Genomic DNA, 139,176 nt, shown 5'->3' with positions numbered 1-139,176 from the left:
TCTATTATATGAATCTTGGAAAGCCAATGCTCTCAATTTTGCGCCAAAACTTCCATTAGCTACAAATACTCCGTATCTTTTTTTATTGTCTCTTTCCAAGTCTTCATATACCTCTTTGCCCTAACCCTTCGTCTCATAGTCGCATTTTTTAACCGGAGCATCTGTAAATCTTTGATTCATGTGTCCAAATTACCTTAACCAATTTTCTCTCATCTTATATGTTCTAATATTCTCTTTCCAAATCTTCCTAGGTCTTTCTCTAACCCTTTGGCCCTGAACTCCGGCTATGAAAATTTATCTTATGTGTTTTAATAGTCTTTTTCCAAGTCTTCCTATGTCTTTCTCTAATCCTTTTGCCTCAAATAAAAAAATAAAGAAATTAGGTCAGATAGTCAACAACTGACACATTTTTCTTAACATCGAATCTTTATAATAATAATATATTATTTTTTAAGGAGGTGGGGGATGCAATACGCTTATAATAATAATATTGAACTGGCATATTCTAAAAAAAAATTAAAAAATGGTTACCGATACTAACCGGAAAAGGACTGGAATGAATTAAGTACTAATTAATACAGCTGAAGTTAAGCTAAGCTTACATTATAAATTAATACATCTAAACCTATATCAATCCAATAACTTGTCTTAACGTGTAATTTTGCTCGTCTGATTTATTGGCCCTTGCCTATGTCAGATTAAAAAATAAAAAAAATACAGCAATATCGGGTATCATGAGCAGTGGCGAAGCCATAAATTGTCAAGGGGAGGGGCGAAATTTATAAAGGTAAAAGATTTCATAAAATTTTAGACAATCAAATTCTTTTAGTTAGTAGACAATATCATAATTTATCAAGCCAATCGTATTATACACTACACGTAATTGCCTACAAATCCGTTGACAAACTAAATCCACTAAAATCCATTGCCAAACTGTAGAAATGAAACTACTGGCCCTCTTTTGTAAGTAGCATTTCATTGTACAGTTTTCATTAACTGATCAAATTGTAGAGTAATCTTATATTTATCCACCTCCAAGAATTGACTCAGATAATAACTTCCCTGGACATATGTAACATAAACAAAGGATTTTAATCAATATGACATCCCTAATGTTAAATCCTAATGGCGCACAAGATGAAGCATAGGAGAAGAACCTGCAACAAGGAAGCAACAGATGGATAAAAATCCTAAAACAAAATAGAATGAATGTCACTTGATAATTCAAACTAGAATACCGAATTAGCTCTTTGTTTCAAAAAAAAAAATACCGAATTAGCTCCGATTCCATCCAAACTTACTCAAAACAACAGAATGCCCCATTCAATCTAGAGAGAACAAATTCAACCTGGAAACCACAATTAGCACTAAACCCAGATAAATTCATACAAAACCCATCTCACAGAGATCTCAAATCATCAATTAATTTAAATTATGCAAATGACAATAAATAAGGGATGGCGCATGGTGTTCAAATGGGTGGACGGCGGTGGCGCGGGAGAGACTCTTGCAACCTTTGTTGTTGATTGTCGCCCTCTCCAATGGTAGAACAAAGATTTGGCAGCCTGCAGCTGCAAGTGAATTGTATAATGCCTGAACGCTGTGAAGGCAGAGGTAACGGGGAACTGGTGGTCACCCCTTTAATTATTATTTTTAACAACCAACTAAATGGACGGCGTCGTTTACTTGAGGACTGTTTTAAATTTTTTATTTAATCACTAAAAGAACCGGCGTCGTTTCATTTAGGGATTTTTCAGAAAAGAAGAAAAGTTAGAACACTGCTGCACAGCATCTGCAGAAACCCAGAACACCATACAGCTCCATGAGCAGCCATTACTTCCGGCGGGATCAGAGGGGCGGAACCACCACTTCTGGGTTTGATTTCAGGCGAGTGGAGGGACGGTCGCCCCTCCTTGCCCCTCTGTAGCTTCGCCACTCATGAGATATCCTATTCCATGGGTGGTGAGAGGGTGAGAATTTCACACCGTGTAATTGGCGTGTCAGTTATTAACGTATTGTTCCAACTTGCATGCCTACTCCATCTTAAAACTAAGAACTACTCCCAAATTTGAAGCCCAAAGTCAAATAAAAAACTGATTCCAAATTTTATGCCCAAAGGAAAACAGAGCCCACTAAATCTGTAAAGAAAATGAAATGGGTTAAATGAATCTGATAACTGACCCAAAATTTAAGCCCAAATGCGACCTAACACTCTACTTAAGGCAATTAAATAAGCAAAACCATGCAGACGTTAGTGTAGTCACATTGGCTAGAGTAGATGTATTGTTCATTTACACTTGATTTTAGATCTCACTCCCCATATTTCAAATTAGTTTAAACTATAATATCACTTGTGTACATATATATATGGGTCTTTTTTTTTGGGCTAATTACAATTTAATTTTGTCTTCTTTTTATTGTTGGGTTCATTCTATAATTTTTTTGTCTTTGAATAAACGATATTATCTGCACTAATGGAACGAGGGTGGGTTTAGCTTCACAATGGGGCTAGCAGTAATGTGGTTCAAATTTGCCTTTAAGACCTCTTACTTACAGCTTACAAGTAAAGAAAAATATCATTAAATTGTAGTTCTAAGTGGCAATTTCATTCTATACTGAACATATTTGCTTTGCTCTCAACTCACTTGGCCCAATTCAATATAAGCATGTATTTCCCATCCTCACAAAAACAGAAGAAAAAAATTGTACTCTTTCGTGCTTTCCCTAGCTAAAAATTAGAAGGGCACAAGCTTCGTCTATAGAGCACCTTGTCGATCACCAGGCATATGCATATGTGTGTGATGACAGAACTTGAGCTTCGTCTATAGAGCACCTTGTCGATCACCAGGCATATGCATATGTGTGTGATGACAGAACTTGAGCACCGTAGGAAATCTTCATGCCTTGTCTCACATCATTATGTATATGCCCACCAAGTTATGACCAATGTTAGGGATCAGGATCATCTCTTGAGCAGATGGAGAGGATCCTCCTGACCAGGCCCATTGGGCTTTTCAATTTTTATCCAACAGCTATAATTATTATAACTTTTGGAAAGATTCCATGTTTATAACCGTTAGATAAAAATTGAACAGCCTGATGGGCCTAATCAGAAGGATCCTCTCCATTTACTCAGGAGAGGATCCTGATTCACCTACAAATGGTGGCTACTTTTATAGCTAGGTTAGAATCCATAGTAGGCCATTCGACATGTTGCCATTTTTTTCTTCTGGGGTTGGGGCTAATGACATTATGTTTAATTGATTACACAAGAAAAGATTATCTGATCGGTGGTGTGGATTAGATCTAACGTGACAGAATCTCAAGAATATTGCCAGGACCACCTTTTTTGTTCTTTTGTTGGTCATGTTTAATCAATTTCTTTAATTATACATTAGGCCAGCATAAACTCTATAAAAGATAGCGCAATCTAATTAGTTGGGTAAATATCAGAGAGATCAACTATTTAGATCAAATTTTGTAAACTATATAACGTGGTTTTTTATGATTGGAATATTACTTAAATGTTGTAACGTGCTTATTTCCTATTGAGACACATCACATGATTTACAAATTTGGTTTAAAAAGTTAATCTACCTAACATTACTCTAGTTAAAATCCAGTTATGATCATCGGTTTAGATCCAAGCCTACTCCAAACTTTGACCTTTTTTTCCATGGTCTAAAAAATTAGTTTATTTGTTATTTAGTACTACAGTCTAGTATTGTTCCTCTTCTCTTGTAAGTGAGAGATGTCTTAGGTTCGATTCTCGCCAAAGATGAATTTGAACCACATTATTGCTAGTCATTATAAAGCTAAGTTCATCCCCTCTCCCCCTTTAGTGGAGATAATATTGTTTGTTAAAATGAAAATAATAATCTACTTAATATTCACTCTAATTAAAAATTAAAAATTAAAATCTAGTTGTCATTGGTTTTGGTCCCGTCCTACTCCAAGGCTTGACCTTTTTTCCTTTTTTTTTTTTTTGTGAAGTTAAATCCACATCTTCTTATTTTATTGTAGATAATATTGTTTGTTAAAGAAAAAAATAATAATCTACTTAATATTCACTCTAATTAAAATTCAGTTGTCATTGGTTTAGGTCCAGGACTACTCCAAGGCTTGACCTTTTTTCCCCCAATTTTTTTGCCCATTGTAATAGAAAGATATCATAGCCCCGCCCCCCCCCCCCCCCCACCCCCAAAAAAAAAAAGAGGATTGGGGTTCGGTATCCAAGCATATGGTGTTGCACCTTTTGTTGTTGAGAATAAAATCCCATCGAAGATTCTTTATTTCACAACTATTTTATGAACAATCAAACGGTTTGATTTGGCCGTAGGTTTTCGGAAGCAAGGCTTCGTGGACATTTGTTGTAAGCTACTGGAATCTGAGGCACAGTAGTGGGAATTAACTTCTTCTCAGTCTTTTAATTTGTGGGACTAGTACTGCTGCACTTGGCATAGTTCAGTAGTCAAATCGCAGCTTTCTATTTCTTTTCCCAAAACAAATGATTTCTTCCCCACCAAGCACTAGCAAGTTAGCACTACACGAAGCCAATGAAACAAATATACGACGAAATTTCTCAGTTATATATACCATGCCCAATATATATGTAAACCACTAAGCCCTACATGTATAAAGTATAATCACCGGTGTCCAACTAAAATGTTGTCGCATCAATCTTTGTTACCACTAATTCCTTAATGCATTGCCATGAACTAATTTAAAACAGGGATTTAGAGTCAATCATGCAAGACAAAATTGAGAATGTGACACGATTTTCAGTGATTTTGCATCCAACAGGTACCTAGCTAGCTACGATCAAGGAAGTGGTAGACAGTCCCAAACAATACATCTAATAAACCCAAAATTAGTTCTCGGCTGAGAATGTGAAAATATGTTCCATGTTGAAAATTTGTCAAATCTTGTATGTGTTTATAAAGAGTTTGATAAATTGTGAGTTTATTCTGATATAATAAAGAAAATTGATGTCCTATCATAAAAAATATTGAGAATATAGTAATGTAACTCTTTATAAGCCCTTGTAAAGTTTCGTCATTTTTTCATTTTGGACGTTTTGTTTTTTACTCGCACCAACTATACTTCTAAATATATATTTGGTGCTTTGCAATGGGATTTCAGAATAAAAAGTGTTGATCCACAATTATTTGTTAGTCTCCCTCTTTTTCTTGAGAGCCGATATTGTTTAATGGTCGTTTTCTCCTTGTCTATGAAAGAAAAATAAAGACCATTAAACTTCATGTAGTAAGGAAAATGATGGATCGAAGCAGTGTGAAAGAGTTGAAAATTCACGACAGTTGTTTCTCCTAATTGAAAGCTACAGCTGCAACTTGGCATCGAAACAGGTAACATAACTTGATAAAGACGGCTCTATTGCATGGGTTTTCTTCTCCTCTATGCTTTTAGGTGTGGCCCTGAAAATAGCGGGGTCTACATTTCGAGCATATAAACATGCACAGACGCAAGCGAGCACACTGCAGGCAGATGGCTAAAAGAATAGAATTTTAGATTTAATAGAAGAAATAAATATTGATAGTTAAGCTTGATGAAATATATATTGCTTTGAATTCTTTAGGGCTTTGCATGCAAGTTTTAGGGGTTTTTTTTTTTTTTTAGGTTTCTTTCCTTTCAAAAGTTAGATAGTTGTCATATTGTTGTTTGCCTCCCTTTTAGACCTACTTAGATCTTAAGTTCCAGCTTTCTGTGTGGGTGTGTCACTTGGCACCAGAAACAACAAAAATGAAAAACAGTCGGCATTTCCTGGCTGGGCCAACCTGGCCAATCTATTGGTCTGCAATTTTGTTTGCTAATTGTTTAATTAAGATTTATTACGTCTTAACAGTACTGTGGGGCGGTTTAATTTGTGCCTTCTCCACCCACATGCATAAAACCCACTTTATTAATACATGTTTAGCTAAATCTAATGATGTGTAGTGCTTTCTCTAGTATGAGCTTCTTTCCTGTGGAGGTTATAATCCATTGTTTTGATTAATCATGTTTTATATCATGAACTTGAGAGCATCTCAAATCTCCACGATTCTCTCTCTCCCTCTCTCTCTCTCTCTCTCTCTCTCTCTCTCTCTCTCTCTCTCTCTCTCTCTCTCTCTCTCTAAAGTCATTGTCTTATACACTAAACCATGTGCTGGAGCTCAAGTCCTACATCAATATCATTGTATATTGCTTTAGTTTTACCAACTCAAAGGCAAACTTGGGCGTCAAGAAAATAAGTCCCTTTATCATCTTTAATTAATCACTAGTAATTAGTTTGGTAATACAGTATTTTTTTTTATAAGGACATACAAGGTCCTTTAATTCCCGATTCGGCATTCACCCTCTCAACACGCCCCCTCACTGTGTGTGGCTATTTAACTACTCAAAACGTGAATTAATTATATTTATTCTGATGCTCTAAAGGAAGTTGAGATTAATTTCACCATAAAAAAATTAATAATTAGAAATATCGAAGTATTCATTAGAAGTGTGGCAATTTAACGACTCAACACGTGAATTAATTATCAACTATAATATTCTAAAAGAAGTTGAGATTAATTTCATCAAAAACAAAATAATAATTAACAATATCGAAGTACTCATTAGAACTATAAGAACATACAAGATTGACAAACTTTTACTATAAGTCATTTCTTCACATCATCCCGGGTACAATTAATATCAAAGGAAGCGCAGAGGAAATGGATTCATTGTCGGCACACACAGCTGACAGATCTGCAATTCCATTGGCTAATGTTGGTGTAAGATCCAATTCACGTCCACATGTATATAAAGATCCAAAACTTCCCTCCATGGAAAGAACATATATTATTGTGTCAAAAAGGCCTTTTAACTAGAGTGAAGCTTTAATTTAAGTTTTTTATTTGATTTTTGGTTGGGTAGCATAATAGTTACTTGGTTAATTGGAAAGGTGACATGCAACAAAACATCAACAAGGAAAAGAACTTTGAATACTTTTTTTCTAAAGTGAAAAATTGTGCGTGCATGTTTTTTATTTAGTTTTTTTAACTTTTAACGCTTCTGAAAGGTAGAACGATTCCATTTTAAAATATTTTCTTTTAAATTTTTCTGCTGCTATTAAATCTCTGATCCAACCCGTTTTCACTAAATCAAGGACTTAGCGTATGCTGCGGATACTTAAGAATAGAACCCTTTGACTATTGAGTGTTGCATTCTCGGGATTTTCAACGCACTTTTCGTTGTCATGTGTTGGATTTTTGGAACGTACATATCAGGTTTAATGAATCATAACATCTCACAAAAAAACGTGGATTTCAGAATAATTTGTACAACATAATTGAGAAGACTTATATATCCATACCTCTGCTAACATACATAGTATCAGAGTAATTAGACAATTAAACCAATTACATCTTGCTAACAAACTTTAACAAACTATGTTGATGTAGCAGGTTCATCATTTTGCAACCGTCAATAGCAATATTAGAATTGAAGCTTTAATTATCATAGCTTGTTTTAGTTTTGAGTCAAATTATAGATAAAATCAGTTGGATAATTGCCGTTTGGGGCCAAACAGCTAAGTACGCAAGTCTTTAATAATGTTGTATGGCCAGCAAATATTTTGGAATACTCTATGCTGTCTCAATGAGGACAAGAATCATATCCGTTTGTTAGATATATATATAGGAGTTTGAAACTGAATAATTATATGATAACATTCAAAGAACCTTAGGGTTTTATGAATCAGTGCATTGCAGACAATGAAGAAGCAGTAGCAACGAAGAAGATGAAGAAGCAGTAGCAACGAAGAAGAAGAAGAAGAAGAAGATAAAGACTGAAAATTTCCAATTCTCATTAGCTGTTTAATGAAACAGTGCAATTACTGTATATAGTAGCTACACCTCAATCCTTATCTAATTACCGCTCGTTTATCTTGTATGCAACCTCTAAGTTAATGACATTTGGCAACTTCTGTGATTAGCTTCTGTTATTATTATATGCATCGTTGAAAGTTCTCCACCCACAATCATATGACTAGTTGAATTCTTCTCCATATATGCAAACTGCAAAATCATGAGAGAGAGAGAGAGAGAGAAGGAGACTTTGCAGAAAAGATAATCAAATCTAGAATGAATAAATGATTAAATGAAAAAACACGCCACAATGTTAGAGAAAGCAGGTAAATTCATAAAAAAAATGGAGAAAATGCCAATTAACCTATTGAATTATAAAGAACAACAAAAGAATGTGTGTTGACCTGACCATGACCACCATAACTGCTAATTGTATATATTTTTTTCTCTTAATTTTTGCCAAAACCGTAATTTACAATGAAAGCAGCTTTTCGGGGCGTGGACTGCGGTGTGTGACTAAGTGAATACTTGGGCAAAAAGTAGCGAAAAGCTAAAGTGGCATTGCGTGTAACCCACCAATGGAAATGTTGACAAAAGATTTATGAACCAAAGCATGTGATGCTGAGGTGTAAAAGCCCTCAAGTACCAAGAAAGATAAGATGGATGCTCATAGGAATCTACGCGACTAGTCTCGTAATTTCACATCATCCGTCTTATAATATTTTTTCAATAATGAAGACATATTAATTATACATCAACGCTATAAATAATGGACAATGATTGTCTGCCCTCATTGTTTCCGTGTCCTTTCATACCTTCTTGTTTGTGTGGTCATGGTTAAGCCACGTCAACATTTTATATTACTATTTATTTTTGTCTTATTATTTCTATAAATAAAACAATATAAAATATTGACGTGATTTAACCATGACTATACAAAATAGAAAGACACGGGAACAAAGAGGGCATACAATAAATAATAACATGATAACAACAAAATAGTGATATAATGACGATTGATCATTTTTACAACTAAATAACAAAAATACATTTATTGCAACAAATTGACCTATATATTACATATATGCAGTATATGTATTGGTTTTGCCCTAAAACCTGCGGGGAAAGATGGTCTTATATATCATGATGCCCCAATGGATAAGTTGATGATAAGAGCTCTAACTGCTCACTTGCTCTTTCCACGACGCTTTTTTGGCGATTGTATGTGCAAGCAAAGTAAAAAAGGAGTTTCAACGAAAAGTTATCGATACTATTTATTTTAATGAAAAATTACATTTTTATATTAAAAAGTCAATTATGATACTATTTATTTTACGCTTTATTTTATCTTTATCATTAAAACTCAAAATTTTCAAATCATTTTTATTAATTTTCCTAAGTAAAAATCCTAAAACTTTATCAAAAAGTAAAAACCGTAAAAGCCATCAGTTTCTTTAGTTTTTAGATCACACGATCACGTACCACGGTACTAGTCACTGTCTTTGCCTGCATGCCTGTACATGGGAGAATTTGACGCCACAAAATAATATCACATTTTTAACTGGCTAGCTACAATACACTAGTATACTACATGGATCCCCACTCACCCATCACACAAAAAACAAGAAAATAAAGCAGTGAAGTACACAAGAAGTTTGACAGGAAAAAAAAAAACAGTACACAACAAGAAAAGTAGGACGGGCAGAAATTATAGAAGGCAGATTCTCCGCCCTTTCACTTTCTGTGTCCTCCCATGTCTTCTCATGCTATTCTATTTGTATGGTTACGGTTAAGTCACGTCAACATTTTATATTACTATTCATTTTTGTCTTATTATCTCTATAAAAAAAATATATATACATAAAATGTTGACGTGGCTTAACCACGACCACACAAAAAAAAGGGCACGGGAAATGAGAGGGCAGAGAATCTGCCTCCGAATTTATATAGAGAGTTCAAGATGTTGGAAAAATGTGAGATTAGGGTTTGTTTGGATTTTGGGCCAAGGGTTGGAATTAGGGTTTGTTTTCTTGTCCATTAGGATTATGTTTATTTCACTGTATCTAGGAGTGCTTGTATTCATTTATTATTAATTTATTAGCACGTTAGACACAATGTAGTCCCTTCAAGTTATGTAGTCATTTCGGCAAATTTGTAGTGTTTTCTTCCGTTTAGTTAATTAAGTAATCTATTCGTTTTGTACTCCATTTGTTCGTTGTACTTTGATTTTCAACTCAAGAATGATTGTTTTCTCTTCAAATATTAATGTTAACAATAAACAAAACTAAAACAATTGATTTTAGTTTTCTTGAATCTACGTATGCAAGCTTATATATACGTATATATTCTTGAACATTGTCGATTGTCGTTTTGACATATTTAAATTTAGTCAAATTAACTAGAACAATGCGATGTCCCCTCTACAATCAAATTCTTTCTCTTTAAAGAAATTTAGTATAGAATATTATCGTTTGTCAAAAAAAAAAAATCATCCTCTTTGAGTTTGTGGGCAAAATTTTTGTCCATTATATGGTTTGCATGGAAGTATTGTACAAATCATTGAACCTATTTTAATACTTTTATTTTTGTCATCAAGCTTTTTTCTCCCTCCTTTGCTGTTTTATTGTCACCATGCATAAATTGAGAATTTACTAAATTAAGAAACTGTCAATGGATACCTTAATTATTTATGTAGAGTGTATGAAAATTGATGATTAAGTAAGCATAATATCTCCAAATACTTCAATTTATTGATTTCAGGATTGTAATTAAGCTTGCATTAGGGTTGTAACTTTTTTTTTCTTTTGAAACAATGTGGATATACGAAGTTAACAAAACGTAAAACCTTAGGCCATCTCCAACCGAGGGCTGGCCAGAGGGCTCGTTTGAGCCCTCTGGCCCTCCAAGATTCCCCAAGATATTAATATTTTAATGAACAGTACAGGGCCATATTTGCCTCCGTCTCCAACCGAGGGCCAGAGGGCCAAAGGGCTCGTTTTAGCCCTGTCACAAAAAACCGTCTCCAACCGAGGGCCAAAGGGCCATAGGGCCAAACATAATTTATTATTTAAAAACTACAATTTAATGTTGTATAAATGGCCTAGGAAGTTATACGAAAAAAATAGAATTGAAAAAAAATATGAAACAAATTTTGTGAAATAGAAGTTATAGGAAAAAAAATATGAAAAAAAATTTGATTCATATGAAAAGGAAAAAAAAAGGGAAAAAAAGAAGTTTAAATTCATTAAAAAAAAAAAAAAAAAAGAGAGGCCTAATAATCTAATGGCTACTAGCCGTTACATTAAAAAACATTTCAAACTATTAGTGTCGGTTATAACCGACACTAATAGTAGAACTATTTAAAAAAAAAAAGCTCTTTAATGCTGTCGGTTTTAACCGACAGCAATAGGAAACATTAAAAAAAAAATAGCCAGCCCCGGGGCTGGCTGGCTGGCCGAAAGCAGCCAGCTCTCCAGCCCTCCAGCCCTCCAGCCCTATCCGATCCCGTGGGGCCCTCCCATATTCCAAAGCCCTCTGGCCTAGCCCTCGGTTGGAGACGGTTTTAGGGCTATATTCGGCCCTCTGGCCCTCTGGACCCTTTGGTTGGAGATGGCCTTATTATTGTGGCAGCCGCCCCTTTTTAGTCTTTTAGCACTTTCATGTAGTGGCAGCTTAAATACTACGTATACCGAAACCAAAATATTTCTTCAAAGGAAAGAAGAAACGTGCAAAATACCCTTTTGGGTCATGTTCCTTAAAAGTAGTGACCGAAAGTAAAAAAATTTATTAAAAAAACCGTACGAAAAAGTAATTGAATAAAAAAAACTAAAAATTCGTTTGGAAGTGTATTTAAAATGATTAAAATTAACTTTAACAAAAATATTTTGAGTTTTAAAAGCATTTAAAATGTTTTCCAACAAGTAACGCATAATAGTGGTTCTTGTTGGAAGCACTTTTAAGTGCTTTCTAAAATTCACTTTCATTTTTATTAAGGATTTATTCTATAAAATTTTCACAAGAAGAGCTTTTAGCTATTTAAAAGTACTTAAAAAAAATATAAAGGTACAAGATTATTAATAATATGATTCTTCTGGATTATAATTAATTATATAATTCTTATTCACATTTTATTGGTAGGTAATCTTTGAAACTTTTGGGGCGTGTTTACTAACCCGAAATCGGAATGGAAGTATGGAGTTCGATTCCGATTACGGATCATACCTGTGTTTACTAAAATTATGAGGAATCAACAGTGCGTGGGACCCACACAAAAAGTGGAATTCAATTCCTGAAATGGGAGGAATTGGACTCCCTGCATCGATGTGGTAATTGAATTCCGGGAGGATGAGGGAATTGGGAATCCATTTGCTCTTCCTCTTATGCCCTCCAATCAATCTGCCGTTTAACCCAACAAATTAATCTCACGAGCTTGAAATCTGGTAGGGTGAGGGAATTGGAAATCTGATAGGTTCAGGAGATATGAGGGTCGCATACGAGATCTTGTCCCCGAACACCGGATCGCCGTCATTCAGGAGGCGATGGTCCAGCCGCTTCGATACCGCCAACACGCACGCGTGGACGTAGCTCTGGACGATGACGCCAACATCACGGATGTGCTTCTCGCTCGCCGGCTCATGTTTCTGGATTTTTTCTTCTGCGGGGAGGGAAGATGAATGCGGCTGGGTTTTTTCTTTTGCGGGGAAGGAAGGTGAGTGCAGCTGGGTTCTTTATTTGGTTATACTAATTAAAGTTTAATTATATTACGAATAATTTAAGTAGTAACAAAATAATGCAAAAAACAAATTAGACCATAAATATTTTTTTATGAAAAAGTGTGTTTTAGTAATTATATTAAATTTAGATATTAAAGTAAATACTTAAATTTATTAAAAAAAAAATTAACAAAATCATTTTAGTGTGTCTATGAAATAAAAAAGTAATTTAATTTTTCTTACTATTATATACTATATCAAATTTTATTAAAAAAAGTATATAAAATATTTGATTTGGGACAAGGGCATTTTAGTAATCATACTGGTTTATATTCCGATTCTGCTGAATTAGTAAACAGCTTTATAGAATTCTATTCCGATTCCAGACAGTTTTAGTAAACAATTTCAACAGGAATCTGATTCTGATTCCGCCTCATTTCAATTCCTCCTCAATCCAATTCCTCCTCAATTCAATTCCTCTCAATTTGATTACGGATTAGTAAACGCGTCATTGGGGTCTATCGTTGTACCTAAGTATTTATTAAATTTTATTCAGACAACGTCTGTTACTTTTAGCTCAAATGTTAAAGTATTTAATCCCCCAGACCTAACAAATTAGAATTCATCCTTAATTCTTACCATGTACTCATCCTGATCCTGAATAAATAAATTTCCTCAATCAAGAGCTTATAAATAAATATCATTTTAATCCACAAATAAATACGGTACTGTTTTAACAGTGGTGGAAAGGTATTGAGCCCTTACATGACGGCGTGTGTACAAACTTCGTCGGCAGTTAATCTAACAAATTCTATTGTTTGACAAAAAAAAAACACAAATATCTCCACATTTATCGTGGAAAAATTGTAAACACAAATGGAGAATTACTAAACTGGATACTATATATACAATACAAATAATAATATAGATAATGTATATAGTTGTACTCGATCAAACACATTAACGTCAATGATTTACGAACAGGATGTGCTAATTAAGCACCCAAAATTGAAAAAATAAAAACACCATAAATTACAGGGCGTTATATATTAAAATACATTTACTAGATATCAACAAATATTTCCAAAAAATATTTGGCAGTTGAACTACACAGTCCATTAAATTACTAGATTTGATTGAAAATTGTATTAATAATAGACATTAATGTACAACCAAACATGTAGATTAATGAGAGATTTTTTAGGGTGATGGAACACCGTTTAGTATATCAAATTTAATAAAAATAATGAGATTGTTTGAAAACTTAAAAAAAACTACAATCAATTGTATTTTGACATTTGATATATCGTACAGTTTTTCCAACACAGACTAAAACACTAAGAACTTGAGCCCACACCAATGTAGGTACAGTTGTATGTGCCCAAGAAAACAATTGAGCATGTACCAAAAATAAGAAAATGCTATAACATAGTTCTGTATTTTTTTTTAGGGAGCCAGAAAAAAGAAATTAAAAATGATAAGGTTGTTGAACCCAACCAAATTACAACTCAGCTACACAGTTGCAACCTGCAAATTGCGAGTCCCATGCTAGCTGACACAACTTAAAATATCCCTTAATTTTTTTTCCTGCCTAAATATAGTGGTAAGCATATGGATGCAGCATTATTATTATTATCTCAACCACGAGACATTTTTCGGTGTATGCAAAATCAAGTTCTAAAGACGCTAGGCGTTAATTTGCTTTTTTAATTTTAATTAAATTTATTATATAATATATAAATAAATATTTACTTATATTTAAAATATTATATAATTATATTGGATATATAAAATGTAAAATAAAATTACATATAAATTATAAAGTATCTGAACATATTATATAATTATTTGTTCATCGACTTCTTTCAATTATTTAAAAAATAAAATACAAAATAGAAATTATCTATTTATGTCTTGTTTTGAATAAAAATATATATAGAAAAAAAAAAGGTAAAAATGATGAAGCTTTCATAACACCCAAATTACTTCTTTTCCAATAAGATTTCAAAAAGTAAAAAAAAAAATAATAATAATCACAAAAAAAACCCACGTAATGGGGTAAGAGAGTGGGTTAAACTTCATAATATGCTAGTAATAATGTGATTCAAATTCGTCTTTGGCGAAGATCAAACTTAAAACTTCTTAATTACAAGTAAAAAATAATAACACTAAACCGTAATACTAATTAGTATTTTGATTTTTTTTTAGACGCACGTGATTCATTCTTTGAATAATAAAATGAAATATAAACGAACAAATTGTCAGAGGCGTAGGTATATGGCAAGAGGTTAGTTACTAGGAACTAGGAAGAGAAAGCAAAATTGAAAAGTAAAAGAAAAGAAAAGAGGGGAAGCCGCCAGAATTGGAGGAGACCGGTTAGTCAAAAAACAGCTAGTAGTACCAGAGGTGAAAAAAGAATCCAACTATAATTCCATCGTTTTCACGTGGTTTTTCTTTCCTTGGAGGAGCTTTTAACGTCCATTTGTAACAAGCATGCTATAAATAACTGCAGGGCTCCAACAGCATAAGCAATCCACAGCACAAACGTTGTATTCGGACGTGTGTTGTGTAAACGCATACATACGCACCCCAAAAAACACACGACAAATCTCTCTTTCTCTCTCTCTCCAAGTTTCCTTGATTGTCCAAAAAGAAATCCCACCAACCCATCTTCCTGGTTTTCCCAAAGTTGATGAATCTCTGCCCCGTTCGTTGAATCTCAATCTCCTTAGCTCTGTATCTAGCTGGAAAGTCTGGTGAAAAGGCCCCGCCTTCGATCTCTGCCGTGAAGGAGGTGGCTTTTGTTCAAACGGGTTGGTGGAAGGGATGGAACAGAAGCACATTCTGCTGTCTGCTCTGAGTGTTGGGGTTGGGGTTGGGGTGGGGCTGGGATTGAGTTCCGGGCAGGCTGTGAGCAAATGGGTAAACGGCAATTGCTCGGCGGATGAGGTGACGGCGGAGCAGATTGAGCAGGAGTTGATGAGGCAGGTGGTAGATGGCAGAGACAGCAAAGTTACATTTGAGGAGTTTCCTTATTATCTAAGGTAATTTTGGAGATTTTCTAACTCAATTACCACAATTTTTACATCAATCTTTTGAGCATGTTCGCATGGAAGATGGTTGTGTTTCATATCTAATTTTCCAGGTTGTATGTAATTAAAGTTCAGTATTTTGCCTAATTGTGAATAATACAATCCATAAATGCTGGGTTTTTCTGCACAAGTTTTCGTTTTTCTTCTTTCTGGGTAAATTTTGTTTGACTAATTAAGTTTGATTATATCTGCTTTTAATATAATGGCTATGTAATTTTTCTGGGTTTTTTATTTAATTATATTTTTGGTGATGAGTTTATTCAGACATGGATATTGTACTTCTGCAAAATTGCCTTTGAATCCAACCTTTGCTTGCTTGTGTGGATGTTGAGTCTTCTCGATTCGATTTTTTTAACTGTTTTTTTTTTTTTGGATCAACCCATTAAGTTTTGTCCTTTAAGTTATCAGAAACATAATTTTAAGATGGAATCATGATGTGGATGTGCCTTTAAACGAAAGTGATGTAATTCTGATTTCCAATACTTGCATGAACTTGTTTCTTTCTTGCATCATATCTAACAATTTCTGTTTCGATGATGGCAATGACAGAGAGAGAACTCGGATGTTGTTAACAAGTGCTGCATATGTTCATCTGAAGCACTCCGACTTATCCAAGCACACCCGGAATCTTTCACCTGCAAGTAGAGCTATTTTGCTCTCAGGACCTGCAGGTAGGCTACTTAGAAACGTTATCCGATTTTGGGATTTTCCACTTAAATACTCGTACCTTAACCTTTTCCATAAGCTAATCTAATTGCATCTCTTGTTTCCCAAAGAACTTTATCATCAAATGCTCGCCAAGGCTTTAGCACATTACTTTCAGTCGAAGTTGCTGCTGTTGGATATAACTGATTTTTCGATCAAGGTAAATATTTGTAATACAGCAGTACTATATCAGTCTTTCTTTACATGTTTACATGAATTAGATTTGGCTCGTAATACAGTAGTACTAATAACTGTCAATTTTACATGTTTGCAGATACAGAGTAAATACGGCTGTGCCAAAAGAGAATCAGTAAGCGTTCTCTGCTTCTTACTGAGAAACTAATCATGTTTTTTCTTTTCCGGAGTCTTAGCGTAAATCTTAAGTTTAGCAAGTGATGAAACCGGGATCCATATGTTGTTTAAACTCAATGTTATGCATTTCTGCAGTTCCTGTATCTTTGTCGAAGTATTGAAATTTTATTGAAAGGAAAAGTTCGAATTTGCTCGATTGGATTTTTTTTTATTTCTTTTGCCTGATTCATTGCATTCTTTTTGTAGCATCATAAGAGGTCCATCTCAGAGGTTACGCTGGAGCAAATGTCCAATTTGCTCGGTTCCTTCTCAATGCTCCCTTCACGGGGGGACACTAAAGGTACGAAGGAAATATAGCTATATTTTTTCGTTAAAGCTCCTCTGATCAAGTCCTATCTCTTGCTCATGTCCTCAGTTCAGTGACTGTTGGTAATGTCCACACTCCACACTTCACTGCTATTATAACTAATTGTTTTCTAACAGGTGCGTTATTTCGGCAAAGCAGTTCTTCTGATCTCAAATCAAGGTATGGTATTGGGTGATTGATTCTTGAATCAAGTTTCCTGATGTTTATGAAAAGTGTCGTTTCTAAAACACCATTATCTCACACCCGCAGGGGAACAGAAGGGCCAACTGGAACGCTTCAAAGAAATGCCTCTTCTGCATCTGATATGAGTAGCATGAGTTCCAAATCTGCTTCGCCAAGTTCAGGTTTGTTCATACAGTAAAATACCGGCTGTTTGAGAACCTAACTTTATGCTGTAGCTATGTGTGGAATTGCTTATCATTCTGTAACAATCTTTCTTTTTTTTTTTCAGCTCCTATCAAGCGCGTGAGCAACTGGTGTTTCGATGAGAAACTTTTTCTGCAGTCACTGTACAAGGTAATGTCTTTTCTTTTGGTTAGATACAAGGTAAGATTGCTTGAAAATGTTAGCATAGTACTAATAGGCATGAATCTTATTTCTCGTACAGGTCTTATCTTCGATATCAGAAACTGGTTCCATCATTTTATACCTCAGGGACGTCGAGAAGCTTTTTCTCCAATCACGGCGGATATACAATTTGTTCAACAAAATGTTGAAGAGACTTTCAGGGTCAGTGTTGATACTTGGTTCCCGAATGGTAGACGCTGAAGATGATTGCAAAGAAGTCGACGAGAAGCTTGCTGTTTTGTTCCCCTACAATATTGAGATCAGACCCCCAGAAGACGAGACTCATCTTGTCAGCTGGAAGTCTCAACTGGAAGAAGACATGAAGATGATCCAATTTCAAGATAACAAAAATCACATAGCCGAGGTGCTTGCGGCGAATGATCTTGAATGTGACGATCTTGGTTCAATCTGCCATGCAGACACAATGGTACTCAGCAACTACATAGAAGAGATTGTGATTTCGGCGCTATCTTATCATTTGATGCAAAACAAGGATCCAGAATATCGAAATGGAAAGCTTGTTATATCGTCAAGGAGGTAGATTCAAAATTTTCTGTATGCTTGATTTCTCAGTTTCATAATTTCTATGGTTATATTTCACTGCAAAACCGACCTTTTTATGATTTTATCCATCTAATTACGATTCTCAATCTGGAACAGTTTGTCCCATGGATTGAGTATATTCCAGGAGGGAAAATCTTCTCTGAAACTGGAGACCAATGCCGATTCCAATAAGGTTTTTCTTCTACTTTCACTTTTAACCTCTTGATGTTTTACATTTCGAGTAGCGGATTAAATGGAACTGCTATTAAATTCTGATGGCTTAATGGTTTCTTTTCTCTTAAATTTTAGAAAACCGAAGGGGAAGAGGCTGTTGGTGCAAAGACTGAATCGAAGTCTGAAACTGCAGCACCGGAAAACAAAGGTGAAGCAGAGAAATCTGGTCCTGCGGTGAAGAAGGACAGTGAGAATCCACCTCCGCCAAAAGTAGTAAGTTCAAGTCCTTCAGTACTATCAACAAAATCCAGATGGTTTACCGTGTCTGTTTTGTTCAGAGAAGGGCGTCTTTGTTGTCTTATAAAAATTCATGGTGTTTCTGCAGGAAGTGGCACCTGACAATGAATTTGAGAAGCGCATAAGGCCGGAGGTTATCCCTGCAAATGAGATTGGAGTCACATTTGCAGATATTGGTGCATTGGATGATATCAAAGAATCACTTCAGGAATTGGTCATGCTCCCGCTTCGAAGACCAGACCTTTTCAAAGGTGGGCTTCTGAAGCCTTGCAGAGGCATATTGCTTTTCGGTCCTCCTGGCACTGGAAAAACAATGCTGGCAAAGGCCATAGCAAGTGAAGCAGGAGCAAGTTTCATCAACGTGTCGATGTCCACGATCACCTCAAAATGGTTTGGAGAAGATGAGAAGAACGTTCGAGCTCTGTTCACACTTGCAGCAAAGGTCTCCCCAACTATCATCTTCGTGGATGAGGTTGACAGCATGCTTGGGCAGCGAACCAGAGTTGGGGAGCATGAGGCCATGAGGAAGATTAAGAACGAGTTCATGACACACTGGGATGGACTTTTGACAAAGACAGGGGAGAGGATTCTTGTTCTTGCCGCAACCAACAGGCCATTTGACCTTGATGAAGCAATCATCAGGCGATTTGAGCGGAGGTATAGGTCCGCATTGTGTTACATTCATATTTTTCTTCATTCTTTTTCACTGTCTGCTAACTCGAAATCTTTTTCTGTGTTGAACAGAGTCATGGTTGGCCTTCCCTCAGTCGAGAACAGGGAAATGATCTTGAGAACTCTTCTTTCGAAAGAAAAGGTCGAAAATCTGGACTTTAAGGAGCTTGCAACCATAACAGAAGGATACAGTGGAAGTGATCTTAAGGTTAGTTTTCAAGTTGACAATATTAACAACCAACCTTAAATTGTGACTAGTACAACGAACTCACGAAACTAAATCCTGGAAAACAGAACTTGTGCGTGACAGCAGCCTATCGACCGGTTAGGGAGCTTTTAAAACAGGAGAGACAAAAGGATATGGTAATTCACTACATTTACACTCCTCCTCTTCATCGGCATATTCTATTTTCTTTCCGATTTTGGTTTAAGAAATGCTTAACGATTTTGATAAAACTTGGAACTACAGGAAAAGAAGAAGAAAGATGCAGAAGAAAAGAGCACTGAAGAAGCTTCAGAACCAAAAGAAGAAGAGAAAGAGGAGGGCGTAATTACCCTGAGGGCTTTAAACATGGAAGATATGAGGCAGGCAAAGAATCAGGTAACAAACTTCACCTTCTTTTCGCATTTTATCCCCCAAAAACTCTCGATTTTTGTTCGAATTGCGTTTATGTTTATGCATGTGTATGGTGTAATGTAGGTTGCTGCAAGTTTCGCATCAGAAGGATCGGTAATGAGCGAGCTGAAACAGTGGAACGAACTGTATGGCGAGGGTGGCTCGAGGAAGAAGCAACAACTGACTTATTTCATGTAAACTACTAATACATACGGGGAAGCCGGCAACTTAGGCACTGGTCATCAGCTTCATTCTTTGAGGAAGAATGTGAAGGGATTGAGGAAGATGGAAACTCCACATGAAAAGCAACAATGTTCGATGGCTCGCGACAGCGTGACGGTCAACTCGAAGCAGCTCTAGCTTCGACGCTCAGGCGAGGAAGAAACCTTACAACGCAAGGAATGTATATATCGGTGTACAAAATGTAAGCGTAGCCACAGTTATTTGGGATTTTTTTAGTCCATGTTCTGTGAAAAATGTGTGGAATTTGGAGATGCTTGTGGGATTTCAGATTGGTGAGAGGAAACTTGGGGCTGAATTTAAAGAGCATTTGTGAACATTGTTCTTAAGTTGTGTAATTATTTGATAGTGCAATGCTCTTTATACATGTATATTACTAGATTTTGCTTTATTTTTTCTTAATATATTATTATATGAAAGAAATTATTATTTTAGAAAATTCAAGACGAAAAGATGATTTATTCAACATTAAAGCCAATTAATTCCACCAAAGTTTGATACAAACTAGTGTTGTATCGGGTCGGTTTACAACCTTAATACAAGTACTACTAAACTAAAAGCTAGTTAATAAGCACTTTAAACTACTTAAATTAACGGTACTATCATTCTCCATCAATTACTGAAAATGTTAACGATTAACACAAGTAAATTGTCACAGTGACGTCTCTTCACTTTAGCGGTGAGTCTTGCTCACAATTCTCATAAATATATATATATATATATATATATATATATATATATATATGTTAATTTCTCTTCACTGGGCCACCTAGTTTTTAGATTTCAACCCTTCAATTCAATTCCTATTTAGATTACGTGGAGATCATGTTTTGAAATGAATTAGTCAAACATAAAAATAAATTTAATAATTTGGACGATTACTTGTTCCACAAGAATTGCTATGCAATTTGAACCTACACGCAACATTGCCCAGGTGCTAATAAGAAAATTAGACTTAAAACTTTCATATACTATTAATAGCGAAGGACAGTAAACTGTGCGAAAAACAGTAAGCTGTAACCAGTACTAAACCACAACGCAGAAAGACAGTAATCTAACGGAATTAAACGATTTCGACTAAAAACAGTGACTAAAATGTGAACCCTAGTAAACGCTTAACATCGTAACGGCGTGTCTAATCCTTCTTCTTCTCCTTCACTGGACCCCTGGGGATTTTACTCAAAACCTTGGCATCAAACACCGCATACTGCTTCTTTATTTCGATCCACGCCTTCTCGCCAAAGGCATCAATCTGGTCATCGTATTTCTCATAAATCACCGGCAGAGTGTGCAGCAACACAAAAACTGGCATTCAACGTTCGAGACAAAGTCAATAATAGAAATGAAAGCTTCCCGAATCTGAATTCTGAGAGGCACGAAACAAAATTGAAACTGAAACGAAACCATCCTTACTTATGTAGAACAGGGTCAGAAAGTTGAACCATTTCCCAACCACCGACAAAATCCACAAGACGGCTATAACCTGATATCAGAAGAGCAACAACTAGTGACTAAATAATCCAATAACAGCCTAAACATACAGCATAACTATGAACGAAAGATCAACTTACTCCAAGGAATGTCTTCAAATCTCTTCCAGATGCAATATCCCGCAAAACGTAAAATCCTTTGTTGATTTCAATTCTCAGAGCAGAGGCAAGTTCAAGGACAGTCTTCTCAGGAATTTGAACTTTTGGGATTTGTGGTGGCGACCTGATTAAAGAATGCAGTCAAGTCAAGACCATAAGATACTGCTTCAAGGATCAAATATGCGAAAAACAAACAGCTAGAACACCCAACGCCTTACTTGTTGATAAAGGTGGATGCATAGGACCACAGGAAAAAGACCGCCAGAGAAAGTATCAATAAATGGCACACCAGAGTGATTAAGTGGTATTCGAGCAACTCAAAGAAAACCCATAAAACAGTGGCACTGCCGAGGACACTTGCAGATATTTTCTTGTTCCTCCATAGGAGAACATCAGCAGCTGCAATGAAAGACCGACATTAGATCGCAATTGATGGCATTTTCTTTCCAAGTTTCTTCTTTCAAACGTAGTTCATTAACGCACAAACGGAAAACTGTTATGGAAAATCTTTCTTTTCTAGGCCATATTATTACAAACAAATCACCATTTTCCGAATTCAAACTGATCATGTCCGTATTGCTACGTATCCGAAACCAGGACAAAATAAGGAAATACGATCAATGTAGGTTTATTGCATCAACTGGCAATCTATACAGTATACACAAATCAGAAAGCACATAAACAACAAATTATTATAACTATTCAAATCAACAAATTAAAAAATGCCAAACAATTCTTCCCCAAATTCATAACTTTCAAGATTAATCACAGCCATTAGGAATATCTAATCACTAATACTAAACAAAAGTTCTATAATTTCAAGAAAAATATCGAATTAATAAACTGAGATTAGCTCGCTCAAACGAAGATTCTTGTTATTTCAAGAAAAATTTCACTTTCGATGCAATTCAGGTGAACAGAATAATTAATATTCAATCAGATCAAGGTAATCAACTTTCAGAATTTCAGTTTCTTCATAATTTCCCACATTTTCCGATCAGCCAAACAAAAAACACCAAATCCATGCAAAATATTTATGCTAGTGATGTATAAACGGATTAAGAGAGGGAAAAAAATATAGTACGTTTGCCGCCGCCCAAGACCTTGTGAACAGGCTTTTCTCTCCCGAAGAGCCTGAAAATCTTGGATTTGACGGAATCGTGCGCCGACGGCTTGTCATCAACCTTGGTTTTGACGGCGGCAGCGCGCTTGGACTTCTTGTCGTCGTCGGAGTCCGACGAAGATGAGGAGTGGTGGCTGTGGATCTTGTCCATCAGCGATGCGGCTGTTGGTTCTGGCTCCGCCATGGATTCTCAGATCGATGAGAGAGAGAGAGAGAGAGAGAGAGAGAGAGAGAAATGGTCCAAATGGAGGTGGTAAATTTTTCAAGGCGTTGATATCAGAGAGAGTGTCATGCGTGTTTCGTAAATTTAATTATTTTTAGAGCGAGAAGTTAGGGAGGTGCAATCTGGGCCGTTGAAAGATGGTGAAGAAACCAAGGAAAGCACTACGGGGCGGGAAAATCTCGCATCCCGGAGCTTGTGGTGTTTCTGTGATCGCATCGTGAGCGCGACCTATCCCCTTATTTAATTACCCACCAATTTTAATTAATTAATTAATTAATTGTTTTCTATTTGTGTTTCCTTTTTCCAACAATTTAAGTGCAATCAAATTCTAATTTAGATTGCAAACGTCATGTCATAATTGAGGAATTTGTTGGACCGTAGCAATTTGGTGCATGCTCTTTTTCAAAGTATTACTATTTTTTATGCATAACAAATTTAAATTTTTTAACAGGCGATAACGTTGGTAATTTTTTTCTTCTTTCTTAAAAAAAAAATCAATTGGTGCCGAAGTTCACCATTCTAGAAGATAGGAAGACTCATAAAGGCATTTCAGTCTCTGCTGGTCACTATCGCGCGATTTATCAAGGGATATAGAATTTGTCCCAACCACTGGACCACTCCATGATAGTTAACATTAGTGGGTTAAATTGTTAGTTGTTAGAGAAGGGGATCAGTGGAGATCAAACTCACAACATGATGAATTGATATGATTATTTTCCATCACTACAGTAAAGCGCAATCTGCTATACATAACGAATTAAAACAATAAAAAAAGGGACAATGACAAGGAAAATGCCACCAATAAAAGAATATTAAATAAAGGGGTGTGACTTTAAAGTTATGTATCATTCAATACTACAAGTGTTTTAGCTCTTAGATTTAATTTACACAAATATTTAAATCCTCTAATTTCAATCTCACTCATTCGTTTCTGTATCATTCAATGTTACAGAAGAAGTTTTCTAAATGGAGGAAAGATGTCGAAATACACTAGCATATATGAACTAGAGTAATTAGAGTAAGTAGACTAGTTTTGAGACGGTTGTGTGATCGTCTTCTTACATATAAGTTGGATCTTTCTCTTCATAATTAGAGTAATTCAAAATATCGTATAATTAGAGTAATTCAAAATATCGTATATGTGTTTGTTGTACTAATAGAACACCTATCATGAAGAATTGGCATGCAATTGGAGTATTAGAGTTTTAAGTTTCCATAGCAAGTGCAGCAAGAAATACAACTTAGGCATTTCCTGTCGTTTCACCCTTCTAAAAATCTTACCGAATACAAATTAGATGGAAAGACATATAGATATAAACTACATAAAGGTTTAGAAAATATGCAGATGGATGCTACAGTTTTGAAGTAAATCAAGATTCAAAGTTGAGAGATACCCACCGATTTGGAGTTGGCAAAGCAACGATCAAGATGCCGGAGACGTTTTTTCATGTTAACGTTGTCAGGTTTCCGCCGTGGGACATGCTTCAACATTGCGGTGGCGGGTTAGCTTTAAATTGAAATCCACTGCCGTCGGAAGGGCTTCTTGCTTCCGAAAGAGAGATGTTTTGGAAGAAGAGTTGCCAATCATTTGAATTATTTGGTACAATGATTCTGGGAGAAATGAAGAATATGCCAAGAGGCTATAGTTGTCGATAGAATAACAGAACCTCACAGAAGAATATGCTTTCTCTCTTTCTTCTCCCAATTGATTTAGGGCTCGTTTATAACTGTTTTTAAAATGGCTGAAAACGATTTTTATGAAGAATAAAATGTTGAAACCAATCTTTAAGGGGTGTATTCAATTGGGATTTTGAGAGATTTTAATTCTTTTAATGAATCTGGGGGTATTCAATCAGGATTTTAAGTAATTTTCTAAAATTCAAGGTGTATTCAATTAGAATTTTAAGATAGTTTATTAAAATCCTTAGAAATCCGGGTGTATTCAATTAGGATTTTAAAGAAGTTTATAACATTCCAGGTGTATTCAATTAGAAGTTGATTTTAAAGAATTTCAGAAAGTTGTGGAATTAGAGTGAATTAGAGAGATTTCGTAGTGTATTTTAAGCATCAACAAATCTCACATCTCCCCATGTGATTTCAAGAGAATTGAATCAAAATTTTATATGAAATTTCTACAAATCAATTAAACTCTATAAAAATCTATAAATTTATAAATTCATTAAAGTCTTTCAAATTTTCAATTGAATACAGCCTCCTTAGTACAAATGTAAAAGAATCCTTGAAGTTCTTCTGATAAGAAACACATATATATATGCATTTTGAGTGTTTTTGAAACTCAAAAACACACTACTAGCTAGATAGTCCACTTTGTTTATTTGCATTGTATGAAACTCGGACTCAGTGTATTGAGAGGACGGAACGGCTTTAACTACCATAGCAATTCATCAGTTTTGATAAACAACAATTGTTGATAACAAAAACACTCCATATTTCATTTCATTTGGGTCAAAATTGATGAGAAATTGAAAACGATGAAGTAGGTCTCATTAACCCAAGCCCACTCTACAGCATTGACGATAGTTATCTGGGCTGCAGACCCAAAGTAGGTAGCCTTCGTAGCCCATTTAACAAAATTAAAAGTCCAATAGAAGCTGTTGGCTGCATGGTTTGGGTCAACTTTGGGTTCCAATCAACTGGTTTAAAATTTCTTCCATATGTTAGATATATCCGTGACATATCAAAAAAATCAGACAAAGATGTGGAAATGGATGGTGGAATGGGTCAACTTTGTGACCTTTATTGTTTCTTTAGAGACCAACGATTGCATGTATTTATATTCAAAGTTATGTAATACATGAAAATTAACCCATATAATTCTATTTGGTATCAGAGCAGACTGCCATATTTTTAGCAAACTTCCATCATTTCCATCAAAGACAATGATATCAATATAACCTCCGACATTTCCACAAATTTATATATGAATATTTTCACTGATACCAATATTTTATACGCTAACATAAGATTTAGGGTTTGAACTCCTAAACATGAAGAGTTAACATCAGCCGGATTAGGATTAGACACCAATTAAACATGAAGACCCCACCAATAACTAAATTTCTTTGAGGCATAATTTGACTAGCCAACCACATATGAGATTCTTTAGCAGACAAATATGAAAGAACTCTCACTCACTCAAAAACACAACACCCAAAACTCACATTAAGGATTTTTCGTAGTTTGTTCCACATGAGATGACAACAAGATAAAAATTTAACATCTTATCATGGGTGGGGTTCACCCATTTATTTTAGAACGGAGTTTGGCTGCTAAAAAATCAGCAGCAGCTTCGGCTGCTTACGAATAACGGATGGACAAGTGTCCAAGTAATTGATTTTTTAATCACAACTTGAACACATGCCTACCCTTGATTTGTTAGCAGTAGGAGCTGCTGCTAATTTTTTCAGGAGCCAAGCTTTCTCCTTTATTTTATTTTATTTTATTCTGAGAAACACCTACTTTTCTTTTGAACAAAAAGGAAACACCAACCAAACTAAAGATGTGTTCTATCAAAAGATCATTTGACACTTAACTTTACTCATCACAATTTTTCTAGTAGTCCGAATCGCTGAATGGTCTGAAAAATATACGATGAAGACGGATTTCAAAAGTTTGAACAACAAATATTGTTAAAAAAGTGGGATGGAATGTAGAATAATCACTAGGTGCAAAACCTTGCAATTATTAAAGAAAAAATTCAACCATCAACCGGCATCTAATGTGGTATGTAAAATATAGTCTAAAAAATGGTCTCTCTACTCACACATACTATAATTAATATCCATCTGATGTGTTTTTTTTTTTTTAACTCGAAGTGCATTGCCAAAGAAAACGCCAAAGGTTGCAAAAAAAGTCCATACAAAAGACAAACCTAGGAGAAAAAACCGACTATTCCTACAAAGAAAAAAAGTGCAAGGGGGATACTAGGAGATAGACGCTGCAACGTTGGCTAAGGCGTCTCCTCACAAACACCATAAAAAAACCTTGAGGGTGTGTACAAGCGAAGATGTAGGTCTATTCACACAAATATAAACGCTCATCTCCCCCTTGCTACGCGACTAGTATATTTTTTTCAAATCTGATAAATTACATGTCATGTAAATGACAAAAATATTGTGAATATATCATGATTAGTAAAAGTATAGACTACACAGACATATTTGCATTTAGTCGTTGGCTTCCATATTTACCTTTAAAGAAAGAGCTGAAACTTCAGAGGGAGACTGGTGTGGGTGGAAGCAGTTTTAGGACCAAAGGATGCATAAGTTTGGTTCGTGCCTTTGTGAAAGGCTGTGGCAGAGAATTTGGCAGTCGGAGCATCTGATTCTAACGTGTCCCAATCCTCTTACTATGAGAATTTCTTTTCTTCACATGGTTGGAAAGAATGTATAAAACAAAGTCATTTTTTGAAACCTAATGCTACAACTTTGTACACTTCAAGAAAATATCTTATGCACTAGTTACTTCAATATGACTTTCACATATGAGAGAAACGTGCCTAGATTAGAGTTGTTATTGTATCGGTTTTTTAAGTCAATCACATAGATTGCATGCATTTTATCTCTTTCACGTGACAATGTTTGATTAATTCAAAATACGATCAAGATAGCATTTTTGCTGAAAAAGTGATATTCACACATTATTTTTTACTTCTCCCACACATTTGTTAATTTTTAGTTATTGATCTTCTTCAATTTATTAGATCGGACGGCCAAAAATTGAGAACAGTGTATGAGAAATAAAGTGTCCATAGCACTATCCTTTTGCTGAAAGGAATTTAGAAGATCACCTTGCATACCTTAATGAGTTTTTATATTCAAAGAAAGCATATTATAGAGCTACTTCTCAATGACGAAGAAACATAACTGAACCGGAAAAATCAGTATCGGTGTGTCGGTATCTCAAATCAATCACACCCCACATGCTTTAATGAATTTGAAGTTCAATACCTCACATACCCTGAAGATTTTGGTAAAACATTTAGTGAAAGAGGAAAATAAGTCAGGACCTTACTCCGTAGTATTCTGCAGCATGCAGCTCCCATTGATTCAAAAGGATGGCCGAGAGTCCAACACCACACAAAACCAATTTTACAAGTCAAAGCTTTAGTCTTTAAGCAGAAGAGGCGTGCCCCATCTGCATCCCAAGGCCTTTGCCTTGCAAAGAACCCCAATTCTCTGACTTCTCTCTCTGCAAAAGCAAAGTTAAAGCCATTGGAGACTTTTCTTTTTGGCCTTTTCTCTTTCATTTTTCTTTCTCTTTTTTCTCTTTTCTCTTGTTCTTTTTGGAAATCTCGTCACCATCCTCCATGCCAAAAATCCAATGCCGAAGAAGGAATTCATATCTTTTTCAGATCTCGCAGTCCAAAAGTTGATAGACTAAAAGATTTATACCGTTCAAGAGAGGAAGAGGAAGAAAAATTTAGACTCTTAATTTATGAGAGGTAGACCAGTAAAATAGGCTAATGATTGTTGTAAAATTTAAAAAGAGTAATTCGGATTTCTCAATCTGTCTTTCACGATCCATCGACTTCATACCGCCAAATATGGAGAGGATATCGGTTCTAGAAGTTGGACTTGTTAGATTGGGAACTACATCATGTACTCAATTCACCATCACGCTCTTCTCCAATAAAGTTCCAAAAAGATCATTTAACCAAGCTCGTTTCACTTTACCTTTGTTTTTTTCCACAAGAAAAACATATCATTTGACCATGTCTATTTATAACTTTCTCACACTTTTGAGTTAGTTTTTCTTCTTTTCTTTTGGTCAAGTTTATCTTCATGAAATAAAATTAAAAACAAATTCAAGGGCTTTATTTACATTGTAAAGGACTTATAACTTAGTTGTTTTATGACGTTAACTTTTCACTATTTTTTGTTCAGTTTTCTCATTAAGTTGATGAACTTTGTTCTTTTTATACAAGCGATGCTCTACTAGAAACTAATATGAGTTACAAGGGTATAAAAACTTGTGTTTGATTTTTCCTTTTAAGTTGACTAGCTATTATCCACAAGTTTGTTTTGTCTCTTAAGTTGACTAGCTATTATTCATTATGACAAGAAGATATTAAGATACATTCGTTATAGTCAATATAATTACGCTTACGCAAATGATGGACTATAGTTCTTCGAAACAAAACAACTAAAAAGAAAAGGGGGAATATTGAATTTTTGGCTTGGGGGAAAGAATAGAGGGATTCGTAATCCTCTTTATGTGAAACAAAGTTTAACAAACAATAAAATCAACGAGTTCTGCAAATCAAAGTTCAAAGTCAAGACTCGTGAGACGACGAGCGCAAGGGACGGGGGCCGGGGGACAGCCATTGAACCTGCATTGTTTCATAAAACAGTGTATGAATTTGTATATACATGTATAACCTTCGTTGTCAAATATTTTTATATGACTGAAAACGATTTTAAAGAAAATATTTTATATTCCAAAAATAGTTGAAATGTCTGAAAGAAACATTTCTTATGTGTTTTTTACCAAAAACAACTTAAATATTTTTTCATAATTAAATTACATTTTTACTTAAAATTTGTTTTAAAAACTTTCAATTATTTAGAAGCAATTCCCAAACAAAAACAAAAGCAATCTCTCTCTCTCTCTCTCTCTCTCTCTCTAAAAAGCAAAAGAAAAGCTTGTTTTCCCTCTCCCTCTCTCTCTCTCTCCCCACTCTGTTTTCGATGCTGCGGACATAACGCCATAAAACGAAGTGAAATTTTGGATAAATCTCCTGTTTATTTCATTCATTTCCTCACGTTACCCCCTCCTCTCACTCCTTCCTCGTATAAAACCCCTCAAAACCCTGCCGTTTCTTTAACCCCTGCCTCCCTTCCCTCTCCTCCAAAGCCATGGAAACTCTGTACTTCCTCAAGTTCTGGAAACCCAATGCCTCCACCGGCACACCTCCAAATCCTTCCGTTGCAAAAGACAACGAGGTCGAAGAGGAAGAGGAAGATTCTTTCTTCGACTTGGAATTAAGTTTCGACATCATCCAAAGTTCACAAGAAAACAACATCCTCGACTCCAAACCAAAACCAAACACCTCGGACAAAACAGCCGGCGGCAAACAAACCCTTTCTCTGTCCGCTTCCGATCCCATTTCCAAAAGAAAAATCCTCCCTATTGAGCCAGTTTCCAGGCCTCCTCAGTCCCCCATCGCTCTCCTTAAATCAGCCCCAAAGTTCGGAGCTTTAAAGTTCAAAAATCCCAGACAGAAAACAGAGAAAAAAACAGGGGAAAAAGCTGAGTGCGAGGTTTCGATGGAGTCCCAGAAGCAGAAAATCAAAGGAGTAATTGCGAAACAGCTCGCCGGAGAAGAAGCTCAAAACCCACCTAGGCTCACCCGAGAAAACAGCTCCAGGAGAAACGGAATCGGATTGCAGAATCTGAAGCCGGAAGACTCGAAAACAGAGAGATTTTCTAAGGATGTTCTGCAGAAGTACCTTAATCTAATCAAACCTCTGTACTCCAAGGTTTCCAGGAGGTCTACTGAGAAGGTGAAGCCTGCCGGAGACTCACCGACGGCTTCTCCGGCGATGCCGATATTCTCTGTGTGTTCGCCTAAGAAGGACAAGCAGGGGAACTTTCCGGCGGGATTTAGAGTTGTCTGTAAGAACTTGGGGAAGAGCAAGTCTGCCACGGTGATGGCGGCGCCGCCAGTGCAACGGAGGGACGATTCCTTGCTGCTGCACAACGATGGGATTCAGAGCGCCATTCTACATTGCAAGAGATCGTTCAGTTCTAGAGGTATTTAAAGTTTCAAACCTTTCATATTTTAAACCATTTTTTAAATCTATTATTTGATGTTTATGAATTAATTTCGATTTTTAATTTGGTTTCAGATTCTTTGTCCTCACTGTCGCGGTCAACCAGTGATTCTTCCTCCATGAAATCATATTCTACTGGTAAACATCAGTCTCTCCTTTTTATTGAACCAATCAAAGCGAAGAAATTCAAATTCCAAATTTATTTTAATGGAAATTTACAGAAACTTTTTTTACAGATTCTTCTCTGTTATCACGGATTGCAAGTGATTCCCATGAAAAATCCGCGAGAATGTCGATCGAAGAAGAAATTTCAAGCTCTGCTCGTCCGATTTTAATGGATAAAACGCGGGAAAAACAGAGGAACTAAATGACCCGCTCTGTTATTTTCTGTGTTTTCTGTAAAAACAAAGGAAGAAAGGAAAACGAAAATATAAGGTTAGGTTAGGGTTGTTTTTGGTATTTTAGCTGCAAGGGTTTGAGCTATGATGACCGGTGAGCACAGCATATAGGGTTCACCTGTTGTTGTCTGTACAGTGACGTGTCATGATCTGAGAATTTAGGGATCCTTTTTCGTTTAGGGTTTCTGCACTGAAGCAAGCAGCATCATGCTGCATTTGAATTGAATGTGTGATGAGAGAAAATGGTGTTTTAAATCAATGGGAAAGATATGTGACATTATTTTCTGGGTTTTCAGAGATTTTGATTTGACTCAACAAGTTTGCATCTTTCATTTTCTTGTTTTGTGTGGGGATTCCACTTTCCAGGAGAAATTGACAGATCATGGAATCAGATGCTTGTTCTTCAATTACTCATAAAAACTGGTAGTGGGAAATCAATTTTTGTTGTTGCCTGTAAATTGTTTGGTTATTAGATGGACGTTCGTTTTGTTGATACATCACTGATGAGGTCTCGAGTTGTTCTTAAAGCGAAATGTAAAGTCCGATTCGTTAATATGTCATTGATAAAATCTCGATATTAATGTTTCTAAGTAGGATGCACAAGGAATTTTCGCATGTAAGTAAAAAAAATGAGGCTTTATAAGTAAATTGGTATCAGATGAATTTTGATTTTCTTTACGAGATATAGGTGTGAAGCTTAACGACAGCATATGTTACGAAACAAATTTGAACTTGTAAAAGAGGATTTATGATCATCACCAGCCTGGAGAAAAATTGGTTAATTCGATTCCGACTGCATTTCTGCTTTTTGTAAATATAAAGTGCTTTCGGATTGCAAAAGAAGCATTTTATTGTTTGCCGAAAAAAAAGAAGCATTTTATTTGCTTTTATTAAAATCTGATTTCGTTTCAAAGTGAACAAAAGAAAAGCAGTCAGAAGGTGGCAGATGCTCTCTCTCTCTCTCTCTCTCTCTCTCTCTCTCCCGGTCTCTCTGACCACCCATCCCATCTGGTTATGGTAGCTAGGTTGGATGGACAGATTTTATTCAACTTTGACTGCTTGTTGCAGCACCAGCAGGGGAGGAAGGAACTCATAAGAGCAATTCCACCGGGGACCAAATGTCCCAGCCTCCAGTCCAAAAACCAAGCTAGGCCTCTGTCAATCAAGTCCACCCCAACAAACTGACTGGTACCCAGCCCGAGCTGGGCAAGAGCCCAGCCCAAAAGAGACTGAGACAGAAGCCGGGGAAGAAGCCTGGCGCGTGCACTTCAGGCAGCCGTTTGGCGAGTGCCTGACAAGCTTTCAGACGCCGGGGCCCGCGTGCAGGCGCTGTCAGTCCCCCCCCCGAGTTGCAACGTGGCTACCTCTCTGCCGTTGGATTTCCAACGGCTAGTTTTCTAGACCGTTGGATTTCCAACGGTAAAAAAATTTTAAATTTTACTTTTAAACTAGACCGTCGGATCAAAGATCAACGGTCCACGTTTTTTTCACAAAAAGTAAATTAAAAAAAAAAAAAAAGGGCCCAACGGTCAGAGGGCAAGAGCCCAGCCCAAAAGAGACTGAGACAGAAGCCGGGGAAGAAGCCTGGCGCGTGCACTTCACGCAGCCGTTTGGCGAGTGCCCGACAAGCTTTCAGACGCCGGGGCCCGCGTGCAGGCGCTGTCAGTCCCCCCCCCCGAGTTGCGACGTGGCTACCTCTCTGCCGTTGGATTTCCAACGGCTAGTTTTCTAGACCGTTGGATTTCCAACGGTAAAAAAATTTTAAATTTTACTTTTAAACTAGACCGTCGGATCAAAGATCAACGGTCCACGTTTTTTTCACAAAAAGTAAATTAAAAAAAAAAAGGGCCCAACGGTCAGAAATATGACCGTTGGCCACGTGGCAACTCCCTAGCTCTTGGATTTGAATATTTTTCAAATCCAACGGTCCAGATTAATTAACTATATTAAAATTCATTAAAAATTATTAAAAAATACAGAAAAATTATTAAAAAATACAGAAAATTTTAAAAAAATTACAGAAAATTTTGAAAAATGTTAATTTTTTTTCCTATAAATACCTAACCCTCATCTTCTACCTTTACACCACATTCCAATATTTTCTACACTTTCTATACTATCTACATTTCAATATTTTCTACACTTTAAGAGAAAAAAATGTCTTCGTGGAAGCTCATTGAAGATGTTACGTTGTGTGAATGTTGGGTTCACACTACTCATGATCCGATTACGGGTAATGAGATGGATAAGCGAGAGATGTGGAGTAAAATTACGAAAGCGTTTTGTGATGTATATGGAGAAAACGCCAGAACTAGTCAAGGTCTTCAAGGTCGTTGGAAAAAACTCAACGCATCATTTACTTGTTGGAAAAACGCCATCTCTCATGCTTCCGGTAACCTCCGTAGTGGGACGAGTTTAGCGGATCAGGTGACAATATTTTTATTTATTTATATGCATTCCACTCACATTAATATTTTGATTTATTTAATTTCGTATGTAATTTTTATCTTATTTCTTATGTAATTTTTATTTAATTTCTTATGTCATTTTTATTTAATTTCTTATGTCATTTTTATGTAATTTATATGCATTCCACCCGTATTAATATTTTGAATTTATTTATTTGTATTACACCCGCATTTTTTAACACTATGTTATCCCACTTTTTTATAGACACTACAAGCTCAAGCATTCTACAATTCAAAGAACGGGAACAAATCATTCAATAGATTGGAATGTTGGCAAATTGTCAAAGATTGCCCTAAATACAAAATTGTGGCAACTGGTCCAGAAGTTGTCATGCACGGTATGGGTCTACATAGTTCTCCAGAACCAGACATGGCCGAACAAGAAGCCGACACATTTCAAGACACGGAAGGGACGGCTGAACAAGTGCCCGAGACCCAACCGACTCGTCAGTCCCTAAGGCCTCTAGGTAAAAAGGCGTCAAAGAAAAAAGGTAGTTCTTCCAAAAATGACTACACTAAATATATGGAGGAACTTGCTCGCCAAGGTGAACTAAACTTGGCACGAGAAAAGGCTAGAGATGAGGAAAAAGTTGCTGCTATGGCAGCAATATTAGCAGCTACTGAGGCCCGTGATGCGGCGGCTGAAAGACAAAGAGAAGTAGTTAATCGAGAGAACGAGCTGGTTAGAGAAGCACTTCATCGAGAAAATGAATTGCTTCGAGAAGAAAGGATGGCTCAAGCAGATCGTGACACTATGAGCAAGTCTCTAGTAGGACTGTCTCCGAATTCTAAATATTTTTGGACATCGGAAAAAAGAGATGCCATGCGTAGGAGGCGTGCAAGAGATGCGGAAACAAGTCAAGGGGGTTCTAGCTACACAAATCATGGCAACCAAGATCCTAGCACCACATATCCTAACTCGAGAGACTTTATTTAATTTCTTATGTATTTTTATGTATTTTCTTTCTTTTTTCTAGTAGAACTTTATTTAATTTCTTATGTTTTTTCTTTTTTTAGGTTTGAACTTTATTTAATTTCTTATGCAATTTTAATGTAATTATTTATTTAATTTCTTTTGTACTTTATTTAAACACATGAAATAAGATTACATAAACTCACCAAATAAATTTAAAAACAAAACACATTACATAGAATTACATAAACTCACCAAATAAACTTAAAAACAAAACACACTACATAGAATTACATAAACTCACCAAATAAACTTAAAAACAAAACACACTACATAGAATTACTTAAACTTAAAAAAAATACAATTTATTCTTCAACCACAAGCCTCATTCTAATTATCTTCGCCTCCATGCAATCCCCACTGGTGCTCAATCAAGTCATTCTGGCGGGTTACGTGCCAGTATGGCTCTTGCACATTAGTGTACCGCTGAACGATCAATTCATTGTAACGTCCATCACGTTCCAACGGCTCGTGTTGCACTGGATCTTCGGTCCCATCATGAGCACAATAAATACGTGTTCTTGAGTTGTTCATCGGATCTGGCTCATATTCATCGACGGCATCATAATCATACTCATCTTCAACAATCATGTTATGGAGAATAATACACGTCATCATGATGGATCGAAGAGCCTCGACATCAAACATTCTAGCTGCAGCCCTGACAATCGCCCAACGAGCTTGCAGGATACCAAAACAACGCTCGACATCCTTCCTACACCCTTCTTGACATTTTGCAAAGTGTTTTTCCTTTTCAGTCTGTGGATGTGGCACTGTTTTGACAAATGTTGACCACCTTGGGTAAATGCCATCTGCAAGGTAGTATGATCCCTCGTATTGGGTACCATTAACCCAATATGTGCATCTCGGCGAGTTTCCTTGCAACAGTTCGTCGAACACTGGGGATTGGGCAAGGACATTTAGGTCATTTTGAGCTCCTGGAACACCAAAAAAAGCATGCCAAATCCATGTATCAAATGAAGCCACCGCTTCCAAAATGATGCTTTTGGCTCCTTTTCTGTCGCCATATGCTCCTTGCCACGCACTTGGACAGTTTTTCCAAGTCCAGTGCATGCAGTCGATGCTTCCAATCATGCCAGGGAAGCCTCGCATCTCACCCTTCCTCAGAAGCCTTCGCATGTCCCTTGACGTGGGTGTCCGGAGGTACTCTTTGGTGTAGAGGGCTTCAATTGCAGAGCAAAACCGCATCAGGGACTCCAGAACATTTGTTTTTCCCATCCTCGCGATCTCATCCACTTGATCTGCAGATGCTCCATATGCAAGCATTCGCAAGGATGCCGTAATTTTTTGCTCGGGAATAAGACCTAGAACATGAAAAGCATCATCTTTTTGCACAAAGTATGAATCATGGTTGCAAATATCACTCATGATTTTGTTGAACAAATGTCGTTGCATTCTAAAACGCCGTCTAAAAACATGATCAGGGAATATGCTATTGGGAATAAAATAATCTTCCAATAGATTTTTACCTCGTTTTCCCTTTTTCTATCGAGGTTTGCAACACGTCTTGGTTTGGCTATCTGACCCACGGCTTCCATGACACGGCGGGAATGTGAGGCCTTCTGCCTTCTATGGTGATCATCCTTATCCTCCTCCATGAAGAAAGCCTCATCTCCACCTCCACCTTCCTCGAGATTGGCCAATTCTGCCTGTTGTGCCAACAACCTTTGTTGTTGCTCTTGCAACTGCTTATACACCCTTCTTGAAGAAGACATTGTAATAAGAACTCAAGATTTGAAAATGATGAACAAGGATTCTGAGCTAAAAAGAAGGATTGAGCTTGGTGTGAGGATGGATGTAGGGATGTAGGGTTTATATGGACAAAAAAAGAAAGGTTGAGGTTCTGGACAATGCCACGTGGCACTACGTGATTGGTTGAAAATCTTATCGAAATCTTGGCTAAATTATTGTAAACCGGAAGTGACACGTGGCGTGTCAGGATTGGTCGAGAATATTATCGAAAATTTATCCACAAAATAGTACGTTCGGATAATGACACGTGGCATGACGTGATTGGTTGAAAATCTTATCGAAATCTTGGCTAAATTATTGTACCATGGAAGTGACACGTGGCGTGTCGGGATTGGTTGAAAATAATATCGGAAATCTATTCACAAAATAGTACGTTCAGATAATGACACGTGGCGTGACGAGATTGGTTAAAAATCCTATCCGAAATTAAAACTATTTTTTTTTATTCTTTATTTTAAATGGGTTAAAAATCTTATCCGAAATAAACTTAAAAAAAAAACACACCAAATAAATGCGCTGGGTGCCAGCGCATTTTTTTAGGGGTGGAGATGCCTTGGCCTATTACTGTTCACTCCAGTCTATTACTGTTTATTTGAGTGGATAAATGCGCTGGGTGCCATCGCATGTATTTCTTCCTCTTCTAATTACAAATTCCCCCTCCACTTTCCAAAGTATTTGCATTTTACTGTATTTCTTTTCTTCCAATATGCTCTACCAATAGTTGTTAAAAGTTCTTTTTTATTTCGAAACTAATGAAAAGAGCTTGAAAATTTTGAATTTTAACGAAAATAACAAAATTAATGGTAAAGTGAATAATATCATGGTTGACTTTTTAGTGTACAAATGTGATTTTTCGTTAAAATGAATAGTACCAGGAGTTTTTGTTAAAGTTCCCTAGTTTTATTTGTTCTAGTTATAATGAAAGGAATCGAACTGTCTGTCATAATTTTTAAATTTTATCGTATTACTCCGCTCATGTGACATCCCACATCGCTCAGGGGAGTGATCCTTAAATGTATATTCTCATCCCTACCTAACACGAGGCCTTTTAGGAGCTCATTGGCTTCGGGTTCTGTAGGAACTCCGAAGTTAAGCGAGAAGGAGGCCAGAGCATTCCCAGGATGGATGACCCACTGGGAAGTTGCTCGTGAGTTCCCAAAAACAAAACCGTGAGGGAATAGTAAGCCCAAAACGGACAATATCGTGCTACGGTGGTGGAACGGGCCCAGGATGTGGTGGACCCGGGCCGGGATGTGACAGAATGGTATTAGAGCTAATCCCTGGTCGGAAGTGTGCCGACGAGGACGTCGGACCCCTAAGGAGGGTGGATTGTGACATCCCACATCACCTAGGGGAGTGATCCTTAAATGTATATTCTCATCCCTACCTTTCACGAGGTCTTTTGGGAGCTCACTGGCTTCGGGTTCCGTAGGAACTCCGGAGTTAAGCGAGAAGGAGGCCAGAGCATTCCCAGGATGGGTGACCCACTGGGAAGTTGCTCGTGAGTTCCCAAAAACAAAACTGTGAGGGAATGGTAAGCCCAAAACGGACAATATCGTGCTACGGTGGTGGAACGGGCCCGAGATGTGATGGACCCGGGCTGGGATGTGACAAATGGTATCAGAGCCAATCCCTGGCCGGAAGTGTGCCGACGAGGACGTCGGGCCCCCTAAGGGGGGTGGATTGTAACATCCCACATCACTCAGGGGAGTGATCCTTAAATGTATATTTACATCCCTACCTAGCACGAGGTCTTTTGGGAGCTCACTGGCTTCGGGTTCTGTAGGAACTCCGAAGTTAAGCGAGAAATGGGCCAGAGCACTCCCAGGATGGGTGACCCACTGGGAAGTTGCTTGTGAGTTCCCAAAAACAAAACCGTGAGGGAATGGTAAGTCCAAAGCGGACAATATCGTGCTACGGTGGTGGAGCGGGCCCGGGAAGTGATCCGCCCCAGGCTGGGATGTGACAGCTCAAAGGCAAATGTATGTTGTAATTAAGGTGGTCCTACCCAGAGTGCGATAAATATACATATGAAAGTCTTCTGATGACCATTCGATTGTTTGGTATGAGTTTCTTTTGTGCCCATCCAGTGTTTAATGTAATGTCTGCTAACATATGTTGACAACACTCAGTATGTTGCGTTGAGAGCACTCGACAAATTCTCTCGATAGCACTCATCAGATTGCTTTGTCATATGTCAATATTTGTTTACATGTAAACAACATAATTTGACTGACGACAACACACCCACCATGTATTCGACGAAATACCTTGGTGTATAAAGAGAAATTTTTTTGCACACTTCGCACTCCATGTCTATCCAAAAAAGTTAAGACCTTTGACATTGGAATCCCTCAATACTCAAATTCTGAATCTGTCACTAAACTAACTCTGCTCTCCCCGCACCATTTCAGCTAACTCTAAGAGCTTCTATAAGTGTAGATTTTGTCTAAATTGAGGAATATAGAAATTACTATTAGAATCCATGATCGAAATTATAACAAACCCTAAAATTTGTATAAAATGATATCTGTAAATCAAGGGAACAAGGCATGCACTTGCACTGCAGGGCACTGCAGTTCAAACACATAATTATGATGAGTAAGAAATGCCAAAGACACCAAAATTTGTGGCCCCAAAATCCCATTTGAGACACGAATGCAAACTTCACGGCTAACCACATTGCAGACCTGCCAAAGAAGAAAAAATGACAGACAACAAAACCACATATCTCGGGGCACCAGTTGAGACCATTATCAAGGGGAGCTGTATGACTGAATGGGACTGAAGTGGAAGTGTTGCTTTGGCAATTATATGAACTTGGAAATTTGAAATTATAAGTCACAAGTTTTGGTGACAGGATGAAATGAGGATGTCAAGGTGTCAGTGTCTCAAATTATTCATATCATGTTACGTGGAATGCTAAAATTTATGACAAGACATCATCACCTTTAACGTCTTTTTTTTCTTGTAAGTCAATCTTAATCGTCATATTCTACTTTTTTTTTTTTTTTTTGTGAACATCGGCAGATTCTACTTTAAATTATATTTTGAGTTGTCTTCAACTCACCAAACTTGTTCCACTGAATGAACCATGCATCTGCAAAAAGAGGATAAATCATGAAGTTTCTCTTTTTTTTTTTCAACGGGATATAAAGTATAGCTGGTTTTGCATTTGGAGTTTAGATCGACTAAATTTGTATTTTATGAAAGAGTTTAGTTTATAGATAATACGTATAATCAAAGATGGGAGGTCGATTCTAATTATTATTTTTATATAATTGTAAGCATCAACCACATCTGATTGTAGCACAACTATTAATATTTACGCTTTAAAATGATCGTTCCACACTTATTAGCAATAGTGATAATGTCACGTACCTATGTAGAAGTTGAGCTAACATAACTCTTATAAATTTATATTATGGTTCAATAACGCTCAAAACAATGTGAACAAAACACGTTACAACACACCACAATCGATTTTTAGATTGTGTTTCTTGATACTATTACAATTAGAGCTATTTCATGTTCTCTGAGACAACATACTTGACGTGGTGTATTACGAGACTTCATATTTTTAAACAATATATTAGTCTTTCTAGTTGTGGAAACAACCTATTTGTAAAGTAACGATAAGCTGCGGACGAAAAACTTCCCCTTCCCCCCCCCCCTCCCCCAACCCTTGCAAGGCAGAGAGCCTTGTTGGCTTTGAGTCGCCCCTATATTACTCCTAATTTCCGAAGTTAGAACAAAAATTTTGGTAAGTCGAGGCAAGGGCTGCCGTTCACTGCATTTGCACGAGTTGGAGCAGCAGAAAGACATGACTTAGTTCAAGTGTTTCAATCAAGAAATGTGATTAATTATATGCAGATGAATGCAATGCACCAAGAAACACCACACAAACAAACACCCGACCCGACACCATATTTTCATCCGAGGACAATTAGATTTGCTGTGTTTCCTCCACGGATATAGTCATATGCATCCGCATCCATGTCTTTTGCTGCAGTTCACTGGATCTGTCTCAATCATCGGCGAGATTTTTGGAACGTTTAAACAATATGATAACACTATCCACCGTGTCAAAATACTGGCTCATGCTTTATAAGGAAGCAGTCGTTTTTTGGTCGGTAATCACTGTTTTAGATGTGCGCATAAATATATGAAAGTTTTAACGAAACACTTTCGGTACTATTTATTTTTAATGAAAATAACATTTTTATTCTAAAAAGACACTCTTGGTACTATTCACTTACAACACATTTTCGTCATTTTGATTAAAACTCAAAATTTTCAAGCAATTTTCATTAGTTTTCCTTAAATATTTCTGTTTGTATCTTAAGTGAGTTTTGTATACGTATCAATTGTGGTTTGCGGAAGGAACTCGTTTCAATAAAAGAACCAAGTGCAAGCAAAGTTGTACTGAATAACCATGAACCGGTTGAAGTCGAGAATGAAAATGACAGATTATGGGTTCGTTTGGATGTGATTTTAAAATGACTGAAAGCGCTTTTAGAGAAAATATTTTTGGGTTTCAAAAGCACTTTATGTGCTTTTTTCAGGACTTACTGACATTTTTATTAAGGATTGTTTCCAAAAATATTTACACCAAAAGCGCTTTAAATCATTTTAAAAGCACATCCAAACAACCTCTATGTTCCCAACAACCCAAACTATTAGGCCCTAACAATTATTTTTTTCTTTATATGTATCAAGTGTGATTTGCACAAGGGAGAATGACTCGTTTAAAGGAACCAAGCACAAGCAAAACTCTACTGAATAACCATGAATTGGTTGAAGAATATAAATGGTGGATTGTGTGCCCGAAAGCCCAAACTTTTAGACCTAACAATTAATTTTCTTTCTCTTTATTGAAAGGCCCGTTAGACCACTAGAGCCCATTGGAGAGGTATATAGGGCTGAATTCTTTTATTTGGGCTATGTCATGGGTTCAATCAAAGGCTGAAATATATTCAGAGAGGGGTCTTTGATTCACTCCTAACCGCACCGATAATACCTTTAAACACATTACTAGATGTTGAATTCTAACACAAAAGACCTAAGTGTTATTACAAGTGGCACTATTAGAAGTGGCACCATATACTTATCGATTGTATTTTCTCAGTTTCCCGATATGGGACTTATATTAATTAACACTCCAAATCAATAATCACAACAAAGAATATTACATAGGAAACTTTATGACGGACTACAATGTATAGCAGCAAAATGTCTTATATCTCACAAAACAAGAATAAAAATGAAAAAGGAAATAAACAATATACGTATGAAGTATCACTTGCAGACAATATTTTGGATCGACCGCGTAGCAAGAACGATGTCCATGGTGCAGTTCATATGAGCAGACCTCTTCTTCTTGATCACCTTCATCAAGTGTATCTTCCCCTCCAACCTAGAAGTGGACGTAATTGGGATAATCCCCAAGCTAATATCACTCGCTAATTGAGAATTGGCGTTCAACCCATTCGAACTTAGGTCCAGAGAGGCCTCGACCTTTCTAGTCGATCGAGCCTTGGCACGTTCCTCGTACACATTGGTCTGTCCAATTTTTGTCCCCCTATAATCAAACTCAACAATTCCATCCTTGTACTTGAAGTGTCCGAAGTTGGTGTTCTTCACACCAAACTGAACATCCATTTCTAGGTTAAATGAAGGGTTCGTGACACTGCCAACTTCGTACTGACTAAGGGAGGCTGATCGAACCCGGAACTTAGGGCTCTTTATTTTCATGACGGTGAGTGCAAAGACTGTGATAACTACAACTTGGAGCACAGCAAATACAACAATGTATAGTAGGCACCTCATGCGCTTGTTTCTTTTCAGCTCGGCGGGGTCTGCTGTGACGGCAGATTCTTGGTCGCTCCGAGTGTAGCTGTTTGCCAGGGGTGCCGAGGGAGGGGGAGATGTTGCTTCTTTCTCAGCTGCCATTTTAATTTCTTTCAATTTGTAGCTTCACAAAGTTTTTGTTTTTTGGTTTTCTGTTTTCTAGGGTTTCTGTATATTTGTTTGGTGAGTGGAAGATAGATAATGTTGGTAGTTTTGATTAGAAAGTATTTATAGATATATGATAGGAGGATTAAGAGTGCACTTATTTTGAATGTGGGATCAGCAAAGGTCCTCTGGGTTGCCATTTTCTTGTTACAAACGCGGAAGCCGGCTTTGAAGTTGGACTTCTCGCAGGCACGTGATGGTGACTTGTACGATTCATTACTTTTCAAACAAGATTACCACTTGCAAAACCAATTTTTATTTTATTAATAAGCATATAATTCGTACGAGGATACCAGAAGCCTAATGACATTGCAGATTGCACCTCATGCTAATTAGTAATTGTTGGCCTAAACATTACAAAGCCTACGTAGTGCGTAGGTCGAGTAACTATGAGTTAACTGAGTCCTTTTTGTAAATGCGGTCGTGCCAACTCGAGCCCTAACTCAGTCAGGCGAGTGGAATAGATGTGGTGATGGTGGTGTCGAATGCGTTATTGACTTCTATACTTGAGCGACTACTGCTGAGAAAGGAACACCTCTCGGCCTAGGGTTGTAGTCTTGTAGAACCTAAAAGACAAGATTGCTTAATTCACTGCGAAGTTCAAGATCTTCTACACCGTATTCAGTTGCTTCAACTATATTCATGAGAATATATACTTGCACCGAATCGATATTAGGCTGTACGGGCAAAGACACTGAAAGGAAATGTTTATTTGTCCAAACTGAAGATCCTCCTAAATTGTTTAATTCTACGCTTTAGTTTTATTTACTAATCCAAACTGAAGATATCGCCAGTTGTCAACACAATTTTTTTTACTTATCCAAACTAAAGATGTGTTGACGAGAGGGTTAAGATAGTTAGTATTTTTCTAAGGGTTATAAGAAGGGTTTCACGTAGAGCGAGAGTTTTCGAGTAGAGCGTTTTGAGTTGAAGGAACTCTCTACGTTGCAAATCCTTTTGTATTTATAGGGATAAATTTCGTGATGGATAAGTCTACCTAATGGTATAATTCCGATAATATTCGATTCTTATTCTTTAAATTTACTCAGAATTATTCTTAGCCGAAACTTTACTGCCGCTAAGTCTTGCTTTCTTCGACTATCTGAACCTAAATTAATTATGCGATTGATTCAACTTTTATTCGCAAACAAACCCTAATCCTTAATATTTCCATCATCTAACAATTTTGAGTGTATGAGCTGATTGCGTGCAAAATCGGATCCAAATAGTAATTAATCAAAATATTTAGTATGATGGTGCCCAAAAACGGTAATGATATTTTTTTTTATTGTAATCATTATTATTTGGCCGGTTAGGTGGCTTAGTGGAGTGTTTGACTTGTATATTACTGGTTCTGGAAGTAGGAAAAGTATGTTTCGAGACTCGGCCAAAAAAAAAAAGGTATGACAACTTGCATAAGAGAAAAGATCAATGACATACATCAACTCTATCAGAAATGATCCCAAAGGCGTCTAATTAGGTATGATAAGTTCAACTGTGACGCGTTGAAAAGATCATGATAAGAAAACAGTCTCAACGACGTATTTTCATCTTTATATGCACTTATCAGTACCAGTATGAAGAATACGTAGTAGTAGCCTGAGACGGGTCACTGTCTTTTACGTCCTTCACTCAAACTTCATCCCTGCAACTTATCCATCATTTTCTTGTCCTTCAGTGCCTAACCTCGAGGCGTTTCTCCTTGTTTTTTTCTTGGTCCAAAATCTCTAGTAGAATAAAGATTGATCCCTCGAAAGTTTGGTTGTCATATGAATTCGTGCCTATCAACTGTTTGAGGAATTACCTATGTCATGAACCTGGACCCGTCTATTTTAACCCACTCCATTTTAAAAACCTGGATCTGTCCCTCATCGTAGTGATCTGAACTTCATATGAAAAGATATTGTGTTTAGCTTTTTTGGTCTGGGAAATATGTTTTTTTCATACATGTTAAATTAAAAACACATACCACTCTCACTAAAATGAAAAGAAAATTACCATTTTACAAATTAGTCTCACACGTAGATTTCTCACAAAGATTTCCCATTGTGCTTTAGCTTCTGTACTCCATGAGAAAAATTTCTGTTGTGTATTTTCGTAAGGCACTTTCAACAAAAGTATGAGACTCTTAAATTTTGCTTATACGTACCTGATCTCATGCCACCCTTCCTCATACGAGAGCTTCCTAATTAGGTAAATATATTGTTGGAAAATATAAGTATTTTAGAGATTTGATTTAATTAGTGATTTGAAATTATATAATTAGGGATTTAACATGATTTGATTTAATTTGGTATATGCTTCCTTGTATTGTGGACAAAGGATTGTTTTGATTTATTTTCTAGTATTGCTCCCTTGTAATCTTATAAATACTTTCGTATAGAGAATAATAAAGTATTGAAGTTGTATTTAAGAATTGTGAGATTGTAGAGAATTTCAAATTTATCCTAAACCTTTATTTTCAACTTGGTATCATACCAGAGTTCGATTCTTAGTTGAACTTTGTTGTGAGTGCTTTCCTATGTGAAGATTATTTATGATTGTTAGAAGAAAAAAGAAGAAAGAAGTTGTGTTATCGCTCATTGAGGAAGGAAAAAAAAACAAGAATAATGAAAAAATTGTAGGAAAAAAAGATTTGGTGGTTGAGGCTTCCGAAAAGAGGCATTAGTTTCAGTTGGGCTTTCGAAAAAATTAACATTTGTTCCAATTGGACTTTCGAAAATAGGTGTTAGTTCAAACATAACAAGAGATTTATTTGCTGCGTTAAAATAAAAAGACGTTAGTTCCAATTGGATTTTCAAAAAGATTAGCGTTAGTTTCAGTTGAGTTGTTGAAAAAGAGGCGTTAGTTCCAAGGATTAAGATTTGTTAGTCGGGCTTTCGAAAAGAGGAATTTGTTCTAGTAGGCCTTTCGAAAGGATTGGCGTTAGTTTTAGCTGAGCATTCGAAAAAAAGGTGTTAGTTCCCATGTATTATGATTAGCTGAGTTTTCGAAAACATTGGCGCTAGTTCCAGCTGGGCATTCGAAAAGAAACGGTATATCCGACAAATTGAGATTAGCTGAGCTTTAGAAAAAATTGGCGTTAGTTTCAGCACCTGTGTCTCGCTTCTAATGCGTGGTTCCACATGAAAGGGGGTGTTGAATTTATAAAGTTTCAAATTAGATCTTATTTCCTTCTTGGCAAAGTGGGGTGTTGGAAAATGTAAAGAAAAGTATTTTAAAGATTTGATATATGATATGATTTGATTGGTATAGGTTTCATTGTCTTGTGGACAAATGATAGTTTTGATTTATTTTCTAGTATTGCTCATTTATAATCTTATACATACCTCCTTATAGAGAATAATAAAGCATTAAAGTTGGGTTTGAGAATTGTGAGATTGTAGAGAGTTCTAAATTTAACCTAAACCTTTATTTTCAACTCTTAATATTTTCATTCTAATTACTTTATGGTATATACAGTACTATGTATATAGATATAGAAGAGTAAACGACGCGTGTGTGTATATATATATATATATATATTTTTTTTTTTTTTAGATGTAGGAAATATTTTTCCCCTCTCTAGTAGGTTTGAAACCGTCTGATATGGAGTCCTAAACCCATATACAAATAATCAGAGAGCTTTATCAACCCATAGCACAACTTCAAGGAAAGTGTTTTCTTTGACCACCTCAATTTTCATTATCTAATAAGCATTATATTATATGCTTGATGACTTCAAACTATGTGACAATCTCAACTATAAATAGGCTATATAAGCTTATCTGAATCTTCGTCACTTCCCACCACCGTTGGAATTTTCAATTCAAACTGTTTGTATTAATCAAGAAATTAAGCAAATTAATATGGCAGAAAGGAATCAAGAGTCCCTTTGGCACCCTACGCTAATGGCCAAGCCATGGCCAGAAGCGATGCAGAGTCAGCCACAGACCACTCCCAAGACTTACGCAAAAAGAAACGCATCAGATGTTTAGTGTACATTGCTGTTTTCGCCGTCTTCCAGATCGTCGTTATAACGGTGTTTGCACTCACCGTGATGCGTGCCAAGAGCCCAAAGTTCCGAATTCGCTCTGTCACGATTGAAGAGCTCACTACTGACACAAACACAGCCAGCCCTTCGCTTAACTTGAGGTTCATTGCTGAAACTACCGTCAAGAATCCTAATTTCGGACTGTACAAATTTGAGGAGAGCTCCATAACCGTTGTGTATAGGGGTACAGTGATCGGCGATGTTGCTGTTCCAAAGGCAACGGCCAGGACTAGGGCAACGAGAAGGGCTACTGTGACGGGGGACGTGACAACGGCCAATTCGAACTTGGGCAATGATGTAAGTTCTGGGTTTGTGACGCTTAACACAATATCCACGCTAAGAGGAAAGGTTTATTTGATGAACATGATCAAGAAAAGTAAGTCTGCAGAGATGAACTGCACGTTCAATATTAATTTGACAGAGAAAGTGGTCCGAGAAATAAGTTGCAAGTAGCACATGTAACACACACGTTACTACGGTTTGTGGTGAACTACATAGTTTGTTGGTTTAGGGCTTAGCGTTTGCTAGTTTGCTATCAATGTTTGTGTATATTATGGTTTTGGATGACCTTTATTCGTTTGTGTCTCAGTATTCAATAAGGAGATATGTGATTTAGATTGAGACGTCCATCATTTATATATGTGTCGTTTGTCACATAAATCTATTGTATGCTTTGGCTATACCCTCTTATCCTTGAACAAGTCAAACAAAAATGAAAATCCACCGCTTTTTTATATATCTTTTAACATAAGGCAAATCATATTGATCTGAGGATAATGCCAGGTAGACTAAATTTTTAAATCAAATTTGCAAATCAAATAACATGTCACCAATAAGAAATAAGCACGTTAATTAATACTTAAATAATAATCCAATCGTAGCAACCACATCATTTGGTTTAAAAATTTAGTTTTCCTAGCTAGCATTGCTCTTGATCCGAGTAATTTATTGGTGTACCTAGAATATGGTTATAGACCTATAGAGTATTATTTTTTCACTTAACTGCTCTTGTTTAGGGTTCCTTTTCGTTTGTTGTTTACTGTTGCCTACAGGCCTAAGTGTACTTGGCCTCCCGCCTTATCTTGGCTTGTCTTGACTTGAGATGTTGCTCTCTATTTACTTGGGTCTGTCCTCTTTCTTTTGTTTTGCTTTGTTTCTGTTGGGTTTGTGTTTGGTTTGGACTTGGGTCCATCTATCACAATATGTAATTCTTCCCTTCATTAATGAAGCCTCCCTTGTCCCAAAAAAAAAAAAAAACAACAACGTATAACGCATTAAATGACCCCACATAATTTGTGTTATCAGTGCTTATAAAAATTTCTCTCTGAGTTGAAGACGATCAACCCACTAGTGCAATTTTCCATGTTTGTATTTTTTGTTAGAGTGAACTATTTGATATATGGAGGTTGAAATTCAAATCCAATTCAAACAGTCAAATTGAAGCCGTGGGAAAGATTAGGGTCCTACATTTGATTGTTTTATCAAGTTGACTCTTCCCTTTGTGTTGATGAAGCAAGAGCTTTTTGAAGATGCTTGAGGTGAAGAGCAAGCAAGGTATGCCAGCCAGTTAGTCCAGATCTGGCATAAATCATCAACTTTTTGAGCTGAAATTGATCATATATTTAACCATAACAGGTATTCAGATATTAATTATAAAGTATCATCTTCTTTGTAGGAATGCTTATTTTAGAGGGGACTAAAAGGATACATTTATGCAGCCTGATTATCTGCCTTAGATAGCTTTAGACGAAGAGGAAAATGGCAGTATTTGAAGCACATAAATTTCTTAATGAGATGGAGAAGTACTCTTTCTTCACCTTTCTTTTTATAATTTTATTATCTTACATGAAATACTAAATCCCCAAAACTCCCATGATATGGGTCCAAACTGCGTAGAAGACATAGAATTTGTACATATGTCTCGGTGATAACTACCAAGGAAATTAGCCACAGGCGTGTCGTATTCGTTGATAAAGTACCGAATAGTAGGGACATGTAAAGCTTGAGATGATTGCTTCCACTATGGAGTTATGCTCCAATGTGAGCAACTTTAGGAGAATAATTTATCGTGGTCAGGAAATTCGGGTCCAATAATGCTATGTTTTATTCTACGCGATATTGTATTATTTAACTAAGATATTATAATTGTTGTTAATTCATTGTATGTAAGTTTTTTTTTACATACCTCTTTTTACCTTCCACGCACCTCCTATTAATTTCTGTCATCTGAAACTCTTCAATTCATTTGATACAACATCCAAAATTAAGAGGTGTGTGTGGAAAGTTAAAAAGAGTGTGTGGATAGCATCACTTTTTTCTTCAACAGAAATTTGTATAGAAAAACATTAGAATCCCCTTCTTATGTTTGATAATGATGTATATGCACTTGAACATGTCTCTAAGGCTGTGTCGTATGAGTAATTTTTGTATGCGACAATATTTCATATGCAATCACTACCAACGAGCCATCTGACGTTACATGTTAATCCGGTTAACATAATCTTCTTTTCATTTGGTTAACATAATCTCCTTATAATTATCTATTCCAAACTTTATCAAACTACGAAAAAAAGATTTCGACGTATTCCGGATCGATCCTTATGAAGTAGTCTCCATCAGGCAGGCCTGTAAGGCTTTTAATTAATACTCTGAAACCGTTTCAGTAGAACTACTCACTAGTCCTAACTTTTTGCACATGTAAACCAGACCCGCCTAGTTTGAAAGGCTCAGCAAGAGGCAGTCTCTAGTCCAGTCTAGCGGTCATGTTTGAATCCGAACTAGTTGGAGATTCGCACATGACTCTACACAATTTCATGATGTAAAAATCAGACTAAGCCCTAAATGAGTAAGGCAATCAAGAAATAAACCTAGTTCATAAAAAAGAATTTCCACAATGTAGAGGGGAGAGCATAATATTTTTCTTATCAAGAGGTTGAAAAGTTAATGAAAAATTCGTTGCAAGCAAATATTGTGCATCTCAAAAATTCAAACCAATATTATACAAAGAATGTGCAAAAGATGAAAACTCCCATGCACAGAACATACATATATATTTTCCCTCCATATAAAAAAATTAGAAATACAAATTAATATTCAACAACAACCAAACTCCAAACCCATCAAAATGAAATTAAAAATTCCCAAGAAAACGCAATAAAAGAAAAGAAGAAAGAAAAAAAGAGTCAAGGATTAAATAATTTGATCACTTGCAAGTTAATACGCGGACCATTTTGGCTTTAATATCAAGATTTATGGTGCAGTTCAAATCGGCAGACTTCTTCTTCTTGAGAACGTTCAACAGATGAACCTTCCCATCCAACTTAGCGTACGCCGTCAAAGTCAAATTCCCAGACCTCAGATCGCTACTCAACTCAGAGTGGCTCGAAACCTTGTTCGAACTCAACGACACTACAACATTAATCCTCTTTGTTTTCTTAGCCTTAGCTTTTTCCTTAGCTATGGTTCCCTCGCCGACCTCGGTGCCTTTGTACGAGAAAGTTGCCTTGCTGCTCTCGAACTTGTAGTGTCCAAAGTTGTTGTTTTTTACCGCAACAACGGCATTGATTTCAATCTTGAAGGAAGGAGAAGAGGAGCTGGAGCTTGTGGCAAGTGAGTTGACTGCAACCGAGTCTAAGCGGACTTTGGGAGTTTTGACTCGGAGGACGAAAACCACAAAAAGGACTATGATGATGGTTTGTGCTATGATCCCAGCGGCTATGCACAGCAAGCACCTGTTTCGCTTCCGGCGAGAATCTTCGGTTCCGGTTGTCATAATGATTCTAGATCTGGTTTAGATTGAGAATGGGAAGTAGAGGCTTTCTTTTTGTTGTTGGTTTGGTTTGAAGGTGTTGTGGTTTACTGCAAGAGGGAAAGTGTATTTATTTATAATAGGGTTGTGGACCTAGTATTTTTCTTTTTTCTTTTTTTTCTTTCTATATTTTGGATGTTGGCCTCCATAAAGAGATATGCTAGTTGTTTATACCTTTTCCAGCTGAGTTGCCCTAACGTGTTTTTTTTCCTTTTTCCATTTTTCTACATATTTTTAGCTTATTTAGGATAAACTAAAATTCGTAAGACAAATTATAAAAGCTTCTAACGTTTGAAACCCGTTCGTAATAATTACTTGCACGAAGTGAGTATTTTTATTCTCAAATAAAAAATAATAAAAAAGTGAGTTATAAAGATTTTATTTATGATATACCCGGAAAACAAATTGTAAGAGATAACGACAAAGAATCGTTTATATTCAAAGCCATTCACCTTCACGTTATTTCAAATAAATAAACATACGGTAAATTAATAAAAATGAGGGGAGTTCGATTCAGAATTAGGGTTTTAGATATCACAAGGCGTGGTGTGAGTTAGCAATCAAAAGTATACAGCAATTACCTAACCTAATTCCTGTTGGGCAACTAAGTCAAATGACAGTGTGTGTTGAGCTCAAAGTGAGGCAGAGAATCAGATAAATGAGTTTGAAATGTCACATTTTGTGAATCTGTGATATATAATACTTCACGTAGAAGGCATGATGTATCATGTAATACTAGGACGAAATTGCTTGGCTCAAGTTTGAAATATTCGCAGTTTGAAGGGATGACAAGCTTCCCGTGATACCGGGAGAACAAAAAGGTCCTATTATGGTATAGAGGCCAAAGTGATTTTCATTTTTATCAAGGGACTCGTTATAGATTCACCTTATTTCAAACTTCAACGTGTCAATGTTGATAAAATAATACGAAATTTGATGAAATAAGTGATCAAAATTAAAACTCATTTATATATCATGAATAAAACTCATCTTTGATATAAACTCTCTTACAAGTTACAAATACATGAAAATCCTTCTAGGATGGATTAAATTCATCAAACGATGCAAAACAACTCGGTTCTCTTTTTTAAAGCCAAAATATCCATCAAAATAGCCAACTAGGCAATATTTAATTCAGGAAACTTTATATAGTAGAGTACCACGCTGGCCGGTCTAGCTAACTATATTATAATATCCGAACAACGACATAATTTCCAGGCGCACCAAGGTAGCATATATCAAATATTATCATAACTTACATTGGGGCAGATCCATGATATCATTTTTTTTACATAATTTTTTACATGTGTTTTTATAAAATTTACTTCGTAATGTATTTCAACAATTTAAATTGTAAAATAGTAAAGCCTAGTTGTTATTTTCATTCATTTTCAATTGTTATCACGTTAATTGGGATGATTTGACTTAATCAATCGGCCTTTTGTGGCTGGTCTTCTACGGTGGAAGAGGAGCTCAGGATGGGGATCCTTCTGATCAGCCTATCTGAACCGTTCAAATTTAATCCAACAGTTCTAAACAGGAAATTCTTTAAAAGTTATAATAATTGCAACCGTTGAATTAAATATGACCTGTCCAGATGGGCTGGTCAAAAGAATCTTCATCTAGAGCTCAGGAGAGGATCTTCTTCCTTCTACAGCGGCGAATTGGTCCCTACCATGAGCGTAATATTCGATGCTAAGCCTCATGATATAAATAAAGTATCTGGGGAACGATATTCTTTTAACAGTGAATTACACGCAGATATTTGCTATTGTTTACACTATATAGAATCCACCACCATCGGCTCTTTGTTTCTTGAGATCCAAGACGTGTGAATAAATGTTGATCAATTTTTGCAAATACAGAGAGAGATCCAAGACGTGTTCATGATTGATCTTTTCAATTATGCCGAATATTATAATCATTGTTTGATATTTTTATATGATTATTGTTGAATGAATATGTTAAAGGTCCTGGAGGAACTTAATACAAGAATGAAGTGCACTTCTGAGTTATCTCCCATGAAGTTTTAGCTCTATATAATTTAATTAATCCTCCAAATTACAATGAAAAACACAGATAATGTAGGACGGTCATAAATGCTTCTATGACAAGCATATTGATAATTTTAATATAAACGCAAGTTTTTCTTGAAAAAGTATTAATTTGAAGTGTAAAGTATTTCAAGCGAAATATTAACATTTTTTTTTGTCAAACATTGTCATAAACATTTTTATGTGATTTGAAAACAATTTCAGTTATGTTAAAACATTTTCAAACGAATCTTAACTCTAAGATGTAACATATATAACTTGAGAATCCCCAAAAAGTTTTCTTCCTGAATTAGGAAATTTTGAGGTAAATCAAGTTTGGATCAGTCACAAACAGTTTCAGTTTTTTACATATATTTTTTGTTTTGTTTTTTTCTTTCTCTATTCTTCTCTTTTGAGGTGATCCGAGTTCCCAACTTGTATCTTAATCCATCTTTCTTGTCTTGTCCAGTCCAACTGTACTCGTCGTCGTTGTCGAAGCTAACACTTCTCCTAATCTGATGCCTTCTTGGTTGAACTTGAAGATGCCCATGTGCTTTTGCATTCTGGCAAAATATATGATTAGTGATAATCCTGCTACTTAATTGACATTGACAGACTTTCTTAACTCCCAAACCAATAATGTCACAAATAAATCATCAAATTAAAGATGCGCATCAAGAGGAAGGTCCAAATTAATCCAAATAAAGAGAGAGAGAAAAAATTGGAAGGACGTTGGGGGTGAGGGGGCGCTAGCTTGGGGAGATTAGGGTTTATTGTTCGCATGTATAAACTACAAAATATGGCTAAAACAAAAAAAATTAAATTAAAGCAAATGTATGACCTCGCATAATTCCATGAATTCTCAACACAACTGACAAGGGGGGCATCATGGAGAAATTTTTCACGGGTAATGCTAGGGAGATTAAATTTGGAGACAAAAATTATAAACTAAATGATGTGTCATCAATAAGAACAAACACATTTATCAATGCTTAAGCAATAAACCAATCATTAATTTCTATGTTCTTTAGTTTCCAAAATTTTGTCTCCCTATTATTATCTATTTTCTAGTGTACTGGGAATAGAGTATGGATTCCAAGTGTTATAATATAAGTGGTTAAAATAATTTTTTAAAGTATCTAATCACTTGTATTATAATATTTGAAATACCGGACCATGTTGTTTCACTGAAAAACTCTCTGCATAATGTGCTGTCTTCTGCGGTGTCTTGTTAGTGGGTCGACCAATGCGTATATACAGAGAATGAAATATGCATATATATGGTTTGGCATGTGCTGGACTTTGATTAAAATAATAATAATAATAGAAACTTGTAAGCAGATTTTAGGCCCATGGCATTCTCGTCTCGTCAGACTAGAGTGAATGCAAGTACTATTCTCACTATTTGGAAAATGGGCTTATAATCCTGAGTACCTCATCAAAGGTTTTTGGGCTTCCACTATTGGATCATTTAGTGCATTACAGTTTTCGTACCATAGAACTTACCTATATAAAAAAAAAAAGTAATGCTAAAGAGATCAAATTTGTAGACAAAAGTTTGTCAACTAAATAATATGAAAGTTACTGTTGAATTATTATTTAAGCGTTGATAAACGTGCTCAATTTTATTGATGACACATCATTTAAGTTGTAAATTTTGTCGACTTTCAAATATTTTGGACCGCTGGTAGTAAGCCTTGCGTACAACCAAAGAGCTGCGGGAATGCACACAGGCAAAGTTTTTCGTTTTTGGAAAATGGGCTTATTAATACTGATTACTTCATCAAAGTTTTTTGTTTTTGGGTTTTGCACTATTGGATCAGTTAGTACCTCACAGTTTTCCTACCTTAGAACTTCCCTAAAACAAAATTGTCATTTCTCTATGTAAAGAGAAGAGAGCAAGAATAAAAGGTTATCGTTGGATACTCTCTCTTTGTCACATTGTGTCTTTTTCTTAAGCCTTCGTCAATTTGATTCTTATAGTTTATCTATAGTTAATAATCTTGATCCTTCTGCTTAGTTTTCCGTTGATCAAGCCTATCTATGATACATATATATATACACACACACGGCATGACTTTGGAAAATAAGATCCTCTCCGAATCCCTTCCATCTGGATCCTTCAATAATGTCTCATGCTCCAAGGCTCCAACTGACAAAAAAGGAAATAATATCAAGCCTCATGCATGAAGCAATCTAATAACTGGTATTATGCAAGTGCATATAATTTGATCATGTATGTAGGATTGTAGCACTCACCGACGTGCAGTTATTTACTACAAAGCATGTCGTCAAGTGAAGGCAGCCTACTGAAATGCTTTATCCAAACCTCAAAACTATATTTCTCAGACAAAAGCATATGACAGACTGAGAGCACAGAAGTAGGCTTGTGAGTTTGGAGTGATATACAAGAAAAAAAAAAAAGGATTGCTCACATGCTGATTCGTGCAACACGTTGGCCAATTTTCCAACTTGACTTCCACAACTACTCAAAATTTCTTTTACTTGCACTTTACTTAAATTACTTTATATTTTAACCTTTTTTTTTTTCTTATTCAGTGAGATAAAAAAGCAAGTTCCATGCATGTTTAATTCCTAGTTTTAGTTCAAAATCAATAGTTATAACTTATAAGATTAAAACTTCAATCATCATAATAAAATGAGAAGTTGAACGAAAAAAAATCTCAAATTCCTTTATACAAGCGAAATTATAATTGGATTTGATTAATTTAAATAACAAAAAAATTCAAACTTAGTGCAGAAGAAACACAAACACATTACCTTCGTTAGCCAACTTGACTTCGTCCCAATCCCCAACCTATTTAATTAATGTTGGCTTTTAACTGATAGTACTCCACCAACATTACATGCCAAACTCAACGAAAAAAAAATCATCGTCACACAATAATTTTCAACTCTATACATGCATCCCTCTCTCTTCCTCAATAATTTTCAACTGTATACATGCATACCTCTCTCTTCCTCACTTCTTCAAAATATTCCAACTTTTCTTTCTTCTCCATATCCAACCCCACCAGCTAAAACTCCATGGAATCAGATGCACCACCACCTCAACCACCCTCTAAAACCTATGAATTAACAGCCTCTTCCATATTCTACACCAAACCAACCACAGCCACCACCACCTTCTCCCCATTTCACCTCCTCTTCAAGCAATGCGTCCTCCCCACCCCCACCTACATTCTCAAAGACATCTCGCTCACAGCCTACCCCTCCGAAATCCTCGCCATTGTAGGCCCTAGCGGTGCCGGAAAATCAACCCTCCTAGACATCTTAGCCTCCCGGAGGTCACCCACAGGTGGCTGGCTATCTCCTCCTGAACTCTTCCCCCGTCAACCCTTCCACATTCCGCAAGCTCTCAGCCTATGTCCCTCAGAACGACGCATGCCTTCCCCTCCTCACTGTCTTTGAAACCTTTGCTTTTGCCGCAAGCCTCCTCGTCCCCAACCCTAATCCTAAAAACATTGCCGCTATTGTCTCCTCTCTTCTAACCGAGCTCCGGCTCACACATTTGTCCAACAACCGCCTCGGCCAAGGCCTATCGGGGGGCAAAAGCAGGCGTGTCTAGATAGGCCTGAGCCTTCTCCACGACCCTGCTGTCCTCCTTCTCGACGAACCCACCTCAGGTCTCGACAGCACCTCCGCTTTCAACGTAATCCAAACCCTAAATTCCATCTGCACCTCACGTCATAGCACTGTGATCTTATCAATCCACCAACCAAGCTTCAAAATCCTCTCCACCGTTGATAGAATCCTCTTGCTATCAAAAGGGTCAATTGTCCACCATGGAACCCTTTCTTCTCTCGAAGCTTTTCTGCTCTCCAATGACTTCACTGTCCCTCCACAACTCAATGCTTTGGAATACACCATGGAAATTCTGAACCGCCTCCCTCCCATCACATCTACAACAACCACATCATCACCTCCTAATGATCCTATGAAACATGATGAGCAGGCAATTAGGCAAGTCATTAGATACAAAGGCTCTAGAATTCAAGAGATATTGGCTCTTTACAACCGGTTTTGGAAAGTCATCTACAGAACAAGGCAGCTTCTTTAACACTCATGAAGCACTTCTTGTAGGTCTTATTTTGGGAACTATTTACATCAACATTGGAGTCGACAAGCAAGGAATCGAAAAGCGATTCGGCCTCTTCGCCTTCACTCTTACATTCCTCCTCTCCTCCACCACCGAAACCCTTCCGATCTTCATCAACGAAAGGCCGATCTTCCTCCGAGAAACGTCTGGCGGAATCTACCGGCTCTCCTCCTACCTCATCGCCAACACTCTCGTTTTCTTGCCCTACTTGCTTACCATCGCGATCATGTACTCCGTTTCAGTCTATTTCTTGGTGGGTCTTTGCGGTTCTTGGCAAGCGTTTGCTTATTTTGTTCTTGTCATATGGATCATTCTTCCAATGGCGAACTCGTTCATCTTGTTCTTGAGCTCTTTAGCGCCCAACTACATCACCGGAACTTCGCTCGTGACAATTCTTTTAGGTGGTTTTTTTCTCTTCTCCGGCTACTTCATCTCTCAACATAACATGCCCAAGTACTGGCTCTTCATGCACTTTTTCTCCATGTACAAATATGCCCTCGATGCTCTTCTAATCAACGGTACGGCTGCCTTGTGTCAAAGTGTTTGATATGGTACCAAGAGAGTAAGAGTGATAGTAGAGTTTGCATGGTTTCGGGGGGCGACGTGTTGCAGAAGAGAGGGCTGCATGAAGGGCAGAGGTGGACTGATATTCAGATCCTGCTAGGGTTTTTCGTGTTATATCGTGTTCTTTGTTTGATGGTCTTGACCAGAAGGGTTTCGAAATCAAAGTAGTGAAGATGGGAAAATTACAGTTAAATATTAAGGTACAAACCGTACAATAAATTAGTATGCTTGTGTTCTTGATTTTTATTTGCTTAATTGCCAAAAAACTGAAGCTGGCTACTGTAATAGCCCCCTCCATATGTATGGACAAATAAAAGCTATAGCTCCTTGAGCTTGGTGTATATAATTGTTGATGTCGATAAATACCATATGAAATAGGTTGAAAGTGAATATTTGTTTGTTCATTTTAGTTCAAAGCAAAAATTAGGGTTTTCTTTTGATACATGCCATACCGAGGTAAAAAATTCAGTCATAACACTCGCTTATAAACACAATGTTTTTAATCATCTGAACTACAAATTAATGTAAAAAAAAAAAATTGAATATTATTGAATTGGCATTTTATAAATTTAGACTTGGCAAAATTATAGATAATAGAATTTAACATTGTTTGAATTGATCATTGAGATCTAAATCAAGCACACCACATGCATAAAAGCTGAATATATCATGGGAGCCGTACGCAGTGAATTGAGTGAAATGCTGATTGGTGTGCTTTTATGCATGTGGTGTGCTTGATTTAGGGTCTTTGCTGAAGGAACCCGTGACACAAGATGTAGGGTCTCTGCTGATTGGTCATGGGAGCCGTACGTAGTGAATTGAGTGAAATGCTGATTGGTCAGCAGAGACCCTACATCTTGTGTCACGGGTCCCTTCAGGAAGCAAAATGATGCGCAGGGCATTGAGATTGTGAGAGAGGAGAGGGAAGAATCCAAGATCGTCACAACCTTAAACATGTGTATTCTGATAAGAGAGGTTTGGTTGTCGGGTGGTGAAGTTGAAGGAGTCACGAAGTAGTTGGAATAGGATCCTCTATGTATCCTTTCATCCGAGTCCTCCTGAACTTTCAATCATCTCCGTTCAACTGAAAATTGAACCACTAGGAATTCTTTCCTGATCACCTTTTAATGTTCATCTTCTTCCCTCTTTTCTATCTCTCTCTCTCTCCAGCTCAAGAATTAAGGACCCAAAGAATACAGATAGAAGAGATTCGAGGAGAATCTCAATCCGAAAGAAGTTGAAAATAAAGACTAAGGAAAGTTTGTTTGCCTTTCTAATGAATCAGTGCAATGTCACGGTCATGAGTTTCTCTTAGTTTAATTTCTTGACGTTACCCCGTGACCAGCTCAACGCATTCTCGTCATTTTGTCACTGTTGGCCGGTCAACCATGTAGCATTTCGCAATTTCCATGCACAAACACTATTGAACTACTCTATTATTGAGAGATTATAATATTCTAAAGACACAAAGAGTTGTTTATTTACAGTAACAAATAAATTTTAAGAGTTTCGACTTTAAGTTCTAAATTGATAATTGCATACCTTAAAAAACCATCAACCATGTCAAGATAGAAAGCTAAGGATAATGTTAGGAAAATCAAAATTTTAAATTAAATTTGCAAACCAAATGATGTATCACCAATTAAAAATAAGCACGTTAATCGATACTATATCAATAATCCAAGAGTAATGTTAGAGAGACTAAATTTGCAAATTAAATGATGTGTCACCAATAGAAATGAGCACGTTAATAACTCAATTATCAACTTCTATGTCCTTTAATTTTCAACACTTAATTTACAAATTTAGTCTTCCTAACATTACCTATAATTCAATAATCAACAACCAAATCTTGATTTACATAATTTAATTTGAAATTTTGGTCTTCCTAACCTTAGCTTTAAGTCAATATCTTCTAACAAACTAAAATGTAACGTAGCAGATACGGAGTTCATTTAGTGAGAGGATTGTGCCTAAATTTTTACACAATTGTTTAAATCCAGAGATCCATTTTATTTATTTTTTTATTGGAAAGTTGCCCGAGTTGTGGATTTCGATTTGAGTGGGCAGGTACTTGGGATTAGGGCAGGGAAGGTGCGGCAGTGACGGGAGGAGGGGAAGGGAAGGGTTTGTTTTTATATTTTTGTTAGCTTTCAGAATATCAAGATATTTTTAAAATTTTCTGTGTACCACATGGCAATCACAATAGAAACAAGTTTAGGACTTAGGAGTGTGATTATCTCGCCTCCAAATCTCCCTCTTCTTCCTTCTTCTTCCTTCCCTTTTCTTCCTTCCCTTTTCTTCCTTCTTTCTTAAATTTTTATGCGATATTGTGATCACCAAGGCAGATTTGCTAAGCGTCCAGAAACTAAAATTGAAACTTTGTTTGGAAATCTTTTTTATAGTAATAGTGAGTCTGTCGACAAGGCTGACCGTGCAATTATTCAAGGCAAGGTAGATTGAAAGACTTTTTGCATCTAACTCGTGTTGCATCTCCTTTATGCATTCTTTTTCCTGCTAATATGCCAAATTATGAATTTCAATATGGAATGGTTCATCTTTTTCTTATTTTTCCTTGTTTAGAAAATGAAGATCCTTATGTGCATGTTAAGAAATATAAGGATGTTGTTAACATTTTTTATAATATTGCACATGATCAATTAGATGGAGTGAGATTAGAATTTTTTTCGTTTCTCTTCATAGAGTCCGCACCATGAACAATCATGTTGTGAATTATTAACCACAACGAAGGAATGCTATGGCGCTATAGTTCTTCGGGAGTATCACGGTACAAATAGTGCCATGGTACGAGGCAGCAACAATGAGTGATATGGTACGACGGACGCAGAACCTTGGAGTGTCAGAGCTACAACAACTGTGGGGTACACACGCCACTTTTCATTGTCGTGTATGCATGGACCAGGATCCTCTCCTGAGCAGATGGAGAGGATCCTCCTGACCAGACCTATCGGGCCGTTCATTTTTTATCAAACAGTTACAAACAGGGAATCCTTCTAAAAGTTATAATAATTATAACCGTTGGATAAAAAATGAACGGCTCGATAGGCCTGGTCAGGAAGATCCTCTCCATCTACTCAGGAGAGGATCCTGATCCGTGTATGCATAATGCATGTGCTCATTTTTCACTCATGACATTAGGGAAGAAATCATTTCCGAATTTCTCCCACCAAAATCATTAAGTTCATTTCTTATGATTTTTTTGTTTATAGTTGTTGAATCAAATTTCAAAAATCCAAACAAGTAAACTTGATGGTTTTGGTGAGAGAGATCCGGAGAGGATCTCTTCTCATTTAAGTAATCGTTTTTCATTGCTCATAAGAAAAGTGCATAATAATTTGATAAAGTTTTAGGATTCGAGAATGAAATCTAGAACTTTGAAGGCGAGCCTTTTGAGAATGAAACATGAGGATCGCCAGAAGGGTTAAATTATTTATTTTGGAGATGTTGAGGAGCACCCGTGTACATTGAACATGTATCGACTAATACAGTGACATTATTATTCTAATTTAAAATCATCAAAGTCATTTTCCAATAACTGAAAATGAGTGAAGATTAGTGAGTCAAAATAGAGTGTAGAAACTAGAAACCCAGAAAACAAAAAAAGAAATGAACAATTTAAAAGCATTTACATATCTTATAGCATATTTCTTATTATATTTGGATAAAAATCCAACACTTAAGTAACAATTCAATCATCAATAATCACATCATATGATTTACAAAACATGATTTAAATAGATGGTTTTCCTATTTTTGGCCTTTTGCAATTTATCCACGTATCATCTTGATTTCACTATAAGGAAAAAGAAAAAAAAAAGACATATAACCATTTTTTATGGAAAAACTAGTATCCGATTCCTAACTACAAATGTTCATTGACTGAGGTCTTATTAGTTTTCAGATTTTAATCGAAGTCCTTAACATTAATGTATTAATGAATTTCAGTGTTCTAAAAACCGGTTGAGGCGGCCGCTAGGCGGCGCTTGGGCGCTAGGCAGCGGTGCTTCGCTGCGATTAACTCAAAATCGTTTCATAAATCGGCAAGGTCTGTGCAGACACTGGGTTGTTTGGCAGCTATAAGAGAGAGAGAAAGAGCGAGCACCTTGGAAGCAAGAAGAAGCTCAGAGAAGAAGCGAGAGAGGCTGCTGTGGAAATTTACAGAGCAACAGAAGAAGATGAAATGAAAAAACAGTGTAATCGGAGAAGGAGAATAAGAGAAAAAATAAAAAAATTAAAACATCAATGGGGCTTTCCTCTTCCCAAGCAGAAGAGGAAAAGAAAAGAAAAGAAAACTGCTAACAAAAAAAAAAGAAGAGGAAAAGAAAACCCAAAAAAAATTATGTGAGTCCGCTTTCCAAGGATTAAACAGCTCCACCTTTTCGAGAACGTCACATCCCAGATTGCATCCAAAGTCACCCTATTTTTATTTTTATGAACGAAAAACGATGAACGATTAAGGAAGAACCGGACACGTGTATAAGACGCATCCAAAGTCTTCCTATTATTATTTTTTATTCTTATCAACGAAAAACGATGAACGATTTAAGGAAGAACCGGAGACGTGTATAAGAACAAGTGTGATAAGTGAGGCACAGCGGCAAAACCATAATAAAGACAGAGAGCTAAGAGAGATACGTGAGCACAGCGGCAAAACCCTAACAAAGACAGAGAGCTAAGAGAGATACGTGAGCACAGCGGCAAAACCCTAACAAAGACAGAGACCTATGGAGGCGACAGCTATAGTTTTATATCCATCACCTCTAATTGGGCACTTAGTCTCCATGGTAGAGCTAGGCAAGCTCATACTCACCCGCCACCCTTCTCTGTGCATCCACATCCTCATCACCACCCCGCCCTACCGTGCCAACGACACCGACTCATACATCACCTCCGTCTCCGCCGCCAACCCTTCCCTCATTTTCCACCACCTCCCCACCATCTCCCTCCCTCCCTCCCTCTCCCCCTCCCGCAACCACGAAACCCCAATCTTCGAAGTCCTTCTCCTCAACAACCCTTACGTCCACCAAGCCCTCCTCTCCATCTCCCACAACTTCTCCATCAAAGCTTTTGTCATGGACTTCTTCTGCTCTGTCGGGCTCCCCATTGCCACCGAGCTGAACATCCCCAGCTACTTCTTCTTCACATCCAGCGCCGCCAACCTCGCTTGCTTCCTCTACCTCCCCACCATTCACAGCATCACTGACAAAAGCCTCAAAGACCTAAATATCCTTCTCAACATTCCAGGAGTCCAGCCGATTCCTTCCTCCGATATGCCGAAACCGATTCTTGAACGAAACAACAAAGTGTATGAACATTTCCAAGAAAGCTCAAAGCAGTTCCCGAAATCAGCTGGGATTATCGTAAACACGTTTGAATCTCTCGAACCCAGAGTTCTCAGAGCAATATGGGACGGTCTGTGCTTGACGGAGAACGTTCCAACTCCACCGGTCTACCCCATCGGACCGCTGATTATTTCCCATGGCGGTGGAGGCCGCGGGGCCGAGTATTTGAAATGGCTGGACTCACAGCCAAGTGGAAGCGTGGTGTTCCTCTGTTTTGGGAGCTTGGGATTGTTTTCAAAGGAGCAGTTGAAGGAAATTGCGATTGGGTTGGAGAATAGTGGGCACAGATTTTTGTGGGTGGTCCGTAATCCTCCAGCCCAAAATCAAATTGGGCTGGCTATTAAAGAGTCCGATCCGGAATTGAAATCTTTGCTTCCGGACGGGTTCTTGGATCGGACTAAGGGTCGGGGTCTCGTGGTCAAGTCATGGGCCCCGCAAGTGGCAGTGTTGAATCACAACTCGGTGGGTGGGTTTGTGAGTCATTGCGGGTGGAACTCGGTGTTGGAATCGGTGTGTGCCGGTGTGCCGATTGTGGCTTGGCCGCTCTACGCGGAGCAGAGATTCAATCGAGTGGTTTTGGTGGAGGAGATTAAGATTGCTATGCCGATGAACGAGTCAGAAGACGGGTTTGTGAGAGCAGCGGAGGTGGAGAAGCGAGTTACGGAGTTGATGGACTCGGAGGAGGGCGAGTCGATCAGGAAGCGTACAAAGGATTTGCAAAACGATGCCCATGCAGCATTGGGTGAGACCGGGTCGTCTCGGGTTGCATTTACTAAACTACTTGAATTCTGGGGCAAAACCTGTTAGACTCCAACCCGGTTTGTGACTTTGTAATTGTATTTCCGGCCATGATTTTCTTCTTGTCTTATTTTATCAACGGAATCTTCAATTACAAATGATTAATAAGTTCATGTCAATCATTAATTGTATTTTCGAGAGGGGAAGGGTATATGTCCCCTCTATTTTTCTTGTATTTTGTTTTTTCAGTAAGGGTAATGTTTATGTTTCTTTTTTTTCTTGTATTTTGTATTTTGTTTTTCTTGCTTTATAAGGGAAAAGGTTTATGTCCTTCTAATTATGTATAACTTTTTTTTATATATATATATCAATAAAATTTTCTCGTATTGCTGATGTTTAAAAAAAATATATTTGTCACTGTTGGCCGGTCAACCATGTAGCATTTCGCAATTTCCATGCACAAACACTATTGAACCACTCTATTATTGAGAGATTCTAATATTCTAAAGACACAAAGAGTTGTTTATTTACCGTAACAAATAAATTTTAAGAGTTTCGACTTTAAGTTCTAAATTGATAATTGCATACCTTAAAAAACCATCAACCATGTCAAGATAGAAAGTTAAGGATAATGTTAGGGAGATCAAAATTTTAAATTAAATTTGCAAACCAAATGATGTATCGCCAATAAAAAAATAAGCACGTTAATCAATATTATATCAATAATCCAAGAGCAATGTTAGGAAGACTAAATTTGCAAACTAAATGATGTGTCACCAATAGAAATGAGCACGTTTATCAATGCTTAAGTAATAACTCAATTATCAACTTCTATGTCCTTTAATTTTCAACACTTAGGGTGCGTTTGTTGCACCGGACTAACTCGGATTGTACTAGCTTTAGGGACTAAGCTGGATTGGCTTAGACTAGACTAAGCTGGATTGATTTAGTGAAGCGTTTGGTAGAATGACGGACTAAAAAAAAAGAATAGTTAACAACTATAATTTTATATCATTAAATACACATTTAATAATATTTTATTTTTTATTCAAGCTTTTTCTTTGTGTTTGTGTCTGGAACACTCTCCTCTCCCTGGGAGTTAATTCTTTTCTTCCTCGTTAGTGCCGCTCCCCAACACTCATTTTTTCCTGCAAAACAATAGCCTTCAAAACAATTTTTCCTCCAAAATCGTCCCTAAAGCTACTCTCTCCTTCGTCTCTCCATTTTTCTTTGTACCAAAGCTACTCTCTCCTTTTCTCTATCCATTTCTCGGGAATATTCTAGGAAAATAATTTTTTTTTTGGGAATTTTTTGGGAATTATTGGGAATAAGGAAGAATTTTTATATGGGGATTGTTGTTGTTTTTGTTTTGATTTTTTTTTAAAATTTTGGTGTGGAGATTTAGGCAGTGGGTGGGCTGGGTTTCAGATCTAGGAAAGAGAGAAGCAGATAGATGGGCAAGGGAGAGAGAAGCAGATGAAGCAGAGTAAGGGAGAGAAGCGGACGAAGAGAAGCAGATGGAGTGAAGCAACGAAGGTCTTAGCAATCCGATGCCTTTCGATGGGACTCGCTAAGACCGTCTAGAGACGTCCTTTGTCGAGGCGAGTCCCGGCTAGTCCCACTAAAGGTTATCCTGCTACGTAACAAACACGGTATTGCTCTGAGTTTTAATCCTGTCCAGTCCAATCCTACTTAGTGAGGGCAAACAAACACCCCCTTAGTTTACAAATTTAGTCTCCTTGGCATTACCCATAATTCAATAATCAACAACCAAATCTTGGTTTAAAATTTTGGCATTCCTAACCTTAGCTTTAAGTCAATATCTTCGAACAAACTAAAATGGAACGTAGCAGATACGGAGTTCATTTAGCGAGAGGATTGTGCCTAATTTTTTACACAATTGTTTAAATCCAGAGATCCATTTTTTTTATTTTTATTGGAAAGTTGCCAGAGTTGTGGATTTCGATTTGAGTGGGCGGGTAGTTTGGATTAGGGCCGGGAAGGTTCGGCGGTGACGGGAGGAGGGGAAGGGAAGAGTACGCATGTTTTTATATTTTTTTATAGTTTTCAGAATATCAAGATATTTTTAAAATTTTCTGTGTACCACATGGCAATCACAATAGAAACAAATTAGAACTTAGGAGTATGATTATCTCGCTTCCAAATCTCCCTCTTCTTCATTCTTCTCCTATTTGAATGGTTACGATTAATTCACGTAAAAAAAAAGGTAAGAGGGGAGGAAAATGAAGGAGAATTAGAGAAGAGAGAATCCTACTTCAACAACTTGGCCCATGCCACGTAAAATCAGAGACTAAACATGTTTTTTAATGGAATTGACAAAAAAATGGAAAAGTGATGAAAAATTACGTTTTAGGAGGCATAGTGGTGTAATTTGAGTTTCAAATGCAAAGTGAGATTAAAAGTAGAGTACCAAGAGGCATAGTACAAAATAAGTCAGAGATATATATTATGTCCATGCCAAGAGAATAACCTTCATGTCTCTTGGTGCCAAAATGACGTTCTACAAAGCTAATTATATATTGTTATGTGAAAACGTTACAATTTTTTTGGAGTGTCAATATTACAATTCCCATTCAGTAACTGTTGAAAATATTATTTAAAACCATAGTTATTTTCCAACTACCAATATATGTCCTACGTAAAATTTCCAAAGATGTATGTCCTACGTAATTTTTCCAAAGATGTTTGTCCTACAGATTAAACAGCAATACGCAGTCGTTCAACCATTAGAGGAAAAAGTTGACACTACGTTCGTCATCGAAGAATTTGTTGACGCCATGGCTTACGTGCGTTTTAAGATATGTGGTGACTAACAACATGAATCTTTTTGGTGTACAACCTGGAATAAATGAATGGCTTAGTTTGAATCTTTTTGGTGTACAGCCGGGAATAAATGAATGGTTTAGTTTAGCACAATTATCGGCTAAAGTTTTTATCACAAATAGTTATTGACATGATTGTTCTTGAGATCTGTTAAAGTTTTTATTACAAATAGTCATTGACACGATTGATCTTGAGATTTTCGAGACGGTGAAAGTTTTCTTCTGGTTGTTGAGGTAGAATAAATGAATGGCTTAGTTTAGCACGATTATCCGCTAAAGTTTTTATCACAAATAGTTATTGACATGATTGGTCTTGAGATTTTCGAGACGGTGAAAGTTTTCTTCTGGTTGTTGAGGTAGAATAAGTTGCTTACAAATGCTCATAGGTTTAGAATATCGAAGATATTTCATTATTTACTAACATTGTCAATATGGAACTGAGAATACATATTTTCGAGTCTTTGAGCACCGAATTAAACCTAGTATTTGGTAAAGACATACATACATTAATTTATTGAAGGCTAATGCTAGGGAGACTGAATTTTTAAATCAAATTTGGTAAACCATTTGATGTGGTTATTGATTATTACTTAAGTGTTGATTAACTTGCTTATTTTATACTGGTGCCATGTCATATGGTTTGCAAATGTAGTCTAACAATTTGGTCGACCTAGCATTACTATTTGTTAAAGGTTAAACTTAAATTGGAATAAATGTCTAAAAATTGCAACCCACATAGCTAATAACTAGTTATTATAATCGAGGAGGACATACAAAAATATTAACAACCAAAAAGAATTTTTAAATAGTAGAAACCACCACTTATGATTAAACTTCTTGATCATTTGACCAAATTTTGTAATTCGTATTCTTATGAAAAGAAATTAATCAAAGTTGAAAAGTAAAAAACACACTAACGATTTTGAACCAATGACTTCCTCCTTATTTTAAGGAGCAGAAACCTCCCCTTCTTGTTAAACTTCTTCATCATTTAACAAAATGTTGTAATTTTATATTCTTATGAAAACATATTTAAATATACCTCCATATATTTTTGGTGCCCTCGATTTTCTAAGGCCCCAGATAATCGATCTACTTGTGTTGGGCCAACCCTAGTCTTGAAATTGATCCATCCCATCAAGATGATGCCTCAAATTGAAAATCGATTAATGTGGTTCTTGGAAATCAATTAATGTTGTTGATGCACAAAATCAGTGAGGACTTTGGTACAACAAAAAGTGTCAAGTTTGTGACCTTCGCTAGATTGCTCCGGTCACTAGTGTGGATAAGTATGTAAATGGATAGAGACAAGGAAGCAAACACAAGATGTACGTGGTTCACCCAGATTAGCTATGTCCACGGAGTAGAGGAGTTCTCATTAATTGTGAAGGGTTTACATAAGTACATAGGTTCAAGCTCTTATTTAGTGAGTACTAGTGAATGATTTAGTACAAATGACATTAGGAAATATTGTGAGACAATGATTTCTATTTATAGAAGAGAGTTTCTAGTTTCATTCTGACATTGACACGTGTCGTGTTGTGATTGGCTTTTGATGTTGACATGTGTCGCACTATGATTGGCTTTTGATGTCAACATGTGTCGTGCTATGATTGACTTCTGATGTCAACACGTGTCGCGCTATGATTGGCCTCCTGACTTAAGTGAAACTCTTCTGGGTCCTTGATGGTATAACGTTGACCGGTGCTCAGTAGTTTCGAGATTGGTCAAGTATGGTACAAACAGTGCTCCCCTAAGTTCCCGAGTGAGGGAAGCTCCTCGATTGGGGACTTGCAAGATCCAAACCATTGAGCAATCACGAAACTTCTACGTACAGAAGTGTGGTATCATTTTCACTTGCCTTATCTGTCTCATATGTAGATGTGGCATCTTCTCTGGAAGTACTTTTCCTCCATCCAGGGGTGGTATCTTTAACCGATGAAGATGCACAAGGTAATGTATCAATTTCACTTGAAGCTTACTTGTAGTTTCGAGTTTGGTTAAGTGCGATACAAACCCCTATAGTAGGAGTCCCCCAAGTCGCTGAGCTAGGAGATTTGTCGAATGAGGTAACAGACAAGGTAAGCAATTAGACTTCCAAGCAAGCAACCTGGATCGGAGGTTTGACTTCGGCTTCCGGTTAATTGTTCTCCTTCTCCTTATGTCGTAAACAACAATAAGGATAAGGAGAAGCAAATGAAGAAGAGATGATATGAGATACTTTTGCTTTTGAAGAAGTAACTTTCCACAGGCTTATTCTTGAACTGGGCTGGAGGGTTTTCTGGTTTCCTCTAGAGTATAAGACCGACTCAAGAATTTGAGGGTCAAAACAAGTCCATCAAATCTAGAGTTTGGGTGAAAGAGTCATCTCGAGGCTCGTCGGGTTGACTGTTGCCACCGTGAAGATCCAAGTTGGCTTCGTCTGGGCTGGTCTTTATGACTTGGTCATGTATAGAAAGGGTTTCCTTAGGCACATGCATGTGCTGTTGCTTGACCAAAGTGTTGTAACATGATCGTGCACTAAGTTTATCTCCTTTGATGTAACCATTGCCATAGGGGGTTGGAAATTTCATCAACAACATATGTATGGATACCATGGCCTTATGATCATTAATACCTGTGCGTCCGAAGATGACATTGTATGCCGTTGGGCAATCAACCACCACCAAGAAGTTAATGGTAATGGTAACTGTGTAAGGGCCTGTACCAATGGTGAAAGGTAAGTGTATGCTCCCCAAAGGTTGCACGATATCACCGGAGAAGCTTATCAGAGGGGAAATCGAGCGATCGAGCAAGTGTTCAGCTACATTAAGTGCCCTGAAAGCTTCAGCAAACATCATATTGACCTAAGCCCCCGTGCCTACCAGGATTCGTCGTACTTCAAAGTTGGCTATATGAGCTTCCATGATCAGTGGGTCGTTGTGAGGGTAGATGTTACCTCTTTCTTCCTCAGGGTAGAAACATATTGGATCCCAGTTAGGCTTTTGATACTTACCTCCCCTGATGTCTTCCACGTGAAACACTTGGTGGCCAAACCTTAAAGCTCGTTCACTATTTTTCATAGCCCTGTTGGAAGATTTAGATATGGGTGTGCCACCACTTATGGAATATATCACATTCATCTGGCGTTGGTTATGGTTACCCATTGGAAGGTGAAAGAGGAATTGATCAATTTTTCCTTCAAGTGCCAAAGTTTTAATATGATCACGAAAGGTGATACACTTCTCGCCGTCATGTCCGTTATGCTCGTGGTAGCAGCAAAACGTGCCCGTGTTCTTCGTGGGCTTGTAATCCGAGTGCCTCGGCTTTGGCTTCCGTATCAAGTGTGCTATGCTGGGGTAAATGGCCACGCATGTGGCGTTCAAAGGTGTGCATGCCTCATACCTCGGGGTAGGGGTTGTCCTGACATGTGCTTGACCCACTGTGTTGACTGCCTGGGGTCGAGGATTATCAAGGCGATACCCTTGGTTATCGCGGTAGTGTCCCTTACTCTTTTTACTAAAATGAGATTGGTGAAGATGGAAATCTTTCCTTTTGCCCTGAGATTGATATGTCTATTGACTTGCAAAGTATTAAGTAAGGCAAGAGGAGGCACCGCTGCCGTTTGGAAGGTCGAGGTCTTCTTATTTGGTTGGATATGGCTTCCACTCCCTACTTGCTGATAAGGGGTGGCTGTGAGGGGTTTCCCTTGATATGTCATTGCCTCGGCGGAGGCATGATTATAAGCATGTGCCATCACCTCAGAGTAAGTCTTCCAAGTGTTGGCATTGATCATGTACTTGAAGAAACAGTCATGTAGGCCTGCTGTGATGGCTTTGAGAGCAGTCTTGTCGTCTGCCTCGGCACAACAGGAATACTCATGGCTTAAGCGGCCAGCATACATACGTAATGACTTGTCTGGCTTCTGGCGAATAGTGTACAAGTCATCCGCATAGTGCAAATGATTGGTCTGTAAAATGTGTTGAGAAACAAACAGTTTCCTCAATTCCTCAAATGAGTCTACCGTCTCAGGTGGAAGACGACAATACCAGTTTAGAGCTCCATCATAGAGGGTAGAGGGGAAGAGAAGGCATCGCTCTTCGTCGGTGTGCATCCGGTATGCCATGGTGGACTTAAAAAGGTTAAGGTGTTCAATCGGGTCTTCATTTCCAGTATAGAGTTGCAAGCCAAGCTTCTGCTTTGTCTTTACTTGGAGTGGGTGTCGAGGATCCTCCTTGTAAGAGGGCCAGGCCTAGGTTGGTTCCAATCAAGTATCTCAGCTTGTCATTCGGCTTTCAACTTGTTTACTTCCTTAAGAAGTTGTAGGACAAGAGGGTCCTGAGTGGAGTCATGTACCACTGGAGCTTTCTTTCGTAAATCTCCATCTCCTTTTGAAGGTATGAAGGTTTGATCAAGAGCATTTGGTTTTTCCCTGGACTCGCCGTACTAATTTCCAAGGTATGTATGTCGGAACATCTCTGAGTCCCCTATACCTTTGTGTTTCTCTAGGACTTGTTGCCCCTTCCCCAAATTGGTAACCGGCCTGGGACATGGGAAGGGACCAAGTCTTTCAGAGACTCTTGAGTCATTGATCTTTGAGCTTACATGGATGGGATTGTCTCGACGTTGCTTTTGGAAATCTCGACAGTTGAGAAAGACGGCTTTCGATCCTTCCACTCCTTCTGTAAGGAGGTGTCTGCCTCCACTTCTCCTACTTCGGGTCGAAGCAGCTGGTTTGAGATAAGTCTCATGTCGATCAATGTTTTGATGATTAGCTCGCTCCTCATCAGGGATACCCATGTCGAATGAAGGTGACTTTCTATGTTGGGGGGCACCCAGATGATGGTTGATGTCCACAGGGGTAACGAGCTTGCGTGTTTGAGTACACCTAGTTTCATGGAGCATCTCAAAAAGCTTCTCATACTGCTTCTGGAGGACCTCATTCTTCATTGCTATCTTGTTGTTCTGAGCTTCTAACTCATCGACTTTAGCTTGAAGAACAACCATTTTTCCTTTCTTCTTTCATTGTCTCGCACCAAGTGCAAGAAGGGTGTCATTCTGCGTGTTGTGGCTTCTTTCGCTCTCCATGTTGGAGAAGGATGTTTGGTAAAAAAAGAGTGTACAAATGGTGGAAACCAGCTTAACAAAGCTAAAGAGAGTGGGAATAAGTGTCGTTCCCACAGACGCCGCCAATGTTGATGCACAAAATCAGTAAGGACTTTGGTACAACAGAAAATGTCAAGTTTGTGACCTTCGCTAGATTGCTTCGGTCACTAGTGTGGATAAGTATGTAAATAGATAGAGACAGGGAAGCAAATACAAGATGTACGTGGTTCACCCAGATTGGCTACGTCCACGGAGTAGAGGAGTTCTCATTAATTGTGAAGGGTTTACACAAGTACATAGGTTCAAGCTTTCCTTTAATGAGTACTAGTGAATGATTTAGTACAAATGACATTAGGAAATATTGTGAGAGAATGATATCTATTTATAGAAGAGAGTTTCTAGTTTCATTTTGACATTGACACGTGTCGCGCTATGATTGGCTTCTGATGTCAACACGTGTCGCGCTATGATTGGCCTCCTAGTTGGAGGGAAACTCTTCTGGGTCATTGACGGTATAACGTTGACCGGTGCTCAGTAGTTTCAGGATTGGTCAAGTATGGTACAAACAAATGTGGTTCTTAAAAATGAGTGTCACAAATCAATGTCGTTCTTCCATCACAATTATGTTAGGTGTTGATGTGGCACATAATCGAGTCCCACAAGTCTAATTAAATGTTGACATGTGGATTAAAAATATTTAAATAATAAAAAAAACAATTTTCTTTATAATTTTATTTTTGTAAAGAGGAAGATGAACTCCCACCCAAGCACTGGTGGTGGGAGGGGAATGTTTAAATTTTTAAGAAAACAAAAGAGATGTGGGATGGGGTATTGGGAGGGTGGGAGGAGAAGAAGATGTCTCTTTTTTTTTTCTTTTTTCTTTTTAAAGTTTTTAATTATACAAAAATTAAGATTTTTTATTGTTCAAATATTTTTAACCTACATGGCAATATTTAATCAGATTTGTGGGACTAGTTATGAGTCAATCACTACATAACAGAATTTTTAACACAATAGGAAAGGACGTTACATATTGATTTACTACACCTATTTTCAGAGACTATGTTGACCTATTTTTTATTTCAAGGTCTATCTCGATAGAAGGGGTTAATTTCATGAATCATGTGTGATTAAATCATTTTTTTTTCCTCTTACCATGTTGCAAACCAAATTTATTATTTAAAAAAAAAAAAAAAACAGACAACAATGGTCAGAAATACAATTAACATTGACATGAACTTATTAATCATTTGTAATTGGAGATTCCGTTGATAAAATCCGACAAGAAGAAAATCATGGTAGGAAATACAATTACAGAGTCATAAACAGGCGGCTTGGAGTCTAACCAGTTTTGCCCCACAATTGAAGTAGTTTAGTCAATGCAACCCCAGACGACCCGGTCTCACCCAACGCTACATGGGCTTCGTTTTGCATAGCCTTTGTACGCTTCCTCATAACCTCGCCCTCCTCCGACTCCATCAACTCCGTAACTCGCTTCTCCACCTCCGGCGCTCTCACAAACCCATCTTCTGACTCCTTCATCGGCAAAGCAATCTTAATCTCCTCCACCAAAACCACTCGATTGAACCTCTGCTCGGCGTAGAGCGGCCAAGCCACAATCGGCACACCGGCACACACCGATTCCAACACCGAGTTCCACCCGCAATGACTCACAAACCCACCCACTGAGTCGTGATTCAACACCGCCACTTGCGGGGCCCACGACTTGACGACGAGCCCCCGGTCCTTGGTCCGATCCAAGAACCCGTCCGGGAGCAAGGATTTCAATTCCGGATCGGACTGGTCTGTAATAGCCACCTTAATTTGATTTTGGGCTGGCGGATTACGGACCACCCACAAAAATCTGTGCCCACTGTTCTCCAACCCAATCGCTATTTCCTTCAACTGCTCCTTTGAAAACAATCCCAAGCTCCCGAAACAGAGGAACACCACGCTTCCACTTGGCTGTGAGTCCAGCCATTTCAAACACTCGGCCCCGCGGCCTCCACCGCCGTGGGAAACAATCAGCGGTCCGATGGGGTAGACCGGCCGCGTGGGAACGTTCTCGGCCAAGCACAGGCCGTCCGATATTGCTCTGAGAGCTCTAGGTTCGAGAGATTCAAACGTGTTTACGATGATCCCAGCTGATTTGGGGAACTGGCTTGAGCTTGCTAGGAAATGTTCGTACGCCTTGTCGCTTCGGTCAAGAGTCGGTTTCGCCATATCGGAGGAAGGCATCGGCGGGACTCCTGGAATGTTGAGAAGGGTATTTAGGTCTTTGAGGCTTTTGTCAGTGATGTTGTGAATGGTGGGGAGGTAGAGGAAGCTGGCGAGGAAGGCAGCGCCGGATGTGAAGAAGAAGAAGCTGGGGATGTTCAGCTTGGCGGCGACGGAGAGCCCGAGAGCGCAGAAGAAGTCCATGACAAAAGCTTTGATGGAGAAGCTGTGGGAGATGGAGAGGAGGGCTTGGTGGACGTAAGGGTTGTTGAGGGGGACGAGTTCGAAGGTTAGGGTTTCGTGGTTGCGGGAGGAGGCGAGGGAGGGAGGAAGGGAGATGGTGGGGAGGTGGTGGAAGATGAGGGAAGGGGTAGCGGCGGAGACGGAGGTGATGTATGAAGCGGTGTCGTCGGCGCGGTAGGGCGGGGTGGTGATGAGGATGTGGATGCACAGAGAAGGGTGGTGGGTGAGTATGAGCTTGCCTAGCTCTACCATGGCGATCAAGTGGCCAATTGGTGGTGATGGATATAAAACTATAGCTGCCGCCTCCATAGCTCTCTGTGTTTGTGAGAGTTTTGCCGCTGTGCTCACTTCACGTACCAGTATCACACTTGTTCTTATATACTTCTTCGGTTCTTCCTTAATTACTCGATCATTTTTGCTGATAAAAATAAGAAATAAAAAAATGTTATCCGTCCACTTTTTTCTTATTGGGAAATCAAGATTTCTGAATTATCATCTGTCCTGAAATGTCTTTTTCATCTTTAAATTGCGGGTCAATAAGATTCTTGATGAGAAATTTTTCATTGTGATCAGAACACGAATGGTATATTACGTGTTATCGTATAAGTGGTAAGAAGTTTAATTTTTTTAAGTTATTAATTTTCTATGACACATATTACACCACCATTTGTATAGTGACACATGATGTACCATCCCGTGTTCCAATTATATTGAAAAATCTCTCGTTCTTGTCCATTTCAATTGTCCTTTTCGATGCAAAATTTCAAAACAAAAGACTCAGGGAGGAACAAGGAGCATGCGTGCGGAAATTTGGAACGAGTCCAACTCGATCCACCAACCGCGAGCAGGCAGGCATTGCCACCCTTGGAACACGGTTGGAGGTGAGTGAGAGTTGAACACTATTTATTTAATTCTGAAAAATAATCAGTTTCCGTAATTGAATGTATCTCAATGTAGCCCCACTTTCCAGAATCAAGTAGTTTTCAATGCAACATTCAAACAAAATTATAATCCATGAGAAATCCAATCCGTATTCTTGGTGGACTCGGAGGAATTAGAAGTATGCGTGCTTTGATTTTAGGAAAACTAATGAAAAGGGCTTGAAAACTTTGAGTTTTAATGATAAGGACAAAATAAAGGGTAAAGTGAATAGTACCAGGATTGACTTTTTAGTGTAAAAATGTGGTTTTTCGTTAAAGTGAATAGTACCGGGTGCTTTTCGTTAAAGTTCCCTTGATTTTTAAAGCGCGCCCACCAACTGCCGCAAGTAGTGAATGTTGTAGGATTATTCCAATCCATCGCCACCCTTGGAACTACCAATTCATCTTGTTGGTTCCTTTTCCAATCCAACCGTTGCCAAACACCAATGACATTTTTTGAGGAGGGGAGGATGCGAACTCGGAAACTCGGGCACGATAGTGAATGTTCTTAATCAACTAAACTATAAGACCTTTACATGGAATGACAATTAAACACTTCCCGTTGCGACTGTGAATAATTATTCACTTCGTAATTCAATCTTTTCCATTTCATTCGATCTTTCCATCTATATGATCTATCCCCGCTGACAATGGTGTGTTTCAAGGTCGGCGAAGGAGGTGAGGAAGGGAAAGAGATGGTGGGGAGCTGGTAATGGCGTGCAGTCCGACACAGACGGAGGCAATGTATGGGGCTGTGTCCTCGACTCGGTAGGGCAGTATGTGGATGCTTTGCAACTTAGGGAACGATGGCGAGTTAGCATCAGCTTGCCTGGCTCTTCTGGCCACCAAGTGGCCAATTGGTGGCGATGGGGAAAGGAAATTGCGACATACATGATATCCGAAAAACCAATGAGGAAACTAGAGTTCTCTTCCGACAGACTAATTGAAGCCTACGGCAAGAGGTATAGAAACACTAAAAATTTGATAAGAAAAGCCAAACAATTCGATAACCGTTAACAATTAACAAATCATGCTTCCAAGATTACATCAAATCAATTTGTCATAATCAAATTGGACACTACATGATGCCACTGAACACATCGAGTCCGCACGGATGAAAATATACGCTCATATCTCATTGTAAAACTCTTAGAATCAAGTTGCAGAAAATATCCACGACATGGTACATTTCAATAACCTACGTCTGAATGAACCCAAATGTCCATCGGCTTCGGTCCAGGGTAAGAGTAAATGTCGGCAGAAAGAATGCTAACTGAATGCTTCCTTGAGCTTCTATGAAATGCTCCTGACGTATAGAAACACTAAAAATTTGATAAGAAAAGCCAAACAATTCGATAACCGTTAACAATTAACAAATCATGCTTCCAAGATTACATCAAATCAATTTGTCATAATCAAATTGGACACTACATGATGCCACTGAACACATCGAGTCCGCACGGATGAAAATATACGCTCATATCTCATTGTAAAACTCTTAGAATCAAGTTGCAGAAAATATCCACGACATGGTACATTTCAATAACCCTACGGCAAGAGGTATAGAAACACTAAAAATTTGATAAGAAAAGCCAAACAATTCGATAACCGTTAACAATTAACAAATCATGCTTCCAAGATTACATCAAATCAATTTGTCATAATCAAATTGGACACTACATGATGCCACTGAACACATCGAGTCCGCACGGATGAAAATATACGCTCATATCTCATTGTAAAACTCTTAGAATCAAGTTGCAGAAAATATCCACGACATGGTACATTTCAATAACCTACGTCTGAATGAACCCAAATGTCCATCGGCTTCGGTCCAGGGTAAGAGTAAATGTCGGCAGAAAGAATGCTAACTGAATGCTTCCTTGAGCTTCTATGAAATGCTCCTGACGTACTGGTCAAGAGTCGTGTTGAATAGCTCACACCTACAAGGAAAACTTACTCTGGAATTCAAAAACCTTTTTCCGATTGTGTGAAAACCTTACAAAGTATACAACCACACGATTAAAAAAGAAACCGCAAGAAACTACAAGACTTTCTAGTGGTGTGACGGAATAAGAGATTGTTTATAGTATCAAGACATCAACGAGTCAGGTACATATGAAGTATCTAAGATGCCTAAGCCACCAAAAATAAATACTAATTCAATATGCCTACACAAGGAATAGACATGTTTCATATATCAAGACACGTTTCGACATGCCTACTTAGAACAACTACTTCAAAGATTAGTCTTGTTATAATGCAATACAACATATAAGGACACATTTTCTTCATCATTACTTGACCAACCCAACGGGATGCATCGGCGTGATAAGAAAACACTAAGAACAACTACTTCAAAGATTAGTCTTGTTATAATGCAATACAACATACAAGGACACATTTTCTTCATCATTACTTGACCAACCCAGCGGGATGCATCAGCGTGATAAGAAAACAAGGAAAGAGTTTGATATATGTCAATGCAGCAGGGATTGCTATTTCCGAAACTTCTCACAGGGATTAATTATACGAATAACTATTTGTGACCTATCACATGAAACTTCTCGGTGTGAAGATTATCGTTCACTACATTACAATAACAAGAACAGAGTCAGTTACCTGATTGGAGTTCCGGGAGTGTAGAGCGGGTTCTTCACAACGTACTCGACATACAAGTTGTAAATGTACTTCAATGACTCCCTCAAGTCACTAGTTCTAGGATGAGTAACCAATATGATCTGCACACCCAAAACAGTAAGCAGGGCACACCAATTATAAAGTTAAGTTTTTTTCCATCACATTAACACTGGATTAAGAATAATCATACAAAATTTGGTATAAACAACGAACACGCATCAAAATTGCCAAGCCAAGCACAAATTCAAGATCAAGAATCTAAATTGCTAATTGGGGACATCTAGTATAAACAAATAGCCAACAGAATCAGCAAATCCTTTCATTCCAATCAAAATTCAAACCCTTTTTTTTTCTCAATATCTGGATCTGATAGGCAATGAAAAATGGAGAAAATTGAAGAAACAAACCTTGATGCCGGAAGGGGACTCCATGAAAGTGAGCTTGTAGGTGTTGGTGCGGAAGCTGTGGAAGGAGCAGCCTTGGCCGGGCAGCTGAGGGACGCCGAGGTTGGACTTGTCCTGCGTGGTGGGGTCCATCTTGGCGGTGAGCGACTTGAGGGAGAAGAGGAGACCGAACATTAGCTTGTGATCCTGCTGCTGGTTCAGGGTGTGAAGCGGCCGATTCCACTCGCGGTAAAGCAGGCAGACGCCGTTGCGGTTGAAGACGTACATCATGTGACCGTTGTTTCCCGACGCCGTCGACGCCGGCAGCGACGGGCTTATCTCCGTTCCTCCGAAGAATTGCATTTCTCCGTGCTATTCCTTCTTCCAAGGATTTCAAAGTCTGAAATCGGAATCCGATCGGACTGATTGATCGTATTTTCCGAACTCCCCGTCGCACTCGCGGACCAAAGCAGCAGAAAAACGATCAGGACGATGGTGATCCTACAGAACCTGCAGGTAGCAGGAACGCGGCGTTTTATGCGTAGGAATTTAATTAATTTTTACTTAAAAAAAGAAAAGAAAAAGTATTTCTTGTTATTTTATGTTAACAAGATGATTGATTTTTTTTTTTTTTAACAGTCGATATTATTTACGTTAAGCTATGAAGTGTGAAGATAGGTTAAGTCTCACAATGGGCTAGCAATAATATAGTTCAGAATCGAATTTACGATTTCTCACTTACAAATGAAGAAAAATACTATTAAACCATACTTCATAATACTAAATGGCAATAAGTTTGTTGATTTTATCAAAAGAAAATGTGTACAGATACGTTCGAAAATTAGATGCATCCGAACCTAGCCAAGTTAGCTATAACAATGTACTCTCCACTCTCACTCAGCATCAGGTTAAAGTTGTAACCGATTTTATTTGCCCATATCATCTTAGATGAATAGTAAGATTGATAGAATCAAGTTAACCATAACAGCTTACTCTCCGCTCTCACACAGCACCTAAGTCAAAACTGTAGCCGGTTCTATTGCGCATATCGTCTTAGATGAACAATATGATCGATAACTGGTTACCCGTGCCGTGGACTGGCAGGACAGGAGTGCAAGAAGTTAAAGCAGAACTCGGCATCAACAAGGCAAGAACAAAGCAATTAGGTATTAAACACTTAAAATTTGTCCAGATGGGATCGGTTTCGAGAGTACAAGGAACAAGCAAAACACAAAAGAGAATACATCAATTGCAAAAGACTAAGAGAGTCATCATCCAAACTGCCAGAGTAGTGCCAAAGACTAATTGCAAAACTATTGTCTGTCCAACCAACAAAATCACACTCCCAAATGGGTTAAAAGCCCAAAGAAAAAGCATATCCTTCAGTTCCAACTAGTACTAGAGTGCAGCAACAGTCTAGAACTCCCATTTCTTCATCTCCATGCCGTCCGGAGCACTTCCCTCAACCTTTTTGTTTCCCACTTCTTTCCAGTTTGTCGAAAGCACTGTCCCGTTCGACTCCACCTGTACAGTACAAACACAAGGATGCAATACGCAAGTCAATATAAAGTAGACTGGTTTTACTCCCAAATCCGTGGTGGTTCCACTCGAATCTTTCATGGTGACCGGAATTATGAATTTTACTGGCTATCAAAATACTAGATACGAAAAAGTCTTACAAAAGATTTTCTCATGGCCCTTCTTGTGTCCTCATCAGCATCCTTGTATATGTCTTGGAAAAATTTGTTCAAAGCTGCATCACCATCAAGCTTCTCTTCTTTTTCCTGGAATCACAAGGCATCGGAGTAAGTAGTCGTGCAGTGAGACATAAAAGAATAATGTCTAACTGGGTTACGAGCAAACCTCCTTCTTCACTTGGGCCTCCAGCTTATCCCAGTCGACCCTTTTTGGTTTCGAGGATGGGTAGGATGGCCTTGGTGCTTCAACAACTGTAGGCAGTTAACAATTTTTAGCAGCAAATTTCTAATCTAGTTTTAGAATCAGAGGGTTGCAAACATATTAACATACCTTGGCCACTGACCCTTAGTGGAACAGGGCTGTCCTTGCTGAATTCAAGAGATGTCCAGTGTAATGCTTCAGCTTTAGCCAAGCGAATTTCAACTTTGGTGGACAGAACGTCAAATCTGCACTTTTCAGGTATTATCTGTTCGCAAACAACCAGACCGCACAGTTATTTGAAAACGTAAGCCTTCTGTCATGCTCTCATGCATATATAAAATCAACCAATCACTCAAAGGGATACCAACTGCTCGGGCCAGATTAAATTCAAAGCATAGGTTACTGCCAATTATTTTAAAAATAAAAATAGGAAAATGGGAAGGGGCATGCATCTATTTCTCTAATTTTCTGTATACATCCTTGTTGCAAACAAAGAAAAAAAATTCTCACCAACATAGAATCGGTGCAATACCTTTGCAAATAAGCGAGGCTGAAAATGATATGTATCTTCACCAACAACATCAATGCTAACACTTAGCTGGAAACAACCAATAAAACTGATTCATCACCCATAAAACTTGTAAAGAAATATCCACATAACTTTTTTACTATGTAGGTTCTCGACAACCATAAAATCAATATTCACAAATAATAAAAAGAAGCATTGGAGCAATGAGAACCATACTATTTGTTCACCAAAGTCAACATTAACATCTTTGGCTGGTATGCCCTTGGCGAATATTGTCACAACCCCTTCTTCTGGCTTCTGGTAGAATTCATGCCTGCATAAAAAAAAATTCCACCAAATCATGCATCTCAGTGACTAAGGAATAAGGATACATAAAGCAAATAAGAGGGTATTACCCAAGCATGCATAGATAGAACGGAGCTTCAACATAGACAGTACAAAAAGGTTAAAAAAAAAAAAAAACACTGCAAATAGAATGTTTTGGTGATGCTCCTTAAAAATATCAAGACTAAAACACTTTCTGCAACAGAAATTAAATTGATCTCGACTAACCTGTATTTTGGTTTGACAGTTGCTACGGTCACCTGATTGGAAGGTTGACTCACAGGCTGAACATCTTCTGCAGGTATAACATTCTCTGTAATGTTTTTCTCCAATGAAGGCGTTGGTAGAACATCAGCTTCCTCTGATCGCAAGGAAACAGCATAAATCAGACCAAAAAAGAAAGCTAAACATCTAATTGTGTGAAAGGCCCGTCATTTCCATGAATCACTAAAAAGGTGCAAACTTGTAACAAGCAAACAACGCACCTGCAATTTTCTCATCACACTCTTTTATCAATTCAGCGAATCGTGTCTCATGCGGGGCCAGAGGAGCACCAATTTCCAGGGTAGCCTTTGCGGTCTGATATTCCTCGAGCTTGATGCAGGCAATTCTGTAACCAACAACAGCAAAGAACAAAAATTGTAAAACTAGCGATGACATTGGCAATCACATGTAGCAAGTGCAGAACATAACTGATACCAAATCAAAACCCACACGCAGTACACAACGAGTTTCACAAATGGACTCCACGATACCTCAGTCATGAGCCCTCCAAGATTTTGGCCAAAAACAAAATCAAAAGTTTTGAAACACTCAAATTAGCATTAAAAGCCTTTCCCTTTCACAAAGGGCGAAAGATCCACAACGAATATCAACGATCAGCATGACCTTTATTAATTTTTAGGTTGATGGTTACAAGCTTAGAAAAAATTGAACACCCTATTGACCATTTTCAGTGTTGGTGCATTCGAACTCACCCTTTGCGCAAATACGCTTTGTACAGTGATGGATCGAACTCAATTGCCTTGTTCGCATCCGCAACAGCCCCTGAACAAACAAACAAAAAAGCACAACAGATAAAAGAGAATCAGAAAACCCAATTGACCATTTCTTGAACTTATTTCAATTTTCTCAGGCTTTCTTGGGAACCAAACAAGAAACAAAGAAAGGGTTAGCGCGAAATCGCAAGAGGAAAAAGGAGTACCAGTGAGATTGCCGGATTTGATGTTGGCCTGCGCGCGGTCGGAGTAGAGCTCGGCGCTCTGAGGATTGAGAGCGATGGCCTGGGTGTAGAGGTCAACGGCCAACTCGAAGTGGTCGTCGATGAACGCCTCCTTCGCACTCTTCTCGAGATCGGAAGCCATTGGCGGAGCAACCGTCTGTGTGGACTGAGGGAAATGGAAGAGTCCAGAAAAAAAGTAAAGAGACAATATGATTGACTTGAGGTGGCAAATATGAGAGAGTAAGCTGATAAATATCGTATACTTATAAGTTAATATTATATGCTTTTATTGTTTATAATTAGATTATTAATCGTATATTAATGTACTTATTTTTTATCGTCACGTTATTTGTAAATATAGCCTAAATTTTTTATTTAGCTAACATTACTCATTCGTTTAATCTAATGGGGATAGAGAATAGTGTTGGTGGGGCTTTTGGGCTTCGTCCCTTGCTAGTTGTGAGTATCATCATCATAACTATAGTGTTTGCTCACTGTACACTTAAATATCTGCTGTGTGTTATCTCATTTAACTCAAGTTAATTTTCATATCATATGTTATCTTTTCGATTTTGAAAAAATTTAACCAAAGTTAAGTGAAAGAACACGTGTCAAATGATTAATTGTATGATGAGCATACAACATAGTTTATGGTGATAAAAAAAAATGCTCCCCTTGTAGTTACCAAAAATATATATGGGTAAGGTGTCGATTTAGTCCCTAAACTATCATGTTAGTAAAAATTAGGTCCCTCAATTATTTTTTTCGGTAAAATAACTATCTAAATTCATTAAAAATTACTAATTTCATCATACTATTATATTCAAAACTATTTTATCTAATTTTTCATCAACTTAAGTCACTTGATACACTTTAAAATGTAATATCATTCTTTTCTCGCATATAAGTCATTAACATTTCATATAGGTTACAAATCTAATGTCTAATTTACGCTTTAAATTTAACTTCATACACTATTTCTTTATGGAAAATTACATATACCCTCCAAAGTGTATCATATTCAAGTAACGTGACTTAAATTGACAAAATAATTGAATGTAGTAGCTTTGAATCTAATATTAGGGATGTAATTGACAGATTTTTATAATTCAATGACTGATTTCTCTGATAAAAATAGTTTAGAGACCAATTTTCACTCAGGTAATAATTCATGAACTAAATTAGCAGTTCATCCTATAAAAAATAATAATTAAAGAAGATAACAAAATCTATTTGTTGAGAAGGGATTCAAACTTGAGTTAGCTCCATTTTGTTTTTGTTAATTTTGCTAAATTTAAGTATGCTAAAAAATCTATATTCAAATTAGTATGAAATTCTCTATATTTTAATCTTATCCGACCTCACAAAGTATTCCTAATGAGATGGACATATCAAAACAACCTCGTTACATTAATGACTTTGTAATTAGAAAATAGCACTAAATGAAACTCACAACTAAAATGTTCCTTATACAAAACTTATAATTGTCGGCGTATTTTACTGATTCACATAAAAATTTATTACTAATCATACACTAATCATAAATGATTGAGGGAATCATGCTATGGACCTATTTTAATTCTAAATCATCACTTTTAGTCTTGACATGCTTAGCTAAACTATGATTGGATGATATTCGTAGGTATTTTTATAGGGGTGTGATATCCACACACATTTTTTTACTTCTCCCACACCTTCTTGGTTTTCGGCCGTCGGATCGGATGAATTGAAGAATATCAGCGGACAAAAATTAACAAGGGTGTGTGAGAAGTAAAAAAAGATGTGTGGATAGTACACCCCATTTTTATATTTCTTGCTTTTTGTAGGAAAGTAAGTTTCCAAGAACAACCAAGGAAGGAAGGCAAGTTCGCAAACTTTTCTTAGCTTCTTCCATGTTTGTATGCACTTTTATTTATTCCCAGCACATAAAAATTATCAATGTGATGTTATATGTAACGCAATGCAAAAAGGAATATAATTTTTTTTAGATATAAGTTTTCGTGCGAGCTTCCATATTCACATGCCAGAAACCCAACTATTGAGAAAGGAAGCTTCCATTTGTCCATGACTATATATAACTAATGTGACATGTCTAACATCGACAAATTTTAAACATAAAATTTAAATTTAACTGTCTATGTAGCACTTTAATATTTTTTTTAAATTTGACTCTCAACTCGATATTTCAAATTAAATTGTTATTTTATTGTAATTTATTGCATTGAACTATTATAATAAAGATGTGTGTTATCCACACACACATTTTTACTTCTTACATACCTTCTTAATTTCCAGTCATCGGTTAAATGAATTGAAGAATATTAAATGAAAAATTAATAAAGAGTGTGTGAGGAGTAAAAAATGGTATGTATATATCACACCGTTATAATAAATACTTTAAAACAAAAAACAGTAACAAATTAATAAATGTATTTAATAATTAATTTAAAAAAAAAGTTGATGCTGCAGTTAACTTTTGTGGAAAGAAATCCTCTCTAGATCTCTTCTACCAAGGTCGTCCGATCAAACGATTCAGGCCTTCCAAATTTTATCAAATGGTCCACTTATTTTGACCTTTTAAAAGCTATAATAATTTTTTGCCGTTGGATGAAATTTAGAAGGTCCAAATCACTTGATCTAGTGGTCTTGGTGGAAGAGGTCCGGAGATGATCTCTTTCAAACTTTTGCAGGTGAGGGTTGCCAAATGTCATGCCATATCAGACTTAGTTTTCGATTAAAAAGCATTGTTGCTGTCTTTTTTACTATTACAATGTAGCATGTTAACATCTTCCTTGAAAGCACTCTTAGTTTTTTAGAGTATGACAGTCAAAATATCACGTGGTGTTTAATCTTTTAATCTCTCAAATTCAACCATACAAAAAGGTTGTGAATTTGATGTCTATAGCAAAAATCACCAGGTTCGTTGTCAACACAAATGAAGTTAACTGTTTCAAAGAAACTTGCCTCCGGGTTCTTTCAGCATGCAACTCACAGTCCCTGCCGGAGGGCATCTGTGTGCACAGCCCAATTACCAAACTGGGTCTTGACGATGACCTCTACTTAACCAACAACCTGCTGTCTCTCTATGCAAAATGCTCTGGAGTTGAGTCTGCACGCCACTTGTTCGATGAAATGCCTCGCAGAGATGTTGTGTCATGGACAGGGATGCTGTCCGCGTATGTCAGGAACGGACACTATCATGACTCGCTTGAATTCTTTGATTCGATGATTGTTTCCGGTCAGTGCCCCAATGAGTTTACACTCTCAAGTGTCTTAAAATCGTGCTCGTTGTTGGGAGAGTTGGATTATGGGACTCGAATCCATACATTTGTGATCAAGCTTGGATTCGAGCCAAATCAATTTCTTGGCAGCAGTATGATTGATTTGTATGCCAAGTGTGGTTTAACCGAAGAGGCTTGTAAGATATTTAGGGATATGGAGAGTGGTGATACTGTTTCTTGGACTGCAATCATCTCTTCATTGGTCCAAGCTCAGAAATGGAGACAGGCTCTAGGCTACTACATAGATATGATATATGCTGCTAGGGTTCATCCAAATGAGTTCACTTTCGTAAAACTTTTCGCTGCATCCTGCTCTCTTGGTTTGAACTATGGGAAATTACTACATGCCCATTTGATAAGATTCGGAATGAGGCTGAATCTGGTCTTGAAGACGGCCATGGTCAATATGTACTCGAAATGCCAGAAGATGGAAGATGCTATCAAGGTGTTGAATCAAACACCTGAATATGATGTGTTGTTGTGGACCTCTGTTATTTCTGGCTTCACTCAAAGTTTGAGAGTCGCGGACGCTGTTGCTGCATTGCACAAGATGGAGCTCTCTGGAATTGTACCAAATAATTTTACATACTCTAGTATGCTGAAAGCTTGCTCAGCGGTTTTGTCACTGGAATTAGGAAAGCAGATCCATTTGCAGGTGCTCAAGGCTGGATTGGAGGATGATACTTGTGCAGGAGGTGCACTAGTTGATATGTACTTGAAATGTTCTGACCTCATAGAAGATGGTTTGAGAGCGTTTAGGGAGATAACATCGCCGAGTGTCATCACTTGGACTTCATTGATTGCCGGTTTTGCTGAACACGGTTTTGAACAAGATTCTTTTCAGTATTTTCTGGAGATGCGAACAGTAGGAGTCGAGCCAAATTCCTTTACTTTCTCTAGCATTCTTCGTGCCTGCAGTACTGTTAAATCTCTTAGTCAGACACAAAAAATCCATGGACGTATAGTTAAAACCAAAGCGGGCAGTGATATAGCTGTTGGGAATGCTCTTGTGGATGCTTATGCTGCGCTGGGGATGGTGGATGATGCGTGGCATGTGATTAACTCCATGATCCATCGAGATGCTATCACGTATACAGGTTTAGCCACACGAATGAATCAGCTAGGTAATTATGAAATTGCACTGGATCTCATCACCCGTATGCAGACTGATGACGTTATGATGGATCGGTTTAGCCTTGCAAGCTTCTTATCTGCATCAGCTGGCTTGGCATCAATGGAAACTGGGAAGCAACTTCATTGCTATTCTATCAAAGCCGGTTTAGGCAGTGGGATATCAGTTTTGAATGCCTTAGTAGACTTATATGGGAAATGTGGGTGCAGAGATGATGCACACAGAGCTTTCAGTGAGATCTCTGAGCCGGATATAGTGTCATGGAACTGCTTGATTTCTGGATTGGCATCGAGTGGATATATTTCATCCGCTCTCTCTTCCTTTGACAATATGAGGTTGGCAGGTTTTAAACCTGATTCCATTACATTCCTGTTGGTGCTTTTCGCTTGCAGCCATGGCGGTTTGGTTGAACTAGGTCTTGAGCATTTTCAGTCGATGAGAGAAAAGTATGATATAGCTCCACAACTGGATCACTATTCCTGTTTAGTTGATCTCCTTGGCAGAGCCGGGCGACTAGAGGATGCCATGGAAGCGATCATGACCATGCCCTTTAAGCCAGATGCCTTAATTTACAAGACACTATTGGCTGCCTGCAAGTTACATAAAAACATTTCCCTCGGGGAATATACAGCGAGGCGAGGGATGGAACTTGACCCGTCTGATCCAGCTTTTTACGTGCTGCTTGCAAGTTTGTATGATGATTCTGGTCAGCCGGATTTAGCCAAAAGTACACGACAAGCAATGAGGGAGAGGGGATTGAAGAAGAATGTCGGGCAGTGCTGGATGGAAATAAGGAACAGGGTTCATCTCTTCGATGCAGGAGATCGATCACATCCACAGATAAATGAAATCCATGAGAAGGTAAAGTCACTTATTACGGAGTTGAAGAAGAGAGGATACTCATATCAAGACTACGAAGATTCATCGTATCACATTGAGAAGTTAGCTGTTGCATTCGGTCTTCTCAAAACACCGCGTAACGCCTCCATACGCGTGTCTAAGAATGTGCGCATATGCGGCGAATGCCATAGCTTTATAACGCTTGTAACTCAATTTGTTGATCGCGAGATCATTGTGAGGGACGGGAACCGGTTGCATATCTTCAACAAGAGTGAGTGCTCGTGTAAGGGTGCAGGTAATTTGCAGCATAAGGATTGCATGGACGAAAATGTTAGCCTGTTGACGATGTAGCTTTCGGGTTGCTTTTCCATGTAAAACGATAAGAATTCAGAAAGCCACAACAAAGAGTTTACGTTAGTTCATAACCATGCAATTGTGAGACCAAAATCGAAAACCAGATATCGAGCATCTCAACGGAAATCAGGGGCCGAATTTAGGAAAACAAGATCGTAATGGTACCAACACTCGAGTGTAGATTATTGAAAAATTAAAGCGTTCCTCCCATGATTAGAATTTATACAGCCCAGCAAACAGGAAAACTGTCACCAACAGAAGAATACAAGAAAAAGAAGGCTTCAATTCAAATCTGGAATCCATAATATCCCTAGATGCATATGCCAACGGATAGTTTACTCCTTTGCTTCCGACCCAATAGAGGCGACTTTAGCGTCATCCAATTTTGGTTGGTTTGTAGTAAGGCCGTCCAGCGTTTTGTAAAACTCCTCAGGAAGAGGACCAGGTCTGTGCAGAGGAACATGCTTTGGAACTGGAGCATCATTCTCGATCACCTCACATTCGTAATCATCAGGAACACCCCATGGATCCCATTCTGCAATGCAACTCAATACAGAATGCAAACTGTTACAAACAATCCACAGAATATTGTATATCAATCGAAACAAAAGCTTGTGATAAGATAAAAATTTCGAGGAAATAATCTACTGTATCTGTTTCGTTTACACAACTACTTCGTATAAAGACAATAAAGCTACCGGTTCCAACGTCAGAACAATAAAACACTGAGACAAAAGAACCAAAGACGCCAAATTAATTCACACATGAGATAATAATGGCTACTGAAAATCATTGTTCACACAAACAAAAATTCCTACTTTGGATATTGACCGAGTGTTTGAAATGCATCAAGTGAAGAAAACGGCATTTTCTTATTACGTGTTCTACTTGAGCTCACATTCTATTGTGTCCACAACCGCAAAACTTGTGCACAGTCAGCTAAGTGAAAATGCAGTTTCTTCGGCTGAATGTAAATACCACTCTCACCCAACTTACTCCGCTTTGACCACCTCATATGATATGCATTAACAACACAGCATTCTCCGGATATTATATCTTCTTCGGAACTGATAAAATCAAGTACCCGCCTTTCGTTTCATGACTTGGTAAACATAAATACAATCGCTAACAATTTACAATCATTACTCACTTCTCCCATCTAATTTCCATGATAGAAATGGACAACTGAAGTTACCATCACAAAACTACACAGGCTAGAACAATAAAACACTGAGACAAAAGAACTAGAGACACCAAATTAATTCACGCATGAGATAACGATGGCTAGTGATCATTGTTCACACAAACAAAGATTCCCACTTTGGTATTGACCGAGAGTTTGAAATGCATCAAAGTGAAGAAAAAGGCATTTTCTTATTATGTGTTCTACTTGAGTTCACGTTCAATTGTGTCCATAACTGCAAAACTTGTGCATAGTCAGCTAAGTGAAAATGCAGTTTCTTCGGCTGAATGTAAATACCACTCTCTCCCAACTTACTCTGCTTTGACCACCTCATATGATATGCATTAACAACACGGCATTCTCCGGATATTAAATCTTCTTCGGAACTGATAAAATCAAGTACCCGCCTTTCGTTTCATGACTTAGTAAACATAAATACAATCGCTAACAATGTATAATCTTTACTTGCTTTTCTTACCTAATTTCCAATTCCATGATAGAAATGGACAACTGAAGTTACCATCACGAAACTACGGAGGCCAAACCTAATCACCAAAATTTCCAATTCCAATTCAATTTTCGTTTTCGATTTCTCATCAACCAAATTCAAGGCACAGAAATTCGAAATCATAAACAGCATTTCTGAGCAGGCACTGATTATTTTGAGGTCTTTGAGCTCAATTCCAATGTTATATGACCGAAATGTCAATCGTAAAACACAAATAAACATTTTCAATTTCATTTATTTTCAAAAGTATAAAGCTAAATAAAAAATAAAAAAACTGGTTTATCAAATAATAAAAGCAATAAATTGTACGGACCGATCATCTTGCCGATGAGGGTGAGCTCGTCGCGCGCCTCCTCGATGAGCTCCTCGACCTGGCCGCAGCCGAGCTTCTTCTCGATCGCCTCCCAGTCCTCCTCTTCGCGGCAGACGTTGAGGCGGTGGTGCGTGAAGCTCTCGACGGCCTTGCGGTAGCCTTCGTCCTCGGGGACGGCCTGGATCTCCTTTAGGGTTTTGGAGTAGAGCTCGATTAGGACCTCCCTCGCATTGGGGACCACGTCCAGCCCTACGATCCCCGTCGTCTGCTTCACCCTGGCCAACAACGGCCGTCCGATCGCTCGTAGGAACATGTTTTCGAACACTCTCTCTCTCTCTCTGTGCGAGTTGAAAGCTCTGAGTGAGTCGGATCGGTTCTTCCTCTCTTCTCTCCCTCGCTTTCAGAATTCTGCTTTCAAGTAATTTTCTGTTGCCACGTCTTCACAGGCCCAGTCATGTAAAAGCAATCAAGGCCTGCAATATTATTTGAGCCAAAAGCCCAAACACGAAACGTAAACCTGATAACGGACCCAAGAAGCTTTCTCTAATCCACATCAAAAATGTCATTTCCTTTCTAAAAAATGGGACAATTGGTGGTAAGTCTCGGTTATCCATTCATTCCAGGCCCGGAGAGGCTATGAGGAATTTCATCATATCCGTGGCTACAGTCAAGCAAACTCACCAGTTCGGAGCATTGAACCCGCGACCTTCCACATTTTTCGGTTTATCGTGGAATCGCAATTAGGGATGGGCAAAATACCCACGGTTATGGATAACCGCGGTTACCCGCCAATTTAAACTTCACGGTTACGGTTATGGGTAACCGTTTAGATAATTAAACAGTTATGGGTATAATCGTTTACCCGTGAAATTTAAATGGGTGGTTATGGGTATTAACCGCGGTTATAAACGGGTCCCGTGCTCCGCACACACTGAAAAATCTCTGTAGTTTGACATATTTATAATTAAGTTGTTTTTGCAATTTAAGGTTGCGTGTCTATTTTTATTCATATTTACCTTTTTTCTACTAAATTTTATTTGAAATTTGTTACATGTTATCTTTATTATGTTTGATCATACATATTTTTACCGTCCGAAAAGAAAAGCAAACGTAAAAGAAAGTTTTAGTTTGCATTTCAACATTATGCGCTAAAAACATGAGTGATTGTATGGTTAAACAAAACAAAGTTAAAGTGATTTTTTGGTATGGCCACATGGTGGTGGTTCTGGAAAGATTAAAATGCCTCTGTGAATTTTTTCGACTTCTAAAATGATGACTGTCGTGACAGAAGCTACTAGCTAGTCCTCCTTATGCAAAGGATATAAAAACAAGAAAATACAAATAAGAACTATGGGCAAATTAGATCTACTTCTTTCTCTTCCTTTTTCTTTTTTGATCCTACTCCTAATTCATAGATAACATTTTAACACAAAACAATTATTTATGAGCAAGGTTCTAAAAATCGCTAGAGGCTAGTCGAGCGGTGGGCAGGGGCCTAGAGCCTAGGCGGCTAGGAGGCACCTAGGTTGACACACTCTGACCCGGGATGTCTACTAGGACTCTGAATCGAGCTATGCTGGCCGACACCTGGAAGGTGATGAAGCCATAAAGTGTGATGATGTGGAAATATTGTGAATAAATTTAAACCTAAGAGTGCCTAAATACCAGAGTGCACTAGTGAGTGGGAATAAACCCACTTCACACGTGACGTTAAAGCATAAGTAAGTACAGAAGAGTGAATTAAGAATCGTACCCTCGAATAATCTCCAATATTAAGAATCACCAATATTCCTCGACGATAAGAAAGCTCATCTAAGAAGACATGGAGGGTGAAAACAAGACAAAGGTGAGTGGCCTAGTAAATAAAATTTTAATAGAACTCATATAAATTTGTATAACCCCTCGCTCCAATACCTATATAATTTCCAGACTTAGAATATAAAACTATACATTTTTATATACATATATCAATTCAAGTCATGCTTCACATATTTATAATCATATGTTAATTTATCGTATATTCATCACGTCTGCTAGCTCATCACATATTCACCACATATGCTAGTAAGTCGGAGTCACCTCTGGTGACCTATACGACATATTCATATCTCATCACATATCTCATCTATCATGGCTAGCATGTAAGTGGAGTCACCTCTAGTGACCTATACGACATATTCATATCTCATCATATATCTCATCTATCATGGCTAGCATGTAAGTCGGAGTCACCTCTAGTGACCTATACGACATATTCATATCTCATCACATATCTCATCTATCATGGCTAGCATGTAAGTTGGAGTCACCTCTAGTGACCTATACGACATATTCATATTTCATCACATATCACATCAATCATGGTTAGCATGTAAGTCAAAGTCACCTCTAGTGACCTATACTACATATTCATAGTTCATCAATTATTGCTAGCACATAAGCCGGAGTAAACTCTAGTGACCGACATATTCATATCTCATTAATCATGGCTAGCATATAAGTCCGAGTCACCTCTAGTGACCTATACAACATATTCATATCTCATCACATATCTCATTAATCATGGCTAGCATATAAGTCGGAGTCACCTCTAGTGACCTTTACGACATATTCATATCTCATTAATCATCTAATATTGTATACTTACTTGAGTTTACCTAAACTTACCTGAACTTACCTGTGTGTCCTGCATTCACCTTTACACTTCAGAGCGTTCACAGCACCACAATATATATATATATATATATATATATATATATATATATATATATATATATATATGCAACAAATTCAACTCATCGTTTATGTATTATTCAATAGGCATGGCATTTTTAAAGCATAAATCATATAATAGCATTTTTTGGGAAAAACATCAAGTGTGTACATATATACCTAAAACCAAAAGCCCACACCTATTGCTCAATTCCGTAAACAAGGCTATGGTCTCGATTATTTAATCTAATTTCTTATATGGCTGCATCTAATGTCTCGTTAGACTGCCTACGTACCCTAAGCAGGGATCAAGCCATTCGTAGTTCACACTAATCATTTATGGTAATACACAATGGATATATCACGATGAAATCTAAACTCAACCATCTCATAGTATTTTATAACATATAAATGTATATATATCATGGCATAGATTTCTCATTTTTATTTAAAAGTATTTATAGAATTATCAATCATAAAAAATATGATAAGCAAGGAAAGATCCACTCACCTGGAGTTCGCGCTACAACTTCCTAGTACAAACATCGAGGCGTCACGAATGATCGGTGCATGTGACCAATTATCGAATCACATCTCAGAACTCTTATCAATATAATACATAATTCACATAAAGCACATCCTCAAGGACATTATAAAATAGTTTGAGACCCATTGACCACAAGTCAACCGTCGATCAAAGATAGACGGTGGGGTCCACAACCCTACATAACTCAATCCAGGAGATTCGCAACTCAGATTTTCGATCCGTAACTTCCAAAGATACACATTGTATTTCTAAAATAACATACTAAAATTTCATTACGATTCAACAGTCAGATATCCGCCAATTGCCCAAAACCAAGTGGCGGTTAACATTTATTTTATAAACTTACAAATCCAATTCGGGTAGATCCATTCTTCAGATTCCTGATCCGTAAGTTCCTATGATCCTCAAATATTACGTACTATAATATATTAAAGTTTGGTGATAATCTAACGGTCGGATCGTCAATTCATATTTTGACCTATTCATGAATCGAAATGAAACTAAGTCCAAACAATCAAATTATGACATACAGATATCAAATATGAACCCAGGGCATCTAATGGTACTTAAAAATAAATCATCGGCCCACTGGCCATGTGCCGCCGCGGGTGGCGGTCGGCCACCCCAACTCGCCGGAAAAATTCAACTATTTTTAAAAATTCTCAAAAATTACATAATTGAAGGTCTCAAAGAGTAGAGTAAACTTTATACCTGTGGACAAGTCAAATTTGTCCTATAAAGGCTCCAATTTTGCTAAAACTGTATGAAACCCTAGAATTGGGTGTGATTTGATTCGACCTCCAAACTTGCTTTGACGCCTCTACCACTGCCTGGGCTTTGTTCTTGGGTTCTAAGGAAGTCTAATGGTAGTGGTAATTGAAGGAAAACCTTTCACAAGTGGTGGATTTCGAGCAATGTTCCCCACGACACCCACCTTCGGTTTTTGAATAAATTACCACCAAATTCCTTCTAATTTTAAATGGAAATGGAAGAGGGAAGGCTAGGAAGTTGTTTATAGGTGGTGGTTTACTTTGATTTTCCAGAAAAATGCCAGAAAAATGACGGAATCTCCACGGGTCGCGCGGGTGCGGGTCAACCCGTTTCTTCTTCTTCTTCCTCTCTCCTTTCCTCTCCTTTCCTTCTTTCTAATTGGCCATCATCTCCTTCTCTCTCTTCTCGATTCGCTGGACTCTCTCTCCCGTCCCTCATGTTCTCTTCCTCTATCTTTTCCCAATTGGGCAGTTCTGCCCAATCCCTTTTCTCTGTTTCTTCTTTCTTTCCTTTTCCCCCACTCTTTTCAAATCACTAAAATGATATATATAAAATAAATACATTTGAAAATATATAAAAATATATAAATAGTGACCAAACCAAAAGTACTTCAAGAAAACGCTAATGGATTAATTCATACACCTCGCTATACGTTGTCAACGAAAGTCAAAACCCTCGTCTCTAAGGGCATTTTCGTAAAATCACACTTTTAAAATTTGTAAAAACATAAAAATTTGGGACAGGTTGTCACATAGGTGGCCCTATGCGAATTTATGTAAATTTATTATATATTTTGTAAATAAGTGTCTATTTACACCTTTAAAAAAAAACTATACTTGTATGGATAATAAAAGAATGATAAAATGCAAAAATAGAAGTAGAAGAATACACAAATTATATACATCCAAAAAGTTCAATATTTTAAAAATAGTAAGCATATAATCATAATGAGGGGGATTTGGATGATAGACTAAATTCTTCTTGTTCAAGAATCATGATTCTTGTATTGGATTAGACATGGATTAAATTATTTAACCTTGTTGTATATAGTTTATTTCTTTTATTTGTATGTATCCCCTCAAAAGTACTCCAATTCATTTCACTATTGGATGAACTTGTAGTAAATCCATCATTTGCAAATTAGGTACACAATTTCCATAAGTATACCACCATGAAACCAAAAAAAGAAAAAGCACACAATTAATAAAAATATATATAAAAAATCCGCTCAGACCTGCCTAGCCCGCCTAGCTTCCAGCCGATTTTTAGAACAATGTTTATGAGATAATAAAATTGAAATTACGAGCAATAGTCTAATAGAGCGAGTAGGTTCAAAAATTAAAATATTTTACAGCACTATGAAAAGTATGACTGAATTATTAGTTTTATTTTAATACAAACGATATTTTATATTTATCTACAATCAAAGTAAAAGTTTAACCTTGAAACGCTGTGAAGATGACCTAATCACTTGCATTATTAATTTTGTAAGTACGAAGTAACTGAGAATTTTTTGTGTTCTTTTAATATAAAACTATAAACTAGATCTTCTATTTAATAAGAGATAAACAACATTAACAAATAAGGACTCTTTATCTTATTTTTGTTAGTTTATACGTCTTGTTTTAGACATGGTCTTCCTCATATTTCTGGAATATAATAACCCGCCAACAACTTGCTTTACCATTAAAATTCCTGATATTTTCTGCAACTGGATATTAATATATATATTTTAAAATTATTATTCTTAAAGACAACGTGAAAATTCGTAATTATTACAATAATTTAAGGAAGATGAGGATTTTGAATTTGAAACGCATGATTTCAAATCTGAATATTTAAATGTTTCCTTTCACATAAAATAATCAATAATACTATCTAAATTAAAGTTGATGACAAATTCCCAAGTAAATATATTTGACCAACTCTAATCCTTATTACCCAAAGAGATTATTTAATTAATCCGAATTTTGTCCTCATTGTATGAACAGACAAATAGAGGATCTAGTGTTTGTCCTGTGACAAAGGAGACTGAACCGGAGCGGTTCACGGTATGACAAATTAAAACCATGGGGATGACAAATATTTAATATCCCATGATTTATATAAGGATATAAAAAACTTCTAAAAGCATGAACAATTTCTCAAATAAAATTATTACCTTATAAATTAGACATTATTGACCACTTCATTAATATATGTGGCTGCTATGCATCTATGTATCGAAGTTTTAATGTGGTCTAAAAACAGCATTGATACATAATCTACTCGAATTTTACACATCTTCTTGAGAAAGTATTGAAACTCAGTTTATGGAATGCTTTTTTTTATTAATTGGATATTGTCATAAATACCATAAACTTAAAAAGGAGAGAAAAAAACAAAGATGCCAAAAACAAATGTGGATTGCATACAATTACAAAAATAACTTTCAAATGATTTAATAATCAATTTTTTTTTATTTTTTTATTTTTTAAGTAAAATGTTTTAAGTTCAACTCTCATAGATAGTGAGTTTGATATCAATTATTGATGTGAATTTACAGTTGAACTTATGACAGTTATTGATGTGAATTGTTGATGTGAATTACCCTATCCAGATTTGCACAATCATATCCTTCTACTCTGATTAACTTGCGTGAATATGGTAGAAGTTGGTTAGTCAGTTATAAATAGTTTTTATTATTAAAAAGAAGTGCATATCTAAGCTTTTAAAATCGATAAATCAATTATAAGCATTATATCTGATAACCATATTACTATCATATTTCTCTACGTGAATTAGTTTTTTGTAATATGATGAATTCAAGGTTGGTAAATTCGTTGATCGTTATATGTAAGATATTTTTCTCATTAAGTGTTAAACACCAGAACTATTAGCTAAAACAAGAGACCATTCATATTCAATTTAAAAGAAGAGATAAATACAGCAGAAATCTATGGGGAAGAAGGAAAAGATTATTTTCTATGTCTCTTCTATACAATCTAATAATATAAGAACCCTACCTCTCTCTCTCTCTCTCTCTCATAATAGAACTAACACGGTAACATGAGGTTAAATAAAAAACTTATGCATCTTCCCTACTTGTTGGCTACTAGGAACCACTGCCAACGGTTGCTCCGGCAGCGGAGGAGCAATTAGCAGCAGCCCAAGAAGACTCCAAAGTCAATGCCCCATTATCCGAAAAATTATCACCGGAAGCAGAAACCAGAGAAACTTCCACTCCCACTGCCATTAGAACTAGTACCACCCAGTTCCTTCAGCCCCAAGAATATCTCATCCGACATGTCCATGTCCGGGATCATAACGTCATCGTCCTCGACCTCGTTCTCGTTCTCATTCTCATGATCCGTCTCCTCCTCCTCATCAGATTCCTCAGTTTCTTTGTCAAGTGAATTGTCAGAATTGACCTTATTGGCTACAGGCACAGCCTCAGCTTGGACTGTCATGGGTAGTCCGGTGGTGGGAGACGAGGGGTTGGGAACAGCTGTCGAACCGGAGTCGTTGTTGATTGGCTTCTTTTGACTCGTAGATGCAGCTGACAGCTTGTTCCTGGAGCTCCCGGCAAGGGAGTTTCGATGAGTCGGGCGAGCGTGAGTGTGGTCCCCGGTGTATGTAACTATGAAGATGTTGGGTTCTGTCGTGCTCTGCTCCACTTGCCTTCTCGCCGGGCACCCTTTTGAGCTGCTGCATCTGTAGTAGTTCCTGCAAAGAACCATGATTCAGAGAGAAAATCGCAAAGAAAAGGAAAGAGAAATTGAAAGTGGAAAATTAACCTAATTACGTACCTTGGGTGTGGAGAACCCTTGATAGGTTTTTGGCCGTACTTCCGCCACGCCCATAAATCAGCGCTGATGAGATCCTCCGCTTTCACTTCATGAACATTTTTCTTTTGCTGGGTTTTCCTGTGAGTCAATTCGTTTAATCCACATCCACACCATGTGAAAAAAGCAAAAACAAGAACAAAGACTAATTAAAAGCGTTTTCGGTACATATTTTTTTTTTTCTTTTGCACATTATTTATTATTTCTGTGTCTTAATTATCGTTCAATTAATGAACAGCAAATTTTGAGTATATATACATTCTTCTTTGTGGGCGAGTTGGTAGCCGAGGATGAGGATAAGCGGGATTGATGAACTTGGGCCTCCTAAATCCCTGCTGAGTTTGGAGCTGGCGGGGTTGAAGATTTTGATCCCCGGGTTGCATAATTTTTTGTTGTTGTTGTTGTTGGCCATAGATTCCTCGAAAACTAGGAGCTGGAATTCCCCGGGTGAAATGAGTAGGCATCGAAAGATGTTGCTGGTGCTGCAGCTGTTGTTGGAGTTGTGCATGATGGTGCTGTTGTTGTTGTTGATGTTGGAGGTGATGTTGGCCACTACCACTAGATCCTCCAAAGTAAGAAATAGTGGGGGAATTTGGAATAATATTATTAGGTCCAAAGGTGGTGTTGTTAGTGGTGGGATTGTGGTCGTTGTTGGTGGTGGTGGTGGGGTTGCGAAAAAAGGACTGCTGCAGCTCTTGGAAACCATTGGCTTCTTTTGGGTCGTCTAGATTGGTAAAAGAGAACAACGGATCGGTTAACTCGTCGGAATTCAACAAATCCCACAAAGGATCGTTTTTGAACTCATCCAGGGGTGTGTGGATGGGGTTTGTGGGTGTGATACAGGCGGCGGTTATGGTGATGTTTCGGGTGGTTTGGGTGGTTGATTTGCAACCCCTTACCACAGCGTAAAGATCCCAATCGTCTGCCATTTTCAGAAGGGTGGCGGCGGCTGCGGTGTTTGTGGGGTTTTTTTGTTGCAGCTAGAAGGAAAGAGAGGTGGAAAGGACGGCGCTGACTTGGAGGAAGGGAGACAGACACAGAAATGGACATAGATTGTAGCTAGTGAGAGGAAATGATGGAGGAAGGAAGACAGACACAGAAATGGACATAGATTGTAGCTAGTGAGAGGAGATGATGCCGCACTGACTTGGTAAATTGTTTAATTATTTATACGGGAATTTAGTACTAATTAATTAACCCAAAAAAATTGAAAAATAGAGAGTGGTTTTGATGGATTTGAACCGCGGCTTTTGATTGACTTTTGGAAAATGTCAAACGGGACCGGACACTGTGACAAAGGCACGGACAGTTGGTAGTTGGTAGTTGGTAGTTGGTACATATGTCCCAGTCGAAATCTGATTGGAAGTCGAAGTGCGAAACCGTCGTGTGTGAGCATTTTGGATCCTCTCCGAGGCTGGGATCCTCTTGACCTATTAATACGGACTGTTAGATTTTGATCAAACGGTTATAATTATTATAATTTTACAAATGCCCCTGTTTTTAGCCGTTAGATCAAAATCCAACGGTCCGTGTTATTGGATCAGGAGGATCTCGAGGATTTACCTCGGAGAGGTGTGTGTACCATTGCCCTGTCATGCCCTACAACTGGAGGGTATATGGAGTGCTGGGTTTAATCTCTGTATAACGCACACCCAACGACTGCGAGTTCATAAAAAATATCACTTTTGAGATAATTGTACTTTTCACGAATTCGCTGTCACCTCACAATTTAACTTTAATTTTCGTTAATCGAATAGACATGAAGAGTACCTCTACAGTGAATCGAATAGACATGAAACAATTAAATAAACAAGCAATGCTTATGGTCGCAAAAAGATGTACCAATTGACATTCTTATTAATAAACAATGTCTAAGTAATTAGTTGAAGGAAAAAGATGTCCTAAAAAATGGTACGTTGAATTAGCAAAAGCACAATTATTTTTTTGTTATTTTAGACGAATAACTTGTGTTTTTCACAATGAACATAGTCCTATAAGACCGTTTGGTGATAAAAAGGTATGTGCAGAAGGTGCTTAGGAGGGAACAAAACTTTAGCATTCTAGTACCATACTCTAAAATACTCTATTTATAAAATATAACTCAAATTTAAGTGCCACAAAATAAACACATTGACCTAACTTACGTATGCAAAATAAGAATTTGTGATTGATAGTTCTTCATGTCTTTTTTGTTTGGTTGGAAGTTGAAAGGGCATTTGAACCTTTTCAAGTTCAAACTCTTTTACATATAGGAAGCTTATGAATGCATAGCATTATATATGAAGGGGGGAGCAGGTTGACTTTGGATTTGATCAAACAAGTTCTCAAGCAGGTTGACTTTGGGATTGTGGATGAAACTATAGAGCTTCATGGCTTTGTGGAGGATTAAATATTGGGGAGATGAGTGATGCGATGCTCTGTTGTCAATGGAGACAGGGAGGGAGAGAGGGAGATGGATTTGGCGCAGGAGGAAATATTAGTGATCATGTATGGTTCTTTCAGGGGATGGATCTAGAATAATTTACCTATCATAATAACAAAAAAGCTGACTTGAACGATCCCGTGTTAAGAGCTAAATTGGCTAAAGGGATGGGTCATAATTATTACGGAGAGCTCGCATAGCCAAACGATCTTTTATATATTTTTCTGTTTATACACCTTATTTTGCGTATTCGGACGACATCATTTGAGGATACAATTTTTTGTTGTACCCAAAAAATTTATTTTAGTTAGAATCATGAACTTAACTTCGTTATCGTATCGAAGTACTACCATCACTTTTTGCGTACTGAATCATGCTAGCATCAGCCGTTCACGCACTGCAAGCTATTGATGGATACATATTGCTGGACACGCATGCATTAATGATTGACAATCACTCATTTGCGGGCAACCATGATGGGATGGCTTTGAGCAAGATTGGGCGAGGTCATTAAAATCCACTTTATGGTGTGGGAAAAGTGTGCCACACACTAGGAGGTAGATGTAGATTGTAGAGGGCACTCACACGCCAAAGCACCAAGGGAACCATCCCCACCACCACGACCACCACCATTCGTTATTCCACCACCACCACATTGGTTATTGTTGTATATTATAAAGAAGTGGCTAGAAGAGAATAAGAAAGAGGCGGAGCGGTCCTTGACTGCTCCTTGTTAACCCGATTCGCATCCGTGAACACCGATGTAAATTACAGTTTCTATTTCTGCTCTTCTACCCTTTGTACAACAACGGTGCGATAACAACGGCATACCGTGAAAATACATGATACTTCGAAATGCACAAGAAATTTAGAGATATCGACATCCCATCGTCAGAAGAAATACGCGGCCTCTGAACAATGTATTTCCGTTTGATGGGGGGGGGGGGGGGGGGAAGAGGCAGTGATGTATCATAAGTATATTCTCCATTATACCCGAAGAGAACACAAAAATGTTGCCATGGTGAGGCCCCCTAATTGTTTCCTCCACGAACCCATTTAGCCGAACCCGTCTTTGCCATGCCAGAATAATAATCACCTACGTTTGCCACAAACAGTGGATCTCTATCTTCAAATCTCAACTCATTACCTGTATCGCTACCAAAAGCATTTCCCGAATCCGTCTGCTCCAATTCTTTTGTTAAATCCTCCATCGTCTTCTTTAAATTTGCTTTACTCATCGGCCCTGCCGCACCAGTTGAAATGCCAACCATAGTAATCTTAGGAAGGTTTGGATTTTGCAGTGTGCTCTGCTCTATGCGTTCCTTTGACAACTCTTCATTTTGGTCCTTCTGTTTCGACCACAGATGACTAAACCAATCACTGAAAGGAAACCGTAGATCTGTTTTGTTTCCTTTATTGGTGTGAATATCATCCTTTGATTTAATCTTCGAAGTGCTACAATCTAGAGAATCTTCGTTATCATTTACTGCTTCCCCATTGGTAAGGCATCTGGCTGACTGAGAAGCTCTAAGAAAAGAGGCTGCACTCCTGCAACGGAATGAACATAATTTTGTTAGAAAAGCCTAAAAGATAGAATAAGCAAGTTCACCAATGTTAAAATTCAAAGAAAGATTTAATTAGAAAACAGAAGGTATTTGATATCCAAGAAAGCAACTGCTAAATTTTAATGTACCTTCTCTCGAAAGAGTCAACCATATAAGGGAATTTGGGTTGAATGCCTGTTGCTTTCCGTAACCACCTATTACCCAGAAGTACTTTATCAACAGCATAAAGGAGCTGCATTTCAGCGGCTTTAGAAATGACACTCAAGGGTATTCCAGAATTCCCTATCTCATCCATCACTTCCTGAACCTGTCAAGAAACATACATTCCAACAAACAAAATACAAATACGTGAAAACCGGAAGAAGGTGAACTGGGTTGTTTTAACTTCACAACTTATACATCTACATACGTAGTTATGTCAGACGAATGATAATAATTCTAAGCTTATCATTGACAATGGGAATCCAATTCTCGATTCTTCATCTTAAAATCTTGTACATGTCTCACCACCAAACTACTTGCTACATCAAAATAATACTTCAGTATTGGATTCCATACCTCTGGAGGCTCCCACAAGTTATCGCCCATCTCTTCAATTACTTCTGCTGGTATGTTGTCATCAATCACATCATGTCGCCGCTGCGTGTGCCGAGTTTGAATTAAAGAATGGAAATGCTGATCTACAGATTCCTCGAGAATGTTATCAAGCATGTTTTTATCAAAAAAGTAGGGAGTATACCTGTTGGAACAAAAGATAGCAATAGAGCATCAGCTATTCTACTTAAAATTCACCAAAAGAACAAACTTGATTAGAAGCAAGTACGAAACATTAGAACACACCATTTGATCCCATCTGAGCTTGCTATTGCAATATCCAAGTTTTGAGCACTAAAAACTGGAACTCCATCAACCCTTTTGCATCTGCCACTCTGCGGCATTGTCTTGAGAAGTTTGTTAGCTGCCTTGACCTGTAGGAGCATAAAATTTTGAGAAATGCTATACAACAACATTAGTGAAGACGGTTGTCACTTGTTCTATTATACCTGTTTTTCATTCGGAACAAACTGGAATAAGTGGGGCTTTTCCTGCATAAAACACAGAGAACGACTTACTCATTCATCCAAGATCATCATAGCATACCACAGAAATTACTAATAAAAAAAAAAATTCTCAAAAACATAACACGGTATAGATAAATCCATAATGTGGCACATCCAGAACACAACAAGGGTGGACGCTTTCTATCCATTACTTCATAACCAGAACAGGCATGTCGCTTCAACAGCTTGATGCATAAACCTTTCTTAGGATTGCTATTCCAGTAGTGCAAATGAGCACCAATGTGAAACGTTTAACAACTCTCAAATCTAGCTTACATATGGTACAAGCTGGGATTACCTTGAAATGTTCATATGCTAAATCGAGACGACAAGCACCCACCACGCCGCTCGGAATATTCAGCCGTTTCACATAAGTAACTAAGAACAAAATCTCAGTCAGAATTCCGGTCACCTCCAGATAGAAATAAATTGGACCAAATAACCACTAAAACCAACCAGTTGTTTATGTAGAATCCTACCTGCATCGCCTAAATCCATGAAAAATCGAAACACGGGGCCGTTTCTCTCACTGTTAGTAATTGATTTAAACATCTTCTTCAGCCACTCGGGAGTTCTACAAGTAAATGCCATGAAAATTAAACAAAATTCAGCAAAAAAAAACCCTCAAACACACTAAAAATTTCCTGAATTTTAATAATCTCAATTCAAAGGCAGCATCTTTATCAAAAATTCAACATCGAAATGAAATCCAAACTACATATATGATAAAATCTAGCAAGAAATTAAATTTATTTATAAAAATAAAATACCGATGTTATTAAAAGTAGAAAAAGGTACCTTTTGGAAATAAAGGGGATGTCGAAGTGGGTGGAGACGGCCATCAGACCAGTCCCGGAGAGGTCGCACATACTGAAGACCTGGCCCACAAACGCCGGCCCACCGCTGCCCTTGATATTCGAGTTCAGCCCTGCAATCCTGACCGTTGACGGGAACCCGGAGGTCGACTCGGGCGATGACGCCACGCCCTTCATGGCGGAGAGTTTGGAGTCGGGCTGGAAAGCGAGTGGTTTTGGCAAGTTGGGGAGGAAGAGCGCGACGCGGATTTCCGGAGGAGTCGTGGAAAGCGATGGCGACGGCGTCGTTTTGGGGGAGGCGAGGAGCGAGAGGAGATTGGATGTGGTGGAGTGGACCAGGTGGGTTATGGAGGGTCTGAGTTGCTGCCTGGTGTGGGGTGGTTCGGATGGTGAGGCCATGAATTGGAAACTTTTGCAGACTATTGATGGATTTATCAAACTGTGTGTGTGAGAGAAGAGGATGAGGCTCGTGAGAGAGACGCAGAGAGATACCCTGCTTAATTTTGGATGTCGTTTTTATTTTTTAATTTCTACAATATTTGGAATTTAATTTTTGTCGTCAAAAACGTTTATTTTTAGAGAAAACTAACGAAAAATTAAAAAAAACTTCTTTTTTAATGAAAATTTATTTTTAAAGGTATAATGAATAGTGCCAGGGAAATGTATAAATGTAGTTTTTCGTTAGTGTTTTGTTAAAACTCTCTTATTTTTAAGGAACTTTAACAAAAAATTTCTGGTACTGTTAACTTTAACGAAAATCATATTTTTACACTAAAAAGTCAATCTTGGTACTATTCATTTTACCATTTATTTTGTCATTATCATTAAAATTCAATGTTTTCAAACTCTTTTTCATTAGTTTTCTTTTATTTTAATTTTCATTAAGTTTTCAAGAGAGAGCTGAAATTTTAATTTTCATCAGCGTGTAGTATTTTTTCCGTCAAATTTTCTTACCTGTAGTCTTTTTGTTTTTTTAAAAGGTTACGATTAAGGCACTTCGACATTTTGTGTTGACTATTTTATAGAGAGGGGAAAATAAAAAGTGGGAAGGGAAGGGAGGGGAAGGAATGGAATTCAAAGAGTGAAAATTCTACTCTCGTTAGATATCATGTGTCGTGAGTAGGAGCATTTGTCAATTCAAAATCAATAAAATTTCGTTAATTTAATCCGGTTCAGATTATATATAAATTCAAACGTGAATTGTTCATTGGATGGAAAGTGAAATTAAAGTATAAGATAGTAAGCATATTTCAACCAATAAACTTTGATTGTTAATAATTCATTAAATCTCAATTCTCAACCAATATACTTAAAATCCGCCCCCCCCCCCCACCCCCCCAAAAAAAAATGGAAAGTGAAATTAAAGTATAAGATAGTAAGCATATTTCAACCAAAAAACTTTGATTGTTGATAATTCATTAAATCTCAACCAATATACTTAAAATTCCCTCCCCCCCCAAAAAAAAATCCAAACCTTAATCGTGGGCAAAAGTTGAGAAGTACAATATCGATTTAAAACATAAAGGACCAAAATGATAATTTGTGAAAACGTAAGAGACCATTCGTGATTAAACGTTTTTGATGTGTTACTGATCTTTTAAAGTTGGGAACTTTAACGAAAAGCACATGTTACTGTTCACTTTAACGAAAAACCACATTTTTACACTAAAAAGTAAATCCTGATACTATTCACTTTACCCTTTATTTTATCCTTATTATTAAAAAAACTTGAAATTTCCAAACTTTTTTATTAGTTTCCTTTTAAAGTTTGGGCTGATTGCCCAACGAGCCACCGCCGGAAACTGTGATTAATTTTCCTAAACGACAGGTCGTTTAAACAATTATGGGCTGGGACGTCACCAAATAAAACCCAAAACGAAGCTCTCCGCTCTCTCTCTCTCTCTCTCTTCTCCCATCTGAAAAACGCGCTCGCTTCCCGTCTCTCTCCGTCTCTGTAATCGCGCCATCGTGCGGCAGAGGGCCTCCGAATCAGATCGCGACCTCCGGATTTTCCATTTCCCAGGCAAGCATATATATATATATATTTGTACATATTTCTGCCATATTTTTCATTTCGATAGTTTTAATTGGAAATTCAGTTCGTCGAATTTTGATTGAGGTGTGCATGCGTTTTTAATTTTGTGGAAATTTTGATAATTTTATTAATTTATTGTACGTGTTCGTGTATTTCGAATTGATTTGTGTGATTTTTTTGAAGCTTTGACACTCCATTTTTGCCTGTATTTAGGTTAATCAGCTATCAGTGTTACTATTCAATTGGCTGTACTGAGTCTGAGCTCGCTACCTCAGTCATTGATTTGATCGACTTCGCAATTGTAGGCCATTATATATATATATATATATATATATATATATATATATATATATATGTGTGTGTGTGTGTGTGTGTGTGTGTGTGTGTGTGTATCTCATAATTTGGCTGAATCACCGAGCTTCGGTGATTTTGATTGGCCTTTAGCCATATAATGGCCTAATTTGAGTTTGATTCGGATTTTTATAAATTCCGTTATGGAAATGAAATTGCTGCAAATGATGTTTTTAGCGGTATAATCGTGAATTCTAATGTCATTGCATTGGAGATGTTGTGGAATTTGTGATGCCGCATTGGTCGCGGCTCTGGTCTTTGTGAACTGATTGGTTCTAACCAAAGTCAATTCTGCAGGCATAATACGGACATAGGACTAGTCTAGGGAGGTCGCCATGGCTGCTTCGGAAGAGACTAGTGCTTTGTTCCCAATTTTCATTCTAACCATAATGGCACTGCCTCTAGTGCCTTATACAATTACGAAGTTGTGTCGTGCTGCATCCAAGAAAACAAAGAGCATCCACTGTCAGTGTTCAGAGTGCTTTCGATCAGGAAAGTACCGCAAGTCAATTTTAAAGCGGGTTAGTTCCTTCGGTTGTTGCTGAGATCTTTTATTCATTTAGTCACTGCAAGAAGAAAACCAAAATATTTGTTATATAAACCATCTAACGAGAATCTGAATGTATGTGATTATGGTCGCATATGCAGATTTCAAACTTATCGACGTGGAGTAACTTGACACTAATACTGCTCTGGGTTATCATGATCGTCCTGGTTTATTACATCAAAAATATGAGCCGCGAGGTAAACCTTTTTTAACCATTTTGAGGCATTAATGAAAACTGTTATCATATGGTCTTCCAGCTGCTGTTTTACTTTGCCATGGCTTTTCAATTTGGACTTCATATTATAGTTTTAATGTCGGATGTTTGTTCTGAGAAACTTTAAAATTTCAGATTCAAGTTTTTGAGCCATTCAGTATTCTTGGACTGGAACCTGGAGCTTCTGATTCAGAGATAAAGAAGGCATATAGGAGACTCTCTATACTATACCATCCAGATAAAAATCCAGATCCAGGTTGATATTGTTTTAGTTGTTCAGTGTATGAATTGCTTATTATCTGAAACTGTAGCAGGAAAGATGGGGCCTTTATGATATTCTGTATACGCTAACTGTTTATTTTGTTTTCCTTTTTCTAGAGGCCCACAATTACTTTGTGGAGTTCATATCAAAGGCTTATCAGGCTCTGACGGATCCAGTATCTCGTGAGAATTTTGAAAAATATGGCCATCCAGATGGCAGGCAGGTAGTGTGCAATTTCAATCAAGGAAAAAAGATAGCAACTTTCTTTTAGTGTTCCCTTGTCAATATTATATGAAGTAGAACTGATCGTGTTTTGAAATTAAACCAATGCTTTATTCAAATAGGGATTTCAAATGGGCATAGCTCTTCCTCAATTCCTGCTGGACATCGATGGGGCATCTGGTGGAATACTCCTACTCTGGATAGTTGGTATTTGTATTCTATTGCCATTGGTGATAGCTGTTGTATATCTTTCAAGATCGGCAAAATATACAGGCAACTATGTCATGCATCACACGTTGTCCGCTTACTATTACTTAATGAAGCCTTCTCTGGCTCCCAGGTACTCAACTGGTTTAAAAGATATGTTCATTGGCAGTTGAATTCATGTAATATTTTATATTCCAAAGGTAATTAAGTAGAGTATGCTGTGTACCGGAACTGCCGAAGTTAGCTTTTATATGTTTATTATTTTCCGTAGCTGGTTGCAAGTCTGAAGAGTCAAAAATTTCTCATACATATATAAATATTCTTGATATTTGTATGGATCAGGTGTACATTAAGCTGTACTCTTTGTTAATCCTTTTACTGATCTTATGACATAATTTGATTATACAGCAAAGTAATGGATGTCTTCATAAGGGCTGCTGAATATATGGAAATTCCAGTTCGTAGAACTGACGATGAACCCCTTCAGAAGCTTTTTATGCTAGTCAGGAGTGAGTTGAATCTGGACCTTAAAAATATCAAGCAAGAGCAGGCAAAGTTTTGGAAACAGCATCCAGCCCTTGTAAAGGTATTTTGTGCTCCAAGACCAGACTATATGATTAGCAAAGTTTGTCCCGGTCCTTGATGTATGCTTACCTTTATGCCACTTTCTACGCAGACAGAATTGCTGATTCAAGCACAGTTAACTCGTGAGTCAGCATCCTTATCTCCATCTCTGCAAGGTGATTTTAGACGTGTCCTGGAACTTGCCCCTCGCCTTCTTGAAGAATTGATGAAGGTGATTTCTACATTTTCCTGTCTTATCTTACATTCTATTAGCAAACTCTAAAACAAGTGCTTATACTTCTTAGAAGTTGCAGACTTTCCGTAAGCCTGCATTGATTCACTCATATTTGTGTTTAGACTTGTTCCAATACTCTACTTAAAATTTGACTAACAGATTTAGAAGGGGGTACAGAAGTTGGTATCTCGCTTCTAGTATTTCTGGAAATCAATTGATCAAAAGACGTGCTAGCATTTCTCATGACATTTGTACAAAATTTGGAAGCCATGTTGTGCTAGTTTTACTTATGCTTTATTCTATGCAGATGGCAGTTACGCCACGCAATGCTCAGGGGCAGGGATGGCTGAGGCCTGCTATTGGTGTGGTTGAACTTTCTCAGTGTATAATTCAGGTGATGGTCCATTATCCACTTTTGTTAAGAATGTAGATCTTAAAAATATACTAATCATGTGAAACCCTAATTTTGCAAAGATTTAAGATTTCTCTCGTACAATCACACACTGTGTGGGCATATATACGTTAGTTACCGTGCTGTTTTTTCCTCTCACCCAAATCTTATTCTGAAGTATCACGCAAGGGAAAATTTGTGAAAGCTTGTTGCGTATGATTTAGTTTCTTGTTAATTAAGGATTGTTGAACAATATGGAAGTAAATAATTTCTTATTTCTTATTTTCTTTTGGTTTGCAAATATCATTAAGCACATAGCTGCGACATTTATCATTTGTATCTTACGAATGCGTACTCATTTTTGAAGTTCATGTTATTTTGACACCATGATGCAGGCTGTTCCTCTTAGTGCAAGGAAGGCTATTGGAGGGTCCAGTGAAGGCATTGCCCCCTTTCTGCAGCTGCCACATTTTAGTGAGGCGGTTATTAAAAAGATAGCCCGCAAGGTAAACAGTCTTGGTTTGGACAATGCCATGCTGGAACACAACTGTATAATCTGTCTCTTGCCTAGCTGCAGGCAGCAGGCGTTAGTACTGTATTGCTACTTGAGACAGTTAAAATTGAAAATATTCTGTGAAATCCCTCTTTTCGCGACTGAGTGAGCAGCAAATCTTAATTTTGTAATAATTAGTCGTGTTTGTTTCTTTCACTTTTTTCTGCTGCTTTCTTTTCCTCTCCTGCTAGTATTTTTCTGTTTGGTCTTGGCTTCAATTATTCTTCATCTTTGTTTGTAGAAGCTGAGAGTGTTGCAGGATCTTCAGGACATGTCTGTGGAAGATCGTGCTGAGCGACTTTCTCAAATAGCTGGATTCTCATCTGCCGAAGTCCAGGATGTTGAAATGGTATTGCAGACAATGCCTTCGATATCAATTGAAGTTGAATGTAAGACTGAAGGCGAAGATGAGATACAAGAGGGTGACGTTGTCACCATTAATGCTTGGGTGACACTGAAGCGTGCCAACGGCCTAATTGGTGCCCTTCCCCATGCGCCTTACTTCCCATTCCACAAGGAAGAAAATTTCTGGTTTTTGCTTGCAGACAGCGTCTCCAACAACGTTTGGTTTTGGCGGAAGGTAAATTTCATGGATGAAGCTGCAGCCATTACTGCTGCTTCCAAGGAAATCGAGGACGCAATGGAGGGTTCAGAAGCAACTATGAAAGAGCCTAGTGCTGCTACCAAAGAAGCAGTTGAGAAGGTGAAGAGGGATATCAAAGAAGCAGTTGAGAAGGTGAAGAGCGGGTCTAGACGGATAACTGGCAAGTTACCAGCCCCAGCCCCAGCGGAGGGGAATTACAATTTGACATGCTACTGCCTGTGCGACTCTTGGATTGGCTGTGATAGAAAGACAAACTTGAAGATGAAGATTTTGAAGCGTACTCGGGCTGGTACCCGGGGAGGTTATGTGGCGGAAGAGGGACCGATTACGGAAGATGGTATGGAAGAGGAGGAGGAGAACGAAGATGAGGATTATGACGACGATTATGAGAGCGAGTACAGTGAAGATGAGGCGGATGAACAACACGACACGAAAAAGAAAGGCCCTGCTACGAACGGCACTGTGGATAAGCAAGGCTCGGGATCAGAAGGTTGAGGTTCAGAGGAGGACTAAAACAAACAAAATTTTATGTAGTTTTCGACTTCGTTTGTTCATTTACCGTTTACTTGGTGAGAAATTGAAACAACCACCACGGTGATAGTTAACCTGTTTCCATCTTTTATTTGACCACAAAACGTGGGTTCTAAACCCATTTGAGCCCTTTCAGTTATCAAAAATTTTAGACCTCTTTTACGTTACCAAATTTTACTTATTTGCACTGTAAATTTCGTTTTTTTTGTGAGCGAAACGATGTGTTTTATTTCCTTGTACCACTCACAACTTTGACAATACGAAAACGAGAGACATGCCGTAGATATGCGTTCAATCGACAATATAATTATACAACTTTGCTAACAGTTTACGCTCTGGACCCCTTCCAGATACCTCACGGCCAACATTCTTGTTCCAGGCCTGTGTCGAAGAGAATACAGCTGAGTTCGTTTTGCCTCGAACGCCTTTCTCACCGGACCACCAATTGCGTAATCTCAAGCAAATGAGGTTAGGGATGAGTGAAACATCATAAACCTCTGATGCAATCTGATTGGCCAAGAACAGTTTCAAGATTGAACCCTAAGTTGATCTGAACTTGCTTCGGCTTCCTCCGGTAAATCATTTGAGTTCTGGTCCTCTTCCTCGGCTTCAACAATGTGTTCCTCTGGATTTGATTCAGCTTCTAACAACTCTTCGGAGCTGCGGACTGTTTCCTTCCCCTCACTAATCACTTTTGCAGCACCATCAGACTGGTTCTGGTGGTTTGCTCGGACCTTAACGCGTTTTCCCTTGATGTACCGATACTCCCATTTCGGTGGCGGATATTTCTTCTTCAACTTGTCGTATTTGTCCAGCATACCTAGCTCCTTAAAGACATTTCCAACCTTCGTAACAATTGAAACATTTGGTTGTACGCCAAGCTCCTCCATATCAGCAAATATCTACAACAACAGAGTTTCCAACACGTTAAAGACTCCTCGCAGCAGGATTGACAAAGGGTCCAACACAAAAACTACATGACATTTCGCCTTTCTGGCACATCAGAACGAATTCATTTCTCAATCAAAGGCGGAACAATCCACAGGAACTTCAAAATGTGGCAGGGCTACAATACCTCAAACATCTTATCGTGCAATCCGTGCTGGTAGTAAATTGAAATCATTTTGTCGAAGAACATGCGAGGCATGCTTTCCAAGTACTGCGAAAACAACTTAGTCCAGAGCTCTTCAGCTTCTTCAATCCTCCCATCCTCGGCCAAAGCAGTTAACAGTGTGAAATAGGTCCCCATTGTTCTTCCTTGCCCTTTGCTCAGCATCCACTTTGACACCTACAAAACCCACATCTGATTCCTCAGAATTCAAAACTTAAGGACCCATTCATAATTTATTGACATTTTCTTCATCCTGACAAAGCAGTAATCTAAACTACATATGGGAATTCGAACTTTGGTACAAGAGAGCGAGCGCACTGCCCTAGCCAACCGGCCTAACTCATGTCAACATTACATATTGAGCTACACTGACCAACCGGGCTAACTCATGTCTACGTTACATATTGAGCATTAAAAGAAGGTGAAAAACAAACCTGAATTATCCTTTTCCATTCCTTTTGATTCTCAAGGGACTTGAGTGCCTTCTTCACTGTGATCAACGGGAATTCTAATTCCCAAGCAATGAAAGAATCAAGGGCTCCATAAACTTCCTCTTTCACATTTGACAACCCCTTAATCTACAAAAATTAAAAAGCAATCCCTTAATCAAAGCAAAATTAATGAAAATTGCTTGAAAACTTTGAGTTTTAACAATAAAGACATAATAAAGAAGTGAATAGTACCAAGATTGATTTTTTTGTTTAAAAACGTGAATTTTCGTTAAAATAAACCGTACCAAAACTTTTCGTTAAAGTTTCATTAATCAAAACCAAACACAAATATGGAAAATTGAGAAGAAAAAAGGCCAAAGAAAAGTAAAAGCTCACAGATTCAACAAGTTTGAGGGATTTGGAAACGGTTCCGATCCGTTTATTGGCTTTCCAGACTCTTGGGTACCTGGGTCTTGGACCCTTTTGAGCACATACCTGAAAACATCATTGAAAAATATAAATTTGAGAAGAAAGTGATTGTCTTTCAGCAACAGCAATTTCAAAGCATGCAAAATTCAGGAAGCACTTTTTTCAGCAGCAGCTTTTACCACAACACTGCTTCTACTGTGGGAAGATTTGATGAATTCCAGTCCCCGAGTGAAGGCCGGAAGTGAGTGTTGCAAGGTAAGCATGCTTAGTAAGCATTTAAAATGTCATGTCCAGTTTATTCAGGCAGCCTAGGGAGGAGAAGAAAGACGAAGGAGGAGAGAAAATGAGAGAGACAGAGAGAGAGGAGGTCGCCGGCGGAGGAGCTCTCGCGGAGGTTGTAGGGAGTGGGTTGGGTGGCTGTCGTGTATCGTATTAGGCGGGTTGGGTTGGGATTTTCATTGGTTTCGGGGGAAAAATCCAATTGCAAGGCATATGGGTAAAACGGGAATTTTGACCTTTTTTTGTGTGTGGATATTTTGGATATTTTGTTTTATTTTCCATTCCGTTACAATTCTTCACAATTTTGTATGCATGACTTTAACTACATAAAAAATAATACAAAATAAATTTAAATTAAGAACACTATGAATATTTGAGTCGAGTATAATCAAAAACCTAATTTGTAAAATAAAGTCAAGTGTAACCAAAAACATAATTGTAAAATACGTGAAGACATTTTTAAAATACGCATATATTAGTAGGTTAGGTGTTTAGGAGAAGGTCTTGTGTGAGGTCACTGTTAATGGTAGGTCATGGGTGTTATGTGAAAGGAAAATGAGATACAAATGGGACCGGGTGAACTTTACAAAGTCAGAGGGGGTGGGGTAGGGGAAATTTTTTTTGTCTTATTTCATAAGAACAACTTATTCGGTATATGAACTGAATAATTCTCATTTTTCAATCGACCAAATAGAAGAAATAGTCATTTAAATGCACCTTTGCATTGAGAGTTTGTCAGCGCTCATTGCTCATAAAGAGCAACGAGGAGTGATTAGTGGGATTCGGGTTTCTGAGGGGGCTCCTAGTATCCATCATTTGTTGTTTGCCGATGATAGTTTCTTGTTTGGTAAGGCCAAGTTGGAAAAGTGTGCTGAGATTCAACATATTTTGGATGTGTTCTCCTAAGCGTCAGGGCAACAAATAAACTTGGGGAAGAGTAGCATTGCTTTTAGTGCTAATGTGGATGGCAGAGAGCAGCACGGGTTGGCAAATTTTTTGGGAGTTCAATTAGTGGAGCGACATGAACGATATTTGGGCCTGCCTACTTTTGTGGGTAGGAATAAACGGCAAACTTTTGCTTATATTAAGGAAAGAGTTCATAAGAGACTGAGTGGGTGGAAAGGGAAGTGTTTGAGTGAAGCAGGACAGGAGTTGCTTGTAAAGGTGGTGGCTCAAGCTTTGCCTACATATGCTATGAATTGTTTCTTGCTTCCGAAGACTTTTTGTGATGATCTCCATAAGGTCATGGCTCGGTTTTGGTGGGGTAGTGATCCGGACTCAAGGAAAGTTCATTGGAAGTCATGGGATAGGTTGTGTTTGGCTAAACTGGAAGGTGGTATGGGGTTCCGAAATCTTTATGCCTTTAATTTGGAGATATTGGCGAAGCAGGGTTGGCGTATTCAGTATCCAAAGTCATTGACTGCAAGGTTGTTTAAGGCAAAATATTTTCCCCATACATCGTTTTGGGAAGCTCCGATTCCCTCATCTTCATCTTACTGTTGGTCTAGTATACTCAAAGCTAGACTAGTCTTGGAGAAGGGTTCGAGATGGCTGATATGTGATGGGGCGTCAGTACGGGTGTGGAAGGATCGGTGGGTACCTAGACCATCGACTTTTCGTCCCATCTCTAGGCCGCCTCCCTCGCGGGGAGGATATGTTGGTGCAGGACCTGATTGATGGGGAGAGAAGAACATGGTGTGAAGCTGCATTGTTGGAGTATTTTGAAGATGAGGACAGGGAGCACATTCGTACACTTCCAATTAGCGTTTGTCTTCCTCCGGATAAGCTAATATGGCACTACACTGACATGGGCCATTTTATGGTTAATAGCGCTTATGGGGTGGTTTGGGACTTGATCAAACCATCATCTTTGAGTGCTTCGTCTTCAACTTCGGGAGGTAATCCATTTACTCCGTTATGGAAAGCAATATGGAAGGCCAAGGTCCAGCTGAAAGTGCGGAATATGGTATGGCGGACATGTCAAGATATTCTCCCGACAAAAGATAATTTGTCTAAGAAAGGAGTTAATTCGGATTTGTTGTGTGTTCTTTGTAATGAAGAATCAGAGACGGTGGTGCATGTTCTTAAAGATTGTCCATTTGCAAGAGCTACATGGTTCGCAACTCCGTGTAGTTTTCTTGTTGATTCAGTACCTTGTGGATCGGTTAAAGAATGGTTCTTCACTCTTCTTCAGAATCACCATTTGGACTTTGATTTTATGTGCATGGTAGTCTGGCAGTTGTGGCAGGAGCGGAATGATAGAACTTGGAAGGGAAAGCTCGGGTCGCCAGCCGTGGTGGCCCAGCGTGCGGTGGCCTAGTTGCAAGAGTTCCAGGGTGTGGCGACCAAATTGGAGGTAGGGGTGGGTAAGGCTAGGATAGTGCTAAGGGACGGACAAGGTTCCTTTCTGGCAGCAACGACTTGTTTCCTCCCTATGGTGTATTCGGCCCTTCAAGCAGAAATGCTTGCGATTAAGCATGGTTTAGACCTTGCCCTGCAGCTTGGCTATCAGAAGGTTCTAGTTTATAGTGACTTCTCCCAAGCAATGTCCATTATTAACACTTGTGTGGATCGTGTGTCGGCTATGGACTTGTTAGCGGGGGATGTCCTTCTTAGTGCATATTTGTTTTTTAGCTTCTAAGTTTATTTTTGTTTCTAGGAATAATAATAGTATTGCTCATTGGCAAAGGTAGCATTGTCCATTGAGACAAGGGTGGTTTGGGTTGAGGACCCTCCTATTGTTATTCTGGACCTTCTTATCCAAGACACTTTGTAATTTTGTTAATAATATCGTCTTCCATTCAACAAAAAATGCACCTTCTAAAATATGAGAAAAACGTGGTTGAACAATTTTTCACACTGAATAAAACCACCGTGAATTTAGTTGGACCAAGCATCATGTACAATCCTATGTAATCATGTTCATTATTTTTTGTTTAATTTATTTAATCTAACAATTAATAATGTGTGAAAAGTATCTCCCTTTTTTCGTTATGTTATTTCTCTTTTCCCTAATCAAGCTATTAGATAGTCAAACAAATACTAATGTCTTGGTCCACGCCCACCTTCCTCCTACCTTCGTAAATAGAATTTTTTACACTGTTATTGTGACGTTCCGTTAATATTATTTAAAAGTAACGCTATATGTATATGATATGCTCCTCCGGCTAAGTTTTCTGATAACTCCATCAGTCACAGAAATTAGAGCATATTTATTTCCTGATGATCTCAAACCATTCTTCTCATATCTTTCCCTCTTCTCTCAGACTCACACCAAAGCCTCCCAAGCTCTCAACCCTGCTATCAATGGCTTCCGCCGCCAAATCAACCACCACCACCACCATAACATCCCCAATCACCGTCACCGCCGAGTCTCTACACTCCATCCTCTCTCACCAAACCCTAATCAACCATTTCCAATCTTCCCTACCCGCCGTCTCAGCTTCTCTGCAATCCCCAATCCGCCAAAGCTACGAAGTTTCGCCCTCCTCCTCTCTCCTCCTCATGCCCTCCTGGTCCTCCTCCCCTTCTCTCCCCTACTTGGGCGTCAAGCTCGTCACCTACTTCCCCGGAAACTCCACCATAAACTTACCCGGAGTGCACGCAAGTTATGTGCTCTTCAGCTCCGCCACCGGCCAAACCCTCGCCACTATCGACGGCACCGCCCTCACCCTTTACAGAACCTCCTGCGTTTCAGGCTTAGCTTCGAGGATTTTATCCCGAAACGACAGCGGAATTCTGGTTATGATCGGTGCGGGCGCTATGGCGCCGCATTTGATCAGAGCTCATTTAGTGGCACGGCCGAGCTTGAAGAGGGTGATCATATGGAACCGGAACGCGGAGAAGGCGGAAATTTTGGCTGAGAAAATGAGAGAATGTGCGGAGTTTGATGGGGTTTGTTTTGAGAGCGATGGGTGTTTGGATGAGGCGGTTGGGATGGGAGACATTGTGAGCTGCGCCACCAATTCGGAGGCGGCGCTTGTGAAGGGGGAGAAGCTGAAGGCGGGGGCACATTTGGACTTGGTTGGATCTTTCAAGCATTCCATGAAGGAATGTGACGATGAGGCGGTGAGGAGAGGGAGGGTTTTCGTGGACAATGAGGCGGCGCTGGAGGAGGCGGGGGAGCTGGTGGGTGCTTTCGAGAGAGGGGTGATGGAGAAGGCGGATGTTTGCGGAATGTTGGTGGAGTTGATCAACGGAGACAAGGTCGGGAGAACAAGTTGCGAGGAGATTACTGTGTTCAAGTCCGTTGGTTCTGCAGTTGTGGATATTCTTGCAGCTCAGTTGGTGTATGAAACCTATATCCAGCAACAAAATTAGTTTGATCGAATGCAGATCGAACACATTGTACAACCTCCACAGGGTTTTGCGCCCGTGGTAGTTTTCCGGTCTTTGTTCATCAACGTGTACGAGAACATGATCGCTGAATAAAATGCTTGCTTCTTGTTGTAGATTCGAAATGTTGTATAAGCGCAGCATTGCGGATCATAAAACATAATGTAGCCAGTTCATCCTGGAAAATGAAAACTACATTGCTAAAATCTCTTACTCTGTTCTGCAAGACAGCTCCTACATTGCTAAACAGCCGCCGGAGAAAATATATATAACCTGAGCTTATAATCCGATCAGTTGAAACAACAGCGATGAATTGCTAGGAAGGAGAATAAAAACTGATTCAGAAAAAATGCTACAATGCGTTCTCGATATCTTTGTTAAATCGCAGTGTTTCTAGTTCGGAGTTACTTCTGAATCAAATTTCAACGGCATGAGACCGAGCAGCAAGATGAGCAAGTTCAAAAAATTATTTACGAGGCCAAGAATCACAAGGCTTCGGAAAAAAAAATGAATTTTCATAAATCATTAATTGAAATTAACAATACAACGACCTGGTGGACTGTGCGTGTAAATTTTGGGCAACCTCTTCAGCTGCTATATCCAAATCTCTGCAAGGAGGCACGATGAAGAAACGAGCTGGAATCAAACTAGAAGATGACACTTGACGGTGTTGATAATGTTAGCACTCAATTTGCTAAGTTTGTTTCACCGTTTGTGGTTTGTGCTGCATCCTTGGGAATAGTAGATCATTGAGTTGTCTCTCCGCACTGTACTCAGAAGTCGCCTGAAAACACACGAGTAGACGGGGTAATCATAGGCAACCTTACCTTTCAACATAAGCACATTGTATTGAATGGTTCCAAAGAGTAACAACGATAGACGAAATGTTAAACCTCATGGCTCAAGGATGATTGACATACCCGCGTATTATGCGCAAACCGCAATGTCTGGACTTGTGTCCCTGAGCAAACCCTTAAGTCAAATCCAAGAGAATCTACATCAATAAGTACTGCCTCCTGCAATAAAATTCAACAAAGATCAATCATCTTCGTGGGTGTTAAAGATGACCTCATATAAGTAGGGTGTTTCACTCTAAAAAAAAAGTTGTGCAAAACCTACAGCTACGTCTTTGAAATAGATTTGGAAACTTGTATAACAGCTTTGAATATGTTGGCCAAAAAAAAGTTGTACCTCCACTTGAAGACCCTTTAGTCTCCAACACAAGGACTTGAGAGCTTGCGTGGTCTTTTCTCCACCAGCTTTCAAACGAGATATAATTTTAGCTGCCGAGTGTGCAATGCAATCGGGTTGAGCTTTTACAAAGTCTTCTACTTCAACAAGAGTCTGGAGAATTACAACAAAAGATTAGCTATTAAAAAGGAGCTCGCATCCACTTGAACAAAAAAATAAAAGTAAAATCCTTCCTTACACAAACCTGAGTTCCATGTGATGAAAACAGCTGAATTTTAACCATCTCCAGTTTGTAAAATGTAGTCCCGTTTCCTGGTGCTTCATCTTTCTTATTCTCCAATTCCTCTGCCGAGACTGGACTATCCTTGGAAGTTCCTGATTTATGGCCATTAATCTTAACAGGATCTTCTAAATCATCTTCGACAGTCCTACCAACTTCATCAATACCATCATTAAAAGACTGATGATCAGACAGATGCTTTTGGATGACGGAATGTTCTTCTACAAGTGCAGGCCTTATAAGACCCTGAATAGCCAAACTAGCTGGAGCCTGCTCCGCCCAATCTATAGGATCATCAGAAGCAACCTGAAACGTAAAAACAAAAGCGGAAATACGAGAAACGGAAAAAAGAATTGACAACTTCATGAAAAACCATGAAATGGGATACGACCGCAGCTAGATGCTTCAAATGAAAAAGAGGTACTACAAGTGAGCAAAAGAAATGCTCAAGGATTCCCCGTTGTTACAAACAAAACACACGAGAGTTAATTTTTTCAGTTACTTCTACATCACTCCATGGTAGGGTAAGAAAATTATAATGGATAATTACCTCACTTAGCTTCTTGGCAAAATACATTGGGTGAGAATAACGCATGGTCTCCAATTTTGCCCAGTCTCCAATAGACTTGTCAGAATCATCCAGATCATCTTCGTCTTCATCTTCAAGAACAGCAACCCAGTCCTAAACACGAACCTATTAGATAATTAGAAATGTCTTACAACATCCATGCATTCCACGTCTAAAGAAATGACAACACAAACAGACCGAATCGTAGTCAACGTCTTCTTCATCATCATCCTCCTCATCATCGTCATCATCTTCAACATCACTATCTTCATCTTCAATCCCATCTATTTCAAAATCAATGCCTGGTAACTCCATCTCATTGATCATTTCCATAGCATCTAACCCAATAATAACTTGCTGCATAATTATAATAACCCACAAATTCGTAAGAAAAAGTCCAAAGCATAGAATTGCTGCTAGAATTCAATCATTTCTAAAGATTATTATCGTCTATTTGTTCATAAAAATTGCATACCACAAAGTTATTTTCTGAAGTTAGGGATTGAAAAGTGTCTTCGCTATCCTTCACTTGAAAGTAGATATCTGCAACATGCTCGAGCGGGTTAAAATCTTCACTTTGAAAGAAAAAAAAAATTTCCAAACTCCAACATATCAGGAGAAAGTCATACACTTGACTTACTTCCATGTTCATCTGTTACATAAGGCAAATCCGGACATAAAATATTTTCATGAACCTCATCATTGATCAAACTCGTAAACATGAGTGTTGCTTTGCTGTTAACCTGAAAATGGCATACTATGGGCAACATTAGCAATGCCCTCGATATGAAATGGGGAGCATCCATAAGTGAGCAAAACTAGTCCAATTTATGGCTCATTAGGAAGTGCCTTTAAAATGATTAAAAGCGCTTTTGGTGAAAAAGTTTTAGGACCCAATCCTTAGTAAAAACGCAAGTGAACCTGGTAAAGCACTTGAAGTGCTTCGTTGAAGAAGCACATATGGAACCCAAAAACATTTTCTTCAAAAGCGCTTTAAGTCATATTAAAAGCACTTCCAAACGAGCCCTTAGTAATCAAATTTCCGAACTTCCGTCTACTTATTAACAATCGAATGCAATGTACTACCTCAATAAGGGTTCTAGCAGATTCTGCAGCTGTAAGTCTAGCAGCTCCACTAGTATCTAATGTGGACTCCGCAATATCCTCAAATGGGTGGTATTGCGGCCTTCCATTTGGCTTTACAGGCTCCGAACCGGGCCCTAACTGCCCGGCGGATGCCCGAATCCCACTCTTAACAAAACTCCCCTTTTTTGCAACTGAACCATTCTTTGATCGTCTAATTCGATTCCTGTAGAAAATCCTTATCAAATTTACGCATTTTCGGAACCTCGAAATTCAAGTTGTTTTATTCAGCAAGAAAATGCTCAGCTGCTCGACAACAAAAATCAAACTAGTTTGCTTACCACGGCGCGGCGAACCCGCCGGTGCAAGAAAGGCGGCAGTGTACGGCTCCGGTCACCTCGTCTGAGCTCCACGTCGGACGATAAGCTGCAACAAACAAAAGAAATTAGATTAGAAGCGTTCTGCGTTGGAACAGAGATAACGCAGGGAAGAGATGTGAAGAGAAAGTTGAGCTGTTAAAGTGAGGCGGCGGAGATAGAGAGAGGAAGGGAGTTACAGGGCATGGAGGTGGAGGAGCAGAGGTTTGTGGCGGCGGAGTTGAACCGTACGGCCATGGCTGACTCGATCATCATCATCGTTTTCGAGTTGCTTGTAATGCAACTGCAAGTGTGAGATCCACAAACTCTTTCTCTCAAAAATCTGAAAGGATGAGGTTTGTTCTTTCTTTGGAGTCTGGGCTACGATTCTCTGCACTCACAAGTAGGGTAACGTCTACAACTGAAATTCCAACGTTTTGGTACTTCCCACTTTGGGCCTTTGGTACCTATAAGTGTTTTTCTTAATTATAAGCATAATTTTACCGGTTTGAAAGTGGTTTTAGAATGACTAAAAGCGTTTTAAGATAAATTATTTTTTTAATTCAAAGAGCATTTAAAGTGCTTTCTGCAATAAACACATAATTTGGTGCATCTTGAACACATAAGTGGTGCGTCTTGTTAGAAGCACTTTAATTTTTTAATAATTGATTCCAAAAGCATTTTCATAAAAATGATTTTTTTTTTTGTCGAAACGAGAAGTGTTTTTAATTACTTTAAAAACACTTTCAAACGAGTATTATATGTGTTTTTTTTTAAGAAATTGCTTCTTAAGTGTAAATGCACTTATTTGTTGTTTTGTCAAATGTATTCATAAACGTTTTGGAGTCTGTAAACGAGTACTACGTGTTTCATTAGAGAAGCCATTTTAGCTCATCAAAATCAATTATAAATCTCTATAGAAGTCGAGAGACAAAAAAAAAAAAAAATCCATATTAGTTTATATTAATTACCTACAAATGTTCCCTATGCTTGTTGGATGGAGGCTTCCAATCTAATCGCTATTTCCCTGCAAATCTCAATAATCATCTTAAATCCTATTTTGTGAAGGATTGCACAAGGATTAGCTATTTCAACGCACCATTGTTTACTTTTTGCACACCCTCTATTAATTTTGACTATTAATTTTACTTTAATTGTTCAATCTAACGACTATAAAACAAAAGACTCAAGGCCTTTAGAGCAAGTCCACCGTCCTAGCCCTCAGTCCAAAAAACAAGCTGGCCCTCAGTGAATTTGCTCCAACCCACAAAGTTGCCTGGCACCCAGCCCATGCCAGGCAACAGACCAGCCCAATTTTGATAGACCAAGGAGCCGGCCTATTTGGCTGGCGCGTGCAAGACAATCGCGCGTGGGCGCGAGTAGCCGACAAGGCTGCAGAGGGCTGTTAGCCCACTTGTGCTCCGGAGCCCATCAGCGACGTGGCATGCTCATAGCCGTTGGATTTCCAACGACTAATTTTTCTAGACCGTTGGATTTCCAAAGGTAAAAAAATTTAAATTTTACTTTTAAACTGGACCGTCCGATCATAGATCAACGGTCCACTTTTTTCCCCCAAAAATAAATAAATTTTTTTTAAAAAAGGCCCAACGCTAAGATTTATTACCATAGGCCACGTGGCAGCTCCTTGGCTCTTGGATTTGAATATTTTTCAAATCCAACCGTCCAGATTAATTAACTATATTAAAAATTATTAAAAATTATTAAAAAATACAGAAAAAATATTAAAAAATACAGAAAATTAAAAAAAAAATACATAAATTTTTAAAAAATGTTTTTTTTTAAATTTAAATACCTAACCCTTATCTTCCACCTTTACACCACATTTCAATATTTTCTACACTTTAAGAGAAAAAATGTCTTCGTGGAAGCTCATTGAAGATGTTACGTTGTGTGAATGTTGGGTTCACACTACTCATGACCCGATTACGGGTAATGAGATGGATAAGCGAGAAATGTGGAGTAAAATTACAAAAGCGTTTTGCGATGTACATGGAAAAGACGCCAGAACTAGTCAAGGTCTTCAAGGTCGTTGGAAAAAACTCAACGCATCCTTTACCTGTTGGAAAAACGCCATCTCTCATGCTTCCGGTAACCTTCGTAGTGGGACAAGTTTAGTGGATTAGGTGACAATAGTTTTATTTTTTTATACGTATTCCACGCACATCAATATTTTGATTTAGTTAATTTCGTATGTAATTTTTATGTTATTTCTTATGTAATTTTTATATGCATTCCACCCGCATCAAAATTTTAATTTATTTAATTTCTTATGTCATTTTTATGTAAATTATATGCATTCCACCCGTATCAATATTTTGAATTTATTTAATTTCTTATGTAATTTTTATTTAATTTCTTATGTCATTTTTATGTAATTTATATGCATTCCACCCCTATCAATATTTTGAATTTATTTAATTTCTTATGTAATTTTTATTTAATTTCTTATGTCATTTTTATGTAATTTATATGCATTCCACCCCTATCAATATTTTGAATTTATTTATTTGTGTTACACCTGCATTTTTTAACACTATCTTATCCTACATTTTATAGACACTACAAGCTCAAGCATTCTACAATTCAAAGAACCAGAACAAATCATTCATCAAATGGGAATGTTGGCAAATTGTCAAAGATTGCCCTAAATACAAAATTGTGGCAACCGGTCCAAAAGTTGTTATGCACGGTATGGGTCTACATAGTTCTCCAGAACCAGACATGGCCGAACAAGAAGCCGACACATTTGAAGACACGGAAGGGACGCCTGAACAAGTGCCCGAGACCCAACCGACTCGTCATTCCCTCAGGCCTCAAGGTAAAAATCTATTCACAAAATCTTAGCGGAAATCTATTCACAAAATAGTACGTTCAGATAATGACACGTGGCGTGACGAGATTGGTTAAAAATCCTATCCGAAATTAAAACTATTTTTTTTTATTCTTTTAGAAAAAATTTAAAAATATTTTAAATGGGCTGGGTGCCAGCGCATTTTGTAGGGGTGGAGATCGTTTGTGCCATCGCATTTTTTCACTAGGTGTCAGAGCATTTTTTTAGGGGTAGAGATGCATTGGCCTATTACTGTTCATTGGAGTCTGTTACTGTTCACTGAAGTGGATAAATGGGCTGGGTGCTGGCACAAAGTCCTTAGGGGTGGACTTGCTCTTAGTAACCAGAACACAACAATTTTGCAATCTAGAACGAAATTATGGGTTCGGTTAGTTTCTCTATATAGGGAAATTGGCCAAAATACTCATGGTTTGTTAATTTCTTTGTAACTTCAAGTTGTCTAATTAAGATATTTAGTATGTTTTAAACATATAACTTAACATTTTAGATTTGGTATTTCATTTTAGGTGACGACGGAGTTTTGTGATTTAATTTGGTTCACCAAGTTATATTTCGTAGAAATTGATTCATACATAATTAGTTAATATTAAAAATATTTAGTGACACGCCCGATCCTGATATCCTCCAAACATCAGGGTAGACATATGCTAGCCGACACCTGAATGTGACGAAGCCACACTAATATGCATGAGAACCAATGAATATAAATAAGACTTATAAATTTAAATATAATTAATATGCAAATGAGGAACATGTTCAGAGCATACAACTAATCTAGAACTCTAAAAAGAAATAATATAAATTTGAATGAACAAAGGAATGGGTCCTACACCGAGAGGACCCGAAGATGCCGATATGGAGTGCCTTGATGCCGAGATTGTACACCTCGATTCTAAGTCCTAAGGGGGCACAAAACAAAAAAGGTGAGTGGACAAAGTTGCTATATAAGTAATACTAAAACAGTTAATCTTTAATGTACTAACCCCCAAAGTTTATGAAAACTCATTAGTATAATATGTAATAGGTTTTCCGAAAACCCTAGCATGACATAAAACTTCATAAAACATATATCATATATAGTGTGCTAAATAGTGGTATCATACTCGCCCGAAGGCAGGACATTCGCCCGTAGGCAGAACATACGCCCTGTAGGTAGAACAATGACCACTAGATAAGCACAAAAATCATTGAACCATAATCTTTCCAACATAAGTACATATATCTCAACGGAGCTCAGTAGCTTAAACATCATATCTCAAAACATTTTCATAGTATATAGTCATCCATCATATGTACTACAAAGAACATGAAATCGATAAAGCATGGTATTCCAAAATACTCTCAGTAAAGCATGATATCTTATAAAAAGTAAAATCTAATTTTCTCCTAAAACATAACCATTAAATCGTGATTTTCATGTATGCATTTCTAATAGCAAAATTATGCATTTTGGAAGGGGTCCACTTATAGATACTTCGTTATCAAAAAGCCATGCAACCAACAACGATGGAAACACCACCATAAATGCACCTGAGCACATAAATGGTCCAATTAATAAAACTATACTTAAACAATTGAATTTCGGGAAACAAACATCATAAACGGATTCAGGACGTCGAAAAATATAAAGGGGGACCTCGGGTACACCTACGCGCTGGCCAGGGCTTTGGTATCCGACTAGGTTTGGGTCGGATCCGAGTCTGAGCCGAGGATTTAGGCTGCAAGGTTGGGCCTGGTTCTCAGTTGGGCTTGGGTTTAGTTTTGGGCTGGCCCAAGGATTTTTGGGCTGGGTTTAACAAATGGGTTTGGACCTGGGTTCATTGGGGCAAATGCCTAGGTTTGCACAGCCCAATGGCCTGGGTTCATTGGGTTACCAGGTCGAGTCGACCCGGTTTCAAACTGGTTTCAACGGAAAATGAGGCTGGAGCTTCCCGAGCTCCGTTCAACTTCGATTCTCCACCCTAGCATGCAATCTACCCACCAAAATGAAGACCACCAAGAGTAGATTAGGATTTTACCAATTTCAGGTCCTGTCGTGGCCAGGAATTGGCTCGAAGCCGTTGGACCTCGCCAAAGAGGTGGGTGTGCTAGGTTCCAAATGGGTGTATATGTGCCTCACAGAGAATGAGGGAGAGAGATGAAGCCCATCATAGTTGGTGGTGGTGGTGTCGTCGTTCGTTGTGGTTCTTTGGGTGGGTGTGTATGTGTGTGTGTGTTGGTCCTCGGGGAAGGGAAGATGTAGCGAGGGAGGGAGAAAGAGAGAAGAGAGAAAGTAAGGGAGAGAAAGAGAGTGAGAGAGTGAGTCACGCGGAGGGAATAGGAGAAAGGAGAGTGGGCCGGGGGACAACCCAAAAGCAAGTGGCCCCACACGGCACACAAAATAAGGCCCAAAAGAAATCCCAAAATATCTTCCACCAGCAAAATGTCCAAAATGCCCTTGTTCCAAAATCCGTAAAAATTACCGGGCAATCTCTGACAATTCATTTATGAAAAATAAACCTTATTTTTCGACCATGGCAATCTTTGACAACTCATTCATAAGCAGCAGGATCAAGGATTTCCTTTAAAACTAAAATATTATCTAAAAGTGTTTTCAGTTACTTTAAAAGTACTTCCAAACAAGTATAAATTATAAATGTATAATTTAAAAGCACTTATTGGTTGTGTTGTCAATGTATCTAGAAACGTTTCGAAATCTTTTTAAATCAATAGAAACAAGAAAATCCATACAATATTTGATGTTTAATTCCCTACAAATGTTCCCTATGCTTGATGGATGGAGGCTTCCAGCTAATCGCCATTTCCATATAAATCTCAATAATCCTCTTAAATCCTAATTTGTGAGGGATTACTAAGGGGTAGCGATTTCGCCACTTAATTTTTTATTTTTTCCACACCTTATGTTAATTCTAACCTTTAATTTTACTTTAATTGTTCAATCTAACGACTACAAAACAAAAGACTCAAGGCCATTGGTGACTAGCAGACAACAATTTTGCAATTTAGAACGAAATTATGGGTTCAATTAGTTTCTCTAAAAAATTTAGGAAAATTGGCTAAAATACTGATTATTTCAATGAAAATACTCACTTTGTTACATCAAGATATTTAGTATATTTTAAACATATAACTTAAAGTGATTTGGTATTTCATTTTATGTGACATGGAGTTCTGTGGTTTAATTTGATTCACCAAGCTGTATTCCGTGGAAGCAGGTAGAAATTGATTCGTACATGATTAGTTAATATTGGAAATATTTAGTGTGTTTGATTAGAGCATCTTTAAAGGAGATATCAAATTTAAAATATTAAATTTCAATTTGATAGCTGACTTGGCAATTTGATAGAATGTCAATATCTTGCTTCCACCCGATATGCCGAGATTTATTGCTTCATTTATATTTTTTTTCAAAGAAAAAATAATAAAAGTTGTGTAACTACTGGTTTAAAAACCATTAAAAAAAACACTTGAATATGCTATTCATTTAATGTAAGGCAAGTTGAATACCATTGAAAAAAAAAACAAAAAACTGATTTGATGCCTATGCTTCATGGCACCAATTTTGACATCTGAAGCCTAGCCTGCATATGCATGTCAACTTTGACATTTCGATTGGAGTATAATAAGACCAGTTGGAATTAGTGGCCCTGGAACTCATGATTTTAAAAGATTTTCAATTTGCCGAGAACACGGTTTGGTACACAAAGTATTATAATACAATTGATTGGAAATTAACTTTGTTGATGCACAAAACCGGATGGTCTTGGTACAACGTAAATCCGACCGTGAATCTGCACAAACTCTCAAGAACACGAAGAACACAAAGAACACAAGGATTTTATCGTGGTTCACCTCAATGTTTGGGCTACGTCCACACTGTAGTGTATTTATTTGAGGGAATAGAGAGGGAGAGGGTGAAAGCTTCTGAGAGCTTCTGAGGATGAGAGAGGGGATCTCAGCCCTAGGAATTGGCCTCCGAGAGTGAGAGTGAGGCCTCTCCCTAATTGTGAAGGTGAGGGGTCCTTTTATAGAATAAGGACTCTTCACTTATTACATATTTGCCCCTTCCTTTGTCCCATAATTACATTTAAGTCCCCTGAGTATATGTACGAGATCTAAATACGAAGCCCTAAATATGGTATAAATAGTAGTCCCCTAAGTCTTCAGTCAAGAGAGTCTTTTGGCTGGAGACTTGAAATTCAGTCCATGTGTGGGCCGAAGTAACTAGATGTCGTCTAGAACTAATGCTTGATATGAGGCGGTGCCCAATCTGAAATGATGCTCAACTAGAAGTAGCACATGCTGCGAGGCCGCTTTGCTTGTAGCTTGTGTTGCTTTGGTTGGCTCGGCTTGTGGCGTTTGAAGGTGAGGGAGTCCCTTTTATAGAATAAGGGCTCTCTCCTCAATACATAAGTGATGGGTTAGAGTTGATGCTCTCTAATGATGGTGAGGGAGTCCCTTTTATAGAATAAGGGCTCGCTCCTCAGTACATGAATAATGGGCTAGAGTCCCCCAAGTATTTTTTATAAGGCCCAGTTGAGGCCCAATATATGGTACATAATGTAGTCCCCCAAGTCTTCGGTCAATAGACGCTGTTGGCTGGAGACTTCAAATTCAATCCATGTATGGGCTGAAATGGCGGTTGTTCGGAGGCGGTCTTTGTAGACCATGCACTGAAGCTTTGTAGGTGAAGCTTTGCAAGTGAAGCTTTGAAGCTAGAGCTCTGTAAATGAAGTTTTCGAAGCTGGAGCTTTTATAAATGAAGCTTTTGAAGCTAGAGCTCTGTAAATTAAGCTTTTGAAGCTAAAGCTCTGTAAATTAAGCTTTTGAAGCTGATTGACATGAGTGATTCTCATGAATGTTTATGTTGATTGACATGAGTGATGCTCATGAATGTTAGCATGAGTGATGCTCATGAATGTTGACATGAATGATGGTCATGAATGTTTATGTATGATTGTCATGAGTGATGCTCATGAATGTTTATGTATGAATGACATGAGTAGTGCTCAAGTATAATTTGGAGTACTAGGCGTACTTTTGATGACCTGGTTGGTGCTATTTCAGGCCTATGGGCCTTTGCCCTCCACAACATGTCAGCCCATTTGTTTTGGGCTTTTCCTTTTTTTTTTTTTTTTTTTTTTTTTTTTTTTTTTTTTTTTTTTTTTTTTTTTTTTTTTTTTTTTGTTTTTTTTTTGTTTTTTTTTTTTTTTGACCCTCTGATGGGGTTTATACAAATGTTTCCAAAATAAAAGGAAAATAAATTACATCATTCTGATGGGATATTTATTCCTTTTTTTTTTTTTTGCTTTTCTTTCTGCTTTTGCTTTCGCTTTCTTGGAGGACCGCTCTTTTTAGGAATAATGGTGCTCGGTGTCTTGTCAATCCAACGTCCCAAGGCACTGACACAATGAGATGTTGGGACCTTGTAGTGGGATGGCAACAACTTGGCATCATTAGATGTCTGAATTCCTTTATCATCGACCACTTTCCAGCTGTGTGTTTTAAAGAAACCTGCTTTACCTTTACTGTTTTTGTTTTTGTTTCTTTTGACAAGCTGATGGACGGATATGATGGCATGGGTCAGATTTAGCACATGCGTAGAGTTATTCCCTTTGTCCAAGTGGGTTGTTGAAGATAACCCATTACTGCATTATTCTCAGGGCTGTGATGATGATGCAATTGAAGATTGTGCAGAGATATGGAAGACCAAGAAGAAGACTTGGCTCTCAGCTTTGTACGAAATGGGATTATCACTGCAATAGGCAAGCTTTGCAGTAGAAACATATAAAACTCCCATGACTGGACTGATGTGGACAAGTAACATGCAAATGAATTTTGAAGGTGATACTCGGGAGTTGTCTCAAAGGTTGATCGAAAAAACACATGTAACTTCAGTGAACCGGTCTGTTGCTGTAATCCGTCATCGAAGTCAAAACTAACCCGCTTAGCTGCACCAAGATAACCTGACAAATTCCTGAGGCTTTCAACAATCTTATCAGCTTGACTCACAACATAATCTAACGCCTTTGCTTGGCGACATCCTCCTCCATGAGGTCGAGACAGACGACGGCAGTGTCGGCTGGGGATGATGACGGATCATCATCTCTGGCCCTGAAGAGGATCTGCCACGTCATGAGGTGAGGGGAGATGAGTGATGGTGTAGACGGGGTGACGTAACAGAAGGAGTGTAGTCTTCTGAGTGATTTTGTAGTCTTCTGAGTCATCCACGTTTCCTCCAAGTTTCTTCACGATCATGATATCCCTCAGGTCCATCATAACTGGCTTCGTGGGGTCCACCACGTTGAGCACGGCGTCCACGATTGACTGGCCTGGCCTCCGGGACCTCGTCAAGCTTCCTCGTGTTCAAAGTAGTGCTCTGAAGTGTCAACATCTTGTCGGGGCAGCTGCTTCTGATGAAGAATAAGAAACAGCTATGAAGACTAATATGTGAACAAGAAGCAGCACCCAGAAGATCTTGCAGCCCACGTTTTGCCCCGATCTCAGCGACTGCAACATTGCGACCGTCCCTAGAAACCTATCCTCGATCCGGAGCAGCCACGTGTAGGGCACGCAGAAGAAAAGTCGCCGACGGAGCAAGAGATTCTTCATCATGGGGTGGTGCGAGGAATTATCAGGACTTCGGATTAAAAGCCAGAATGGGATACCCATTGTCTCAAACCAAGATTAGCTGCATTTTCAAAAGATTTCCAGGACTGGAACTGCACTACCCTGCGGTTGGGGTTCGAAGAGATGGATCGATTGGTGAGGCATCCTGCTTCTGATCAGACGGCGAAAGCTCCAGAGAATGATCAGACGGCAGAGAGTCTTGAGGTGGGTACTCCACTTCTGTCGAGAACCGTCTCGCCAAAATTGTGTGAGGATGGTGGTTGTCTTTTGGGAAAAGTGGAATTGGACAAGTGTGCCAGTCGGCGGTCGAGACGGTACTCTCCGGAGACGGTCTTTTGGGTTTTGCGGACGTGTCGCAAGGACCACGACGCTCACTGAAGCACTTGGGTATGGCGGCAAGTTTACATTGGTGCACTTAGGAGTCTTAACCAGGTACATAATCTCCAGATCCAAGCAATTGGATATGGTGGCAAATCTTTTACCTCTCGCTCATCTTATCCGATTCCTCTGCGTCGATTTTTTCAGATTGTACGAAAAAATTATCGTTCAAGAGATATGTGCAGATCGGACAAGTTATTCTCGTCACCCACGGCAGGCTCGTCGTCATCGTCGATGAATAGACCAAAACAGGGCTCTGGTTGATGCACCTGGTAGCTTCTGAAGTGATCTTGAAGTGAAAAGAGGGCCTGAATCCGACGGGCCTTCGTTAGTCTCGTGGATCGTGCTACTGCTTCTGGCGGTGCATGTTTGCTGCTGAGGAATAGAGCAAGGGACTGACCTCCAACTTTCAGTCTCATCAGTCTTGTTGAGAGACGCTTGTTTTCTAACAGAGTGGAATTCATTCGATGAAACATGGTCACAGAGAGAGAGAGGTTGTGCTCAAAGAGGAGAGAGAGAACTCTGTGTCTGTTTGAGATTTAGATCTTTTCAGTTTCTGGATTTTTGCAGATTTTGCAGATTCACGACGGAGATGAAAAAATGATAGAGAACCGACACAACTTTTCGTATCGTTTCCCACAGATGGCGCCAAATGTTGATGCATAAAACCGGATGGTCTTGGTACAACGTAAATCCGACCGTGAATCTGCACAAACTCTCAAGAACACGAAGAACACAAAGAACACAAGGATTTTATCGTGGTTCACCCCAATGTTTGAGCTACGTCCACACTGTAGTGTATTTATTTGAGGGAATAGAGAGGGAGAGGGTGAAAGCTTCTGAGAGCTTCTGAGGATGAGAGAGGGGATCTCAGCCCTAGGAATTGGCCTCCGAGAGTGAGAGTGAGGCCTCTCCCTAATTGTGAAGGTGAGGGGTCCTTTTATAGAATAAGGACTCTTCACTTATTACATATTTGCCCCTACCTTTGTCCCATAATTACATTTAAGTCCCCTGAGTATATGTACGAGATCTAAATACGAAGCCTTAAATATGGTATAAACAAACTTGAACAAATAAAAGCTTTCCAACTAATAGCATTATAACACTTAGTGTATGAAGCTGTGTTCCCGGCACACTGAAAAACTTATCGATGATTTTGGTGTGTTTTACCTCAAAAGTCGAAGCTTGCTGTGACCTTAATGCAGAAAAGCATTCAGCCTCCAATTTGGATTGTGCCTACTTATTTTGTAACTTCAAGTTGTTTATAAGCTGTTTAAATATGTGAATGCACTTATCGGATGATAAGGGGTGACACTGATGATATGTTTTGTTATGTTGCTCTAGATGTTGGTTTAGTCGTTTGATTTGGATCACCGAGTTGGTCAATTCTGTGGAAATTGCTACCTGAGTGACGATTAATGGAGTTGTTATTTCCTTGAGATACCGTAAGCTATTTTTCATCTCTTTGATTTCCACCGGCAGGATATATAGTGTTTATACCATATTTAAGGCTTCGTATTTAGATCTCGTACATATACTCAGGGGACTTAAATGTAATTATGGGATAAAGACAGGGGCAAATATGTAATAAGTGAAGAGTCTTTATTCTATAAAAGGACCCCTCACCTTCACAATTAGGGAGATGCCTGATTCTCACCTCAGAGGCCATTTCTGAAGCCTCTCACCCCCTCTCAAAACTTCCTCACACCCCCTAAGCTCTAAGCTCTCTCTCTCCCTCTTCAACAGAGAAATACAATACAATCAGTGTGGACGTAGCCCAAACCTTGGGGTGAACCACGATAACTCTTGTGTCATTTACATTTCATGCAGATTCACGGTCGGATTTACGTTGTACCAAGACCATCCGGTTTTGTGCATCAACATTTGACGCCGTCTGTGGGAATCGACACAAAAAATTACGTCGGTTCTCTTTCAATCTTTCATCACACCACCGTGAAACCTTCACAATCTTCCCCGTGTATCTGCAAAAAGAACCCAGAAAAAACCCATTTCGTTTTCCATTTTCTAGTGAGAGAAAGAAACAGAAAAGATCAAAATCTCAAACAAACACAGAACCCTCTCTCTCTCTCTCTCTGCCTCTGAACTCACGCCTTTCCCCACAACCCACCAAAACAAAAACACCAGAAAGATGATTCAGCTACTGTTCATAGTGATTTTATTAGAAATGCTTATGATACTGGCGTTTCTGTTCAAGACCCCCACCAGGAAGCTGGTGATTTTGGGGCTGGATCAGATCAAGCGGCTGCTGCGGCCCCGTCGTGGAGAAGCACGAGTTAGAGCGGTTTAAGAAGCTCAGAGCAGAGGAGGAGCTCAGGCTCAAGCTTTCACCAATCAAGGCGGATGCAGTAAGCTAAGAGAACCGCAGCGAGGGCAGAGAGGTAAGTGTGGAGCTCTGCCTCTTCAACAAATGAGACCCACTCAGACCTCCTGACCCAGCCGACCTCACTCGACTTCGACATCCAACTCTGCTTCTTCGAAATTTTTTCAAATCTGATCCGCAAACACCACCAGCTCTCTAAACTTGGCAAACCATGGTGCTAAAATTCAATAGTCGTTCGAAGTCCAAGAGGGTGGCTCATTCGATTGAGCAGCAGCAGCAGAAAGTAAAAGCTCGGATCAGGCTCTCCAGGTGGTTGCCTGCTCCCAAAGTTTAATGTTAAACCCTACTTTGAAAATTGAAATTAATTGCGAGATTGAGAGGCAAAGGCAGAGGGAAAATTGATGGGGAACAAGATCGCTCAAACGACGCAAGTGTCGGCGTCAGAGTACTACCTCCACGACCTGCCGTCGTCCTACAACCTGGTCCTGAAGGAAGTTCTAGGGCAGAGCCGCTTCTTCAAGATGATTGAGTGCAAGCACAACGAGGGTTTGGTCCTCAACAGTCACGAGTCGTAGCTGAGTCACCAGTCCGAGGCGACTGCCAACGTGGACGGTGTCCATTCAGGATCAAGAGACTGTCGCACAGAAAGCCTACCACGCCGCCGCCCACTCCTTCTCCGATGACACCTCATCCTCGTCCTCATTACCAACCAGCTCCGCAAGGACCTCACCTCCACCAACGAGTTTGAGCAGTGAGGTTTTCGTTTAAAAGAAAACAATCGTCGTGCTCTTGAGTTTGTTTGATAAATACCCAGATGCTTCATCTCCAGACCATCAAATCTCGATCCCTGTTCCTCAAGATTGCCATTTTGAGCATTGTCTTTTGTGGGTCGGTCGTGGATTGCGAATATGCCACGCCAACTGTTAAACGTGGGTTGCAGGTTGGACTGGCTCTGCCTCCGGAAACAGCGCCGACAGCAGCTGGCGAAGAAGTCAAGATGACGTCACGGGCGGGTCCACCGAGGCGGAGAGAAACAAACTTATGTTCTTCAACGGCGGGATTCACAGCTTTGATTTGAGGGACTCGTTGAAAGCGATGGCTGAGGTTTTGGGGAAGGAAACCGTGGCAATGCGTTGTTGCTGTGCGCATTTTACTTCTCGAAGGACGAGCGACGATGAGCTGTGGATGAGAGCAGAAGACTTTTTTCAAAAAGAGAAAGCAAAAAGAAAAAAGAAAAAAGCATGGCTACCACTAATGGACAGCAACCCAAGCTCCAAGTTGATTAAGGAAATCAACTAGGCACGATGACAACGCAGAAGATGCCCACCAACTTTCATCATGCATGTTCTCACTCTTCACAGACGACACCATGATCTTAAAGTGAAAAGAAAAGGCAAAAGAAAAAGCAAAAGCAAGGAATAAACACCCCAACAGAATGATGTAATTTATTTTTGCTATCTTTCGGAGACATCTGTATAAACCCAATCAGAGGGTAATATGTATAAACCCCATCAGAGGGTAAAAAAAAAAAAAAAGAAAAAAAAGAAAAAAAAAAGGGCAAAGCCCAAAATAAATGGGCTGGAATGTTGTGTAGAGGGCGAAGGCCCATAAGCCCTAAATAGCACCAACCAGGTCATCAAAAGTATGCCCAGTACTCCACAATTATTCGGCAACCCGCCGTTATTACCATCAACCAGGTGATGAAATGTACAACCTATATCATCTGGCACCTAGCCATTCATGCCACCAACCAGGTGATGAGATGTACAACCCGTACTCTAATTTGGCAACTAGCCATTCATGCCACCAACCAGGTGATGAAATGTACAACCCGTACTCTCCTTCATACCACCAACCAGGTGATCAAAAGTACGTATAGTACTCCAAATTATACATGAGCACTACTCATGTCATTCATACATAAACATTCATGAGCATTACTTATGACAATCACGCATAAACATTCATGACCATCATTCATGTCAACATTCATGAGCATAACTCATGTTAACATTCATGAGCATCACTCATTACAACATCCATGAGCATCACTCATGTCAATCAACATAAACATTCATGAGCATCACTCATATCAATCAGCTTCAAAAAGCTTCATTTACAAAAGCTCCAGCTTCGAAAGCTTCATTTACAGAGCTCTAGCTTCAAAGCTTCACTTGCAAAGCTTTACTTGCAAAGCTTCACCTACAAAGCTTCAGTGCAGGGTATACAAATACCACATCCGAACAACCGCCACTTCGGCCCATACATGGATTCAATTTGAAGTCTCCAGCCAACAGACTCTATTGACCGAAGACTTGGGGGACTACATTATGTACCATATATTGGGCCTCAACTGGGCCTCATAAAAAATACTTGGGGGACTTAACCCATTACTTATGTATTGAGGAGCGAGCCCTTATTCTATAAAAGGGACTTCCTCACTTTCATTAGAGAGCACCCATCATTTATGTACTGAAGAGCGAACCCTTATTTTATAAAAGGGACTCCCTCACCTTCAAACGCCGCAAGCCGAGCCAACCATGGCAACATAAGCCACGAGCCGAGCAGCCTCGCAGCGTGTGCTACTTCTAGTTGAGCGTCATTTCAGATTGAGCACTGCCTCATATCGAGCATCAGTTCAAGACAACATCTAGTTACTTCGGCCCACACATGGACTGAATTTCAAGTCTCCAGCCAAAAGACTCTCTTGACTGAAGACTTGGGGGACTACTGTTTATACCATATTTAAGGCCTTCGTATTTAGATCTCGTACAAATACTCAGGGGACTTAAATGTAATTATGTGATAAAGACAGGGGCAAATATGTAATAAGTGAAGAGTCCTTATTCTATAAAAGGACCCATCACCTTCACAATTAGGGAGAGGCCTGATTCTCACCTCAGAGGCCATTTCTGAAGCCTCTCACCCCCTCTCAAAGCTTCCTCACACCCCCTAAGCTCTAAGCTCTCTCTCTCCCTCTTCAACAAAGAAATACAATACAATCAGTGTGGACGTAGCCCAAACCTTGGGGTGAACCACGATAACTCTTGTGTCATTTACATTTCATGCAGATTCACGGTCGGATTTACGTTGTACCAAGACCATCCGGTTTTGTGCATCAACATATAGTATGCCAATTAATTTTTTGTAGTTGTTAACCGACACACAAACATTTTGGTTGTTTGATTCACCAAGTTGTTAATTTCTATGAATACTTATTGGTTTCAACTGTTTGGTATTAAGCATATGAACTGACATTGATTAATGGAGTTGTTAATTACTATGAATACTTACAGCTAGAGAGACGCGTGCTTCTATGAGAGTTGCGATATGAACGATCCCGTCACAGCTTCACAAGTTTTCCAACTAAACATATGAACGCATGCTTCTATGAGAGTTGGAATCTTGGGTTTTGGTGCTCAACAAATAGAATCAAAAGGAGTTTCTTTTGGTGATTGGATTTATGTATATGTATTGGAGTTGAGTACCGGATAAGCTGAGACCAGATGAGTTGAGCACCGGATACGAGCTTCCCTTGTTAACTTACGTACGTCCATTCCATACATGCATGCTTTAGTAATTAACTTTCCAACTGTCACAATCCAATGGAGGTTTTGATGCTTAGGTTTCGTTTTTTAGGATTAAAATTGGATGCTTCCATTTTTTTTCCAACTTTCTTGGTTTTAAATTACCAGATTAATTATCTATTTTTTTATTAGGGACTTGGATTTGGTGAGAAGACTGTACCTATATATATATATGGATTTGGTGAGAAGACTGTACCTATATATATATTCACATCTCCTACGTGCTCTGATTGTCTTTGTCCAAAATTCACAACACTTGACACTATTTGTTTCGTTGTTTTGTTTTTTGTGATCGATAAAAAAGATAGTCCTTCGCGTGTTTGTTCAAGCGAAAGTGCATAAAGCCAACCCTTCTGTTTGATCAATACATTGTAGTTCATTGTTGCAATATTAGTACTAACTATACCACCATGAGAGACCACGACATACTGTGTTGTGAGACCGATTTCTGGGTGTTCATAGTCATATGTGTGGTCCTTGTGGCATTTGCCGGCATTGCATCAGGCCTTGCCTTAGGACTACTCTCCTTCAGCCAAGTCGATCTCGAAGTCCTCATTAAGTCCGGTCAGCCTCAAGACCAGAAGGATGCAGGTTGCTAGCTACGCCGAATTTCATTAATTACATCATTGTGAATATTAATTACTAGCTTAATCAGCTTATTATATTTGCAGCGAAGGTTCTGCGGCTTGTTAAGAATGAACATCTACTTTTATGTACTCTCCTCATAGGAAAATCACTGGCAATGGAGGTACGCCGCTACGACATGTGTAAATTGTGCTAGTTTTTATGTTCTGAAGTACTAAATTAATTGGCCTATTGACTAATGTATTGTTCTATAAGGCGCTTCCCATTTTCCTGGAGTCGCTTCTTCCCTTTTGGGCTGCGATTCTTGTGTCAGTCACCCTTGTACTCGCATTTGCGGAGGTAAAAATTTTGTTTTAAGCCATTCACTTTGATTTTTGTCCCAGCCTAATGCACTTTAGATGTTGATAATACATTATCGTTGTCTTAAGATCATTTATCCTTCGCTTTTTTCTCTTAGGTCATTCCTCAAGCTGTATGTTCTCGATATGGACTACATCTGGGTGCGAAAATGACTCACTTGGTACGATTGCTTATTGTGGTTTTCCTCCCCCTATCGTATCCTTTCAGTAAGGTAAAATACATGTTCAGTATAGCTCAGATAAATGTCCAGTTTGGCTGGCTTCACGTAACTCAACTCTTTCGTTCTAAGCATAAACTGCACAGATTAAGACTTTTTTGTGTTTGGAAATTTGACCATGGCAGCTGCTGGATTGCCTCCTTGGCAAAGGGCATTCGGTGCTCTTAAGACGAGCAGAGCTAAAAACATTGGTGGATCTGCATGCCAATGAGGTAAATTTGCTAGAGATTCTTGTTAAATGTTAACCGTCTATGCATACCGTGTCAAAAGTCTAAATACTGAGATCTTGTTCATCACTAGGCTGGGAAAGGTGGAGAGTTATCGCATCACGAAACGATGATTATTGGTGGTGCTCTGGATTTGACTTTCAAGACTGCTAAAGATGCAATGACTCCCATAACTCAGACTTTCTCTCTTGATATCAATTCAAAACTCGACAAGTATGTTACGATGGTCAATTGAATCTGTTCATACCAAAATTATCTTTAATTACGTTTGAGTGCTATGTCATTTTGATGTGTTTTTGTCCATGGATCTTTAGGAATACACTTGGTTTAATAGCTAGCAAAGGTCACAGTCGTATACCTATCTACTCCGGAACTCCAACAAACATTATTGGCCTCATTCTGGTAAGCAGGCCTCATTGTTTACTATTTTCTTAAAGCTGCCCTCCATCCTCGTGTAACCAATTTCACGTTTTCTCCGAATGTATTAGTTGAAGAACTTGGTCTTCATCCGTCCTGAGGACGAAAAGCCAATTAAATACTTGACTATCAGAAAGATTCCAAGGTAGTGTATGAGTGTTCCCTTATCAAATCTGGCAATTGGCTTCATGCTTACACAAGGTTCTTTTTTTTCGGTTACAATGCTAACACAGGTTTTAGGCAAAACCAAAACTAGTGTTTGTTAACGTAATTCTGTACATAATCTGTAACAGGGTCTATGATAATTGGCCTTTATACGATATACTGCATCAGTTCAAGAAAGGTCATAGTCATATGGTTGCTGTGGTGAAGAGTAACAAGGATATTAATTCAAAATCAAATTCAAAACTAGCAGGGAGTGGAGGTAATGTTACATTATACTGAAAATCAAGTTTTTGGGGAAAAAAAAATGTTTTTAGACTAGTAGAATTCTTGGTTGTTGAGTGCGATTCTACAGGATTAATTTTTCCACATGAGCAAGAGCGTCTGAGCACTTCCGAGGACATGTCATCACCCCTATGTTCAAGTGAAACTGCATACTGTATTCCGGCATCAAAGCACGTTGTGGAGGAAGCACAAGGGTTGGAGACACAAAATACGCGATACAGGCAAGGATTGCGGACGCAAAATGTATCATCTGAAATTATAGAATCTGTTCAAAGTTGCATGGACGAGGAGGTTATCGGTATCATAACAATGGAGGATGTTATGGAGGAACTGCTCCAGGTACCCAAGTTAATATATAAACGGATGAACTGTTTTTTTATGTCGATAGACGTTTGAAAGTTGAACTAACTAGTCTATTTATTCTGTCTTCAAGGAAGATATACTGGATGAAACAGATGAATATGTCGATGTTCACAAGAAGTGAGTGGTGACAATTTTCTTGTTTTCTACGTAAACTCCACATGTCTGTTACGACAATTAGAGCGAAACCCTAAAGCCCAAATGATTGTTAATACTTTTAGTTAGCATTAATTATATTTGATCTGACTATTTGCTTTGTTTTTTGTTTAATCCACAGAATCAAAATCAACCTCCTACCATTTTCAAGAAGATCATCACCCTCAAAATCTCCAAGAAAACCTGCGCCTCTAATTTATTGGAGAACTCCACAGCAGTCTCCACTGTCTTCATACAGCACTCCTGCAGCCGGGTCTCCCCTCCTGCCATATTCAAGAAGATCATCAGCTCCAAAATCTCCAAGAAAATCTCCGTCTCCACTGTCTACATACAGCACTCCTGCAACCGGGTCTCCGATTTATCCATACAATCAACAATCTTTTATAAGACCTGCCCTGCATGCATCCGCAGGCCCGGTTCGCAGCTGTCCATCCTCGCATCGAGTGAGTTAATATATCCAATCCAATTTTAGACATCAAACGTGATGTAACATAACAATAATTGTGTCACATAAATACGTTCACCTTGTTTATATGAAAATTTTGATCTTGGCAGGCCTCAAGAAAATCGGATGATGAGAAGCTGCAAAATCCCAGTGACCATAAAGTTTACAGGTGGTAATTTTAATTAAAGTAAATTAGCTATGGAACGTAACAAAATTTTCTTTAGGTTTATTCTTAATCTGTAATTATATATTATGGCGTGCATGCTATTTGCAACATCCAACAGTAGAAAAAGTAGTTGATGATATATATTTATATATTCACGCTGATATATTTTATACATTCACAGTTAATCAAATTGAGTTGTTTGCATTTGTTTATGCTTCCTTCTGCATGCTTGAAGACCATCTTCGTTTTAATTAATTAAACCAAATAAAATAATACGTATTTGATCAAATATAAGAAACAACGTGCACTTACTGACGCAACAGTTGCTTAATACTTAAAATAAAAATTAATTCAACGCAGTTTGCTTTCTGTACTT

At 38.3% G+C, this 139,176-nt stretch overlaps 17 protein-coding genes and 2 pseudogenes across 21 annotated transcripts; 9 read left to right on the top strand and 10 right to left on the bottom strand.

Moving 5' to 3' along the window:
* The first annotated feature begins 15,072 nt into the window (after window positions 1-15,072).
* Window positions 15,073-20,515, top strand: LOC126628772 (uncharacterized). The gene is made up of 16 exons (XM_050298606.1): window positions 15,073-15,603; window positions 16,201-16,322; window positions 16,428-16,516; window positions 16,631-16,666; window positions 16,915-17,008; window positions 17,152-17,194; window positions 17,285-17,379; window positions 17,487-17,551; window positions 17,643-18,139; window positions 18,263-18,338; window positions 18,455-18,592; window positions 18,705-19,273; window positions 19,361-19,496; window positions 19,583-19,651; window positions 19,758-19,889; window positions 19,989-20,515. The coding sequence occupies exons 1-16, from the start codon at window positions 15,386-15,388 to the stop codon at window positions 20,100-20,102; spliced, it is 2,493 nt and encodes an 830-aa protein (XP_050154563.1). The 5' UTR covers window positions 15,073-15,385; the 3' UTR covers window positions 20,103-20,515.
* A 578-nt stretch (window positions 20,516-21,093) lies between these two features.
* On the bottom strand, window positions 21,094-23,167 carry LOC126628773 (reticulon-like protein B1). Its single transcript, XM_050298607.1, has 5 exons — window positions 22,818-23,167; window positions 21,952-22,132; window positions 21,716-21,857; window positions 21,558-21,627; window positions 21,094-21,449 (listed from the first exon to the last, which is right to left on the bottom strand). The coding sequence occupies exons 1-5, from the start codon at window positions 23,038-23,040 to the stop codon at window positions 21,280-21,282; spliced, it is 786 nt and encodes a 261-aa protein (XP_050154564.1). The 5' UTR covers window positions 23,041-23,167; the 3' UTR covers window positions 21,094-21,279.
* Window positions 23,168-29,701: 6,534 nt separating this feature from the next.
* Window positions 29,702-31,553, top strand: LOC126630759 (membrane-associated kinase regulator 5-like). 2 transcript variants are annotated; one of them, XM_050300924.1, is made up of 3 exons: window positions 29,702-30,855; window positions 30,951-31,013; window positions 31,097-31,553. In XM_050300924.1, the coding sequence occupies exons 1-3, from the start codon at window positions 29,958-29,960 to the stop codon at window positions 31,240-31,242; spliced, it is 1,107 nt and encodes a 368-aa protein (XP_050156881.1). In that variant the 5' UTR covers window positions 29,702-29,957; the 3' UTR covers window positions 31,243-31,553. The 2 variants fall into 2 exon arrangements, with proteins under 2 accessions (XP_050156881.1, XP_050156883.1); XM_050300926.1 differs by having other exon boundaries at window positions 29,704-30,855; window positions 31,112-31,553.
* Window positions 31,554-41,631: 10,078 nt separating this feature from the next.
* LOC126627967 (late embryogenesis abundant protein At1g64065-like) lies at window positions 41,632-42,555 on the bottom strand. Its single transcript, XM_050297544.1, has one exon. The coding sequence runs from the start codon at window positions 42,437-42,439 to the stop codon at window positions 41,786-41,788; it is 654 nt and encodes a 217-aa protein (XP_050153501.1). The 5' UTR covers window positions 42,440-42,555; the 3' UTR covers window positions 41,632-41,785.
* A 3,729-nt stretch (window positions 42,556-46,284) lies between these two features.
* On the top strand, window positions 46,285-47,254 carry LOC126629884 (late embryogenesis abundant protein At1g64065-like). Its single transcript, XM_050300027.1, has one exon. The coding sequence runs from the start codon at window positions 46,404-46,406 to the stop codon at window positions 46,986-46,988; it is 585 nt and encodes a 194-aa protein (XP_050155984.1). The 5' UTR covers window positions 46,285-46,403; the 3' UTR covers window positions 46,989-47,254.
* An 8,128-nt stretch (window positions 47,255-55,382) lies between these two features.
* Window positions 55,383-57,450, top strand: LOC126629980 (ABC transporter G family member 8-like; annotated as a pseudogene).
* A 4,206-nt stretch (window positions 57,451-61,656) lies between these two features.
* On the top strand, window positions 61,657-63,440 carry LOC126627924 (UDP-glycosyltransferase 88A1-like). The gene is made up of 2 exons (XM_050297490.1): window positions 61,657-61,753; window positions 61,804-63,440. Exon 2 carries the CDS (start codon window positions 61,806-61,808, stop codon window positions 63,228-63,230), a length of 1,425 nt encoding a protein of 474 aa, XP_050153447.1. The 5' UTR covers window positions 61,657-61,753; window positions 61,804-61,805; the 3' UTR covers window positions 63,231-63,440.
* An 8,856-nt stretch (window positions 63,441-72,296) lies between these two features.
* On the bottom strand, window positions 72,297-73,945 carry LOC126628254 (UDP-glycosyltransferase 88A1-like). Its single transcript, XM_050297873.1, has one exon. It carries the CDS (start codon window positions 73,856-73,858, stop codon window positions 72,431-72,433), a length of 1,428 nt encoding a protein of 475 aa, XP_050153830.1. The 5' UTR covers window positions 73,859-73,945; the 3' UTR covers window positions 72,297-72,430.
* Window positions 73,946-75,798: 1,853 nt separating this feature from the next.
* LOC126628257 (uncharacterized) lies at window positions 75,799-78,039 on the bottom strand. Its single transcript, XM_050297876.1, has 3 exons — window positions 77,517-78,039; window positions 77,092-77,210; window positions 75,799-76,412 (listed from the first exon to the last, which is right to left on the bottom strand). The coding sequence occupies exons 1-3, from the start codon at window positions 77,853-77,855 to the stop codon at window positions 76,361-76,363; spliced, it is 510 nt and encodes a 169-aa protein (XP_050153833.1). The 5' UTR covers window positions 77,856-78,039; the 3' UTR covers window positions 75,799-76,360.
* Window positions 78,040-78,637: 598 nt separating this feature from the next.
* Window positions 78,638-81,709, bottom strand: LOC126628255 (protein SGT1 homolog). 2 transcript variants are annotated; one of them, XM_050297875.1, is made up of 10 exons: window positions 81,449-81,709; window positions 81,222-81,291; window positions 80,730-80,854; window positions 80,473-80,605; window positions 80,137-80,233; window positions 79,924-79,989; window positions 79,521-79,656; window positions 79,356-79,432; window positions 79,172-79,276; window positions 78,638-79,016 (listed from the first exon to the last, which is right to left on the bottom strand). In XM_050297875.1, the coding sequence occupies exons 1-10, from the start codon at window positions 81,606-81,608 to the stop codon at window positions 78,909-78,911; spliced, it is 1,077 nt and encodes a 358-aa protein (XP_050153832.1). In that variant the 5' UTR covers window positions 81,609-81,709; the 3' UTR covers window positions 78,638-78,908. The 2 variants fall into 2 exon arrangements, with proteins under 2 accessions (XP_050153832.1, XP_050153831.1); XM_050297874.1 differs by having other exon boundaries at window positions 79,356-79,441; window positions 81,449-81,708.
* A 2,448-nt stretch (window positions 81,710-84,157) lies between these two features.
* On the top strand, window positions 84,158-87,144 carry LOC126629532 (pentatricopeptide repeat-containing protein At5g52850, chloroplastic). The gene has a single exon (XM_050299606.1). It carries the CDS (start codon window positions 84,362-84,364, stop codon window positions 87,068-87,070), a length of 2,709 nt encoding a protein of 902 aa, XP_050155563.1. The 5' UTR covers window positions 84,158-84,361; the 3' UTR covers window positions 87,071-87,144.
* Window positions 87,145-87,232: 88 nt separating this feature from the next.
* On the bottom strand, window positions 87,233-89,485 carry LOC126629533 (probable NADH dehydrogenase [ubiquinone] 1 alpha subcomplex subunit 5, mitochondrial). Its single transcript, XM_050299607.1, has 2 exons — window positions 89,078-89,485; window positions 87,233-87,608 (listed from the first exon to the last, which is right to left on the bottom strand). Exons 1-2 carry the CDS (start codon window positions 89,388-89,390, stop codon window positions 87,409-87,411), a joined length of 513 nt encoding a protein of 170 aa, XP_050155564.1. The 5' UTR covers window positions 89,391-89,485; the 3' UTR covers window positions 87,233-87,408.
* A 6,497-nt stretch (window positions 89,486-95,982) lies between these two features.
* Window positions 95,983-98,058, bottom strand: LOC126630109 (probable WRKY transcription factor 27; annotated as a pseudogene).
* A 1,992-nt stretch (window positions 98,059-100,050) lies between these two features.
* On the bottom strand, window positions 100,051-103,326 carry LOC126630409 (uncharacterized). The gene is made up of 8 exons (XM_050300534.1): window positions 102,817-103,326; window positions 102,498-102,592; window positions 102,317-102,396; window positions 101,962-102,003; window positions 101,759-101,886; window positions 101,477-101,657; window positions 101,047-101,225; window positions 100,051-100,901 (listed from the first exon to the last, which is right to left on the bottom strand). The coding sequence occupies exons 1-8, from the start codon at window positions 103,230-103,232 to the stop codon at window positions 100,385-100,387; spliced, it is 1,638 nt and encodes a 545-aa protein (XP_050156491.1). The 5' UTR covers window positions 103,233-103,326; the 3' UTR covers window positions 100,051-100,384.
* A 1,364-nt stretch (window positions 103,327-104,690) lies between these two features.
* On the top strand, window positions 104,691-109,721 carry LOC126628881 (dnaJ protein ERDJ2A-like). Of its 2 annotated transcripts, XM_050298744.1 has the most exons (12): window positions 104,715-104,856; window positions 105,082-105,169; window positions 105,517-105,740; window positions 105,868-105,963; window positions 106,116-106,236; window positions 106,359-106,465; window positions 106,587-106,804; window positions 107,080-107,257; window positions 107,348-107,467; window positions 107,778-107,864; window positions 108,257-108,367; window positions 108,656-109,721. In XM_050298744.1, the coding sequence occupies exons 3-12, from the start codon at window positions 105,555-105,557 to the stop codon at window positions 109,511-109,513; spliced, it is 2,082 nt and encodes a 693-aa protein (XP_050154701.1). In that variant the 5' UTR covers window positions 104,715-104,856; window positions 105,082-105,169; window positions 105,517-105,554; the 3' UTR covers window positions 109,514-109,721. The 2 variants fall into 2 exon arrangements, with proteins under 2 accessions (XP_050154700.1, XP_050154701.1); XM_050298743.1 differs by lacking the exon at window positions 105,082-105,169 and having other exon boundaries at window positions 104,691-104,856.
* Window positions 109,722-109,799: 78 nt separating this feature from the next.
* LOC126628883 (pentatricopeptide repeat-containing protein At4g21190-like) lies at window positions 109,800-112,021 on the bottom strand. Its single transcript, XM_050298745.1, has 5 exons — window positions 111,700-112,021; window positions 111,488-111,586; window positions 111,095-111,238; window positions 110,625-110,837; window positions 109,800-110,451 (listed from the first exon to the last, which is right to left on the bottom strand). Exons 1-5 carry the CDS (start codon window positions 111,781-111,783, stop codon window positions 110,077-110,079), a joined length of 915 nt encoding a protein of 304 aa, XP_050154702.1. The 5' UTR covers window positions 111,784-112,021; the 3' UTR covers window positions 109,800-110,076.
* Window positions 112,022-114,971: 2,950 nt separating this feature from the next.
* On the top strand, window positions 114,972-116,340 carry LOC126629318 (protein SAR DEFICIENT 4). Its single transcript, XM_050299333.1, has one exon. The coding sequence runs from the start codon at window positions 115,022-115,024 to the stop codon at window positions 116,117-116,119; it is 1,098 nt and encodes a 365-aa protein (XP_050155290.1). The 5' UTR covers window positions 114,972-115,021; the 3' UTR covers window positions 116,120-116,340.
* A 133-nt stretch (window positions 116,341-116,473) lies between these two features.
* Window positions 116,474-120,047, bottom strand: LOC126629317 (uncharacterized protein At3g49140-like). The gene is made up of 11 exons (XM_050299332.1): window positions 119,813-120,047; window positions 119,598-119,682; window positions 119,260-119,482; window positions 118,814-118,916; window positions 118,649-118,716; window positions 118,372-118,530; window positions 118,156-118,287; window positions 117,570-117,911; window positions 117,326-117,478; window positions 117,055-117,150; window positions 116,474-116,918 (listed from the first exon to the last, which is right to left on the bottom strand). The coding sequence occupies exons 1-11, from the start codon at window positions 119,889-119,891 to the stop codon at window positions 116,829-116,831; spliced, it is 1,530 nt and encodes a 509-aa protein (XP_050155289.1). The 5' UTR covers window positions 119,892-120,047; the 3' UTR covers window positions 116,474-116,828.
* Window positions 120,048-135,593: 15,546 nt separating this feature from the next.
* On the top strand, window positions 135,594-138,971 carry LOC126629692 (DUF21 domain-containing protein At5g52790-like). 2 transcript variants are annotated; one of them, XM_050299791.1, is made up of 13 exons: window positions 135,595-136,011; window positions 136,092-136,168; window positions 136,261-136,344; window positions 136,463-136,576; window positions 136,708-136,794; window positions 136,883-137,022; window positions 137,124-137,211; window positions 137,298-137,371; window positions 137,520-137,650; window positions 137,744-138,012; window positions 138,107-138,153; window positions 138,311-138,632; window positions 138,745-138,971. In XM_050299791.1, the coding sequence occupies exons 1-13, from the start codon at window positions 135,831-135,833 to the stop codon at window positions 138,808-138,810; spliced, it is 1,680 nt and encodes a 559-aa protein (XP_050155748.1). In that variant the 5' UTR covers window positions 135,595-135,830; the 3' UTR covers window positions 138,811-138,971. The 2 variants fall into 2 exon arrangements, with proteins under 2 accessions (XP_050155749.1, XP_050155748.1); XM_050299792.1 differs by lacking the exon at window positions 138,745-138,971 and having other exon boundaries at window positions 135,594-136,011; window positions 138,111-138,153; window positions 138,311-138,475.
* Window positions 138,972-139,176: the final 205 nt, after the last annotated feature.

This window comes from Malus sylvestris, chromosome 7, assembly GCF_916048215.2.
Source record: "Malus sylvestris chromosome 7, drMalSylv7.2, whole genome shotgun sequence".
In the NCBI taxonomy this organism is placed as follows: Eukaryota; Viridiplantae; Streptophyta; class Magnoliopsida; order Rosales; family Rosaceae; genus Malus; species Malus sylvestris.
This window is presented reverse-complemented; position numbering and strand designations above follow the sequence as displayed.

Bases quoted from the DNA above. Each gene is read 5' to 3' on its own strand.
- LOC126629532 (XM_050299606.1), top strand. From the start codon at position 84,362: ATGTCTATAGCAAAAATCACCAGGTTCGTTGTCAACACAAATGAAGTT.
- LOC126629318 (XM_050299333.1), top strand. From the start codon at position 115,022: ATGATCTCAAACCATTCTTCTCATATCTTTCCCTCTTCTCTCAGACTC.
- LOC126630759 (XM_050300924.1), top strand. From the start codon at position 29,958: ATGGAAACTCTGTACTTCCTCAAGTTCTGGAAACCCAATGCCTCCACC. The intron at 30,856-30,950 runs GTATTTAAAGTT...ATTTGGTTTCAG, and splicing joins GAGATCGTTCAGTTCTAGAG to ATTCTTTGTCCTCACTGTCG. The intron at 31,014-31,096 runs GTAAACATCAGT...GGAAATTTACAG, and splicing joins CATGAAATCATATTCTACTG to AAACTTTTTTTACAGATTCT.
- LOC126628257 (XM_050297876.1), bottom strand. From the start codon at position 77,855: ATGCAATTCTTCGGAGGAACGGAGATAAGCCCGTCGCTGCCGGCGTCG. The intron at 77,211-77,516 runs GTTTGTTTCTTC...TTGGGTGTGCAG, and splicing joins AGTCCCCTTCCGGCATCAAG to ATCATATTGGTTACTCATCC. The intron at 76,413-77,091 runs GTAACTGACTCT...TTTTCCTTGTAG, and splicing joins ACTCCCGGAACTCCAATCAG to GTGTGAGCTATTCAACACGA.
- LOC126630409 (XM_050300534.1), bottom strand. From the start codon at position 103,232: ATGGCCTCACCATCCGAACCACCCCACACCAGGCAGCAACTCAGACCC. The intron at 102,593-102,816 runs GTACCTTTTTCT...ATTTACTTGTAG, and splicing joins ATCCCCTTTATTTCCAAAAG to AACTCCCGAGTGGCTGAAGA. The intron at 100,902-101,046 runs GTACATTAAAAT...ATTCCGTTGCAG, and splicing joins GTTGACTCTTTCGAGAGAAG to GAGTGCAGCCTCTTTTCTTA.
- LOC126628883 (XM_050298745.1), bottom strand. From the start codon at position 111,783: ATGCTTACCTTGCAACACTCACTTCCGGCCTTCACTCGGGGACTGGAA. The intron at 111,587-111,699 runs GTAAAAGCTGCT...TGATGTTTTCAG, and splicing joins ACAGTAGAAGCAGTGTTGTG to GTATGTGCTCAAAAGGGTCC. The intron at 110,452-110,624 runs GTATTGTAGCCC...CTGTTGTTGTAG, and splicing joins TGCACGATAAGATGTTTGAG to ATATTTGCTGATATGGAGGA.
- LOC126629884 (XM_050300027.1), top strand. From the start codon at position 46,404: ATGGCCAGAAGCGATGCAGAGTCAGCCACAGACCACTCCCAAGACTTA.
- LOC126628254 (XM_050297873.1), bottom strand. From the start codon at position 73,858: ATGGAGGCGGCAGCTATAGTTTTATATCCATCACCACCAATTGGCCAC.
- LOC126627924 (XM_050297490.1), top strand. From the start codon at position 61,806: ATGGAGGCGACAGCTATAGTTTTATATCCATCACCTCTAATTGGGCAC.
- LOC126627967 (XM_050297544.1), bottom strand. From the start codon at position 42,439: ATGGCAGCTGAGAAAGAAGCAACATCTCCCCCTCCCTCGGCACCCCTG.
- LOC126629317 (XM_050299332.1), bottom strand. From the start codon at position 119,891: ATGATGATGATCGAGTCAGCCATGGCCGTACGGTTCAACTCCGCCGCC. The intron at 118,288-118,371 runs GTCTGTTTGTGT...GTTCGTGTTTAG, and splicing joins AAGACGTTGACTACGATTCG to GACTGGGTTGCTGTTCTTGA. The intron at 116,919-117,054 runs GTATGTCAATCA...GTGTGTTTTCAG, and splicing joins GGTTTGCGCATAATACGCGG to GCGACTTCTGAGTACAGTGC.
- LOC126629533 (XM_050299607.1), bottom strand. From the start codon at position 89,390: ATGTTCCTACGAGCGATCGGACGGCCGTTGTTGGCCAGGGTGAAGCAG. The intron at 87,609-89,077 runs GTCCGTACAATT...GTTGCATTGCAG, and splicing joins CCTCATCGGCAAGATGATCG to AATGGGATCCATGGGGTGTT.
- LOC126628881 (XM_050298743.1), top strand. From the start codon at position 105,555: ATGGCTGCTTCGGAAGAGACTAGTGCTTTGTTCCCAATTTTCATTCTA. The intron at 107,865-108,256 runs GTGATGGTCCAT...ACCATGATGCAG, and splicing joins TTTCTCAGTGTATAATTCAG to GCTGTTCCTCTTAGTGCAAG. The intron at 108,368-108,655 runs GTAAACAGTCTT...CTTTGTTTGTAG, and splicing joins TTAAAAAGATAGCCCGCAAG to AAGCTGAGAGTGTTGCAGGA.
- LOC126629692 (XM_050299791.1), top strand. From the start codon at position 135,831: ATGAGAGACCACGACATACTGTGTTGTGAGACCGATTTCTGGGTGTTC. The intron at 136,012-136,091 runs GTTGCTAGCTAC...TTATATTTGCAG, and splicing joins TCAAGACCAGAAGGATGCAG to CGAAGGTTCTGCGGCTTGTT. The intron at 137,212-137,297 runs GTAAGCAGGCCT...CGAATGTATTAG, and splicing joins ACATTATTGGCCTCATTCTG to TTGAAGAACTTGGTCTTCAT.
- LOC126628772 (XM_050298606.1), top strand. From the start codon at position 15,386: ATGGAACAGAAGCACATTCTGCTGTCTGCTCTGAGTGTTGGGGTTGGG. The intron at 19,497-19,582 runs GTTAGTTTTCAA...CCTGGAAAACAG, and splicing joins ACAGTGGAAGTGATCTTAAG to AACTTGTGCGTGACAGCAGC. The intron at 19,652-19,757 runs GTAATTCACTAC...TTGGAACTACAG, and splicing joins AGGAGAGACAAAAGGATATG to GAAAAGAAGAAGAAAGATGC.
- LOC126628255 (XM_050297874.1), bottom strand. From the start codon at position 81,608: ATGGCTTCCGATCTCGAGAAGAGTGCGAAGGAGGCGTTCATCGACGAC. The intron at 80,855-81,221 runs GTGAGTTCGAAT...TGTTGGTTACAG, and splicing joins AAAGCGTATTTGCGCAAAGG to AATTGCCTGCATCAAGCTCG. The intron at 79,990-80,136 runs GTATGGTTCTCA...GGTTGTTTCCAG, and splicing joins TTGACTTTGGTGAACAAATA to CTAAGTGTTAGCATTGATGT.
- LOC126628773 (XM_050298607.1), bottom strand. From the start codon at position 23,040: ATGGCGGAGCCAGAACCAACAGCCGCATCGCTGATGGACAAGATCCAC. The intron at 22,133-22,817 runs GTACTATATTTT...CTTTCATTGCAG, and splicing joins GGTCTTGGGCGGCGGCAAAC to CTGCTGATGTTCTCCTATGG. The intron at 21,858-21,951 runs GTAAGGCGTTGG...TTCTTTAATCAG, and splicing joins GCATCCACCTTTATCAACAA to GTCGCCACCACAAATCCCAA.